Source organism: Vipera berus, assembly GCF_964194415.1.
Source record: "Vipera berus genome assembly, chromosome: 10".
Lineage (NCBI taxonomy): Eukaryota > Metazoa > Chordata > Lepidosauria > Squamata > Viperidae > Vipera > Vipera berus.
The window spans coordinates 23,288,472-23,411,169 of record NC_138213.1 but is presented as its reverse complement, the minus strand read 5'-3'; the positions used below and the strand labels follow the sequence as shown (position 1 = coordinate 23,411,169).

The window sequence follows — 122,698 nt, the reverse complement described above, 5'->3', positions numbered from 1 at the left end:
GGGTTACGGCTAGGGTTAGGGTTACGGTTAGGGTTACGGTTAGGGTTAGGGTTAGGGTTAGGGACAATGGTAAAAGCCAGTGCACGTGTAGGTCACTCAGAGATGGAAGACGAACTCAGTGGTAACAGCCAACACATGTGATTCACTTAGTGATGTGTTTCACTTAGTGTCAGTCAGGCCAAGTCAATGGTAATAGCCAGTGCACGTCTAGGTCACTTAGAGTCGGCAAGACCAACTGAATAGTAATAGGGAACACATGCTTCACTTAGTGACGTGTTTCACTTAGTGATGGTTAGCCCAAGTCAACGGTAACAGCCAGTGCACGTGTAGCTCACTCAGAGATGGCAAGACCAACTCAATGGTAACAACCAACAGATGTGTTTCACTTAGTGACATGTTTCACTTAGTGACCGTCAGACCAAGTCAACGGTAACAGCCAGTGCATGTGTAGGTGACTTAGAGGCGGCAAGACCAACTCAATGGTAACAGCCAACACATGTGTTTCACTTAGTGATGTGTTTCACTTAGTGACGGTTAGACCAAGTCAACGGTAACAGCCAGTGCATGTGTAGGTGACTCAGAGATGGAAGACCAACTCAATGGTAACAGCCAACACATGTGTTTCACTTAGTGATGTGTTTCACTTAGTGACAGTCAGACCAAGTCAATGGTAATAGCCTGTGCACGTGTAGGTGACTTAGAAGCAGCAAGACCAACTGAATAGTAATAGGCAACACATGTTTCACTTAGTGACGTATTACACTTAGTGCCCGTCAGGCCAAGTCAACCGTAACAGCCAGTGCACTTGTAGGTCACTCAGAGATGGAAGACCAACTCAATGGTAACAGCCAACACATGTGTTTCACTTAGTGACGTGTTTCACTTAGTGGCGGACAGGCCAAGTCAATGGTAACAGCCAGTGAACGTGTAGGTCAGTTATAGGCGGCAAAACCAAGTGAATGGTAATAGGCAAAACATGCTTCACTTAGTGACGTGTTTCACTTAGTGACGGTTAGACCAAGTCAACGGTAACAGCCAGTGCACGTGTAGCTCACTCAGAGATGGCAAGACCAACTCAATGGTAACAACCAACAGATGTGTTTCACTTAGTGACATGTTTCACTTAGTGACAGTCAGACCAAGTCAACGGTAACAGCCAGTGCATGTGTAGGTGACTCAGAGATGGAAGACCAACTCAATGGTAACAGCCAACACATGTGTTTCACTTAGTGACGTCTTTCACTTAGTGGCGGACAGGCCAAGTCAATGGTAACAGCCAGTGAACGTGTAGGTCAGTTAGAAGCGGCAAAACCAAGTGAATGGTAATAGGCAAAATATGTTTCACTTAGTGACGTGTTTCACTTAGTGACTGTCAGTCCAAGTCAACGGTAACAGCCAGTGCACGTGTAGCTCACTCAGAGATGGCAAGACCAACTCAATGGTAACAACCAACAGATGTGTTTCACTTAGTGACATGTTTCACTTAGTGACAGTCAGACCAAGTCAACGGCTATAGTTAAAACTTAAAATCTTCTGAATTAATGTATGTATTTGAATCCAATTTTTTCAGCTTTTTTACCTATCCACCAAGAGTAATTAAAAAGTCCCCTTATTCACATTTCCAGCATAAATGTGAAATACCTTTATACTTTAGACAATTTTTCCAGTGTCAAATGCCAACATCATTTTATAAAAATTAAGGCTGTAATATAATATGAATTTCAGTCTTTTCATCTGTATGCTGATTTTCTTTTGAATTGATGCATTTTTATTTTTTCTTCTTATGTTATGAGCCACCTGGAGTATTTGGACACCACTACTGAATAAAGTAGAAAGCAGATGACAAGGTTACCGTATGTCAAAAGCAGAATTTAAAAATAATTAAATTTTTAAATTTAATCTGAATTGTAAAGAAAAATCTTCTGGAACAAAGTATAGGGGGTTGGGTTCCCCCATCCTTAACTCAGGGGTGTCAAATGTGTCTTTTTATAATGAACGGCTTTTCTATACGCAACATTAACCTCTTCTATTAAAATTACACAGTACATAAAACAGTAAAAATAGTATTTCAAAACTGATCTTAAGTCTTTGTTATCTGGGTTTATTTGAACACAAAAGTCCTCTTTAAGGTTTCTAAGTTAGGCAATGATAGCCTGGAAGAGAAGAAATGCAACATCTTAAAATACAGTTTGAAGCAATTAGAGGAATTTATTATAGTTGGCCTGCTTGTATTTCCTTATTGGGGCAATCTAGAAGCAATTTTAAGGAAAGGGGCAGGTGATAGATAATTCAGCTCTTACTTAGAAACTTTGCAGGGAGATAGCTGTTTTTAGCAATAAAGCCTGTAGCTGGGACTCTACTAGTAGTAGTATTTAATTTTCTCCAGCAAGGGGTTTTATAAAAGGTCTTTTAAAATGAGTTGCTTTGTTGGGCTTTAAAGAAAAATTTGGATTGCTTTTCTAGTTGAAAGATTGATTATATATTTCATAAAAGGTTGCTTTCAAGTTAAATGGCTGCCTTGCCTTTTTTTTGAGCCCTTAATCTAATATTTTACTGCTCCAGCAAAAACTATCCAAGTCCAGAAGCATGTTCAGTATACGCTATGTCAGCCTTCAAAAAACATTCAAAAGACTCCCAAAATAATTGATATTTAATTTCCTAATTGTTTTCTGCCCAGCAACAGCCAATATGGGGAATCAGATGCCCCTCTAATATTTCTAAGCACAATTACCTACATTTGTTGAGATATTTATACATAGGAATAAACCATTAATCCCCTGATTCAGTTCATCTACTTTTAGGTTTTTCCCTGACAAAATGTTTTAAATCCATACAGATTTCTGATAATGTTTTTTTTTGTTAACGTTCTTACATTTATACCTTCTTGGGTAGAGAAAAGGCGGCTTTTTTCCAAATCATTTTGTGGCTTTGGCAGACTATTAATGTGAAGGTATCTCTGAATTCTAATGGGAATATAGGCAGTTATTTAATAGCAAAAGCAATAGCACTTAGACTTATATACTGCTTCATAGTGTTTTACAGCCTTCTCTAAATGGTTTATAGCAGACATATCAAACACAAGGCCCGGGGGCCGGATCCGGCCCGCAAAGTGGTTTCATGCGGCCTGCGAAGCCATCCTGGAAACAGTGAGGGAACGGCCCCCACTTCCTTGGCCCTGGCCCTGGCCCAGAGACCCTCCTGCCAGAGACCCTCAGATCCATCCCACTCCTGCGCAGGCCCCCATAGGCACCCTTGATGTGAACGATGTAGAGCTAGCCACGCCTACCCAGTAGGCCACGCCCACCCTGGCCATACCCACCCGGCCCCCTGAGGGCAACCGCAATGCTGATGCGGCCCTCAATGAAATTGAGTTTGACACCCTTGGGTTAGGGTTAGGGTTGGGGTTTGGGGATAGGCTTAGGGTTAGGGTTTGGGTTAGGGGTTAGGATTAGGGGTTAGGGCTAGGGTTGGGGTTGGGGGTTTGGGGTTAGGGTTTGGAGTTAGGATTTGGGGTTAGGGTTGGGGTTAGGGGTTAGGGGTTGGGGTTAGGGTTGGGGGTTTGGGGTTGGTTTGGGGGTTAGGGATTGGGCATAGGGTTAGGGTTGGGGGTTACGGATAGGGTTAGGGTTAGGGTTTGGGTTAGGGGTTAGGGTTAGGGGTTAGCGTTAGGGTTGGGGGTTAGGGTTTGGGGTTGGGTTAGGGGTTGGGGGTTAGGGTTTGGGTTAGGGTTAGGGTTGGGGGTTAGGGGTTAGGGTTTGGGTTAGGGGTAAGTGTTAGGGTTAGTGGTTAGGGCTAGGGTTGGGGTTGGGGTTTGGCGTTTGGGGTTAGGGTATGGAGTTAGGATTTGGGGTTAGGGTTGGTTTGGGGTTAGGGTTTGGGGATAGGGTTAGGGTTTGGAGTTAGGGATAGGGTTAGGGCTAGGGTAGGGGTTGGGGGTTAGGGTTGGGGTTTAGGGTTAGGATTGGGGGTTGGGTGTTAGGGGTTAGTGTTTGGGTTAGGGGTTAGGGTTGGGGGTTGGGGTTAGGGTTTGGGTTAGGGGTTAGCGTTAGGGTTAGGGGTTAGCATTAGGGATAAGGTTAGGTTGGGGGTTAGGGTTGGGGGTTAGGGTTAGGGTTAGGATTAGGGGATAGGGTTAGGGTTGGGGGTTATAGTTGGGGGTTTGGGATTGGTTTGGGGGTTAGGGTTTGGGGATAGGGTTAGGATTGGGATTTGGGTTTGGGGTTAGGGTTGGGGGTTAGGGTTGGGGGTTTGGGATTGGTTTGGGGGTTAGGGTTTGGGGATAGGTTTACGGTTAGGGTTTGGGTTAGGGGATAGGATTAGGGTTAAGGTTAGGATTAGGGGTTAGGGCTAGGGTTGGGGTTGGGGTTTGGGGTTAGGGTTGGGGGTTAGGGGTTGGGGGTTAGGGTTTGGGTTAGGGGTTAGGGATAGGGTTAGGGTTGGGTTAGGGGTTGGGGGTTTGGGGTTGGGGTTAGGGTTTGGGTTAGGGTTGGGGGTTAGGGGTTGGGGTTGGGGGTTAGGGGTTGGGTTTGGGGTAAGTGTTAGGGTTAGTTGTTAGGGCTAGGGTTGAGGTTGGGGTTTGGCGTTTGGGGTTAGGGTATGGAGTTAGGATTTGGGGTTAGGGTTGGTTTGGGGTTAGGGTTTGGGGATAGGGTTAGGGTTTGGGGTTAGGGATAGGGTTAGGGCTAGGGTTGGGCTTTGGGGTTGGTGTTTGGGGTTAGGGTTGGGGGTTAGGGTTGGGGGTTTGGGATTGGTTTGGGGGTTAGGGTTTGGGGATAGGTTTAGGATTAGGGGTTAGGGTTAGGGCTGGGGTTGGGCGTTGGGTTTTGGGGTTAGGGTTGGGGGTTAGGGGTTGGGGGTTAGGGTTAGGGTTAGGGTTTGGGTTAGGGGTTAGGGTTAGGGTTGGGTTAGGGGTTGGGGTTGGGGGTTAGGGTTTGGGTTAGGGGTAAGTGTTAGGGTTAGTGGTTAGGGTTGGGGTTGGGGTTTGGCGTTTGGGGTAAGGGTATGGAGTTAGGATTTGGGGTTAGGGTTGGTTTGGGGTTAGGGTTTGAGGATAGGGTTTGGGGTTGGGATAGGGTTAGGGCTAGGGTAAGGCTTGGGGTTGGGGGTTAGGCTTGGGGTTTAGGGTTAGGATTGGGGGTTTGGGGTTGGTTGTTAGGGGTTAGGGTTTGGGTTAGGGGTTAGGATTAGGGTTAGGGAGGGTTGGGGTTGGGGGTTGGGGTTAGGGTTGGGGTTAGGGGTTAGCGTTAGGGTTAGGGGTTAGCATTAGGGATAAGGTTAGGTTGGGGGTTAGGGTTGGGGGTTAGGGTTAGGATTAGGGGTCAGGGATAGGGTTAGGGTTGGGGTTGGGGGTTAGAGTTAGGGGTTTGGGGTTAGGGTTAGGGTTGGGCGTTGGGGTTGGGGTTTGGTGTTAGTGTTGGGTTAGGGTTGGGGGTTAGGGTTGGGGGTTTGGGATTGGTTTGGGGGTTAGGGTTTGGGGATAGGGTTAAGGGTTTTGGTTAGGGGTTAGGGTTAGGGTTAGGATTAGGGGTTAGGGATAGGGTTGGGGTTGGGGGTTAGAGTTAGGGGTTTGGGGTTAGGGTTAGGGTTGGGCTTTGGGGTTAGGTTTGGGGTTAGGGTTAGTGTTTGGAGTTAGGGTTTGGGGTTAGGGTTAGGGTTGGGTGTTTGGGGTTGGTTGGGTTTAGGGTTTGGGGTTAGGGATAGGGTTGGGGTTTAGGGTTAGGGGTTAGGGGTTAGGGTTAGGGTTTGGAGTTAGGGTTTGGGGTTAGGTTTGGGGTTAGGGTTGGGGTTTGGGTTTAGGGATAGGGTTAGGGTTAGGATTAGGATTAGGGGTTAGGGATAGGGTTAGGGGTAGGGTTGGGGTTGGGGTTGGGGGTTAGAGTTAGGGGTTTGGGGTTAGGGTTGGGGGTTGGTGGTTAGGGTGGGGTTAGGGTTAGGGGTTAGGGTTTGGGTTAGGGGTTAGGATTAGGGTTAGGGTTAGGGGATAGGGTTAGGGGTTAGGGCTAGGGCTAGGGGTTAGGGTTGGGGTTAGGGGTTAGGGGTTGGGGTTGGGGTTTGGGGTTGGGGTTGGGGTTCGGGTTTGGGGTTGGGGTTTGCGGTTGGGGTTGGGGTTGGGGGGTAGGGTTGGGGGTTAGGGTTGGGGTTGGGGTTTGGGGTTGGGGTTGGGGGTTAGGGTTGGGGGTTTGGTGTTGGTTTGGGGGTTAGGGTTTGGGGATAAGGTTAGGGTTTGGTGTTAGGGTTAGGGGTTAGGGTTTGGGTTGGATGTTAGGGTTAGGGTTAGGATTAGGGGTTAGGGTTAGGGCTATGGTTTGGGGTTAGGGTTGGGGTTGGGGGTTAGGGTTGGGGGTTGGGGTTGGGGCTTGGGGCTTGGGGTTAGGGTTGGGGTTTGTGATTAGGGTTGGGGGTTTGGGGTTGGTTTGGGGGTTAGGGTTTGGGGTTAGGGATAGGGTTAGGGTTAGGGGTTTGGGTTAGGGGTTAAGGTTAGGGTTAGGGTTAGGATTAGGGGTTAGGGATAGGGTTAGGGATAGGGTTGGGGTTGGGGGTTAGAGTTAGGGGTTTGGGGTTAGGGTTAGGGTTTGGGGTTTGAGGTTAGGGTTAGTGTTTGGAGTTAGGGTTTGGGGTTTGGGTTAGGGTTGGTGTTTGGGGTTAGGGTTGGGGGTTTGGGCTTGGTTTTTGTTTAGGGTTTGGTGATAGGGTTAGAGATTTGGGTTAGGAATAGGGTTGGGGTTTGGGGTTTGGGGTTTAAAGTTAGGGTTAGGGGTTAGGGTTGGGGTTTGGGGTTAGGGCTATGGTTAGGGTTAGGGTTAGGGTTAGGGTTAGGGTTAGGGTTAAGGTTAAGGTTAGGGTTTTGGTTAGGGTTAGGTTTAGGGCTAGGGTTAGGGCTAGGTTTAGGGTTAGTGTTAGGGATAGGGTTAGGGTTTGGGCGTTGGGGTTTGGGGTTAGGGTTGGGGGTTAGGGGTTGGGGGTTAGGGTTATGGTTTGGGTTAGGGGTTAGGGATAGGGTTAGGGTTGGGTTAGAAAAAGGTACAGGAGCATTTGGGCTCAGACATGCAGATTGTGTAACAGTTTCTTCCTACAAGCCATTAGAATTCTCAACACGAAGAAACCGGAAGTATAAATACTTGTATGTGTAGTTTTTAAGTTTTTAGTTTAGAGTTATGTGTAGTTTGTTGTTCTGCTCTTCTTTTGATTCGTGTCGTCTGATGTAGCACCTTGGTTCTGGGGAAACGTTTCGTTTCACTGTGTACTGTACTGTATATTGTTGAAATGACAATAAAGTCATCTACTACTACTACTACTACTACCTTGGGGCTGAGGCTGATGGCTACGTACTGTGTTGGATTTTTTTGGTGTGAGGGATTGATGATTCTAGGGATCTTTTTCTAATCCCATCAGCTCTAAATTTCCTGGTGCCAGACCTTCTGAAAGGATTATGATATCTGCATTTCTGCTTGGGGGAGAGAGACCTGGCTCTATTAAGAAAAACTGGGCATGCTTTTCTGCCTTTTTAAGATCCTTTGAGGAAATATAATATTCTGCCTTTTTAATATTTCAGGGGGGGGCCTGACTTCCCACATTTGTTTTTGATGAATGCATGCTGGTGTGGGAAGTCTGGGCAAATGGGCAGGGATGGAGGGCAGGGGCGGAGGGCCAGGGGCCAAGCCTTAGTAAGGCCAGACTTGGAATACTGCACCAAGTTCCAATCACCACAATATAAAAGTGATGCTGAAACTGGACTTAGAAATCTGGTCTAGATTTCAGCCCCTTCATTCTTTTTGAGGTGGGGGAGGATCAAAGGGATCCTGCCCATGATGCGAGGGCCCCCCACCCCTGCTTTACTCTCCCACCCATCGCTTTCACTTGCAGGGCTGGGCTGTACATCCAGGTGCAGATGGAGCAACCGGCTTTAAAACAAAAGTTCTTTATTCTTCCAGATTCGGCCATCTAGTTTCTGCTTTGGGTTTTCCTACACGCCTTCCTCCAAAAGCAGAGCGGTTGTGTTTGTCTCAGGTGCGAAAGGCCCCCGGTTCGAAATTGGTCAGAGACGTTTATTTTTCTGAGCTTCTTTCGAGATCGGCTTCCCAGGTCGGTTAAAATTCTGAGAATTTAGCCCCTGGGGGGGGGGGAGGAATCAGATTAAATGGTTGTGGCTTCCAGCGGCCGGCAGGAGGCGCTCCGCTTCTCGAGACTTCCGGTGGCGGCGCGGCGCCAAAGATAGCCGTTTCGGGCTGTCCGCTTCACAGCTGAGTTTTTCCACCTAAAACAGCGCCAATCAGCTGTTTAGGTGGATTTGAAGTCCCCTCCTCGGGAGAAGAGGAGGGGGTGAGGCCCCAGGTAGGGGTTGAGTTCTCCGGGGCCGCCTGAGCTGAAAGCTGGGGCGGCTGAAGGATTGAACTCCCCCGTAGCCTGGGTTGCTCCCAGCTGTTTAGCGTCTCTGCTCCGGGATTTTTGGAGCGGAGCCAGGCGTTTGCGACCACCCCTGCCAGAAGGAAAGACTATGGAGTAAAAGGAGCAGGCAGAGCGGTACAGGAGGCTCAGGTGAAGAGGACTTTTATTCTTACTCTTTAGCTTGATGGACTTTATAAACTTAAAGTGAAAGTGCGCAACAAGTGAAAGTGAAGAAAGATGGCGGCTAAATCTTCCTCTAAAGTTCTTCGGAGTGCGGGAACTTCCCCGGTGCAACAGACATCGTTGCAAGCTCTGCTTCCTCCTGCACCTCCTGTGGCATTGACGCTTAAGGATTTACAAGACGCCTTTGCAAGGCAATCCCAGGTAATTTCAGAAATGCTGGATGATAAGGTGGCAAAGTTGGAGGAGAGAATGGAGAAATTGGAGGAGAGGATGGAAGAGAAGCTTAACGAGAAGTTTAGTGCAATGAGGTTAGACATCTTGTCTAAAGTGGAAAGCGTGGCTGAATGTGTGCAATGTTTGGAAGAAAAAATGGAGGATCTTAGTCAAAAGAACACTATATTAATTTTAATTTAATTTAATTTAATAATATTTGTATACCGCCCTTCTCCCTGAGGACTCAGGGCGGTTCACAGGGCAAAATAAAATACTAAATACAAACATTAAAAAGAGATTAAATGATTGCCCGAGTTAAAACAATTGGAATAAAATTCTAAAACACCAAGTTAAAATTAAGACACCAAAAATAAAAAACCCCACCAATCCCCATCAGGCTAGGCCGGCTTGAACAAACAGAAACGTCTTGAGATCGCGACGAAAGGAGCGAAGATCGGGCGCCATCCGGAGCTCTACCGGTAGCTGATTCCACAGCTCCGGGGCGCCCACAGAGAAGGATCTCCCCCTGGGGGCCACCAATCGACATTCTCTGATCGGTGGCACCCTGAGGAGGCCCTCTCTGTGGGAACGCACAGGGCGCAGGGAGCTTGATGCCGGCAGCAGATGTTCCCTAAGGTACTCCGGCCCCATGCCATGGAGGGCTTTAAACACCGTTACCAGTACCTTGAATCTCACCCGGAAGACAACCGGCAACCAATGCAGCTCACGGAGCAGAGGTGTAACGTGGGAGTATCGGGAGACTCCCAACACAACTCTCGCGGCTGCATTCTGTACCAGTTGGAGCTTCCGGGTGGTCCTCAAGGGCAGCCCCATGTAGAGAGCGTTGCAGTAGTCCAGACGAGAGGACACGAGCGCATGAGTGACCGTGCACAAATCATCCCGGCTGAGATAGGGCCGCAACTGGCGCACCAGGCGAACCTGGGCGAAGGCCCCCCTATTAGAAGTAAAGGTACTGGAGAATGAAAATTTAAGGGACAAAATGGACGGAGAATTGAGTCTTGTTCAGTATCATCAGATGCAGTATGCTATAAGAATCAGGGGCTTAAAAGAGAATCCTAAAGAAGACCTAAAGCAGCTGATTTCTGAGGCTTTGGAAGCAGTATTGGGCCAGCCAGCATCTGAAATAGAGGGATGTATGGATAAAGCTTTTCGTGTAAACTCATGGATTGCAAGGCAGAGGAACCTACCTAGAGATGTGGTGGTCTATTTTACAAAGAGAGCAACTAGAGATGAAGTTATTCAAGCTGCTTATGATACTAAAGTTGTGGTTCCTGAGCAAGAAGTCTTGGTTCTAAAAGAAATTCCTCCAAAGATTTTAAGGAGAAGGAAGGATTTTGCATTCCTCGTACAGGAACTTAAGCAACGTGATATCAAGTTTAGATGGGAGATTCCAGTTGGACTGGTGGTGATGTACGAAGGTAAAAGATACCGTCTGGTTACTGTGACTCAGGCGCGTGATTTTTATAACAATGTTTTAAAAGCAACCCCACTATCACTCCTGGAAGCAGCAAAGGGATCTGGAGAGGGAAAACCTCAAGAGGCTGACGATGGACAGACAGAGGAGAATGGTGCTGGAGGGGATCAAACTACAGCTTCATTGGTGGCTGCTGGAGAGCAGAGGTTGACGCGCGCCGCTGTAAAACGAGCAAGACAAGTACAAGAGCAAGACCAGCAGAAGTTTATGGAATTCTCAAAGCGTACTTATAGTGAAGCTGTGGGAGGAGCGCGGCCCAAAGAAAATATAGGGGCTATTAAAGATGTGCTTCAAAAGCTTCGGGACGCCACGCATGGCGACTAAATTCCTAACCTGGAATGTCAATGGATTAAATTCACCACAGAAGAGAAAGAAAGTTTTTCAATATTTAAAACAATTTAAGATTGATGTTATATGTTTGCAAGAAACGCATATTAGGGTTATGGACCAAAAGTATTTATCGAACTCAAGGTTGGGCACGCAATTTGTTGCTTCTGCGATGAATAAGAAAAATGGAGTGGTTGTCTACATTAAAAGTACTCTAACAGCGGAATTAATTGAAGCAGATACGCAAGGAAGATATGTTATGATAGACTTGTTGTTAGAAGGTAAAAAAACGCTTTTAGTTGGACTGTATGCTCCTAATCAACAACAAGCGGATTTTTTTAGTTCACTTCATACAAAGCTCACTCAATTGGATTATAAATCGTTTATTTTTATGGGGGACTGGAATGGTGTATTGGATGTACAGATGGACAAGACGGGTTCTTTTAAGCGTGCTCCGAGTCATGCCAGATTGCCTAAATCTTTTTTTTAAATGAAGGACGACTTGGAATTGAGAGATATCTGGCGTGACATACACCTACGTGAAAAGGATTATACTTTTTTCTGACAGACATCAATCTTTTTCTAGGATTGATTTTATTTTGTTGACTAATGATTTTTTTTCTAGGATTAAGAAGGTAAAGATTTGTGCAAGGACTATTTCGGATCACAGTCCAGTTTGGTTAGAGATCAATAAGGACAATAGGGATAGGCGCTCGTGGCGCGTAAATGAGAATTTGTTTAGAAATCAGAGAAATGTGGAAGAATGTAAGCAGCGGATGAAGGATTTTTTTGAACTTAATATGAATAAGGATACTTCTATGGACATGGTTTGGGATGCCAGCAAGGCCTATATGAGAGGGGTGTTGATATATATGAATAATAAATACAGACGTACTTTGGAAGCCAGAAGGAAAGAACTGGAGAATGAAATTAGGGAAAAAGAAAAGGTCTTAATTTTGAATCCATCGGATGTAAAGACTAAGGAGGTTATTAAGCTATTAAGAGGACAATTCGATAAATTGATGGCTGATCAAGTGGCAACCAACTTGCGGTTTGCTAGGCATAATACTTTTTACAATGCTAATAAGCCAGGTAGATGGCTAGCTTATAGACTAAGGAAAAAGCAAAGGGCTTCTAATATAGATAAAATTGAACATAAGGGAAAGGTTGTGTTTCAACAGGATCTTATTAAGGAAGCCTTTGTGGATTTTTATTCTAAATTATATGCTAAGGAAAAGATTAATGAAAAAGACATTGATGTATATTTGGAGAATGCTAGCATCCCGGTTCTTACGCAAGTACAAAAAGAGGAGATTAACCAGATGATAACAGAAGAAGAAATTCTTATAGCAATTAAGGAATTGAAGTTGGATAAAGCGCCAGGTACGGATGGTTTGACTGCGGTTTACTATAAAAATTTACAAATGGAGTTGATAAAGCCATTAAAGGAACTGTTTCAGATAATTCAGAGAGGGGGAAAGGTGCCTCCGTCTTGGAGAACTGCTTTTATCTCTTTGATTCCGAAGGAAGATCAAGATGCTACTCAAGTTAAAAATTATAGACCGATATCACTTCTAAATACAGATTATAAAATATTTGCTAAGGTGTTGGCTAACAGACTGATGAGGGTTCTGCAACAGGTGATTCATGGGGATCAAACTGGGTTTATTAGTGGTAGGCAAATGAAAAATAATGTGAGGCATATAGTTGATGTGTTAGAGTTTTTGGAAAGGAACAACCAGATCCCTGCGGCGCTAATTTTCTTAGATGCTGAAAAAGCTTTTGATCAATTGAATTGGCAATTTTTGATGAAAGTTTTAGATAAAATGAATTTTGGGGATAAATTTTTGCAACCAATTAGGGCATTATATCAAAAACAAACGGCCCGAATAATAGTTAACAATAGTTTGACTGAAGCATGTAATATTGAGAAGGGCACAAGACAAGGGTGTCCGTTATCACCTTTATTATTTGTTTTAACATTGGAGATATTATTGATAAAAATTCGGAACTCCGGAAAAATTAAGGGTATTCAAATTAGAGATCAGGATTATAGATTGAGGGCGTTCGCAGACGATCTGGTTGTTACAGTGACCCAGCCAGAAAATTCTGTTGTGGACCTGATGGAGATAATAAGGCAATATGGGAGGGTTTCTGGATTTAAAGTTAATGCACAAAAAACTAAAATTCTGGCCAAAAATATGACAGTATCGCAAAAGGCTCTTTTAGAAGGATTAACTGGATTTGAGATTGCTAAAAGGGTCAAATATTTGGGGGTGTTTTTGTCACCCTCTAATACAAAGTTATATAAAAATAACTATGAAAAACTATGGGGTAAAATACAAAAAGAAATGGAGAGTTGGGAAAAATTGCAATTGTCTTTGTTGGGAAGAATCGCAGCAGTGAAAATGAATGTCCTGCCTAAATTTTTATTCTTATTTCAAATGATACCGGTTCTTAAGAAAGATTCTAATTTGGAAGAATGGCAACGGGGTATCAATAAATTTGTTTGGGCAGGGAAAAGGCCACGAGTTAAACTTAAGATTATGTAGGATACTCGTGAAAGAGGTGGTCTTAAAATGCCCAATCTTAAATTATATTATGAAGCTGCTGCGTTAGCAGGGATAAGTGATTGGATTAATTTGACACAAGAGAGATTATTAAATCTTGAGGGCCACGACTTGTTATTTGGCTGGCATGCGTATTTGTTGTATGATAAGAAGGTAGATAATGTGTTTAAAGTGCATATTTTAAGACAGGCATTGTTGAGAGTTTGGAAAAAGTATAGATACAAGCTAGACTGCAAGATACCATTGTGGGCTATTCCAAAACACGCAATAGAAAACATAAATGTTGGTTTTAAACATGACGTGACTACGTATAAGGAGATTTTAAGCTTGGAAAGAAGTGTATGGTGTTTAAAATCGTATAACTTCTTGCGAGATGAGAAGATTGTTCAAACCTGGTTTCAATATACTCAATTACGGGCCAGGTGGAAAGAAGATCAGAAAACTGGTTTTGCAATGACTGATGAAAATTTGATAAAGCAAATTAGAAATCAGGGTCCAGCACATATCAAATGGATATATCTTGCATTGATAGAAATTGATTCAGAAACAGAATTGGTTAAAGACTGTATGATAAAATGGGCCCAGAACATCCAAGAAGTTATTACAATGGATACGTGGGAAAAGACCTGGGTGAGGAACGTAAAATTTACACAAGCTCAAAACTTAAGAGAGAACTTTTATAAAATGTTTTATAGATGGCATTTAGATCCTAAAAAGCTTGCAAGTATGTATCTGAATTATCAGCCAAAATGCTGGAGGTGTGGTGGTGAAGATGCAACATATTTTCACATATGGTGGACTTGTAAAAAGGTCAAGGCTTTTTGGATAAAAATTTGGTGGAATATGCAGAAGATCTTCAAGCAAAAGATAAAGTTTTGTCCGCAATTTTTTTTGTTGGGTATAATTACAGGTGCTACTGTTGTGGACACTAAGTTGATGTTAAATTTAGTTACAGCAGCAAGACTTTTAATAGGTCAGTATTGGAAGAAGAAGGAGCTGCCGACTATAGAAGAATGGACTTTAAAGGTTTCTGACCTGGCAGAAATGGCAAAGATTTCGGCTTATTTGAAAGATCATTCGCAAGAACGTTATATTAGGGAGTGGGAAAAATGGATTGAATATATTCAGAAGAAATATGGGACTAAAAAGTTTCACTTAGCATTTGAATAAGTCTTCCTTTCTTTTTTTTCTTTTTTCTTTCTTTTTATATGTAATATTAATATTGCTTGTAGTTATTTTATATGAGCTAGAGAGTGATAGATTTAAGAATTTATTGTTGGTAGCATATGGATGTTTATGATTGTTCTTTGTTTTTATACCCTGTACTTAGCTCTGGGAAGTGGGGGGGGAGGGGGGAAAGGGGGGGAGGGGTAGGGAGGGACAGGTTGGGGAGGGGGAATGGGGGATTGCTAAAGATAAAATGTATTTTAAAACTTTTCAAAAAAAAAGGAGGCGCTCCGCTTCTCCCATCCCAGCAGGGGCATTTTGCCCGCGCTGCTCCTTCGTCGCCCCTCCCTCAGTCAGAAGGGGCCGCGGGAAGACACGTGTAGTAGAGCTGTTGCTGCCAGCCGGGTCTGCCCGGGGTCTCCGGATGGCGGGGGCGCGAGGTTTGCAGTGGCGCAAGCAGGACTGCAGCCCCCTCCGGGCTGTAAATGCGCTTTTCACAAGCGGAGGCCGGGAGACGCGCGATGCTAACGCAGGGGTAGGCAACCTCGGCTCTTTTATGACTCGTGGACTTCAACTCCCAGAATTCCTGAGCCAGCTATGCTGGCTCAGGAATTCTGGGAGTTGAAGTCCACGAGTCATAAAAGAGCCGAGGTTGCCGACCCCAACTGTTCCGCCTTCCTCACGACGCGTTGCTCTCGGACTGCCGAAGGTGCCTTTCCAGGAGGCAGCCGGGCGTTCTTCGTTTCGCTTCTCGTCCAAGGAGCTTCTTCAGCCTGGTGGAAAAGCCCCTCTGGGGGATGACCGGGGCCGCTGAGACTCTCCGCAGGCGGCCTCTTCCGAAAGGAGCCCGCAGCCCCCCCCTGCCCCCGCCCCGCCAACGCCGCAGGAGGGGCTCGCCCGCGGACCCCCCGCTGCCCCCTGGCTGCGCTCCGAGGGAGCCCGGAAGGGAGCGGCAGGAGCCCGCCGCGCTGCCCCCCCCAGGCGGCCCGGCTGGACCCCGGCCCGGCCCCGCGAGCAGAGGGCGGCGGCGGCGTCTCCGTCCAGCCCGGCGACGGGTCCCTGTTGCGGCGGGCGGGGCCGAGCCGAGCAGCCCCGGGAGAAGCGGCCGCGAACCGGCGCTGCGCTTTCGGTCTGCGCGCGGGCCGAGCCCGGATGGACCCGCGGGGCGGCGGCCGAGAAGGCGTCTCGGAAGGGCGTTTGGGGAAATTCCGGCCCATCGGAGCAGCCGGAGATTGAATGGAAAACTCCGCGTCTGGAGATGCTAACGAGCTCAGCAACTGATCTGATACAGTCCATTGAGGGCCTCTCAAATTAATATTTCTATAGGTGCAGTTCTGGTTTCGTTTTATCTTTACTGAATTACCTTAATCCCTTCAATGACTCTGGTATTGTAAGCAAATAAGGCAGTTCAGTTATTTTTAAATCTCTGGAAAACAGGTCAATATTTTGAACCTTTTTCTTCTACTCTGTGGCAGCTAGCAGTGCAAACGACTAGATAGCATAAAATCAATCTTACTTCTACTTGGCTTGTATCTTCTACTGTGTGTAGATAACTCACGCTTTTTTTTGCACTCTTGTGCTGTGCACTACATTAAAAGACCACACAACAGAAAAAACTACAGCCGTTTTAAGCAAATCAAATTTACTGTATATATAGAATCTTTAAAAAAACAGTATTGCTTAAGAGTTTTCACTCGCTCTAATTTCTTTTGGATTTTTGCTGAAATTCTTCTAAAGATACAGTTAAACAGTTTGGTGTGTAAAAATGTGCTTTTTCTTCCATTCAGTCATGTCCAATTCTCACAGACAACCTGGACAAGTCCCTGCAGTTTTCTTGGCAAGGTTTTTCAGGAGTGGTTTGCCGTTACCTTCTTCCAAGGGCTGAGATAGAGTGACTGGCCCAAGGTCACCCACCTGTTTTTGTGCCTAAGGTAAGACTAGAACCCACAGTCTCCTGGTTTCTAGCTTGACGCCTCAACTATGACACCAGACTGGTTCTCTAAATAAAGTGTAAAAAATTGTAGGGGGTCTCTAATGGCCAGCCCTCCGTCTCAGCCCCCTTTCTTCTTAATAGCAGAAGGCGAGAGATTGCTTGGAGTGGCTGGATGATCCAAGCAAATGCGACCAGCAAGGAGCCCTTCTGGACTTGCAGCGTGCACAGACACGGAGGCTCGTCTGCTTCGTCTAGTTGCGCTTCTCTTTTTCTAGGATTTCCACCGACAGAATCTCTTCATCCCCAGCAGGGCTTGGACTCATGGAAACCCGAATAGGATGGTCAGGACACCTGGAGGGCATCGTCTCAGTTCCGCAGTCCTCGGGCTTGGAAGCAGCTGGCGAAGCATGGCTGGCTGGTGACTTAGGGACAACTGGTGTGGAAGCGGCAGCCTGAAAGAGAAGTCGGTCAGGTTGGGAGTTGTGTAAGGGGTCTTGGTAGGAAAAAGCTGCTTGCCTTAAAATGGGGGGAAGCAACACCTTGGTTCTAGAGTCCATCCTTCTAGACAGGGCCCAGAGCAATGTCCCTGGGCGTGAATAAGCCCCGAGATGTTTCATCCACTTGGCTCCCTGCTCAGCTGACTCTTGGGTTAGTAGGGTTAATTATTTATTTATTTATTTATTTATTTATTTATTGATTGATGGGATTTATATCCCGCCCTATCTCCCGAAGGACTCAGGGTGGCTAACAACAAAACATATAATAAGTACAGAAATCAAGATAAAAATAAAATTGAGAACATCAGTGCAATAAATTAAAATTAGAGAATTTAAAAAATAAATTAAAAATACTAAATATAAATTAATTAAAATGCCTGTCAGTCTAGGTCAGCCTGGTGGAAAAGGAGTGTTTTGAGGCCGCGGCAAAAGGATTGGAGGTTTTGGGCCATCCGAAGCTCAGGGGGGAGCTGATTCCATAGGACTGGCGCTCCCACAGAGAAGGCCCTCCCCCTGGGGGTCGCCAGCCGACATTGCCTAGCTGACGGTACCCTGAGGAGGCCTTCTCTGTGTGAGCGTACTGGACGATGGGAATTTGTTCCCGGCAGCAGATGGTCCTGCAAGTATCCCGGACCTAAGCCATGTAGGGCTTTAAAGGTAAGTACCAGCACCTTAAATCTCACCCGGAGGGCAATTGGTAGCCAATGCAGCTCACGCAGGAGGGGTGTAATATGGGAGTATCGGGGAGCTCCCATCACAACCCGTGCAGCTGCATTCTGCACCAACTGAAGCCTCCGGGTGGTCTTCAAGGGCAGCCCCATGTAGAGAGCATTACAGTAATCAATACGGGAGGTAACGAGTGCGTGGGTGACTGTACGTAGGGCATCTTGGTCCAAAAAGGGGCGCAATTGGTATATAAGACGAATCTGTGCAAATGCCCCCCTAGCCACGGCTCCAATATGATCTTCAAAACTGAGTCGTGAATCTAGGAGGACGCCCAGATTGCGTGCTCTATCAATGGGAGGTAACATCTCTCCTATAGTCAGAGATGGAACCTCTTGGACTAAACGAGATGACGGTATGTACAGCCACTCAGTCTTGGCCGGGTTGAGTCGGAGCCTGTTTTCTCCCATCCAAATCTGTACCGCTTCCAGGCAACGGGACATCGCATCGAGGGCATCACTGGGTTGGTTCGGGGTGGAGATGAATAGCTGGGTATCATCAGCATATTGATGATATTTCACCCCGAAGCTACAGATGATCTCTCCCAGCGGCTTCATATAGATGTTGAACAGGAGGGGCGAGAGCACCGAACCCTGAGGCACTCCACAACTAAGAGGCCTAGGGCTTGACCTCTGCCCTCCTGCCAACACCGTCTGCGAACGGTCCGAGAGGTAGGAGGAGAACCACCGCAGAACGGTGCCTCCCACTCCCAGCCCCTCAAGACGACGCAGTAAGATACCATGGTCGATGGTATCAAAAGCCGCTGATAGATCTAATAGGACCAGGACAGAGGAATAACCTCTATCTCGGGCCCGCCAGAGATCATTCACCAGCGCGACCAATGCCGTCTCCGTGCTGTGCCCGGGTCTGAAACCCGATTGGTACGGGTCTAGATATTCAGCTTCCTCCAGGACCAAAGAGAGCTGTCGTGCCACCACGCTCTCAATGACCTTCGCAAGGAAGCGAAGGTTGGAGACAGGACGGAAGTTGTTTAAAACAGCTGGGTCCAGTGCCGGTTTCTTGAGGAGGGGCCTTACCACCGCCTCTTTCAAGGCGGCAGGGAAGTACCCCTCATTCAGTGAGGCATTGATAACTGCTAGGAGCCAGCCTCGTGTAACCTCCCGGGATGCATAGACTAGCCAGGAGGGACACGGGTCCAACAAACATGTGGCGGCACTTAGTTTCCCCATGATCTTGTCCACTTCATCCGGAGTCACAGGATCGAACTCTTCCCAAATGTACTCGGCCAACTTCATCGTTTTCCTCTCGTTAAATACTGCCCAGTCAGAGTCCAGACCAGCCCGAATCTGAGCAATTTTGTCCACCAGATATTTACTAAATTCCTCAGCCCGTCCATGTAGGGGGTCCTCTCCCGTCTCTTGACTTAAAAGGGAGCGGACCACTCTAAATAGGGCGGCCGGGCGATTATCTGCGGACGCAATGAGGGTGGTGAAGTAGGCGCGCTTTGCCACCCTCATTGCCACAAGATAAGATCTAGAAAAGGATCTTAACTGTGTTCGGTCAGACTCAGACCGACTGGTTCTCCAAATGCTCTCTAGGCCCTTTCTCTGGCGCTTCATCTCCCGCAGGTCCTTGGAGAACCAAGGAGCGAGTTAAATTAAATTAAATTAAAATGAGATTGAGACGGGAGCTGGGATGCTGCAGAGCAAAACGCCCATGGAGCAGCAGAAGCATTCCTGGAAGATAAAATTGACCTCAGCCCCAGACAAGATTTGCTCATAAAGAGGAGCAAATTTGGTAGAATCCACCTTAATGAGGGGGGGAAAGTGAAGAATCATCAGCATCATCCCAGTCAACAGTTATTTTGGGACCGGGCGTGCTCAGCTGCTTCGTGAGAGCACCTGACACGCACTCCCAAAATATGTGCCCACCCCCTCCAAATGGGGGGGGAATCTCATTGAAGGCTCAGCTATGATTTCCTCCATTCTGGTGTCTCTCAGGGGTTTACTGTGCAAGCTGCAATTTTCTGGGTTCATGTAACGCTTGAGCCGTGGTTCATTAATTTTTGGCTTGCTGAATCACAACCATGATTTAAAAGCTGTAGCAATTATATCCATTAGTGGACCAAGCCCAAGGTGAAGAAGGTCAGAGGGCTCCAGCCCGGCCAGGCCGCCTGCGGCGTTTCCAGCGCACCTGCATCGCCTTCAGCTCCTTCAGTTTCCAGCGGAGGTGAGCCAGCCGGCCCTTGCCCCCCATTCTCCCTGCAGCCGCCAGGGCGGCTTGGAAGAGCTTGGGGGTGCCAGCTCTCGGAGGGATGATGAGGACATCTTTGGGCAGCCCCTTTTGTTCTTTGGGCTTGGTGCCCTTCAGCATTCGCCTAGAACAGAAGAGAGGCGCAGAATTGGATCAGCCAGATCTGTAGGAATAAACTGCGCGTAACGGACTGAGCGAACTCTTCTCATGCTCCTCCTCTGATCTTCCTGCAGAGGCTCCTTGTTTCTTTGGAGTTTTCTTCTAAAGTAACTTCCAGATGTTACTGCCCCGTGTGAGTCACCAGAATCACTTGGATAGTGAGACGTGTGCCACACATCTGTTTGCAGTGAGAAAACATAGGAAGAGTGCAAATAGAAGAAAAATCTTTTTCCCTCTTGGGGCAAAGAGCTGTATAGTTAAACCTCATATGGAAACTCTGGTAGTCCACAGAATTGTGCTAATCAAGATCAGCCTACCTGTTGTTTCCATGAAATTGGGGAAATCATCCAAGGTATCAAAAACATGGATAATTGAAGAAAATAATTTAAGCAGCATCTGAAGTGAATCATAAAGGCCGCCTCTAATAGCAACTCTTAAATATAACTCGTTCCCTGCCATTCATATATTGAATCCCTTCCCTGTCTTGATCTGTTAGCCCCCCTCCCCAAATTTGTCTTGTTTCATGGCAGGTATGAGGAACCAAATAAAGCCCGAAGGGCTGAAGGTCTGTTATCTGAACTGTCAGTTAGGCAGAGCGATGGGCAAGGAAGTTACCCCTGGCAGACAAGGGTGTTCTCCTGACAGATTTCCAGGGACAAAATCAACCTAACACAGAGGAGAGGAGGAGGGAGGGGGAGGGGAGGGCTGGAGGGAAGGGGAAGGTTGAGGAAGGGCGAGGAGACCAGATCACACAAAGCAGATCAAACCAGATCCGGTCAGGCAGGAGAGGAAGGCACCAACTGATCCCGACAACAGACCTGGCCTCTTGGAAAATAAGCTCCTCACATCGGCTAGCGTGAGCCTCTTGGAATTGGATTGATTGGAATGGCATAGAAAGGAGAGCAAATTGATTAATGAATCAAGTAAAATAAACCCTTGAGCATCCTACACCTCACCTGGCTTTCTTCCGCAACAGCTTTTGGGACTCTGGATAGTGCACCAGAATTTCATTCAAATCCTTCTTATCCAGAATGAAAAGGTTACTAAATCCATGTGCCACAACATTAGCGGTACGTCGATTTCCGCCTCCCACAGCCAGTAAACTAATAGAAACAGCAAAAATACAATCTCAGCAGCCAATTTCTCATCTCCTACAGAAAGGGGCAGCAACTTCATTCTGCCTGTCTCCACCGTATCTTTTCAGTAACAACAAATGCAAGATCCAGTAATCCAAACATTTCCTCAGTTCGAAAGTAGAAAACCTCTGCAGCCAGAGCAGTGGCTCCGTCTGTCGCGAGGCGAAGGCAGGGCTGCGCTGGCAGGGACTGGCCTGCTCCTGACTCCTGCTGGCTGGGCAGGCGGGTGAGGGAGGCCGGCGATGGGGGGGCCGGGATCCTCTTCTCTGCTGTTTGCCTGACAAAGGGCTTTTTGGAGGGAGTCTGGGCTTGTGTGGCCAGGCCTTGAGACCTGCACTTGGTGGGCATTCTAGCTCTCCCGGGGGCATCTTCCTGGCTGCCACCTGCACGGCTCTGCCAGAAACAGCAAGTACTGGGCAGGGGGGACCAAGCCGGGCCAAGAGTGCAGCTCTTGAAGCTTTCTAAGACGAAACTGCGCCCTCGTAGCTGTATGGGAAACCTGGTGTAGGGTCTCCTGCTTGGGCAGGGGGTTGCACTAGATGACCTACGAGGTCCCTTCCAACTGTTACTCTGATTCCTCATGCCTTGCGATACAAGTAATCCTCAATTTATGTCTAACTCTGCAAAGTTATGGCAGTGCTGAACAAAGGGGCTTATGACCAGTCCCCAAAGTCACAGTTGTTGCAGCGCCCACATCACAGGACCAAAATCGGGGTGCTTAGTTGCCCACTTGCACTGAGGCCTGCGGAGGGGTGCTTCTATTCCCCCCGCCCACCCATCTCCCCATCTATGTCCTTTTTGCACCCCACCACCCAGTTGACTCTCGCTACCTTCTTCCTCCTTCCTCTGACTAAGCTTGCCTGGCCGGGCCTTTTGCAAGGCAGTTGCCGGCTGCCCAAGATTTTCTTTACAAGATGGCAGCTGCTCCTGAGGCCTCCTGTGGCCAGCAGTTTCCGAAGCCAGGCCAGACACGTTTTGTCAGCAACAGGAGCAAGAAGCTGCTGAAGGCCTGCTGGGCAGGTGGGGTGGCTGGAGTCAGAGCGGCTGCGGTTTCACGCCATGCTTCTGCAGCGTTCCGGGAGGGCTTTGTGCTGCTCTGCACTGTAGCTCAGCGACCTCTTGCAGCCCCAGAGCTGCAGTGTGGCAGGCAGCCCCAGAGCGAAGGCAAGGTGCAGGGTACCCAAAAGGACAGAGATGGGGGGAGATAGGCAAGTGGGGGCAGTTGGAGAAGGAGCTGTCCCTTGCTGACGCTCAGGGCAGGAAGGGAGCAAGCCCCAGATGGCTTGAATTGGGGTGGCTTGGCTAGCAACTGATGAGATTCGGATAACAATGCCGCTGGGGATTGCTCTCGCTAAGAGACGTGCTCAGATGACGTCAAGCTTTACAACCACATCCCTTAGCAATGAACATCCTAGTCCCAATTGTGCTAATAGGTTGAGGAGTACTTGCATCTGATGTCTTTCGGAACAGAAGTCTGAGGCCCGCCCACTGTAGCGTGGGAGACGATGGGGTTTGGTGAGCAAAGGATTTGAAGTTGCTCCTCCAGTTGCTGCTCTGTGTTTAGCCAATTTTTTCAATCTGAAGCTGCACAGCTTTAATCCATTCTATAGGTTAAGAAAGTCAGTCTTTACTGCTTACTGATCTTGTGCAGCAAGATCGGTAAGTTCTGGGACCCTCTTCTTGGCACCCCAAACATTTCCCAAGAAGTCCCATAGCTGTTGTCTAAACAGAGAACTGGATCTAGTCAGTGTCTTGGTGCCAGCGGAAAGTGCCCCTCCCCCCTTTTCTGCTTGTCTAAGCCATCTGCACTTTCCCCAGGCAGACAAGGAGGGGCTGAGTAGCCGGACAACTGGGGGCTGAGTAGCTACATCCCATTGAGTTACCCTGAGAAGCTGAAATTGTCTACCACACCCAGCCATTGTTGAAGGGGGGGGGGCGGGGATTCAAACTTTGCCAGGAGTCATATGTTCATTGAGTAAGGCACTACTACTGACCTCTATGGTGCCAGGCCATAATAGCCATGCAGCCTCAAGATAACCTGAGGGGGAGATGGGAAAGGACCATCCTAGATTTGTGGGGAGAAACTGGATACAGAAGCTTAATTAACCAAGATCTTTGCTGCTGGAGATCATCTCGGCGAGGGTTAAACCTTTGGCCTCTTGCAAGTCATCCAGCTAGCAGGCTAATAAAGGCTATTTTACCTAATCTCTAAGACTGGCCATGGCTGGATTCCATTTACCTCAGTTTCTCCCTATTTATTCCAGCTACCAAGCCCGGTTTCCTCCAGGCAAGATGGTTTGAGAGTCAGTGCAGCTTTATTCAAGCATTTCTTTTATTAGGTTTATGACCTGCCTTTCTACTTGTATCAATGTTCAATGCAGCTTATAAGTTTAAAAATGTTCAAAGCAAACATTAAAATTAACTATTAAAGACTAAGTGAAAGGATGTTTTTTTGTATTTTTCTAATCCTGGAGATAGGAGATGGTGCAGTTTTCTTGGGAGATGAGCCTCCAGAGGCAGCAAGGCTGTCTTCAGAAGAGCTGCTCTGATGATGGAGACCCACTTGCTCCCACCAAGCTGCTAGAGCAGGGGTCCCCAACTCCCACTCCGGACTGCAGCATGCCAGCAACCGGTCCACACAAACAAGCAACGCCCCCTCTGTGAGATGCAGGCAACAGAAAAAGCCAGAGACCCTCTAGTGCACGGAAAAACCTCTCTCCATGGAACCGGTTCCTGGTGCCCAAAAGGTTGGGGACCTCTGTGCTAGAGCCTCTCATTTTGCCTGGAAAGTCACCAGGAACAGCATCGTGGGTTCCTGGTTATTGTACCTGTCAAGGGTTGCTTACATAAAACTATGTCTCGAGATGAGATGCCTAAAGAACAGTCTTGTGGCCTAGATGCTGGATTTGGAAGGGGAGATTCAGATGATGGCTGCCCTCCTTGCCCACACTGGACCAGTCCCGTCACGGGCTTGTTGCTGTGAAATGCAGTTGGAGAAGCTCCCCTGAGCCTCGGAGAAAAGGCAGAAGAGAAATGCAGCAGAGGAGAGAAAAGGAAGATCAAACGGTTGGCCTGACCTTATTTCTCCAAAGACGGAGCCGGCTTTCAGTGTCACGAGCACGGTTTTCCCATCCGGTCCCCCAAGCACTTGGACTTGTCCCACCTGAATGATGTACATCTCGCGGCCAATCTCTCCCTAAAGGAAAAACAAGGAAAAAATGGATCTGAGCAGTTCTGCCCCCCTGGGTCCTTCGGCTCTGCAGAGTTGAGGGTTAGTTGCCTGAACTTCATTAAGGTTCCCCTCAAAGGGAAGAATAATTGGCACAACTTTTTCTTTTGAAAATCTTACGCAAATTATTATTGTAGTTCATCACACAGTCAGCCAGCTGTTCAGACTGGATTTGGGATTTTTATCCCCCTATCGAGTCCTTCCCAAAGACCTGGGATAGACAGAGGTGGATGTTTGATGGTGTTACAGATCTCGTCGCAGGACACTAGCTGTTCTGAGCAAAGACGCCTTTTGCAATTGACTGAGGGTGAATTTGTCGATCGTAATGGTGTTCAGTTGTTTTGGGATTGTACACTCAAGGCGCCTATGACTATTGGTGCTACCTTTGCTTTATTTTGCCACCCATCTCGTGATTCAAGGTGACTTTGATCGGAGTTGCCTTGAAATTATAACTTGTGCATCCTAGAAAGTTGCATCTGCAGTTGCAAAATGGAAATGCAGTATTTCTGTGGGCTGGATAGAGATTTTAACAAGGGAAGTGTTACCAGAGCAACTTAAGGCTTAAAGAGGCTTATAGAGACGGTGATGTCTTCAGGGGAAGGGCTGAGCTCCCATCCTTCCCAGTGTAGGCCCTGGAGAGGTTGTCCGAACTGGTCTGTGAGGAAAATTTGCAGCACCAAACTTTAGACAGGAAAAAGAACTAATTTGCCATCTCTTCATTCTTGTGAACTTAGGGTCAGCAACTGTAACTGGCAAATAATGACCAGGAAAATGAATAAAATGAATAATTTGAAAATGAATAATTTGTATATTGTATATTTGTATATTTGCAGATAATCCTACTTTGGATGTTTTTTGTCCTGTTTTCATTTGTAACTTCTGATTTTCAGAGGAGAAAGAAGAAATGAATTCCCTTTTAAAGAAACCAAGCTCTTCCTCCAAAACTCTGTATTATTTTGGCTCTGCTGCTTCTGCTTTGCCATTATTTTAGCTACTGGCTCGAATGCTGCTTTCCCTGACACCTAATCATTAGGGATCGTGTAATGGCTGTGACGATGGCCAACTAGATTTGGCTACTGCAACCAAGCAGATCTAATTCCACTGACATTCCCCCACTTAAAAACAAACGCCCCAGCGAAATCTTTGGATAATGCCTGCTTCAGTGGCATTGTCCAAAAAAAGCACAATGCGGGGAGTGTGAGATGCAGAACACCACCTATGCCTGGGAGCCTCCCTTACCATGCTGACTGAATTCTGCTGCAGAATTACTCGCTGGTTACCTTTTTGCACACGTAGTCGTTAGGTAGGTACACCACGGATCGCAGCCTCTTCAGCATGTCAAAAATCATTTGCCGATCACAGCCCTGCCCCAAAAGAAGGAAAGAAGGCTTGGAGTCTGCTCTTTCGGCCAGGTAAGTAAGAGGAGCCCGGAGTCAGCTGGCAGTACCTGGAAAAGCGGCACTTTGCTCACAATGCTGTAGTTTACATCGATCGCAATGTCCAGCTTCATCTTTTCGGGAAGCTGCATGAGCAGCTCTGACTCATCTGCAGCGGGGGAGAGAAGAAAACCTGTCTTCTGGCCTCGTGTTGCAACAGAAGAGAACTGGGCCAGGGTATCTGTGATGGACCCCATCCCGGAATTCCCCATCCTGAGCAGCCTTGCATTTGCTCAGGTGGGAATACCAGCCTCCCGTGATGACAAACGTCTCAAGGCTTGGTGGCTCTTTTTGCCTCCAGAAACCTGGAGAGGGCCGGCAATGAGCTGCGCTGTGAGTTCAGCCGATTCTCAAGTGATGGACAGAGAACCAAGATTACAGTGCCAGCTGGATAAGAGGGAGGTAAAGGCTCTCACCCCCACACTCAAAATGCTCCCCCAGCATTTTAAATTATTATTTTAAATAACATTTTCACCCCAGGAAGAATTGGATGTAATACAATACATTGGATGTGCACTACAATAAAGATTTCCCTGCCCAGTCATGTCCAACTCTATGGGTGGTGCTCATCTCCTTTTCTTAGCCAAAGAACCAGCATTGTCCGAAGACACTTCCACGGTCATGTGGCCAGCATGGCTATACGCCAAAGGCACATGGAACACTGTTACTGTCCCACCATGCCTGCTTTTGAATTGCTAGGTGGGCAGGAGTTGAGGCAAGTAATGGGAATTCACCCCTCTGCCTGGCTCTCGGGACCCAGGCTATCAGCTTTCCAGCTGACAAGCTCAGCATCTTTAACCCCCGGGCCATTGCATCCCCTCCACAAAACAGGAAAGAAAGGGAATGCCAGGAGGCGCAAGAAGTATTTTTCCCCAGCTTGTGCAAATAAAATGTTTTCAGCTGTATCCCCAAAGTGTCTCCGTCAGCCTTCTCAGCAGGCAGCAAGAGCGGGCTTTGCTTAGCCAGAAGAGCGACTCTTTCACAGGTAAATGGAATGAATTCTCGGAGGACCCTTTGGACCCTGAGCCTACAGCTTTCAAGTGTGAATAATAAAGCCCAGGGCCGAGCCATTTGTCTCAGTGGTACAATTTAGAAAATTGACTAGATTTTGGCATTGCTGGAGCTTCTGCGCCATTATCAAGGGCTGCATCCCGTTACAGGAATCCTGCCAGAGATTGCAAGAATCACCGCAGCGAACCGGCCCACCCCATGGCTGGAAAAGAGGACCCACCACTTTTCTAAGCCCCGCAGCTTCTGCAAGATCTTGTGACATCAGAGGACAAGAAGGCGGCTTCAAACGGTGGGTCTAACCATACAGAGGAAGAACCGTCTCCAGAACAAGCAAGGGGAGGGTGTTTTTTTAAAAATTGGGATAGGGAAGTGCAGGTTCTCAGGAGAAGGACCACCCCTGCAGGTCTGCTGATGGACAGGAGACCATCTCCCCCCACCCCTTGCAGGCTTCCTTTCTCAGCTGACGATCGGCTGGGAAGCCTGTTGGGCAGGACTGCAGAGGCAGGAGAGGACTGCTCTCCCCTCTAGTTCCTGCTCTCAGGGTTTGCTTAAATGCACAGATTTGGGTTAAAATGCATTTAAATGCATTAAAGTGCTACACCTAGTCTGCCGCAAGGAGTGTTTGCCAGGGAGGATCAAAAAGGCAAGATGGCAGCAACATTATGATGCACATAAAAATGGGCAGGACATTTGCCATCACCATCTTCTCTATACCTCTACTTGTAGCCACCAATAATTGTAATTACACAACAGAGAAAGACCAAAGAAATCCTTTGCCTCTGAAAATAAGGTGCTTACCCAGCATGCCTTGGGAATGCCAAGTATATTCATACCAAGTTTTGATTCGGTTCTGAACTGAACGGGGAATTCTGTAAAAAGCCATATATTTTACGGTATTATCCATGCAACTCCGATAGTACGATTGTCCTGCTGTGGCAGCACCAACAACATCCCTCATCTGTATAAGATTTAAAGAAAAGGACAAATGGGAGAACAGTATTCTACGGTGCCAACAGTCACGACTCGGTTGATGGAATTCACTGGGCTGCGGCAGGTGATTCAGATGTCAAAGAGGCCTTCAGTGCTGAGATGGATTAGCCATTAGATACATCTGAAGAGCTAAACCTAACAGGCTGAGAATCTGGCTTGTTTTTGTTAGGCTGGGACACAATATCTGAAGGGCAACCCTTCATTTAAGGACAGTTCAAAGTTATAATGGCTTCAAAAAAAGTTATTTATGACCTGTACTTACACTTAAGACTCTTGCATCACTCCCACATCACATGATTGCAATTGAGGCGCTTGGCAATTGCCCTGCATTTATCACTGGTTGCAGAGTCCTGCGATCATGCAATTGCAATTTACAACCATTTTTGCCAATTTTTGGCAAAAAACACCCATTGGAAAACCTGGATTTGCTTAACAACCATGCTGATTTGCTTAACATCTGCCATAAAAATTGTCAAAAAATCAGGTCCAACTCAACAACTGCTACGGCTTACGATGGAAATTGGCATTTCCATAAAAACCGTGGTATGCAGCAAATGAGAAAAGAAGGCAGCAGTTTTCCTAACCCAGAGAAGGTGTGAAGTGAGAGCCCACCTGACCGATCATCACTGAGAAGGCAAAGACGCCTGTGAAGTAATTGAGCAGCTGAAAAACAATCTCGAAGAGGTTGTGGGGCTCCGGCAGCCCTCCGATGGTGATTAGCGTCTTGACAGCCCAGTAATAACAGCGGATGTAACTGCCAAAGACAAAGCACAGGAAACACACAAAGGTTGTGCACATCTTCCTCCCTGCCCCTTCTCCAGAGACGGGCGGCCAGTTGCCCGTGATGTCTACCTGTTTCCTCTGCCGTCGTAGACCCAGGCGGAGGAGCCGAGTCCCTGGAAGGAGGAGGCCCAGTAGTACAAGCAGGTGTTCAGGTGCAGGCTGAAGAGCAGGTAGGCCGTGATCCTTACCACTCTGCCAAGAGGGCAAAACAACAACCCTGCTAAGGATGGGCTGCTGAAGTCCCTGCAAGACCTGAGGCTGCCTGTGTCCTGCTCCTCTGCTGCTTCTCGCACCCCCACCCCACCCCACCCCCGGAGGGCATTGCTTGCCCTGTGTTGCTCCCAGAAGGAATGCAAGAAGCAGGAACCTCAGAGGGTGCACGGAGAATCAGGTATGGCTGGAGAGGAGCATCCACATGGCCAGGTGCAGCCCAGCTCTTCTAAGCCAGCCAAGATAGCGAGATTGTCTGCAAAGGGCAGGCAAAGGGCCAAGATGCCCCCCCACAACAATGCACTCACAGCTCTGCCTGGCTGCTATGTAAATTGTGCAACACACACACACACACACACACACACAATACAGGCACTGCTTCGATTGCATATCACAGCTGCCATCTTGGCTTTCCTGACTCTGTCCTGCAGACAAATGGGGGGTGGGGCGCTCCGGTTTGAGTCTGGAAGTTGCTCCTGGGCGTTCAGTGCCTTTTCCCTCTTGCAGGGCCCAGGGTGTTCCTCCTCCTCCTCTCCTCCTGGTCAGAGTGGCAGTCATGAGCCTTTCTTTCCTTAGTTTCTGTGCATACAGTCGTTCTCTTGATGTTATGAGGGATGGGGATGGGGTGGAGGAGGGGCGCAAGAAAACCAGTGGCCTCCTTCTCTTGTTTCTCCTTGTACAATCCTTTCAGTCGGGGCATCCCGTCCCACAGCAAGGAGAAGGCCTCCGAGGCAGAGGCTAAAGGCCAGGTAGCCTCAGGCTTTAAAATTGGTCTGGGGTTTATGCTCAAAAAGGTCACAGATAGTACAATCCTTTATGGATCAACATATCCAGCTCCCAGCGGCTCCTCCAGCCTCCATGTCAGCCGAGCTTCCCAAGCTGTTTCTAGAGGTGGCCCTGCACAAACTGCGTTATTTAGTCTGTCTGAGGATTTCTGCTTTAAATTCAGTTTACCTCAGCATAAAGGTAAAGGTAAAGGTTCCCCCGCACATGCGTGCTAGTCGTTTCCGACTCTAGGGGCCGGTGCTCATCTCCGTTTCAAAGCCGAAGAGCCAGCGCTTGTCCGAGGACGTCTCCGTGGTCATGTGGCCGGCATGACTAGACGCCAAAGGCGCTGTTACCTTCCCACCGTAGTGTTCCCTATTTTTCTACTTGCATTTTTACGTGCTTTCGAACTGCTAGGTTGGCAGAAGCTGGGACGAGTAACAGGTGCTCAGCATACCATAATATTAACAAGAGTGCTGGCCTTTAAAGTAGAAATCTCCGCTCTTTGGCTGCAATAAGTGGCTTGTAACATTGGAAATAAAGTGGACACACATTTTGATTCTACAAAACCATCGTGTAGATTTTCCTGTTGCTATTTCTTTTAGAGAGTCGCATGTCAGATTTTCCTGTTGTTGCTATTTACTTTAGAGAGGTTGCATGTCAGTCAGACACGTGAGAGAACTGCTCCCTGCCCAGAAGGAGAGAACCCACCTGTAAACATAGGCCTTGCTCAAAATAGCTTCCAGTCGATTGTTAAACTCGAAGAAGGCCAGGTACTGTGAAAAAGAAATAAAAGTCCCAGTGAGCTCCAGAGAAGATTCTGCCCACAGTTCACGAAGGAAAGGAAAGGAAGCCACGGGTGAAGTGTTCAGGAGGAGCACGGAAAGGGACCAGTCCCTTGGGAGCTCCTCTGGGTTGACCTTCAGGGTTACGCCAGCACCTCCTTCCCGGAAGGTGCAAAATCAAGATGGCACAGGACTGACCTTTAGGCAGCGAGGCAAGCGCAGGAGAGGATGAACGCCAACCTTGAAGTACAGGAAGTCCAGGGGAAGAAGGCAGAGGGCATCCATCTGCAGAGAGAAAGAGCTTTTCTGGCATCCCATTGACAGACACATTCGACCTGCGTAATTCATTTGTAAAGGTTAAACAAAATTGCAAACAAAAATGTATATATCTCAGAAATATGCATTATAACATATGTTTTTGAGCAAACATTTTAAAAGTGATCAGGTGTAATGAATCAGATTTTACCATTTTACAAAGAGAGCAATTAACAGAAACTAATTTTGAAAAAGATACTCACCCATCTCCCCTTCACTCAAAAGATATCAGTGATCCGATATTCCCAAATTATATATGAATATTATACTGTATACAATTTTTACTGCACATAACAAGAAAGACATTAAACATAAACCTTACATTTGTAAACTTCTTATGTCATTGTTACAACAACCCAAGCAGATAATATCTCTACTATGACAAAGAATTCAGCATCCAGAATACTGCTGATCATATGATGGAGAACAATGTTTCACTCAGATGATTTTGGGGGTCATTTTAATTAGGGGTAAATTAAACAAAACACTACACACCTTAAAGCGACGGGACTTCAGGTAATTCTTCCTCATGGCTCTCTTATCAGTCTAGAAGAAGAAAGAAAATGCAAAAGGGCAGCACCTGAAACTCCAAGGGAAACGGAATTTATGTGTCCTGGTCTGGCATCAAAATCTGCTGCACAAGAATTGCTGCTCTTCTGAAGCTTCTTAAGTCTTGCAGATTGTTTATGCTCAGTGGGGTTACTTGCCTGTTGCAGATGGAACCTCGTATTATAAACCTAAAATAAATGTCTTGGGAAAGGCTTGGGAAAGTCTCAGTGGTCACTGAGGTTTTTGCAGCCCGGATTTGGTAGCTTATTTATGGATGAAGGGCTTAACTGCTTCAGGTATGCTCTCAAAGCAGGAGTCAGAACCCAGACACAGCTTGGCTTGCTGAGTGCCACTTACAATAATATCTCCTTGATGGACAAACTGCAGGCGGACCTGAAAGACGGCGATGTCCAGAAGGTAGATGAGATCACAGAAGTAGTCAGTAGCCATCCAGTAATAGACATTCTCAGATGATTGATATGGGAAAGCCCAGCGGACCGGAATCAGCCAACAGTTCCAGTTCCATGCCAGGACCACAAGTAAGAGCCACAACACATACATCAGATCTAGAAGAGGAGGGAAGCCCAGGAGATACTCAGGACTCTTGTGGAGCTTCCCTCAAATTCCCATCTCCAGGTGCAAGAACAACTTGCAGATCAGAGAGAAGATCAGAGACCAGGCCAGAGTTGTCACACAGTGGGCCAAATGGCCTGTGTAGCAAGTGGTGGGCTAAGAGGTGGAACTACTCCTCCCAAAGTCAGTTCAGCATGAATGTACTGGCAGACCACGTCCCAGGCATCTTTCTCAGCTTCAGAAAAAGTGATAAAGATGGAGATATCGCCTTAGCCTCCCCATAAAATATGGAACCAACACAGAACAGAATCAGAGGGCTGGAAGGGAGGTCTTCAACTTCAAGCTTCTGCTCAAGGCAAACAACCTTATACCATAGACAGTTGTCCAGTCTATTCTTGAAAACCTCCAGTGATGGAGCACCCACAACTCCAGGAGGCAAGCTGCCCCATTGATTAATTGTTCTTATTGTCAGAAAATTTCTCCTTACTTCTAGGTTGGATCTCTCTTTAATAAGTTTCCATTTGTTACTTCCTGTCTTGCCCTCTGATGCTTTAGAGAATAAGTCAACCCCCCTCCTCTCTGTGACTGCCCCTCAAGTACTGGAAGACAGTTATTGTTAGATGTTTTTGTGCCAGCCATGGCAGTTCCCCAAAAAGGTCATCAGATGGGAGCAAAGAAGCCACTGATGGGTCAGGGGTCCCCGGCCCCTGCAACCCCATTGGAGAGAGTTAATTGGTAAGGGAGGGGCTGAGGACCCCCTATAAAAACCTCTGCTCAGGGGCTGCTCCTCTCTGCTCTCTTTGTTCTCTCTTCTGCTTGCTTGCTTGCTGATCCATGAGCTCAATCCAGGCATGGATGCCTCCATGCCAGGGAACTCTTTCTATTTACTTTATCGTTAAATAAAGCTTTGACTGATTGCATCCCTGCCTTTTACTTGGAAGCACCTTAACGAACCATCGATCTCGTGAGGCCATCTCACAGTTATCATGTCATCCCTAATCCTTCTCTTTTATAGGCTAGATGTACTTAGCTCCCTCAACCGTTCATTATACGATTTAACCTCCAGATTCCTTATCATCTTTGCTGGTCTTCTCTGCACATTTTCCACGGTCTCAGTAGCGTTTTTCTATCACAGGGACCAGATACAATTTGCATGCAGTACACAGTACCCCTAGTTATACTGTGCTCACTAGTGCAGTACAAAGCGGTACAATCACTTCTCGTTGTCTTGACGCTATCCCTCTCTTGATGCAGCCCAGGACTATATTGGGATTTTTTGGCAGCTGTAGCACATTGCTTGGCTCATACTTAAATGTTGGTCCACCAGGACTCCTAGATCCCTCTCACAGTTACTGCTGTTGGGCTGGGTACTGCCTATTCTATACCCATGCACAGTGCTTTTTTTGTAAAAGAAAAAGGTGCCGGAACTCACACACGTCATACAACCCGCCTTGCCTACCCTACAAGGTTCCATCCAAAAAAGGTGCCGGAACTCCGTTCTGAGCGTTCTATGAGAAAAAAAGCCCTGCCCATGCACTTGGTATATCCTGTAGGACTGACTTTTCTCACCAATGAACTGCATTTTTTTTTGGATAGGGCCCAGTGTTCAAATCTGTCAAGATCCTTCTGAATCTTGAGTCTATCATCTAAAGTGTTAGCTATGTCCAGCTGACACTTGATGTCATCTGTAAATTTGATGAATTTCCCTTCTCTCCCCTCATGTAGATCATTTACAAAGCCGTTGAAGAACACCGGGCCCAAGACAGAACCTTGGCATACTCCCTGCATGCTTCCTTCCATGTAGACGTAGTTCTATCAAAGCCTATCCATTCAGTGCAATTTGCTTATTTATTTGTTCAAGTTATATGGCCGCCCATCTCAGTCAATAATTTTGGGTGGCTTACAATTCAATTAGTCAGCCAATTGTGAATCAATCTGGTGGTCATTCTCTCTATCCCACCTTTGGCTAACTTATGAAGAAGTAAGCTGTGTCTATTTTGTCAAATGCCTTACTGAGATGTGGAGCTCTCAGGAAGAGTCCTCAACGGTCCCTACCAATTGCTTCCAATTTCCTTCTGGGAAGTCTGTTTGGAGATTAAGAGAGGCTTATGGATGGTTGTCCGCAATCAGTTTTCAGCTTAATTTATTTAACCTACATTGCAAAAATACTATTGTGGGTTATGAGTGTCTTTTCTCCACTTTTTGGACTATATTTGCAATAATTGAAAATGTCATTGGGAAAGACCTGAAGTACCTTGCTGTATTTAAGGGTTCATACAAATGATCTTGCGTTTCAAGGGATAAGGATTAGCTTGGTCTGCATTCCTGACAGGCACAGAAGACCATGAAGTTCCAGTTAAACCTTTTTTAAAAAAATTCCATTTATATTTATTTATTTATCCCGCCCTTCTCCGAAGACTCAGGGCGGCTTACAAGCTTAGCAGTAGCCTTCATTCTATGTATATGCCTGCTTATTAGGGCTTTCACACACACCCCAAGCGGCATTATTACAAAGTCAGCTTAATTGCCCCCAACAATCTGGGTCCTCATTTTACCTACCTCGGAAGGATGGAAGGCTGAGTCAACCTTGAGCCTGGTGGGATGCGAACCTGCACTAATTGCAGGCAGCTGGTGTTACGTAAGGAGGCATTAGCCCACTGCTCCACCAAGGCTCTGATTTATTGCTCATGCAATAAATGGATTAGCACATGATATGGATTAGCACTAGATATGGGTTAATGGAATTCAAGGAGAGTTGGACTTAGTCCATTTGTGACTATGTAGAGCAGACATGTCAAACACAAGGCCCGAGGGCCAGATCCAGCCCGCGAAGTGGTTTCATGCGGCCCGCGAAGCCATCCTGGAAACAGTGAGGGAACGGCCTCCACTGCCTTGGCCCTGGCCCAGAGACCCTCCTCCTGCCAGAGACCCTCAGATCTGTCCCACTTCTGCCCGAGCCCCCATAGGCACCCTTGATGCGAACCATGTAGAGCTGGCCACGCCCACCCAGTAGGCCATACGCACTCTAGCCACACCCACCCAGTAGGCCACACCCACCCTGGCCACACCCACCCAGCCCCCTGAGGGCAACCGCAATGCTGATGCGGCCCTCAATGAAATTGAGTTTGACACCCCTGATGTAGAGACTCTAGGCTGATTTCTCTTTTGACTCTGCCCCAGGTTCTGCTACTCTTTCTCCTAGAATTCCCTTTGCAAAGTCTCTCCTGCTCATCCTTCCCTTCTTTCTCAGGGTTCAGCTCCTCTTCAACCCAAAGCCCTTCCTGTTACTTACTGGAGGAGGGGTCAATACTGCTGGGGAACTGGACTTTCTTCACGTGGCAGAGGAAGGGGTGGCATTTAAATCTGCAGCAAATGGTTTCATAGAAATGCTCCTCTCCATCTTTCTCGGCTTCTTTGCCTTTCTCCTCTGGAATTTTCTCTTTGGAAGGAGCTAAGGGAACAAACCAAATCAGTGAAATTGAAACAAAATGTTTTGCCCATCATTAGGGGCCAAATGAAGAGAAAGTTCAGACACACTCTCTCTAGCAAGAGTGGACAACCCATACTGCAGCTTGCACCTGGCCCGAAATCCCAATTGGCAGCTCCCCAGATCAACCAGGATTGCTCTTTTTTGGTTAGGGCTGGAATATCTCATGCCTGAGACTGCAGGGGTGGTGGAACCAGTGGCGGGATTCAGTCGGTTCGCACCACTTTGGCAGAACCGGTAACTAATTTTTTGTTGCCCAGGCCCAGAATGGACTCCTGGAAGTGGCATCCACACAGAGAACCTGTTGTTCACATATTTGAATCCCACCACTGGGTGGAACCTCAAGGATGCTGAAGCTATTGTGAAATACACTTGCTTCATTGCTAAAATAGTATTATCTCCCCACAAAAACAACAACAGGCAGAATCTGAAATGATTGTGTTACTCTTGGAAGGCAGATTCAGGCCAGAATGTCTGGGAGGGTAGGAGACACCCCACAGCACAGCATAAAATGATGGCCTCTAGGATGTCAACCTGCCAAGGCGGAGGCTGCTTTCCCCCTGTGAGCTGAACATTCCCCCCCGCCAACCCCAGCTGGCCAGTCAAGGCTCTCTCTCAGCCCCCTCGGGACACAGGAGCCCCAGCCCTTAACACCAGACTCACTCACAGGCTGCTGGGGTCTCGTCCTCGGAGGAGGCGTCGGGGTCCGTCAGCTTCTCCTTGACCTTCTCAGTTCGGTCCTTGAAGAGCCGCACCAGCTCCTGCAGGCGGTCATTTATGACGGCGCTACTCTGGCTGGCGGCTGAGCTGCTGCGCCTGGGTGAGCTGCGGAGCAACCAAGAGGGAGAATCGGCTCCTGCCTTCCCAGGGACTCTGGAAGGGCAGGGCCGGACATTTGTGGCTGAGGGGGCAGAGATAAGAGTGGGAATAGAAGAGTTTTGCCCTGCCTTCTCGCTCTGTTTGAAAACCCCTCCAAATGTGCTTCATCTGATTTGCTGCTGAACTCTTAGTGGGGTGCTCTCGGCATGTCTAACAGATGGCCCCGGGGCCGTTGGGGCCACATGCAGCCCATGCCTTCCTTGTCTTTTTCTTAAGGGCTGCTTGGAAATTCCAGATCATTCCTCCAAGAGCCATTTTGTTCCTGCCCGGGGAGTCACACAACATTTAAAAAATACATGTAATTCCTACAGTTGTGTCGGATGTTTCTCCTTGAGCCAAAGCCATTTCCCTCGCTGTGTAAAAACAAGACTTGGGGGGGACAGGGAAGAGGGCAAGAGGCCTGTATCCAGAAGTCCTTGATCAGAGACCAATCCAGGTGGGAAAAGAGGAGAGGAAGCACCTGGTCACTTGTCTGGGTTCTGAGCTAAGACTTCATGAAGGGAGAATAATCCGATGCAATAAAAGGAGCACCTGGTCATCCAAAGTCATCCCTCCACCAGTCTGCAAGACCAGCTGCAGAAGCCTCATAGACGCCACTCCCGTGCCCTTTCACGGGCACAATCGAAGGCAGAGCGCAGGCAGGGCCTTTCAGCACAGCTGCCCCACAGAGCTTGGTCAAGTGACCCGTCCTCCCACCTTTGCCCGCTCTCTGGGCAGAACCTGACGTTGCATTCAGAAGTGGTGCCATCGGCACTTCTTCTCCCAATGGGGGTCTTGTCCAAAGAAGACCCTGAAATGGCTCCTGGACGCTGCTGGGATAACTTGGTCGGGACGGGAACTGCCAGTCCTGCTGGCATCCGTCAGTCCTTCTAGGCAGACAACAGCTGGGAAATGCTCTTTTTTCCTATGCGATGGGTCGGATATAATACTGGAAAGCTTTTCCGTGTTTCTGTTTACTCCATCTCATAGCAAATAAAATCAAAGTGGGGTTCTTTTGAGATTCTTATTCCTGATTTCTGCATTTCCAGGACAGAGTAATCGTTCCCCAAGCTCTTCCCCCCCCTCCTCTCCCTCCTTCCAGAGCATCTCTCGTTGGGGCAGAGACAAGAAGCAGAAAGAGCTGATTCTAGCACGAGGCCTATATTTAAAAACAGCGCAAGCAGCACTCCGCGCTTGTCCTGATTGGAAAGAATTGGGGGGAGGGGTTGACCCCTTGCCTTTCTACCTTTCCCGGCTTTTCAGGGGGGAGCCACCTCCCTCTGCTTCTTTCTATTCCCCTGTTTCTCTTGTCCCCCATCAGTTCTGCAGCCGTGAGAGCAGGGAGGGGAATGCTAGGAAGGGTCCCTAGCCAGCCCCCCCCGCCTGCGTTTCCTCCCCATTGGTCTTTAGTGTGTGGAGACATGCCAGATGGGAGACCCCTCGATGCATGTCGGAAACACGGAGAGGGAGAGAGACAGGGGGAAAGGAAGGGGGGCCTTAAGCTCCCCATTCTCTGCTATCAAGATTTATTCTGTGGCTCAGAGAGCAGCTGGACCCCTTTTAACCTGCAGCAGTTTGGACAGGTTAAAAGGGCTGGTTAGAAAATAACCAAAATAAGGTTTTTGGTTGCCTGCATTGTGAGACCTTTCCCTGGTTGCCTGGTAGCTGCCCCCTCTGGCCTTGGGGGGGGAGAAGCAATTTTACAGGTAACCTTACGCTTGGATAGCCTGCTGCACCTGCTCTGCTGGACTGGGAGGTTCTACCCAGTTAAAGCAATGTTTGATCTCTCTCTCTCTCTCTCTCTCTCTCTCTCTCTCTCTCTGTGTGTGTGTGTGTGTGTGTGTGTGTGTTTTACCTGGTGCACTGCCTCCTTTTGAGACACAACCACTCACCCCTCAGCTCCCCCCTTCAACTGCCCCTTTGACTGAGGAGCAGTGAGAGAAGGTGCCGCCTGTCAAGGCAAGAGGTGAGAAAAATAAAAATGTGTCAGACTCCATCCAGTCTCCCCACCCTCCGGTCATCCCTGAATGGGCCCCAGAATATTCTGATGCCTTCTGTCCATCTTAGTCAGGTTAGGCTTTCTGTGAGGGAGGAAAGATTGGACCAGGCTGAGGAGCCGTTATGCCTTGGGCAGCTTCGCCTCCACCTGAAGGACAGGACCGGTGAGGGGCCCCAGACCCCACCAAAGCGCAGATTTACCCCGCTTAGTCCACGCTGTTCTCTGCAAACTAGGCTCTCTTTCCTGTCAGGCATTTTGCACCCAGGAGGGACTCCATGCTGGAGTCCACCAAGAGGCTGACTCCCTCTGTCTAAAGCAGCCTTTAGTTCTCTGGGTCCATCCCTGTCTGAGATGGAGGGTTTGGGCCTTCAAGGAGGGATTTCTCTGAGATTTCTGCATACTTTCCCATCGGCACACAGAGTAAAAAATTACGGTTTGTGCAGTACCAGAGTGGATGATATTCTAGACTTTGTAGACTTTCTTTTTTTCCAAAACATGACTTTCCTCCATAATTAAATAGGCTTCAGCTTTTCAGGACACCATTTGGCAACTGGAGCAGGTCTGCCTGTGCCACCCCCAGGAGGGCGGAGTGGGATGCCATCCTGGCAAATGGTTGAAGTGTGACCCAACCACCAGCCCAGTCCTGTACGGGAAAGCGACAGGCCATTCATGTGGTCTCAAGCAAATCTGCTGAGGTAGGATGTTTTGGGATTATACCTGCTGAGTTCTTCTTCCCGTTGATTGGACTGGTCTGGCCAGGCATTGACTGGGGACAGTCTCAGCTCTTCCACATTTACTTCTTGGGAAGAGGATTTCCTCCTAAGGTAGGCAAAGAATTTGGAAAAACAAAGCATCACCACAGTACAGGAAGCAAAACAAAACGTGTTACGAAAACATGTCTCTGCAGGCCATGGTCATCCAGGGATCAGCCAAGAGTCTAAAACTCTAAACATGTCTCTAGATTGCAATGCAATGGGCAATCGGGTGGAGTATAAGGCTGCATTCTGGTCTGTATTCATGTCTGAAACTTTTCTACTAGTCTCATCTACAGCAGAATTAAGGGTTAATTATCTGGAGACTCCTCTTTGCTGAGCCTCACTTGGAAGCCTGACATTATCTAGCTTTACCATGGCAAAGATCCAGGTAGTTCTGCCAAATTTAGCTGGGAGGTTTGCTAGTTCTAAGGAAATGGTCCCAGAATTTGCTGAATTATTTCCAGAAACTCCTGACAGGAGTTCAGGACATATATAATCCAGGGAGGATCTGGTGGGAGGGTGGAGATAGGTATCGCAGAAGAGTAATTCAGGCCGAGGTCCAGGTTCTCACAGAATACCAAACTCTGCATTGACACAGGCTTCGTACCTCTTGGGAGCCTTTGGTGTAGGTGGCACAGTGAGGGTGTGCAAGCCCTTGGGGGCTGATGGCCAAGCTTGGGAGGCAGGAACGGGCAGCCTGGAAGGGCCAGTCTTAGAATCCACCTTTGGAGTATTCACCGTAGGATGTTTGCCTGATGGTTGTCCTTGGGCAGGAAAGACCAAGAAAAGTTGGGTTATTGACAATATGGATTCTTGACCTCAAGCAAATTCCAAAATGCTCAAAAACATGGCTGTTGGTTACAATCAAAAATCTCTGCCATAAAAAATGGTAGCTTCCTCTATTATGCTCTGTTTAGTTGTGCCCTTGTTTCTAGATTATTTTCTGAAGAAAATTCAAGTCATCTTTTCAAGGCATCAAAATTTTTATTAAATGTCTTATAATTCAACATCTAAAATGGAAAAAGTTGGGTTAAGAAAGGTAAAATCAGACTTTGCTATTATTTTCATAAGCAAGATATCCATTATGCCATTAGAAGATGCTTCTCTAGAATCTTTTGCCATGGAATGGAATATATGGAATGGAACAGAACAGAACAGAACAGAATATATGGAATGGAATGGAATGGAATGGAATGGAATGGAATGGAATGGAATGGAATAGAATAGAATAGAATAGAATAGAATAGAATAGAATAGAATAGAATAGAATAGAATAGAATAGAATAGAATAGAATAGAATAGAATAGAATAATAGAATAGAATAGAATGGAGGAGTATTAGGTATGTTCACTGGATTGTGTTATTTATAAAAATAATAAAGGGAGGGTAATTAATGGACGAGTGGAGTGGAGTGGAGTGGAGTGGAGTGGAATGGAATGGAATAGAATAGAATAGAATAGAATAGAATAGAATAGAATAGAATAGAATAGAATAGAATAGAATTAGAGCGGAATGGAATGGAATACAAATAGAATGGAATGGAATGGAATGGAATGGAATGGAATGGAATAGAATAGAATAGAATAGAATAGAATAGAATAGAATAGAATAGAATAGAATAGAATAGAATAGAATAGAATAGAATAGAATAGAATAGAATAGAATAGAATAGAATAGAATAGAATAGAATAGAATAGAATTAGAGCGGAATGGAATGGAATACAAATAGAATGGAATGGAATGGAATGGAATAGAATAGAATAGAATAGAATAGAATAGAATAATAGAATAGAATAGAATAGAACAGAACAGAACAGAACAGAACAGAACAGAATAGAATAGAATAGAATAGAATAGAATAGAGGAGTATTAGGTATGTTCACTGCATTGTGTTATTTATAAAAATAATAAAGGGAGGGTAATTAATGGACTGGAGTGGAGTGGAGTGGAGTGGAGTGGAGTGGAGTGGAGTGGAGTGGAGTGGAGTGGAATGGAATGGAATAGAATAGAATAGAATAGAATTAGAGCGGAATGGAATGGAATACAAATAGAATGGAATGGAATGGAATGGAATGGAATGGAATGGAATAGAATAGAATAGAACAGAACAGAACAGAACAGAACAGAACAGAACAGAACAGAACAGAACAGAATAGAATAGAGGAGTATTATGTATGTTCACTGCATTGTGTTATTTATAAAAATAATAAAGGGAGGGTAATTAATGGACTGGAGTGGAGTGGAGTGGAGTGGAGTGGAGTGGAATGGAATAGAATAGAATAGAATAGAATAGAATAGAATAGAATAGAATTAGAATAGAATAGAATAGAATAGAATAGAATAGAATAGAATAGAATAGAATAGAATAGAATAGAATAGAATAGAATTAGAATAGAATTAGAATAGAATAGAATAGAATAGAATAGAATAGAATAGAATTAGAATAGAATAGAATAGAATAGAAATAGAATAGAAATAGAATAGAATAGAATAGAATAGAATAGAATAGAATAGAATAGAATAGAATTAGAATAGAATAGAATAGAATAGAATAGAATAGAATAGAATAGAATAGAATAGAATTAGAATAGAATAGAATAGAATAGAATAGAATAGAATAGAATAGAATAGAATAGAATAGAATAGAATAGAATAGAATAGAATAGAATAGAATAGAATAGAAATAGAATGGAATGGATTGGAATAGAACAGGATAGAATAGGATACGATAGATAGGATAGGAGAGAGCTGGAAGAGACCTTGGAGATGAATCCCTTGTCATTCCGATATCACTTTTAACAAATGCCTGCTCCCCAAATTGTGCACATTTCTCCTACATTTTGGAGGTGATGTATGTTGATCCCTCTGGAAATAACACTCTACTTGGAACTAAGCCCAAGTGCCGGAAGGTCAGCCAGGAAAGCTGCAAGCACTAAAGTCTTGGCAGGTGCTACATTACCCCTGATGCCTGAGCGGGAAGCTTCTTCCTTCCGAAAACCGGGGTTGCTCAGGCCAGCCTTTGGCTTCCTAGGCAGGAGGATGGGGATGTGGGAGGGAGGAGCAGAGCTGCGGTAGCTGGGGACATTGGGCAGCTCTTCCACGCCAGCTGAGCAGGAAGGGGAGGCATGCGGACGATGGCGCGGCTTCTTGGGCACCAGGCGAACCAGCTCCACGGCGCGGGTTGGCCTGGACATGGCGGCACTAGGGAGTCAGATGCTTCAGGGCGAGGCTGGGAGGCTGGGAACTGCAAGAAGAAGCACACAACCGCCCAGTGAGGAGGGGCGTCATTCCGCCCTGAGGGAGGCCCTTCCCTGGGAGCCCAAGAGGTCCGAGCCGATGGGAACCACCTGGTCCCATGAAGGGAGAGGCTGACTCTCCCCAGAGGGTGGGGCCTTGATGCCCACACGTCATTCTGGTCGGGGCACTTCCCAGACCGAGGCACCCAAATTCAGCACCAAAACAGCCTTTTCAGAACAGAATCTGCTGTTAAACCTAGCATATGACTCTTTACGCTCACCCTTAACTCCCCTCCAATCCGCCCCTGAGTGCAAAAAAAAAAAAAACAAAAACAAGAAAAAAGGCAGAGGCTGAAAACTTTGGCCAGTGCAATTTCTGAGGGTGTCACTGGTTTATGACATCGCCCTGTAGTCCCCAGAGACCAAATAATTGTGTGTGTGGGATACAATTAGGTTGAAAACATTGCCATGGAACCGTCTGCATTTGTAAGCAAATCTGAAGTATCTGGAGATAATTTGAGATGACTTCACTTTTAACCCTGTTTTCCAGGCTTGTCCATAGGTTGTGATCAAATAAGTCAAAATGGCAGCTGCACTGGCCTGATCAGTCTCCCCCCCCCTGCTTGTTATGTGCACCAATTGCACTGGCAGAGGGCATGACCTTTTTGACTAACCCCCTGCAGGCACCCTGCTAGCTTCTCGGCACCAAATGCTGGCCCTGCACTCCCTGGAAGAGACCCCAGTGGCCCACCAGAAGTGGGGAGGGGATGGTGGTCCTGCAGGGGGGAGACTGCCCTGGGTGATGCACGTGGTACCTGCAGGGGCAACCAAGGTGGGGGCTGCTGCTGTTGTTGCTGCTGCTGCCTTTATCTGAAAACAAACAAGTAAACAAACATTATTCTAGAGAACATTAGCAAGGAAAAGCATCCCATCACCCCAAAATAGCAAAAATGTGGATTTTTTTTAACATATACTATAAAGATTTTGGAATCAAATTTTATTCCATTGAATTATTTATCAGTGTATAAAACATTTAATGAATCATTATGCTCTCAGCTGGTCATCAATCAACCACATATGTGCATCCAGCTCACAGCTTTATTAAACAAAGGTAGACTTTTTAACCACAACATATTTAATTGGCTAAATTATCACATTACACTAAACAAGAATGTGGTTTGTCTAGCTTAGCCTTAGCATGTCTTGCAAACTTATCTTTCTTGTCTGTAAACCATGGTTTGTGACTTACTTCTGTACCAATTCAACAAATCAGGCTTAATGTGATGTATGAACCCCAGTGCTTTTTTTGTAAAAGAAAAAGGTGCCGGAACTCACACATGTCATACAACCCGCCTTGCCTACCCTACAAGGTTCCATCCAAAAAAGGTGCCGGAACTCCGTTCTGAGCGTTCTATGAGAAAAAAAGCCCTGATGAACCCTATATTCAATTGCTGTAAGACTTGAACTAGATATGGTTTTCTGGAGAGCAAAACAAAGTTAGCAGAAGATTCCCCTCAGGTCTCAGCGGTAGGCAGGCATCAACCTTTCCCAAGCACGAACAGTCTGAAGCCAAAGGCTCTGAAGGCCATGTACAAAATGTTCTTCATCAATGATTTGGAATATTAATAGAAGTAGTAGTATTAACATAATTTCTGTTGAGTGTTAAGAAATATTTCCTAACAATAAAAGCAGTTTAATTACTGCGAAACTAATTACTTAGAGGATAAATAAATGAATAAACATAGAAATACATGAACAGGCACCAACCTGAATTAAGGGGTTTGCAATGTCATCCCCTGCTTCAACTTTTGCTGAAGTCAGTCGTCCCAACGTGCCACCATTTGAAGCTTCCCTGGGACAAAAACTGAGTCGTCAGGATCAGATGGAATGGAAAATCACAATGGAATCTTACAGTCTGGGGTCCTCTGGATCTGACTGCAGCATTCACACAGCTCACGTTAGCAAAGATCTTCAAATGGAGAGCACCGCAACCCAGAATTACCTGAATATCATTGCCAGGGCTTACTCCTGGCACTGCCATGTAGGTTACTTGCCTGGCTATTAAGCTTGCCGAAGTTGCAAACCTAGCGGCCATCCAGGTGAGATGTCCACTCTGCACAGCATAAAGATGTGATATAAATCCGATAGATAGATGAATAAACCAGGGTGAGGAGAAACATTTTGTAGTTGCACGTGGGAGGTTTGAGTGTGCACCAAATGCTCCCCAGCCTCTTGCGTTACAGCACGGCATGATAAAGAAGCAGAAGCAAGATGGGGCGAGAGGAGGGTCCTGAAGTCTCCCCTCCCCTCTGGGTGCTTTGCCTATCAGAGTGAAATCTCACGGATGTGGAAGGAGACTCCTGGAGATCTCTGGGCAAAGACGTTCAACAAAGCGTCAGGCAACTTGAGCTCTGAATATCGGGCCTTCTCATAAGACATGGAAATTGGGCTTCCCTAACACAAAGTAGGAAGAATTCTTTAATTGGAAGGCCCAATGGAAAGAGCAAAAGTTGTCTTGTTCTTAAGAGCAAAATAAAAAATGGCCACCTCTTCCTCACTGAAGGGCCTGGGCATCCTTTGCGACTTTTCCAGTATCTGGAAAGTACCTTTGACTCATGAACCTGACATCAAATGAACCCAGTTGAATTTATAATGGGAAGCATCACAGGAAAAAAAATAAAGCCCAGAACAAGGAAGCAGCAGCTGAAGACTCACCTGCTCGCCTCTTTGGATCACGTTCCTCCAAGGGCAAAGCACCATCTCACCCTTCCATCCGCCCTCGGGATTCGCTCCATCCTTCCAAAAGGCTTCCCTGTCTGATGATGCTACAATAATCCGCAACCGCTTCAGAGCCGGAATTTTGCCACTGTTTTAGATGCTGCTGGTTTAACTGCCTGCCCCTTTTCCTCCTTAACCAGTGTGTGTGTGTGTGTGTGTGTGTGTGTGTGTGTGTGTGTGGCTGTGTGGGACCTGCCCCTGTCCACCCGCCCTGCAGCCGAGCAGTGCTTGGGGACCAAAGACCTGCGGTCTCCAGGAGCAGAGGCAGTTGCTAAGAGGGAAAGCAGGTCACCAGGAGGCTCTGACGGTTACTAAGCACCCTGCAGCCCGGGAAGCACTAACGGAGGCTCTTTCAGGCAGCGCTGCGCTGGATGCGCTCCTTTGGTGACTTCAAAAACAAATGCAGGGACAATCCAAGGGGAGGCGTCGGGCACTTCTATTTTTCAGCTACAGTGCAACCTTCTGCCCTTTTTTGAGAAGTCAAAAGGTTTGGAAAGCATTTAATTTCTATTACTGCAACACGTGCCTGAAGCTGTTCTTTTAGAAACACGATTAATCTGAGCTCCTGTGAGGCGCTAATACTGCTTGAAGCCAAGGGCTTCTTTTTCACCTCTGTCTGAGGATGGATGTGACCACCGGAAGATGGGCTGATCTTCTGACTGCTGACTCTGAATGCCAAGGAGACTTTGGCTCAGAGCCAAAGTCTGACCGGGTCTCCATGCAGATGGGACTAAAAGCAAACTCAAAGGACGGAGGCTTTTTCAAAGGAAACGCAGGCTCTGCTGCTCTGGGAAAGGGCCTTTCCCTCGCGGATTCTCTATTTATGTCATGCCTGTCCTCTTTGTCTGCAGGAGCTGAAGGGCACACCCAGCACACACCCCTGCCGCTACTGGGGCCCATGGCAGCTCTCGGGGGGGGGGGAGGGGAGGGGCTGAGAGGGGAGTTGGCAGCTTTCCTGCCAAAGGAAGGGCCAGATCCTCGCCGGACTGGAACCACCCAGTTCCACCAAGGGCAGAGAGGGAGGCCTACCCCACCTTTCCCAGGGAGCTTCTGCGCCTGAGGGCTGCCTGAAACCTGGCTCTCCCCGCTTCTAGTCCAGCACCTTCACCCCCTGTCTCTGGGGTCCAGAAGGACTCCCTCAGGGTCCCCAGGAAATGTCCAAGGATGGGGGGGGGATAGAACTCGAGTCTCCCTGGTCTGACGTCAAGGCCTTAATCCTCACCCTGCTCTGGCTCTTGGTCAGCCTTCCCAGGGGACCCGAGTAGGAAGCCCAAGTCAGGCAGGCTAATGAAACTTTTATTACAGAGCTGGCCAGGCTCAACATGCCCCCCCCCATCTTTGTGGGAGAAGTAGGGAGACTCCTGCCTCAATTACATTTGTGCCGCAGATCCCTCTGATCTGACCGTTGTCTTGGCAGTGGTTCTTCCTCCTGCCCAAAGCCTCCAGGAAGCTTCTGGCACTGAGGAGGACTAGAACCTGGCTCTCCCTGCTCCTAGCCCAGCACCTTCATCACTAACCACGTGGGTTTTCCCAAGGAACCGCCCAGAGCGACCCATGGTTGCTGGGACCATCCTTGAAGGGTCTGCTTGTGGCAGTGGAAGAAGCAAGAAGAGTCCACACCTCAGGAAGAATGTTCTGGAGGATCTGGGATCCCATCCAGCCTTTGCTAGGCAGGCACTGGTCCAGCCCCCAGCCCCGCTCTCACCCCCACCAGGCAAGGCCCTGGCCACAGCTCTCCATCATCTCCCATCTGCCCCAAAGGACCATTTCTAAGCCTTGACCTCTTTCTTTCCGGCTGGCCTCCGTAGGGCTTCCTGCCTGGGCTGGGGGGAGAGCCCAGAGGACACTCGGCTGGGTAGGTCCAACATCTCACTTCCACGACCATCTCGTCATCCTCTTCTGCATCCCTCTGCATGGAAAAGGTTCTGGCTGGAAAAGAGAAAGCGAGGCTAAGAGGTGAAGGTGGACTTTACAGAGGCAGCGGGAGAAATGGTTTCTAAAATAGGTTTAGGAAAGAAAGAGGAATGTTTTTGTTTTTGTTTATCCCATTTATATCCCGCCCTTCTCCGAAGACTCAGGGCGGCTTACAATCTAAGAAGCACAAATCAATGTGCTTAGCAGTAGCCTTCATTCTATGTATATGCCTGCTTATTAGGGCTTTCACACAAGCGGCATTATTACAAAGTCAGCTTAATTGCCCCCAACAATCTGGGTCCTCATTTTACCTACCTCGGAAGGATGGAAGGCTGAGTCAACCTTGAGCCTGGTGGGACTCAAACCTGCACTAATTGCAGGCAGCTGTTACTTAAGGAGGCATTAGCCCACTGCTCCACCAATGTGGAATACTTGTGGCTCCAGACTGAATAGCCCTGCCTGATTCAGACTCTTCTCTTGCTCATCAAACCACCTAAAGGGCACCTGGGCTCACAAGACTCAGAAATCACCTGAATGGCTGCGTGTCTTTCTCTTAGCTGCCACACTGACAATTGACAGGGGACTCTGGCATGGAGGACCTTCACTTCAGGTCCCTGTAAGGGGTCCTGGCCTCTTTCAACTGGCTGTCTTTCCTTGGAGCGACTCTCTGGCCTGCCTATAAGACAGTTTCTTCCAGAGACAACAGCTTCAAATTTCATTCCCTCATGAATCTTCCTGGACAACTGGGGCACCATCTTGACCTATTTTGTGCCTGGACTGTGTTGTTGTGAGAGTAGAATAAGGGGAAGCAAACCACTATAAGTGGGTCTCTACTGGTGGGACTTTTGCCTCAGGTGGGACTCAATACTGTAAAGTGCTCTGACAGATATATCATCAGTATGTTTGTAAATGAAAACATTATTCTGGGAGAAAGTGGCCTTTTTCTTTCTATCATGAGGTCCTTTGATAGAGTGAGGGGCAGGACATAAGATGTAAGATTGAGAACATTGGTGTGCTGGTGCACCCCAGACAAAGAGTAGGCTAAATGTACAATAATGTCAAACCTGCCCCAGTTTGCTCTCTCAGGAAAGTAGGACTTGTTGACTCCATTTAGTTGAAGCAAAGGAACTTTTGTGAAAGAAACTGGTTGTAGCAAAGTCAGGCAGAATCCGGGGTTCCCGTGCAAAATACAAAGCTATTCTTTTCAACTCCAAATCCCTCCCCCACATGGCCAGTCCCCCACCCCCACCCCGGCCAGGCAATGTGATGCCGGTATGATGTTTTGAGAAACTCTGAGGTGTGAAACTGCTAACCTTCCATTCTCAGGGCAAATGGCCTTGAAGATGCTGGCGCAGTTTGGTGATCTGGTCTTCTACTGTTGTCACTCCCCCCTCCCCATTTCCCACCATTAGATACACAGGTGTGGATTGCCCCAAGATGCCTCCCCCTTTCGCTTCCCCTTTGATGGCAGGAATCAAAGAAGGGAGAAGGGCGGTATGCAAATAAAATTATTATTATTATTATTATTATTATTATTATTATTATTATTATTATTATTAATATTAATCCAGCAAGGCGCCAGGCCGAGGATGGAGATCCGGAGGGAGGTCCTAAATAAAAAATTAGGACCGATCTGGACAACTGAGAATCTGAGATTCAGGCAATACATGACCTGTGGATGCCTCCTTCGAAGTCTACTAAGCTCCAAATCGTTGTTTCATGTAATTATTTGTACTGTAGATTCTTTTCATTAAAAAGAGAAAATAAGTGGGAAGATAATATTCTGGAGAGCATAGCACCATCCTTTTCATCCCTGGGATCCACAGGTTTCTTGTGGAGATCTTCTAACTATTTGTAGAACCTACAAATGTTGAGCAAGTGTGAGAGTTTGCTTGAAAATGTGTTCACAGTCTAGAAAAAAGAAAGAATTAAAAGTAAACTAAGGTAATTGAGGCTGTCTGTTACCCAGAAAATTGCTGAGCGGCTTGATTTCCAGAACATACATTCTGTAGCCTGGACATGCCCACTGCAGAGGGAACTTGCTCTTTCATGGGTAGTGCTTCTCCACCCAGAGGAGCATCAACAAAGAGCCCTGGTTGTTTGATTTAGCTAGCCTGGACTGAGGGGTTTTAAATTTTTAAATTTTAAATTAAATTTTAAATTTGGGCTAACGTTATTTAATTTATTTTAATTTTAACTGTATTCTAACTTTTGTACTGTTTTAACTGTTTTTAACTTTGCCCTGTAAACCGCCCTGAGTCCTTCGGGAATAGGGCGGTATAGAAATCTAATAAATAAATAAATAAATAAAATAAGTGTTCAAACAGCAACTCCATCTTAGTATTTTCATCACTGTAAATAAGCCTGCTGAGCCATAAGGAAGATATTGTTGCAAGCTCATCAGTGGGAGATGTTCCTAACTCTCAAAGGCCGACTAGAACAGCAGATGCTCCTTGCTGGAGGCTCCTGCAATCCCCAGCAAGAATCCTGGGAAGCAATGAAGTTGGAGTTGATTTCACAGGAGCACAAACAGCCAAGCAAGGCAAGCCTGCATCAACTTGGGGCTAAATGGGAAATCTTCACAAAGATCACAAACCACTGCCTGGTTGCTCCAAGACTGCCCTTTTCTGGGGCCACAATTGGTTGTGGTTGTTTTGGTACTCAGGCCCTTTGCTCAGCTGGGTCACCTTAGGATCTAGCATGTTGTGCGGACAAGACAGCACAAAGGGCACCGGGCCAAGAGCACGGATTAACCCCAATCCGCAGTTAGGAGCCCTTGATGAATCAGACTGCCTTGTTCACTGAGAAACCAGATCCGATCAATTGGCAGGTAGCCACAAAGAGTCAGTCAGCTTTTCAAGAAAAATGGATGGAGCCATACAAAGCCAACAAATAACAGAGTTGGAAGGGACTTCGGAGGTCTTCAACCCCCTGCACAAGCAGGAGACCGTATACCATTTCAGACAAGTGGTTGTCCAATCTCTTCTTAGAAACCTAAGGCAAGCCATTCCACTGGTTAATTGTTCTCACTGTTAGGAAGTTTCTCCTTAAGACTCAGTTGCTTCTTTCCTTGATTAGTTCCCATCCATTGCTTCTTGTCTTGTCTTCTGGGGCTTTGGAAAATAGGCTGACCCCTTCATCTCTGTAGGAGCCCCTCAAATATTGGAACACTGCTATAACATCACCCCTAGTCCTTCTTTTGACTAGACTAGACTAGACTAGACTAGAGCTGGAAGGGACCTTGGAGGTCTTCTAGTCCAGCCCCCTGCTCAAGCTGGGGAACTCATACTAGATATACCTATACTAGACAACCAGACATACCCAATTCCAGCAACTGTTCTTCACGTTTTAGCCTCCTGCCCCCTAATAGTTTTTGTTGCTCTTCTCTGGACTTCTTCCAGAATCTCAACATCTTTTTTGTATTGTAGGGACCCAAAGCAGTATTCCAAGTGTGGTCTTACCAAGGTCTTATAAACCAGTACTCCACATGATCTTCTTCCGTCACTCACTGCTAAAGCCTGCCAGGTGAAGGGGTCTTGACAAATGACCAAAGTGGTCTGATGCAACAAGAGGGAAACTTGATTGGCTTTGGACTAACCGCGTTTGGAGTGACATGTGATCCCAGCTATTGAGAAACCTGGGGCAACTCAAAGGCTAACCATTTTATTATGACATAGATATTTTGGGGGGAGGAGATTCTCCTCAGATTTGGAGATGGTTTTAGGTCCAGAAACGTGTTGGGGTTGTTTTTGAAATCCACAGAACTTCCCAGTGAGGCAGACGACTCACACGTGACCCAGTCCTGCCGCAGATGAGGGTGGGCTCCAGAAACTGCACCGATCGGGTCCTGGAGCAGAAGAGGTGAAGCAGAGCAGGGGCTGCGAAAAGAGATGGGCAGCTGAGCGAGGAAGATCTCAGATGGCAACAGACGTGGTGGAAGGAATGGCCAGGACTCTGAATGCCGACTGAAAGTCCATCCCAGCTGCTGTGGCCAGATCCTGCTTTTCGGATCACATACGGAGTCGGAGCAGGCAGTGCACACACGTCTTGCCTTCACAACAAGCAGTGATGGGAGACTTTGGTAGACACTGCAGGGAGAAGCACTGCTACTCTCCAGGAATTTGAAACACTTGACATTTGCCTCCGTTGAAGAGACTGTGTGCCGCACTTGGAAACCTCTGCCTTTTTGTTCCATTTGTTTGTCCTTAACGGTGCCGCCAGGCCCTTGCTGATTTGGGCCAATCTTTGTAATGTGTTCCTACACTCCCCATCCTCCCCAGCAGAATATCACCTCTGTAGAAAGGGTGGGAGTGTGATGCTTCTCTCTGGCTAAGGATGGAAGCCCATGAACTCCTGAGGGAGGCTCCTCACTGGCTTTCTTTTTGCCTCACTCTCAGTGGGGCAGCCTGGAAAAACAACAGAGGAGGGAAGGGTCCCCAAACATTTGCGTAGGCCCGCTTTCACAAAAAGCAGAGCCCCTCACTTGCCCAGCAGATCTTCCATTCTCTGCCCCCAGGGCCGGCCAAAGGATGGTGCTTGGGCTGGGAGTGAGAAGTTGAGGATGCAGGCCCAAAACCTGGGGGTGTGCCAGAGCAAACATCAAAGTGGTTGCATCTAATTTGCATCTTAATTGCATGTAATTAAATGAAATACAGTTAATATACTGCATAGGGTTTTTTGCCTGTCAAACTGAATTAGCCTTTGAATGGCAGCTTCTGGGGGCGTCTTACCCAAGATGTTCAGGTTGTCACAAGGCCCAGGGGCCTAAGGGAGCGGGAGATCCCACCACTGGGGCTGGGCCAGGCAGACTCTTGTGCCTTGCTTCAGATGCTCTCGCTTGGCCTGGAAATGATTTCGACCCACCCTGGCAAGACCAAGGAAACGTCCGGATGCCCCTGGACTTTGAAGGTTGCGGCCGAAGACTAGGATTAGAAGGAGGGCCAGCTAGATCTATATATTCTGGCCACCAGCTTGCAGGTAGGTGGCCGAGACTACAAACGGGAGGAAGTGCTTCAATAGACAGTAAACCACAATGCACATCCCGGCTTCTTAAAGAAGGCTTTGTAGCCATAGAATCTTTTCTCTGTCCTAATGAAGGAGAATTGATTTGGAATTATCTGAGTCCGGTTTCCTGCTAACCTCCTGCTTGGTTGGGACTTCTCTGCTTTGCTTAATCATGCTAACTGATTTCCTGTCAGATGCCTATCTTCGCTTTCTCTGAATCTGGCTAGCAACTGCCATAACCAGGGGGGAGGGGGCATTTGGGAGGGGAAGAGCACTGGAGGTGTGAAAGAAGGCTGTGAGGATTTGGGGAGTATGGACACTAACAGGAACCGGAGGTGCCAAAGCGAACCATCTGCCTGTCCTCAAGGACACCGGCCCTGGGAAAGGAACTTACAACGGCGCCTCAGGCACCAGATTCCCAAAACATCGGACCAGGACTGGACTGGACTCCTCTGGCCAGGGGGAGGGCTTTGGACGTTGGGGATTCCTTTCAAGGTACGATTTTTGCGCAGTTTTTCTTCAGAGCTTGCCTCACTCATGCTGCACTCAGCACCTCTAGTAAAAGTACCTTTCCTCTTAAGACCCAGGGAGTCAAGGGTCGCTCTTTCCCAGGGCCTAAACTGGGGCCAGTCTGACATTTCAACTGCAAAGAGAAAAATATGGACAGATCCATGTCAGGTAGGGAAGTGAGTGGTGTAAGATAGGAGTTCCATGGAATCTGCACTTTGGCTGACTTTGGGGTACAGAAAAATTGATGTTAAGTTTGGGTTACTACCAGTGATTTCAGTTAATTTTCGGTTAATTTCAGTACATTCAGTTAGTTTAGATTCTGCTGGATTGAGTGAATGCTCCCCGGAAAGCATGGATTTCATAACTGAGCCTGAACACAGCCAATATTGGCGTGACACTAGGTGGGGTGCGAGCCTCTATAGTTCCAGCAGAAGTATAGCTGGTGGGACCCTGGAAAGACACAGGCACGGCTCTTGGTATGCTGGAGCTCTGTGTTAAGACGCAGAAAGCAGGGTTTCAGGAGAGCCATAGCAAGCACAATCCTCTGAGCAGAGAAGGGCCAAGTCTGGACACATTCAGTAGTACCATTTGGGGGCAAAAAACAAGATTCAAGCACTTGATTAAAACTAATTTTATCCAAGTTACACCCCCGCCCCCCCCCCCCCAAAATTAGCAGTTCTTGCTATAATCTTTTGAGGCACAAACAACATTCAGCTTTCAAGGAGAGGCGCTGACCCTAAGTGACCATCAGCTGGAGCCACAAAGTCACTAAGCAGTGCCTCTGTTCAGTGAGGCTTTAGCTAGGGCATATGACCTGCGGCTAAAAGGATCTCCAGAGGAGGAATGATCTTGAAGGCCACTGTCCCCAATTCTCCATAGGTTGCTTTTTTCATATACTTGTAACCCAGAAAATTATCTCACATTCAAAATTTACTATAAGGTTTACTTTATTTAGTTTTGGAAAACAAACCCTCTGAACTCTGGGTTTTCATGATTCTATACCCCCCAAAAAGTCAGGCTGGCTTCACTGGGTTCATGAAAAAAGATCTCCCAAACCATCCATGTCCATTTGTTTCAGGGGTACTAAGCCCCTTTGCTTGCTGAAACAAAAGGAGAAGGGAGGGAAGTTAGATGACCGTGAACTCCTTGGGCAGGAAGAAGGTGAGAAGGCTGGCCCTTTCCTCACAGGTAAGTGAGCTGGCACTGCTCCTCAGGTGGGCTTGGCTCCACTTTCAGTTGCCAAAGGGATCCAGGGCTGAAAAGCACCAGCCTCTTCTGGGCAACCAAAGAGGTGAATGGAATGCCTGAATGGCTGTTGAATGTGTTAAAGAAAGCATAGCTGGTTGCTCCCGAGAGTGACTGGCTTTTCAGAGGACCCACTCCCAATTCTAAGTGGGAAATCATTGCCCTTCTGCATGGATCCCGAGAAAGACTCACACATACACACCACCACCCAAACTTGCCTTTCCGAATGGTGATGGAAATGATTAGGATTTGCAGCTTGACCTGTATATCTCTCGGAAGAAATGTTCATCCTTGCGTGAAATTGAAAACCAGAAGGCGGGCCAGGTTCACACGTCATGCCATGATTTGCCCCACTGGATGGGTTCATATAGTACCACCCTTATGGTTTAATGTATTGTCTGAACCTTGGCTCCATTGGCCTTACAAATGCTCCAGGGTAAGGGATTCCTTAATCAGATGCATCTGACTGAAACCCTTCTGGTATATTGAATTACACTTCCCACAGTGGTTGCCAAGACATCTGCAGGGTGCGAAATCAGAGCCGGGCTGTGAGACGTGACCTCCGCAGCCCTTTCCTATCTGATGTCAGCTGACAGGGCCTCTCTTGCAACAGGTTGCAGGCCCCCATGGGGTGGTCTTGAAGGGACGAGAGCTGGGGGCCACTCAGGGCTGCCTAACAAAACAGCATAAAAGGGAACCAACACTGGACTTACTTTCTTCTTCTCCACCCTGGACTGTGCTCTTCGTTTGCTTGGGGAAAAGAAAAACAAGCAGGAAGGCAGTTAGTGGCTGCCCTCTCACCTCTTTCACTGGCTGCCTCCAAGGAGCTTTGTCAGCCTGCCTGTTCCAACTGAGAGACCAGGACCATCAAGCCAAGGGAATATTCAGCTTTCTTCCCTAGGGCAGGAAAATCCCCATGCCCGAGTCCATGGAAGGCTGTGGAATCACCCCTCCCTCCTAGTAGCCAGAAGGAGACTGAAGCAGGTGAACAACAAGTTGGACTAAGAGCTGGTATGTTGCCGGGTGAGCAGCAAGCCTGGTCTTGGCTGAAATCTTTCTGATAACGAGATTCACCCAGCAAGCCCTTGAAGAGGCTTCTGGATTTATGAAAAGATCCTTTCCTTTCCTTTCCTTTCCATCTTTCTTTTCCACCTTTACTTTCCATCTTTCCTCTCCTCTCCTCTCCTCTCCTCTCCTCCCTCCCTCCCTCCCTCCCTCCCTTCCTTCCCCCATCCCACCATCTCCATTTGCTCTCTCACCCATGGTCCCTGTATGAAGCCTGACAGGGCATTGCTGGGCCCAACACGCTGCAAAGCAGGACTAGCAGAGAGAGCAACCATTTCTCCAGGGCCTTTGGGAAACCTGTTGGCAAGGCTCAGCTGACCAAAAGGAACAACCAATTTCCTTGACCATCCATGGAACCTGGGTGGGTCTCCGTGGGTCTTTTTCTCGGGCAGAGATGCTCAAGGACCTGGGAGCCCAGTGGATCTTTTTCCCTCCATGCTTCCTTAGAGAGGTAGACTCTCTCTCATTAAGTTGCTGCTAAAAGCCCAGAACTGTATCTTTTAGCTTCTCTCTTGGCCTGCTGATTTTTAGGTCCGCCAACTACACAAGTTAAGCCAACTGATAGCTCTGGTTGCAACTGCCCCGTAACCAGGGAAGGTCCCGCTCCTTACCTGCCCATCTTGTTTTGCTTTGGTGACAGGCTGGGGCACCACTTTCTCCAGTCCGTGAAGGAAGCACCTGAACAGGCTGTTGGGGAGGGAGAAGGGTCTCATTAGAAGCACATCCAACTTCTCCCTTGTTCCCAGGAGGCCTTCCTGACAGGCTGTGTGACAGCTCTTCTCTCCACTAAATCACGCGGGGGGGGGGATCCTCCCAGGGAGAGTGGCTGCTCCTAATTGCTCCGTTGTCTTCCCCTTCCTCGTCAGACCCTCTCTGGACTCAGGGGAAAATCAATGGCTTTTTACAAGTCATTTTCTCTTCCCCCAGACATAGTGATCCTTTATGTAAATCTCAAGTGAAAAAATAAAGCATTTTCTTATTTAAAACTGGGTTCTTTCCTCTTTCTTGCTTCTCCTTTGTCTTTACACTAGAGCTTAACAAATTTCTTTCATTTATTCTCTCTTTTCTCCATCGCCAGCTTTGTGCCTGGGAAATGCCAGGGGGACGGGGGATGGGCCGGGTTCTCTTGGGGCAGTCACCAAGAGGGGCTTCCCACCCGCCAGGTGCCCAATCCCAGTTCAACCGAGGCCACGATCCCCCCAGCAGCCCTCTGCCCTCTTGGGCCCCGTCTGCCTCGGGGTTCTGGAAGGCTCACCTACCTCTGCGCCCCATTGCCTGGGGGTCTCTGGGGAAAGAGCGGGAGGCTGAGGTAGGACTGCTTGTCAGACGAGGCGCAAACTGTTGCTCCAGTGGAACTGGGAGGACTGGCCAGGAGGGGCTCACTCTGCGATGTCACTCGGCCGCTCCCTTTTACATCGGCTGAGGATGATTTACACACAGGAGGGGTGAGGGTGGCGGGGATGTTGTACCACCAGGCCCGCAAAATGTTTTGGTGGTAAAATTCCATTGCAAACAGCATGGCTTTCATTGATTAAAAAGGCAATACACAAAATACAGTTGTGAAATCAACCTAATTAAGATCTACTTTAAAAATAAAATAGGAAAAGCCTTGCCTGACCTTCCTTCTCAAGGAAGACTAAAGGCAGAACTGATTCCAAGCCTTCCAAGGAGGCTTCAGGGACGGAGAACCTCCGTGAGATTCCAGGGCCAGCTCAGTGCATATTTTTCTCCCTTTTCCCAGACTACCAGGAGCGAGGTTTGGGTTTTCAGTTGTAATACCTCCCTGACTCCGAAACCTCAAACCTTTCCTGATACCAGTGCCTCGATGCCTGTTGGTGCCATCTTTTCATGACTCTGATTATTCAGATGCCGAATTCTCTGCTAAGCCGTTGTGAGAAGTGTGAGTTGTCAGCTTAAATGGCCAACAGTGAGAAAGGCTTGTTCCTGACATCACTCAGGGAAGTCCATGGAAAATAAATAAAGCCAGGACTTGCCCCCTTTCCAGCTGGGAGGAATAAATCAGTGCTGTGTCCCATCAGGATTTAAGGATTGCAACAAGGCCGCCTCTCACCCAGCCCCTCAATATCAGGGGGTTAGTCACTCACCACTTCCTCCAGCCGCTCTTCCTGGGGTCATTTCCTGGTGCAGAAAGAATAAAATGAGCACCCAAATCACAGCACAAAAAGCCATCATGGCCCCCACACACTGGGATCCAAGGGCTTCGGGGAGTATGTAGCAAAGGCGCAACAACTAAAACATCAGTTGCTCTGAGATCCATTGATCACTTCTATGCATTGAAACGATGCTAGTCATCTTCAGTACCGGTTCTTAAGTTTCCTAAGCACAAAAGTCGCACGAGCTCTACTTTTGGGGTGATCATAAGGAGAAAGAGGGAGTGCTGGCCATGGAAATACAAACATGGCAGGTGTAGGGGTCCAGCTCAGCCCCCACCCCAAATAACTACAATATACAATTTGGTGACAGTTAATTCCCCCACTCTTGCTGATCTAGATTGGCCGTGTGCGTGTGGCCAAAGGACAAGACACATTGTGTGGAAATGCTGCAGGGAGCAGGCAGAAGCAAGCATGATGTTCCCTAGTGACACCTTTCTCCTGAGGCTTGAAAGTTTGACTGAACTGGGCTGGGTTGGAATTCAGCAACTTCTGCAAAGCCTTCAAACACCCAGGTGGAGAAATTGCTCTGGCTGCAGCTCAAAAGTTCCCATTGCACATTATCATAATCAAGGTTTAGAAACATAGATTTACACAGAATGGTTTTCTATCCCTATGGATTTGGCTTGAATGTACCAAAAGTTCTTGATTTCCTGGCTGGATAAATTAGATGACGCATTTGCCTCCCTTGCACTCACCTCGGCTTCTCTCTTCTTCTCTGGCTGAGGCATTATTTTTCCAAGTCCTTCCATCAGCCAAGTAAATACTTTACCCCCATTGCTAGAAAGAAGAAAGAGCCCTGGTTAAGGACTGAGGCAGCTCCCACAAGGGTTGTGACTCAGGGCCTTGGGCTGAGTGATCCAACCCCAGCCCCCCCTACCCCCCCGCCTCTGCCCTCTCCTGCAGGTGACACATTATGTTAGATGTTTAGTGCCAGCCATTGGCAGTTCCCCAAAAGGATCATCAGATGGAGGCAAAGAGGCTTCTTTGCTTCCACTGATGAGCCAAGGGTCTCGGACCCACAGCCCCATTGGCGAGAGAGTTTTATGGTCAGGGAGGGACCAAGACCCCCCATAAATACCTCTGCACGAGGGGCTGTTCTTTGTTCTGCTTCTAGCCTTCTTGCTTCTTGTTCTGCTTCTACTTCTAGTTAGTTTAGTCATGTAATGCTAGCTTGTTTTCTTTTATTTTACTTCTCCCTCACATGCAGGCATGAATGCTTTCATACCAAGTATTTCTTTCTCTTTGATCTATCATGAATAAAGCTAATATGATTGCATCTCTGCGTGCTGCTTTTTGCTTGGAAGCTCCTTTAACGATTCACTCGTGAGAACACCTCACAAGTTGGTAGCCAGAGGATGGTTTAAAGGAAAGCTTCCAAGCCTGCAGAAGATTTGAAACTGAAATGGATGGCCGGAGATCCCAGATCGTGACCAGGAGTCTTCAATCAAGATCAACAGCCCCAGCCCCTGAGGCAGTCTCGGCTACAGATGAAAGCGCAAATGGCTTTCATCCCGTCAGAGGATTCGGCAGAGCGTCTAGGACCCCTTCACATGCCTCTTTACAACTGAACGCCACAGAGGAGAGCATACAAGGTTTGCAGACTGTCCAAGACTGCTCAGATGCTGCAGAAACGGACCTGGCTGAGACCAAACGCCGCGTGAGTAAGCTGACTGCACAGGAACGTGAAGAGCTGCTTAAAGAGATCTTTGCAATGCAGGAGAAGGAAGGGGCAGCCCAGGAGACCGCACAGGAAGCCTCCAAACACGCGGTGAGTCTTTCCCTAGCCGCCATGAGGCCTCCAAATATGGCGCCCGCCACCCTTAGTGACCCCGGGACCCCAGGACTTTTGGCGCGAACCCGCCCCCCCAGCTGTGAGCTACAGCTTCCTGGGGCAAGCGGAAACAAGATGGCTCTGCCCACATGGTCTGGAACACTAAACAAGATGGCGGCCCCCTATAACCCCACACGGTCTAACAGAGACAAAGACTTTTGAAGCCTGGAAAGCCAGCAGTCCCTGGCATCCAACCAGAATAGCCAGCAGTCCCTGGCATACAGCAAAAATGACATGTAATTCCTAACATCCGACCAAGGCAGCATGCATATTCCTGATTTCTCCCCCCCCACAAAGCCTAAAGTGCTATGATGACAATGAGGTCTGTCCAGCCAAAACTGTTACAACGGCTCTCCAGACAGCCATGCAAGCCCTGGCCACTGCCTTAGAGGCTAGCAAGACAGCGGTGCCAGCATCAGGGGTGCCCAGCCACCCCCCCAAGGCCTCCCATCCTCTCCCTAGGGCCCAACTGCCCAGGGGGGTCCAGCCTGAAGCCTCCCAATGATCAACCCCCGCAGCTTCCTACCTTCTCTTCAGGTCTTCATGACCAGTGAAGGCAAAGAAAATCAGGCAACGATGAAAATCCATGTGCTTGCAGCAACAAGAACCAGATGCCGGCCGGCAAATCTGGGCTCCGCCCCCCCAATACCTCATGGGAAGAAGGGAGAAATCCTGAACAACGCCCTCCCCCGGATCACATGGTTTCCGGGCACGCCCATCTGGAGTTAATAAATAGTCAAGAAAGGATTCCCTCCTCGACCACTAGAGGAACCCCTTTCACTGTGGAAACCACTTTCCCTCTCCCATTCATGTCAATGGACACTTTAAAAATTTTTGAAAGTGGGTCTGATAAGGACTATATTCCGGCAGCCAATCTGCCAAATGATTTTAAAAAACTACAACTAGGAGGGGAAAATTATAGCAGTTGGAGTAAAGATATACAGCTATATCTCTTAAAGAATGGGACTCTACAAATGGTCCAGAAACCACCCCCTCCTCCATGGGGACGTCAAGAAGAGTGGCGACATTTGCAGGCTTATTCGACTCTGCTCAGTTCTCTGGATAATAACCTGTTCTCCAGCATACCAGCGGGGCTCAGAGCTGATGAAGTGTGGCGGCTATTATACAATTTATTCAACAGCGATACCATTGGTTCCATCACCAGACTTACAACTGAGCTTTATTCAACCAGACTGAGGTTTGGTGCCAGCATGCCTGAACATCTTGCAAAATTAAAAGCAGTCAGGTCAGATTTAATATCCAGAGGCTTTCCTGTAAATGATGTGAGCATGGTTGCGGTCATTTTCGCTTCCCTAGACAGGAGTTGGAGCAATTTCATTGTTTCACTCGAAGCGGTCAAGAGGGAAAACATAAATCTGTCCTACCTCACAGGAAGACTGATCGAAGAGGATAGAAGGAGAAGAGATGCCGGAGAATACGCCAGAGTCACCACTCAGCAAGCCAGAAAGGGGCGCCACAACTCAGAGCAAATTAATGCTCTGCTTAAGTGTTTCATCTGTGGCTCTGAGGAGCACCTCAAGAAAGACTGCCCCCATCAACATCAAGCCCCTAAACGTGGTCCCAATCAAGTAAGAGGCAAGGGGCAAGGAAGGGGGCGTGGCAGGGGCAAGGGAAATTCTCTGCATACTTGTTCCCTCACCCCCACAACAAAGGCTGATAGCTCCACTGACTTATGGTTACTGGACTCTGGAGCTTCTTCTCACATTACTGAGTCAAGGTTTTAAAAGGTTAAAGAAAATTACCTCATCTGTCAAGGTTGCAAATGGAGATACTGCTTCAGTTGTTGGGGAGGGGTTTGTTTCTGTACCTGGTCTTGGGAAAGTTGAAGGTGCCTTACACGCCCCTTCCATAGCCAACAACCTATTAAGCATTACCAAATTGTGTGACGATGACAAAGTGGAAGTTTTATTTCGCAAGGGGGGAGGTCATGTCACCAGGGACCAGAGGGTCATTGGAAATATTACAATCATAAACGGTTTACCATATTTTTCTCCCAAGCCACCACAGCCTGCCCCAAGGCTTTCCAAGGGCAGTGTGGGCAAGGAGCCTGAATCTCAGCAGGCACCTACAGCACCACTCAAAGCAACTAGAGCCAAGAGGGTGTCAGTAGGGAAGCGGCTTCATGATAAGTGCGCCCACTTATTGCACAGAAGGCTGGGTCATGCAGGCTTCCCTGTAGTTAAAAAGATGGGAGAATTTGCTGAGGGAGTCCAGCTCAAGGACTGTGACATGTTTCTGGACTGTGCCATTTGCAAGAAAACAAAGAGGAAGGCTGCACCTATACCAAAGGTGTCATCCCGTAAGACTCAATATCCGTACCAACTAGTACATGTTGATTTGGTTGGGCCTTTCACACCATCCCTAGGAAAGAAAAAGTATTTTCTCACTGCCGTTGATGATTTTTCAAGATACGGCCACGTGTATACTCTCACAGAAAAATCTGAAGCCTTTGAAGCCATAAAGTCACTGTACAACTTTGTAGAGACCCAGTACAAGACCAAGATCGCACAATTGCAGAGCGATCGCGGGGCTGAGTTCATGTCTCAGAAGTTCCAGGACTGGGTAAGGCGTAAGGGCATCCGCCATTTCCTAACTGCACCATTCACGCCTTCGCAAAATGGTGTAGCTGAGAAAAGGAATGGAATCCTGCAAACCATGATGCGTAGTCTGATCGCAGACGCAAATGTCGCAGAGTCATACTGGGGAGAGGCGGTCCATTATGCCAATTACACCTTAAACCGCACCTGGAGCAGTGTTGTGAACCAGACCCCATATTTCCTGGTTCACGGTAGGAAACCAAATCTGGCACATTTGCGTGTGTTTGGTTCCTATGCATGGGTGCACATCCCCAAGCAGCTGCGGAAGAAGGGGAGATCTGTTTCCCAGAGACTAAGGTTCTTGGGCTATGCTCCTGGCTCCAAGGCCTATCGTTTCCTGGGAGAAGGGGGCAGACCTGTGACTTCCCAATCTGCCTCTTTCGAAGAGGATTCCAATTGGACCCAGATCCACTCAAATGATCTGAGCCCATATGCCAACCGACCACGACGTCACCTGAGACGACCACATACCCTGCCACCGACGAAAGTGAGGAACAAGACGAAGATGCGTCCAGTCCCATGGAGGAAGACACGCCGTCTTCACCACCAGCGACACCTCAGAGACCCGCGGAAGAAAAGAGCGGTGAGTGGCAGAAGGTAAGGAGGTCAAAGCGGTCCAACAAAGGGGTCCCGCCAAAGAGAATTGACATTGGCCACATCGCGTCTGTCAACAGCGTTGTGGTCACCCCAAAATCCTTCTCTGACATCCAGGAGCTGCCCATCGAGGAGCAGGAGAGATGGCAGCTCGCGATGGAGAAGGAAATGCAGAGCTTAAAACAACTCAAGGTCTTCACTCCCCAGCAACCTCCAAAGGAGAGGAAAGTCATTGGCACAAGGTGGGTTTACAAGGCCAAACCACTTGCCAATGGCCTCTACTTATACAAGGCCCGTTTGGTAGCCCAGGGCTTCGCTCAACGTTATATGGAGGACTACTCGGAGACTTACTCTCCAACCGTCCGGGCAGAGAGCGTCAAGGCCGCCCTCGTGACTGCAGCCGCTCTGGGAGAAGAAGTCTTCCAATTCGACATCCAGACGGCTTACCTCCACGCCAACTTGGACCGGCAGATCTACGTGAGAGCTCCTCCTGGCTACCAGCAAGAAGGGGGAAATACATGGTTGCTTCACAAAGGGTTATATGGTCTTAAGCAGTCAGGGAAATTATGGTATGATTGTCTTAGAAAGAGTTTAGAACGAGTTGGTTTCTCAGAATCTCATGCAGATCAATGCGTTTTCACACGCAATTCCAAGGGAACCACAGAACGGGTGTTAGTTTATGTGGACGACCTATTATATGTAGGGCCTAACAAGGAAAGGTGTGATGAATTTGCCAAGGCCCTGGAAGAAAAGTTTACTCTGAAGTCTTTGGGGCGGGTTGACAAGTACTTGGGTGTGCATATTTTGGCCACTAAGGGGGGGGTTCACTCTATCTCAAAAAGAAAAGATAGAGGAATTACTGGCCAAATGCAAAATGACAGAATCTAATCCTACGCATAGCCCAATGTGTGAGGTGTTCTCACAATGAATCGTTAAAGGTGCTTCCAAGCAAAGTCATCACGCAGAGATGCAATCATGTTAGCTTTATTCATGATAGATCAAAGAGAAAGAAATACTTGGCATGAAAGCATTCATGCCTGCATGTGAGAGAGAAATAAAATAAAACAAAACAAGCTAGGATTACATGACTAAAATAGAGGTTAGGAGTAGAGATAGAACTAGAAGCAAGAACTAGAATCAGAACAAAGAACAGCCCCTCGTGCAGAGGTATTTATGGGGGGTCTTGGCCCCTCCTTGACCAGAAAACTCTCTCGCCAATGGGGCTGTGGGCCTGGGACCCTTGGCTCATCAGTGGAAGCAAAGAAGCCTCTTTGCCTCCATCTGATGACCCTTTTGGGGAACTGCCAATGGCTGGCACTAAACATCTAACAATTCCCCTTCTTGCCAGCCAATGACAGGGACCAGTGAATGTATGTAAGGGGTGAGCAGGTGTCATAGACATGCATGAAAACCATTCAGAAGGCCAAACACAAACGCTTACACAGAAGGTTGTGCCGGTCAATGGGAACAGGCTTGGTAAACAGATCAGCTATCTGGTCAGCTGTGTTACAGTGCTCAACATGTATAAAACCCTTTTTGGTAAGCTGCCTGACATTTTTATAGCGTATGTCTATATGGCGAGATCTGGAGCCTACTGCATAAGCCTCCGAGATTGCAATTGCGGCAGTGTTGTCCTCTAGAATTTGGATGGGCAGAGGGGGAGATGCCCAGATGCTTGTTATCAGTTCATTGAACCAAGTCAAATCATTGGCCGTGTCTGACAGGCTGGCATATTCAGCCTCGGCCGTGGAGCAAGAAATAAATTTTTGCTGCCTAACATGCCAATGTATTGGGCAGCCATTTAGCAATATGAGGAAACCAGAAGTGCTCGGTCTAGTTTTGGTGTCTCCAGCCCAGTCTGCGTCTGAGTAAGCGGAGAGCTGGGCCGTCTTCCCCTTTTCTGGTTCTAGCATAAGGAGGGCATCAGCTGTGCCCTTTAGGTATCTAAGCACCCTTTTAACAGCAGTCCAGTGGAATTCCTTTGGGTGTTCCACATGCCTGGACAATAGATTCACAGCTAAAGCTATGTCAGGTCTGCTCCAATTGCTGATGTATAGCAAGGAGCCAATCACAGATCTGTAGAGCGTGTTATCTGTGAACTCAGGACCGTCCTTATGGGTGTGGTTGTAAAAGTCGGTTTGCATTGGGCTATGCGTAGGATTAGATTCTGTCATTTTGCATTTGGCCAGTAATTCCTCTATCTTTTCTTTTTGAGATAGAGCGATCCCCCCCTTAGTGGCCAAAATATGCACACCCAAGTACTTGTCAACCCGCCCCAAAGACTTCAGAGTAAACTTTTCTTCCAGGGCCTTGGCAAATTCATCACACCTTTCCTTGTTAGGCCCTACATATAATAGGTCGTCCACATAAACTAACACCCGTTCTGTGGTTCCCTTGGAATTGCGTGTGAAAACACATTGATCTGCATGAGATTCTGAGAAACCAACTCGTTCTAAACTCTTTCTAAGACAGTCATACCATAATTTCCCTGACTGCTTAAGACCATATAACCCTTTGTGAAGCAACCATGTATTTGCCCCTTCTTGCTGGTAGCCAGGAGGAGCCTTCACGTAGATCTGCCGGTCCACGTTGGCGTGGAGGTAAGCCGTCTGGATGTCAAATTGGAAGACTTCTTCTCCCAGAGCGGCTGCAGTCACGAGGGCGGCCTTGACGCTCTCTGCCCGGACGGTTGGAGAGTAAGTCTCCGAGTAGTCTTCCATATAACACTGAGTGAAGCCCTGGGCTACCAAATGGGCCTTGTACAGGTAGAGACCATTGGCAAGTGGTTTGGCCTTGTAAACCCACCTTGTGCCAATGACTTTCCTTTCCTTTGGTGGTTGCTGGGGGGTGAAGACCTTAAGTTGTTTTAAGCTCTGCATTTCCTTCTCCATCGCGAGCTGCCATCTCTCCTGCTCCTCGATGGGCAGCTCCTGGATGTCAGAGAAGGATTTTGGGGTGACCACAACGCTGTTGACAGACGCGATGTGGCCAATGTCAATTCTCTTTGGCGGGACCCCTTTGTTGGACCGCTTTGACCTCCTTACCTTCTGCCACTCACCGCTCTTTTCTTCCGCGGGTTTCTGAGTTGTCGCTGGGGGTGAAGACGGTGTGTCTTCCTCCATGGGACTGGACGCATCTTCGTCTTGTTCCTCACTTTCGTCGGTGGCAGGGTACGAGGTCGCCTCTGGTGATGTCGCGGTCGGGGTGTCCTTGCTGGGTCGGTTGGCATATGGGCTCAGATCATTTGAGTGGATCTGAGTCCAATTGGAGTCCTCTTCGAAAGAGGCAGATTGGGAAGTCACAGGCCTGCCCCCTTCTCCCAGGAAACGATAGGCCTTGGAGCCAGGAGCATAGCCCAAGAACCTTAGTCTCTGGGAAACAGATCTCCCCTTCTTCCGCAGCTGCTTGGGGATGTGTACCCATGCATAGGAGCCAAACACGCGCAAATGTGCCAGATTTGGTTTCCTACCGTGAACCAGGAAATATGGGGTCTGGTTCACAACACTGCTCCAGGTGCGGTTTAAAGTGTAATTGGCATAATGAATTGCCTCCCCCCAGTATGATTCTGCGACACCTGCGTCTGCGATCAGACTACGCATCATGGTTTGCAGGATTCCATTCCTTTTCTCAGCTACACCATTTTGCGACGGGGTGAACGGTGCAGTTAGAAAATGGCGGATGCCCTTACGCCTTACCCAGTCCTGGAACTTCTGAGACATGAACTCAGCCCCGCGATCGCTCTGCAATTGTGCGATCTTGGTCTTGTACTGGGTCTCTACGAAGTTGTACAGTGACTTTATGGCATCAAAGGCTTCAGATTTTTCTGTGAGGGTATATACGTGACCGTAACGTGAAAAATCATCAACGGCAGTGAGAAAATATCTTTTCTTTCCTAGGGAAGGTGTAAAAGGCCCAACTAGGTCAACATGTACTAGTTGGTATGGATATTGAGTCTTGCGTAATGACACCTTTGATATAGGAGCAGCCTTCCTCTTTGTTTTCTTGCAAATGGCACAGTCCAGAAACACGTCACAGTCCTTGAGCTGGACTCCCTCAGCAAATTCTCCCATCTTTTTAACTACAGGGAAGCTTGCATGTCCTAGCCTTCTGTGCATGAGGTGGACGCACTTATTGTGAATTGGCTTCCCCATTGACACTCTCTTGGCTCTGTTTGCTTTGAGTGGTACTGTAGGTGCCTGCTGAGATTCAGGCTCCTTGCCCACACTGCCCTTGGAAAGCCTTGGGGCAGGTTGTGGTGCCTTGGGAGAAAAATATGGCAAGCCATTTATTATTGTAATATTTCCAATGACCTTCTGGTCACGGGTGACATGACCTCCCCCCTTGCGAAATAAAACTTCCACTTTGTCATCGTCACACAATTTGGTAATGCTCAATAGGTTGTTGGCTATGGAGGGCGCGTGCAAGACACCTTCTACTTTTCCAAGTCCAGGTACAGAAACAAAACCCTCCCCAACAACTGAAGCAGTATCTCCATTTGCAACCTTGACAGATGAGGTAATTTTCTTTAACCTTTTAAAACCTTGACTCATATTAGTAATGTGAGAAGAAGCTCCAGAGTCCAGCAACCATAAGTCAGTGGAGCTATCAGCCTTTGTTGTGGGGGTGAGGGAACAAGTATGCAGTGAATTTCCCTTGCCCCTGCCACGCCCCCTTCCTCGCCCTTTGCCTCTTACTTGATTGAGACCACGTTTAGGGGCTTGATGTTGATGGGGGCAGTCTTTCTTGAGGTGCTCCTCAGAGCCACAGATGAAACATTTAAGCAGAGCATTAATTTGCTCTGAGTTGTGGCGCCCCCTTCTGGCTTGCTGAGTGGTGACTCTAGCGTATTCTCCAGCATTTCTCCTTCTCCGATCTTCTTCGATCAGTCTCCCTGTGAGGTAGGACAGATTTATGTCTTCCCTCTTGACCGCTTCGAGTGAAACAATGAAATTGCTCCAACTCCTGTCTAAAGAAGTAAAAATTATGGAGAGCATGCTCACATCAGACACAGGAAAATCTCTGGAAATCAATTCTGCCCTGAGTGCCTTTAATTTTGCAAGATGTTCAGGCATGCTGGCACCAAATTTCAGTTTGGTTGTATAGAGCTCAGTTGTATATCTGGTGATGGAACCAATGGTATCGCTGGTGAATAGTTTGAATAACAGTTTCCAGACCTCAGCAGCTCTGAGACCAGCTGGAATGCTAGGGAACAAGTTATTGTCCAGAGAACTGAGTAGAGCAGAATAAGCCTGCAAGTGTCGCAGCTCTTCTTGATGTCCCCATGGGGGAGGGGGTGGTTTTCGAACCATTTGTAGAATCCCATTCTTTAAGAGATATAGCTGTATATCTTTACTCCAACTGCTATAGTTCTCCCCCCCCAGCTGTAGTTTTTTAAAATCTCTAGGAAGGTCTGTGGCTAGAAACTCGGACCCATATTCAAAAAATTCTGAAACGTCCATTGATGTAAAAGGAAGCGGAAAAATGCTTACTCCTGAAGTGAATCCTTCAGTGAAAGGGGTCCCTCTAGTGGTCGAGGAGGGAATCCTTTCTTGGTTATTTATTGACTCCAGATGGGCGTGCCCGGAGACCATGTGATCCGGGGGAGGGCGTTGTTCAGGGTTTCTCCCTTCTTCCCATGAGGCATTGGGGGGGCGGAGCCCAGATTTGCCGGCTCGGGGTTGCTGCAATGGATCCTCCCGAGAATTGCAACAGCATGGATTTTCATCATTGCCCTGAGGAGCCCATTGCTGGTCCTGAAGACCTGGAGAGAAGGTGGGAGGCCGCGGGGGTTGATTGTTGGGAGGCTGCAGGCTGGATTTCCCCCGGCAGTTGGGCCCTGGGGAGAGGATGGGAGGCCTCGGGGGGTGTGTGGGCACCCCCGACGTCTGCTTGGCCCCCAGGGCCGTAGTCAGGACTTGGATGGCCGTTTTAATTGCATTTGTATTTGTATTAGTATCGGCTGGGCAGATCTCATCGCCATCATAGCACTTTAGGCTTTGTGGGGGGGAGAAATCAGGAATATGCATGCTGCCTTGCTCGGATGCCAGGAATTGCATGTCATTCAGGCTGGATGCCAGGGACTGCTGGCCTTCCAGACTTAAAGAAATCAAGTCTTTGTTAGATTTAGTGGGGGCCGCCATCTTGTTTCCTGTGCCAGACCACGTGGGCGGAGCCATCTTGTTTCCACTTGCCCCCGGAAGCTGTAGCTCACGGCTGGGAGGGGGGGTTCGCGCCAAAAGCCCTGGGGACCCGGGGTCACTAAGGGAGGCGGGCGCCATATTTGGGGGCCTCGTGGTCTCTAGGGAGAGGCTCACCAGGGGTTCTAAGGCTTTCTGAGCTGTTCCCTGGGCTGCCCCCCCTTTCCCTTGCATTGCAAGGATCTCTTTAAGCAGCTCTTCACGTTCCTGTGCAGTCAGTTTACTCACGCGGCGTTTGGTTTCAGCCAGGTCCGTCTCTGCAGCATCTGAGCAATCTTGGACAGTCTGCAAACCTTGTATGCTCTCCTCTGTGGCGTTCAGTTGTAGAGAGGCATGTGAAGGTGTCCTGGACGCTCTGCTGGATCCTCTGACGGAATGAAGGTCATTTGCACTCTCATCTGCAGCTGAGGTTGCTTCAGGGACTGAAGTCTTGGATGTAGGCATCTTTGATTGATGACTCCTGGTAACGATCTGGGATCTCCGGCCATCCATTTCAGTTTCAAATCTTCTGCAAGCTTGGAAGCTTTCCTTTAAACCATCCTCTGCTTCCAACTTGTGAGGTGTTCTCACAATGAATCGTTAAAGGTGCTTCCAAGCAAAGGCATCACGCAGAGATGCAATCATGTTAGCTTTATTCATGATAGATCAAAGAGAAAGAAATACTTGGCATGAAAGCATTCATGCCTGCATGTGAGAGAGAAATAAAATAAAACAAAACAAGCTAGGATTACATGACTAAAATAGAGGTTAGGAGTAGAGATAGAACTAGAAGCAAGAACTAGAATCAGAACAAAGAACAGCCCCTCGTGCAGAGGTATTTATGGGGGGTCTTGGCCCCTCCTTGACCAGAAAACTCTCTCGCCAATGGGGCTGTGGGCCTGGGACCCTTGGCTCATCAGTGGAAGCAAAGAAGCCTCTTTGCCTCCATCTGATGACCCTTTTGGGGAACTGCCAATGGCTGGCACTAAACATCTAACACAATGCAAAGCGACTTTTACAACCACAGCCATAAGGACGGTCCTGAGTTCACAGATAACACGCTTTACAGATCTGTGATTGGCTCCTTGCTATACATCAGCAATTGGAGCAGACCTGACATAGCTTTAGCTGTAAATCTATTGTCCAGGCACGTGGAACACCCAAAGGAATTCCACTGGACTGCTGTTAAAAGGGTGCTTAGATACCTAAAGGGCACAGCTGATGCTCTCCTTATGCTAGAACCAGAGAAGGGGAAGACGGCCCAGCTCTCTGCTTACTCACACGCAGACTGGGCCGGAGACACCAAAACTAGACGGAGCACTTCTGGTTTCCTCATATTGCTAAATGGCTGCCCAATACATTGGCATGTTAGGCAGCAAAAATTTATTTCTTGCTCCACGGCCGAGGCTGAATTTGCCAGCCTGTCAGACACAGCCAATGATTTGACTTGGTTCAATGAACTGATAACAAGCATCTGGGCATCTCCCCCTCTGCCCATCCAAATTCTAGAGGACAACACTGCCGCAATTGCAATCTCGGAGGCTTATGCAGTAGGCTCCAGATCTCGCCACATAGACATACGCTATAAAAATGTCAGGCAGCTTACCAAAAAGGGTTTTATACATGTTGAGCACTGTAATACAGCTGACCAGATAGCTGATCTGTTTACCAAGCCTGTTCCCATTGACCGGCACAACCTTCTGTGTAAGCGTTTGTGTTTGGCCTTCTGAATGTTTTTATGCATGTCTATGACACCTGCTCACCCCTCACATACTTTCACTGGTCCCTGTCATTGGCTGGCAAGAAGGGGAATTGTTAGATGTTTAGTGCCAGCCATTGGCAGTTCCCCAAAAGGGTCATCAGATGGAGGCAAAGAGGCTTCTTTGCTTCCACTGATGAGCCAAGGGTCCCAGGCCCACAGCCCCATTGGCGAGAGAGTTTTATGGTCAGGGAGGGACCAAGACCCCCCATAAATACCTCTGCACGAGGGGCTGTTCTTTGTTCTGCTTCTAGCCTTCTTGCTTCTTGTTCTGCTTCTACTTCTAGTTAGTTTAGTCATGTAATGCTAGCTTGTTTTCTTTTATTTTACTTCTCCCTCACATGCAGGCATGAATGCTTTCATGCCAAGTATTTCTTTCTCTTTGATCTATCATGAATAAAACTAATATGATTGCATCTCTGCGTTCTGCCTTTGCTTGGGAGCTCCTTTAACGATTCACTCGTGAGAACACCTCACACATTAGGCGTGGGTGGGTGGGCTGCAACCAACCACGGACTTCCCAGGGGCCTGTGGAGTAGCATTTGCCTCAGAAATAAGAGCACCACGTAGGTCTGACTTGGAAGCTTTCCGGCCTGCGTGTTCTTTTTTAATCTAAGCCCAGAGGAAGATCAGAGATCCGGGGGGGGGGGGACTTACCTGTTATCAGGGGTGTTGCCGTCACTGCTGGACTCTTTGTCAGATTCCTCTTCTGACTCAAGCACCGCAATGGCTGCAAAGAAGAAAGGTGCCTGATGACCCCATGCGTGGAAATGCAGCCCAAAGCTCTAGAAGTCTGTGCAGGCTACCTGCTTCTTCTAGGAAAGGTACGTGGCCAACGTTTACCTAGTTCCTCCTCTTCTTCATGGAAGCTTTGGATTTCTGTCTGAACACAGACCAAAAAAGTCCTTGTTACCACCAGCACCAGGATTCCCGCCAGGAATTAAACCTCCAAAGGCAGCAGCATCCTGCCTCACCTCTTCTGGAACGTCAACGCTGGCCTCCAGGCTCTTGGCAGCCGGCAGCTGTGGAATCGCCTTCTGCAGCCTCTGGGAGAGCCAGAAGACCAGGCCCTGGCCAGCCCTGGGGGGAAGCGGAGGAAGCCGGTGAGGGAGCACCAGGGCCAGGAAGACGGAAGCAGCAGTAGAGGTCATTTGGCCAGAACTGCTCTAAAATAACGGGCAGCCATCCCAGAATTCCTGCTTGGGACCTTCCTGCCTCGGCCCTTCCTGCCAATGCTCTCAGAAGGCAAAGCTGGCGCAGGCATGGCCTCTTCCCCTTTTCCTCCTATAAAATGGATTCCAGCCTTTCTCCTCCCAGAGCCAGAGACTGACCCGCGCAGGACAGTGATCCACACTGTCCCTGCAAATGGTCCGAGAGGCCGCTGGGGAAAAGAGTGACCTCCTTCACCGCTGGAAACCCCTGTAAAGGAAGCACCTGGTACCTTCCCCTCAGCAGCCACAGGTCCACGGTGCCAAGGTCTTCTCCTTGGAGGGATGCTAAAGGGAAAAAAAGCTGGTGAGTCTGTGAGGGTGACAGCAGCTCTTCGCTGAGAGGGCAGCCGTGAGTCTGGAGGCCGCTTCTGAGCCTTTCTCCACACCAAGTGCTGCCTCAGGCGAGAAGCCACCTAAGATAATATCTGCCCCCACCTCCACCTAAATTCTACTACTGCTTTCAGCAACAGCCTTTTTTTCTCAGGGGCGGTTGCTGGCTTTCACCAGATCCTCAGCATCCTTTTCCTTCAGCCACACCGGCTGAGGCTCAGCAACCCTGCGAGGACCAGGCCCCCAGGCCTGCTTCTGGAAGGGAGCAACGCAGTCTTGGGGCTGCTGTGGCTTCAGAGTATTTACTCAGGAAGGGGAAACGTTTTACCCAGGGTAAAATTGAAGCAGCAGCTTTGAGGATGGGGGGTACAGTACTGTGAGGCTCAGCCCGAAACAAGATAAAACAAGTTCAGTTCTTTATTTACTCACACCAGTAGACGGACTCTTGCCAGACTAAACTCATAATTACTCTCACCCAATGGGTATGCCCTGAGAGACTCTAGGAGTGGCTATCCTAAATCTCTTCCTCTTCCCATAATCCAGCTCCGGACTGTGCTGTCTCCTCTCCTAGGGATGGGCTCCCTCCTTCTGGCCACTGTACTCTAGCCCAGGGGTAGGCAACCTCAGCTCTTTTATGACTCGTGGACTTCAACTCCCAGAATTCCTGAGTCAGCTGACTCAGGAATTCTGGGAGTTGAAGTCCACGAGTCATAAAAGAGCCGAGGTTGTCTACCCCTGCTCTAGCCCATCCCACCACCCTCTCCATAGGCACCGTCTCCAACGGTCAGCAAGTGTAACAGAATCTCAAAAAGTGGCATCTTTTCTACAGGCAGTTTCAACTTCTGTCTACAATTTCAGTCGCTAAGTCATGTGGTTGTTAAGTGAGTCACCACATGACCAGACCCAATTTTACAATCATTTTTATCATGGTGCTCAGTAAGTGAATCATGCAGTTCTTAAGTGAATCTGGATTTCCCAATTTACTTTGCTTATCGGAAGCTGGCTGGGAAGGCTGCCAATAACAATCATGGGCCACAGAGTCGTAAATGGAGCTGGCTGCCAAGGGCCCAAATTGTGAACAGGTGACTGTGGCAGTTACACAATGACCGTAACTTCAAAGACAGGTTGTAAGCCACTTTTTCCAAGGCTGCCATAATTTCAAACAGTCATTAAACAGATGGTTATAAGCCGAGGACTACCTTAATGGCTTGGGACCCTTGGTAGCTTTCCATGTATCCCTGAAAAGAGACCAGGAAGCAACATCTGAAAATGGGGGTGGGGGGAGGGCTCACAAGGCCTGACGCTTCCTTCCACCATCACACACACACACACACACACACACACACACACACACACCACACACAGGAGGAGGGCCAGACTCTGGCTTCACCCAAGGTTGATTCTGGGGTTTGGAGTGCGAACAACTATTTCAATCCACAGCTCCTCCAGGATTACCACCATGACAGTTAATTCTGCCATAATTTTTGCCTGGCTGCACCTGAAAATGATGGTAGGAAGAGTAGATTCTGAGCGATAGATGTCTCTGAGCTCTCCTAATCCTAATTACAACCCCGAATTTTAAAAAATATACATTTTAAGCATGTTGATTAAGCTAATGCTGAAAAGGATCCCCTGGTGATGGGATAGGAAGGAAGTCTCACATTCCCTTTTTATTGGATAGGCTGGTCTTTGTGGGGCCTCTGAAGGCCTGAAAGCTGAAAGCAGCACCTTGCGTTGCACTCCGAATTCACGTGGCAACCGGTGTGGCTCCCACAGCAGGGGTGTTACATAAAGATGCTGCCCTAACTTGAATGGCTGTTTGGCCAACTTAAGTTCCAAATGGCCTTCAGGGATATCCCTGCCTAGAGTGTGTTTGTTTGCAAGGTGACTGAGATTTGACCATCAGGAGTTGCCAGTCCCTTCCATCTTTCTCCCTGTCTGAAGGAGAAAGAAAGATTAAGAGACTATTGCAGAATATTTTTATAGCTCTGAAGATGTTGCTAGGTGGAATACACAACTCTGTGGTAGGAGGATATTGCAATTGCTTTCTGCAAAATTGTAAAAGATGCTGAAATAATATCAGAACCATGGGTGAAAGGGGCCCATCGGACATCTTGTGAATAAGTGAATACTGCTCCCAAACTGGGGAGGGTGAGACCCAAAGGAGGGAAAGGAGTATCCCAGGAATCAAGTGTGACTCTCCCCCCCCCACAAGACCTGACAGAGCACACCCCACGGGACTGGCAGAAGGCAAGGACTGCCCTGGGCAGAGCCTGGGCACCTGCCCACCAAAGCTTTGACGGGGAGCTGAATTACCTTCTGCTGGATTGCAGCAATCTCCTTCTGGCAGCTTTAAGAAAAGAAAGGATTATATGAAAGCACCAAGCAGTGGAACATGGAACAGCCAGCAGGAGGCTCTGACTCCATCCTTGCCAGTCTCCTAGTTCTGAGCAAATTCTGCAGTGCTTCCTGAGAATATCAGCCCTGAGGAAGGGAAGCCAGTCTGGTCAGTCCTTCAAGGCAGACCGGATCAGGAAACCAAAGTCATACATGCTAAGACTATTTTTAATTCTCAGGTCACAGTAACAAAATCTTGCACGTCTCCCCTGCCTTTATCTTCATAGGGACTGTGGAGGGTCTCATATGAGCAGAGCTTTTTTTGTCATCCAACGCCAAGAACGGAGTTCCGGCACCTTTTTTTGGATGGAACCTTGTAGGGTAGGCAAGGCGGGTTGGTATGACGTGTGTGAGTTCTGGTACCTTTTTTTTTTTTTACAAAAATCACTTCATATGAGACATTTTTTCCAGTTCTCTCCACATCAAGGGGGTTCTGTCTCAGAATAAAATGAATAAAGCAAAACAGAGTCTAGCACTTCTATGCATCGTGGGATCTCTGCAACTGTTTTGCCATAAGGCATGCTGCAGTCTATTCCACTGAGCCCGTACGGTGCATTCACTTTAGCAGAGCAAGTTGGGTGGATGCAGCCACACTACCACAGCCTGTTTAGCCACCAGCAGTCAAGTGGCCAGTGCAACTTCAGACCATGACACAGAATGACCCAAGTGTTATTCCCCCACTGTGAGTTGTCCCTGAAAGGTCCACTTCCCCTAGTGAAAAGTTGGAGAACTGATTGGATTTTGCACACACTCACTTGGCACTGGCATTCTGTGGAGGTAAAAAGAACTAACAGCCTCTTCGAGGCAGCCACTCACCAGCTTGGCAAGTCCTGGCCCATCCACAGCTGTACTCTCTTCCACTGGTGCGTCTTTCTCTCCCACCACCGAAACGTGGATCTTCACAGGAGGCTGGGGTACCACCTTCTCAATCCAGTCAAACATCCTGGCACTGGCACAAGGCTGAATCAAGGACAGGGTGCCAATGTTGAGCCAGGGGAGACCTGGAAATTGGATGAAGCTCTGAGATTAAGAAGCATCTGGAAAAGAAACCCCAGGGGGAGGTATGTTGGAGGAGAGATCGGTGGTTGGCTTGGCTCAGAGAGAGCCACCAATGGCTGGCCGCCCTTCCTTCTTCTTACAGTCTCCTAGAAGGACAAGGAATGGTCCAAAAAGTCCAGTGGACAGTGATGGTTCAGTGCTCTGCCATTTCTAATAAATCCACCTGCACTTTTGGGACCAGGACCTGCAGAGGCCCTTAGGTGTTGCCACACTGTGGTGAGTGGCTATCGTACTTCTAGGGCAACTGCTGTAAAATCATGACATGGTGCTCCAGTTGACGGCAGGGATGGTCCAAAAAGTCAAGAGGGCAGCCACAATCAGTGGCGTAGCGTGGGGGTTGCAGGGGGGGCGGCTGCACCAGGTGCAACATCTGGGGGGGCGCGCTCGCACTCGCAGCTCTCTGCCCCTGCCTGGCTCACTCACTCTCTCTCACTGCAGTGCTGGCTGTGCGAATCCGATCCGAGCTGCCGGGTCGCCGCCCACTGTGGAGGGGGGGTGCCAGGCGTGCGGTGCGGTGCGGAGAGAGAGCGAGGGACTATCTGGGGGAGGGACAGTGCAGCGGCCGGGTGCTTGCCCCGGGTGCTGACAACCCACACTACGCCACTGGCCACAATGCAGCAATTGAAACTCCACCTGCTTTTTTTATGTGTGACACATTTGACAGGAGACCTTGACTAGTGAAACTGCGCTGGCATAGATCATTCTGAATTGTTCCAAAAATAGAAAAATGATCTAGAAGGATCCTGATGGCCAGGGAATTGCTGGTCACTGGTCCAGTGAAGCTTAAGCCCAAAGCAGAATCAGCAGATGCAAACACTGCTTCCCAGCTACTTCCTAAGTGGATGGTTGCAGTCGGTAGTGCAAAGCAATTCCCAGTGAGGTCCTCAGGAAAGCTCTCTCGGCTTGTGGCTAAGGATTTTAAGTTCAGTGTACAGACCTGAGAGCCAAGGGCCTATATGGGAGATGGTCGAGGTTTTGGCAGCAGAAATATTCTGGCCTCTTTCGTTGGGAAAAAACCGGCCCATCAGGAGGCAACACCCTCCTGTTCCAGTTTCACCAGCTCCAGTCTAAAATGGTCTGGACTCCTCCCCACAACCAAAGATCCAGCTGCAGCTGTCATTTTCATACCCTCCATGCTGCCGCTGGCTCTTTCTCCAACCAGGGAAAACGGAGGAGTTGGGTGGCAACAGCAGAACTAAAAGATCCCAAGAGAAGAGATGAGAGAGAACCTTCCTTGAAGTCTCTCAAAAAAAAGGTTCGGAGCTCCTCTGACATCCACGGTACCGAAGAATGGACTCACCACGGAATCACCGAGAGGCAGATTCCAACTGAAATCTACTCAGCTAAGCCCTTTGATAGCGAAACCAGGTGGCTTCCATGACTGGATGCATTCAGATGGCCACTGGAGAGCATTTGCTGGGGAGGCCGGGGTGCCTGCAGCGGGGGGGGGGGAATTGCAGGCCCAGACAGACACACGAACACACCCCGCATGCATGCTGATAGATGCAAAGAGGGAGTAATGGAGGTCAACCAATCTTACCAAACAGAGACAAGCTCAGCTCTTCTGATGGCTAAAGACCAGCGTGTCCTCAAGCAGAGAAGCAGCTTCCCGGTTGCTTCCCTTGCAGATGCAAGCCCAGATCTCTCTGCTGGGATCAGAGCCACACAATGATCTGTGGCCCTCTTCAGGTGACTGAAGTAGCCTACCCAGCTCCTCACCTGCACATCCCAGCCCTGCCCTCTCACTGTAAAAGCAACATTTCCCCCTCTTCTTCCCAAGGGGAGGGGGCATTTTCCCCACGTCCAGTTATCAGATCAGCCCCCCTAAAGCCTGAAGCCACTCTTTCCTCTGGAGGAAGCAGCTCTGAGGGCTGCTGATACTTCAGCACCTGATGGGGCTGAACCTGGGGGTGGGGGGGACTACCTGGATGCCCAAGCCCCCCCTTCCTGGGAGTGCCAGGGACCTGGGAAGGGAGGCATTCCAGTACTCCCAGGCACCAGGCAGGCTCTGGCCTCTGGCTGCTCTGGGACTGTTTCCTGCGGGGCCACACTTACCGGAGGCTCTGCCCCCTTTCCTCCCCCCAAGAAAGAAAGACCGTCTGCTTCCTCCTGCTACCCCTGGAAAGAAGCCTGGTTCTGCTGCACAAGGGACCTGGGAAGCTGGGCAGGGGATTAATTAGCTCAGAACAGAGTGCAAATTGGATTAAGGCAGCAGGCTTGTACTCAAATCCCAGAGAGCAGGCTTGTACTCAAATCCCAGAGAGCAGCTACCCCGACCCCCTCAGGCCCCCACCCAAGCGTGTAGATGAGGGCTTTGCTGAGGAGGAGACCGTTTGCAGCCAAGGGAAGCATGTCGTGCATTGCGGGGGACGTTGCAAGAGGAAATCTGAGGGCCCCGGGCCCCTTAGAGGGAGCAACACGAGTCTCGATGCCCTTCCCTCTGCTCTCAGGTCACCTGGATTGGCATCAGTCCTTCCCCCTGCATCTGCGAGGCAGGGGCTCCTCCTGGCCAGGAAGGTCGGCCAAGCCACTCCTGGATAATCCAAGGATTTTAGTTGTTGCCTCGGTTGCTAGGAGACAGGGTCTTCTGCACCCTCAGCAAATTGCAGATGGCTTAGCACTGTTTCCAACGGCTTCATTCAGGTCTCTGATGCTGCCCAGCTCAGAGTAAGGCACAACACAAAAACAAGGATGTGCAATCAATTAGAACCAAGGAAACGGCAAAATAATTACAGGACAGCAAATACAAATAGAGAGCATCACAGCCAGGGGAGTCCTCTTTGCCTTCTCCAAGACCTAGGAGAACACCCAGGTTTTTGTGGTCTTTCAGAATGCCAGCAGGGGGAGATGGATGCATACACACATGCTAAATGCATGGATACATTTGTAGAATGTAAAGTCACTTTGATTTACTTCTTAGCAGTTTATCTAATTGGAAGGGTTGGCCCAGCTCTTTGTACTCTGGATTGTCCCAGGCAGGTAACCTACAAAATGTGATTATTAAATTATGAAGAAATAAATAAGGTATGAAATTGCCCCTCTGAAGCTCCATGTTTGTAATGGATCTCTGGAGCTAGTATTTGACATTGCTGAGCCAGCTGACTTATCTTTCCGGAAAGTGCACAGCACCTGTATCGATGGCCTACGTAGCTTTGGAATATCCAGCTTGCACTGTTGCCTAGGAGCTCAGTCCCCTCCATGGCAGGGAACTGAAGGAGCCGACAGCATTCCCAGAATTTCAGAGAAATGCCACATTTACCTTTGCAAAGAAACGTTTTTGCTCACCTGAAAATACAACCCACCAAGAAATTCAGGCAAAGTAAGGAATATTTATGGGGGAGGGAGTAGATTATACAGGGTATAATATATAATGTATACAATTTTTATATAGGATACAAAAACAAATCATACATACATTTGATATATGTGATGCATTAGAAAGCAACAAATCAAACAATAAAATACATTAATTGAACCTGAGAATTTAACAATAGAAAATATTGACTCTAGATCAGAGCCTTTCTGGGTTGACGGCCGAGAGGGAAAGGGAGGAGCAGGGCAATGTGTGTGTGTGTGTGTGCGCACACGCGTGCACGCACAAACAAATGCATGCATGGTAGTGGCATTAGCACCTGTTCTTGTTGTTGTTAGCTGCGAAGTCGTGTCCAACCCATCGCGACCCTATGGACAACGTTCCTCCAGGCCTTCCTGTCCTCTACCATCTTCTGGAGTCCATCTAAGCTCACACCTACTGCTTCAGTGACTCCATCCAGCCACCTCATTCTCTGTCGTCCCCTTCTTCTCTTGCCCTCAACCTTTCCCAGCATTAGGCTCTTCTCCAGTGAGTCCTTCCTTCTCATTAGGTGGCCAAAGTATTTGAGTTTTAGCTTCAGGATCTGGCCTTCTAAAGAGCAGTCAGGGTTGATCTCCTCTAGGACTGACTGGTTTGATCGCCTTGCAGTCCAAGGGACTCGCAGGAGTCTTCTCCAGCACCATAGCTCAAAGGCCTCAATTCTTTGGCGCTCGGCCTTTCTTATGGTCCAACTTTCACTGCCATATATTGCAACTGGGAAGACCATAGCCTTGACTATACGCACTTTTGTTGACAGGGTGATGTCTCTGCTTTTTAGTGTGCTGTCTAGATTTCCCATGGCTTTCCTCCCGAGGAGCAAGCATCTTTTAATTTCTTGGCTACAGTCCCCATCTGCAGTGATCTTGGAGCCCAGGAAAATAAAATCGGTCACCTGTGCAATGTGCAAATGTGCTGGTAGCATGAGTGGGCGGGAGGTGCACGCACACATATTTTATATTTTGCCAGTGTATTCTAGACCAGGGCTTTTCAACCAGTGGTACGGGTACCACCTGTGGTACATTGGCACCTAGAAAGGTGGTAGCGGGGGAGGGGGAATGAGCTGAACTGGTGGCGGCACCGCACAAGCCTGAGCGAAAGACGGCTGGAGCTGCAGGGCTGTCAGGGCTCAGTGGAAGCGTCTCGACCAGCGCCAGGATCCAGCTGGAGCTCGGTGCTGATCCCGGCGCTTCTGCTGAGCCCAGAAGAAGTGCCAATCAGCTGGAATGTTGCAGCATCTCCAGGGTCTTGTGATTTACATTCAGATGCTTGGCAAATGATTCATATTTATGATGGTCATGTGAAGTGACCAAAACCTGCTGCAACCACCCAGCAGATGGGGGGAATAAAAACCAAACACCCCCCACCCCACCCCGCTGCCAATTCTCAACAGAAATGCTCACAACAGTGAAAACCTCGGACAGGAGGAAGAGCGCCGCCGGGCAGGCAGGCAGGTGTCTTGATCGGCTGTGGCTTGGGGGGGCACTTTTTTCAGTGCCATTGTAACTTCAAACAGTCACTAAGCGAACTATAGTAAGTCGAAGACTACCTGTTCTTCATCACTCCCCCCCCCCTTTTTTTGGTCATCAGGTTTTTGACACCTGGGTGGGCGACTGGTGGTACTCGGATGTTGCCGTATCTTAAAAGTGGTACAATGGGTGAAAAGGTTGAAAAGCCCTGTTCTAGACCTTCCAAAACATGCTGCCTATTGTATAATTGCTGAAAAGGGTAGATTTTGTATATTAAAAAAAAAAGAAATGCCTTTGACTAAAATGGAATTAGGTTTACTGAACTTCAAAAGGAAGCATGGTGGTCATACTAAAATGCTAATATCACCTTTATTAAAAAGCTAATAACTCTTTATTAATCAGTACATTTGCCATTTCAGAGCATACTTAATAACTGATTCTTTTTAATGTTAGTTTTATTGTTGTTTTAAAATTATTATGGTTTGTCACATAGCCAGCCAGAAATTTAGACTGGATCTGACATTTTTATCCACCTATCAAGTCCTTCCCAAGGACCTGAGAAAGGAAGATGTTGATGTTTTATGACGTTAGAGGTATCCTCACAGGATCTGTTTTGAGTAAAGCTGCCCCACTGATGGTGAATTTTTCAATGCCGATGGTGTTCCAGTTGTGCTCCAGTAGTTTTGGGATTGCCCCCAAGGCACCTATATAGTCATATAGTGCTAACTTTGCTTTCTTTTGCCAATGTTGTGTAATTTCTGTTTGCAGATCTATTTTGTCATCTTCTCCAGGTATCCTTCTCTTGTATTCTGCTCTCCCCAGGAACTGCCAGATCCACTATTCAGACTTTTTTTGTCTTTCTTATCAACAATTGTTAAGCCTGGCGTGTTATGCGGCAGGTGCCCATCTGTTTGAATTCTAAAGTCATGGAGCACTTTAGCTTCTTTATTTTCTATGACTTTCTCCATTTTATTGTCCCACCAGTTCTTGCTTGCAAGCAAATGATATTTCTTGCGGATCATCCAATGTTGCTACTTTATCATGCCACTCTTTGTAGTCAGTCCGTGTGATCTTCTTGCAGCAGCTAACCTGCTGGTCATCTGTTTCATCAGCTTCTTTGCAGAGGTGGCACTTGCTGTCTGTTGCTGTCTTCTCAATTCTGGCTTTGTATACATTTGTTCTTAAGGGTTGGTCTTGTGTTATTTCTTCTTATTTATTTAATTTATATCCTGCCTTTATTATTTTCACAAATAACTCAAGGTGGCGAACATATCCAACACACTTTCTTCCTCCTATTTTCCCCATAACAACAACCCTGTGAGGTAGGTTGGCTGAGAGAGAGGGATTGGTCCAAAGTCATCCAGACAGCTTTCATGCTAAGGTGGGACTAGAACTCACGGTTTCCCAGTTTTCAGCCTGTTGCCTTAACCACTGCTAGGCCAAACTGGAATAATCTAGACCCGTGGTGGTGAATCTATGGCATGTGGTTTTTTTACCCATAGTCCCACAAACACATGGCAAAGGCTGAGAAGCGAATGGAGAAACAATGCAGCTGAAAGGCAGGTTAGTAAAAAAAAATGTTTGGGGGAGGCGAGGGCATCTGGGTGGGGGTGGACATGGCAACCTTACCCTGCATGGTGGCGGGAGGGTGGGGGAAGTGGCATTGGGCACAATACACGAGGCGGCAAACAGCCGCACCACGGTGAAACTGGCCGTTTGCCGCCTCCTGCCCAATGCAGCTGCCATGAGGTATACCAGTTCCTTGCCTCCGCCCAGCTTGTTCCGCAGCCTCATGGCAGCTGCATTGGGTGCAACACACGAGGTGGCAAACAGCCATGTCATGCCAAAACTGAGGGGCGGGCAGGCTGTGGCTGCTGATGGATACAGTTGGCTCCCATGCACTTGCTGTGTGTGGGGGCTCATGGTGTCAGGCAGCAGCCACCCCAGCCCCTACCTCGCCTTGCCCTGCGGCAATGGCACCCCTCCCCTACCTCCTGCCTCACCTCACTTCACCCCGCAGGACGAGCCTCCTGCCCACTGTCCCACCCACCAGAGACCCCCTGGATCTCCCCCAACCCTGCCTGGTTCCCATAGGCATCCCTCCCTACGAGCAATATCGAGGTGGCCACACCCACCCCGGTTACAGCCACCCAGTCTGCCATGACCACCACAGCCACGCCCACCCAGTGGGATATGCCCACCCAATGGGCCATACCCACCCAATGGGCCATGCCCATCTGGCACCTGACGATACGTAAGTGGGTTTGGAGTTACAGTTTGGGCACTCGGTCTCTAAAAGGTTCGCCATCACTGATTCTAGACCAATCGTTGCTAGCCACCCAAAGTTGCATGCTACAGGATAGGTAATCATATAAATCTTTTAAAAGAATAAACTGGTCAGAGTTATGAGAAGGTGGATGAGTTTGAAACCCACCATCTCTCTCAGGAGTTGCTGCTTTTTGGAAAGACTTCTTTCATCGTCTGGAATTTATCAAAATATGAAGAGCACCTTGTGTAGAGGGCTACTCAAAAGTTACAGAAGAGATTTTCAAACAAGCAGCTCTATTTTACCAATAAAAGGAGAATATTTGTAGCTCAGGATTGAAATGAGGGGTCCTTGGTGCTCTCTGAGCTTTGTTTTCTTGCAGATGCATCATTACTCAAACTAGGTAACATAATCAGCGCACTGATGTTACCTAATTTGGGTAATGAAATGTCTGCAAAACAACTAAGCTCAGAGAACACCAAGGATCCCTCAGCTCTTATTTATTTACCTTCTTCTTTCTACTATGGGGGGTGGGGCAGTCAAATTTTGGCCACAGCCTTAAAGCAGGGCTTTGATAGTGTGGTTGTGGCCACTATCCAGACTGTTTTGCCCCCTTCCCATCGACACCCTGTCTCCATGTCCCTTATTCCCAGAACTTCAATTCTTTTTTTTTCCTTTTAGTTGCTTATAGTTGTTATAAACAACAGTTTGGAAGCCTTGGAAAACATCTGAACTTGACATTTGGATGCTGTTGGGGGAGGGGGGCTTAGCTCAGTGCCTCCTGTGAGCACTAGAGAGGGACTCCAGCCTCAGGTGACCTGGCTGGGATCACCTAGCAACCTGGCCCTCTTAACCAACAATTCCTGGCTCCCTGAGGTTGTCATGGAGACTAAGAGGGCAGGGCCCATAAGGTAGACCAGGCGCTCAGCGTGTGAGGGTTTGAGGGATGCCACAGGACTCCCCTTCTTCCTCACAAGTTGGGCCCACATCTGGAGAGGAGATTGCTTGGCATCGCCACCCCAAAGCATCAGGCCCCCCAGAGCACCCCTCTCTGCATCTTCCTGTCTGGCTTGCCTGGTCCTTCCTGCCCTCCTTTGCGCTGTGCAGTGCCCGTCAAAAGATTAGGGTAAGCAGCTTCCCTGCCAATTGAAAAAGGAAGACTGTGGAAGAGAAGGGATCATTCTAAATGTCTAATAATAGTAACAATATATTTAAAGCAATTATCTTAACATTATAGCATTATTGTTGTTGTTGCTCAGAAACTCAGCCAGATGTGGATGTTACAGATATTGTCGCAGGATGTAAGCCATTCTGAGTAAAGCTGCCTTTTGCAATTGACTGGTGAATTTTTCAATGACGACTCCAGTTGTTTTGGGATTGCCCACAAGGCACCTATCGCTAATTGGTACTGTCTTTACTTTCTTTTGCCATAGTCATTTTAATTCTATTTGCAGGCCTTTGTATTTTGTGATTTTCTCCAGTTCTTTCTATTCTGCTGTCCCCAGGCACATCCGTGTCTACAATCCAGATTTTTTTATCTTTCTTATCAACAGTTATTAAAATGGGATGTTATGTGGTAGGTGCTTGTCTGTCTCAATTCTAAAGTTATCTGCTCGCAACAATGTGAAGTCACAACAGCCAGTCCTTTAGCTAGAGTTGGCCTTCATATGCATCAGTTTCTCACCAAGAACCCTAGGATGTCATAATATATCGACATAAGTATATGTATGGATCCAAGCAGTGTGGCCTTTCACCTGTCAATTGCATATTTTGTCAAGGTGCACACTGTCTCTCCATGATTTTCTGGTATGGCACCTTGTGTGCTGATAACACTGTGACCATCAGAGCTGGTTTATGCCAGAATCTTTATAAATTTTCTGATCTTGGTATGTTGATATTCTCCAATTCTTTGTCTTTTCTATGGTGTCCCCTCGTATTGCCACATCCATTACCCACACTCTTTTTTTCATCCACCATTATATCTGGAATGCTATGTGCAAGACTTTAACAGTCTGTATTCAGAAATCCCACAATATTCTAACCTGTTCATTTTTATCACTTTTTCAACTCCCATTTTTCAACTCCCATAATTTATAATCGATGTTCCAGTGAATCATTTTGGTAATATGGGTTGTGCTGTTGTTTATAATCAGTTTGTGCAATTTCTTGCATGATAAGTATGTGATCTACTGTTTCTTCTGCCTCTTTGAACAATCTGCATTTTGAATCAACAAATTTTCAATTCTGGCCTTGATTGCATTAGTTCAGCTAACTTACTCTTGAGCAGCCAAACTCAAATTTTCAGATTTTTTTTTAATGTTCCAGTTCTAAACCATTGCCAGGTTGCATCCACCTTCTCTTCTGTTGATTGTAGAAACTGACCATGTAGTATAATGCTTTTTCTTGCCAACATTCTATTCATATTTTTATTACATCATTTCAATATTCAAGTTTTGTTTCCTACACATTCCATAAGTTCCAATTGCAAATTTGCATCAATGTTGGCCTTGCTATCTTTTATGTAATCAGCCAATACCTGCTTTTCATCTTTGACAGTTTGTTTGACATGCAGTAAACCTCTGCCTCCATTTCTGCATCCATCAATATCACCACAGGGAGATAATGCATAGTAAATAGTTATCAGTTTTCTTGTTTGGTTCAAATTGTCCGGTTAATAATTACTGCAGTGTATTATATCGCAGGATTGGCCCAGGTACTGATGGCTTTGATGGTTATTGTGGTTGGTCACAAAGTCAAATGTTTAGACCAGATTTGTCATTTTAATCCACTTATCAAATCCTTCCCAAGGATTTGGGAAGGCAGATGTTTTTGTTTGATGGAGTTAAATGCATCTTTGCAGGATCTTTCCTGCAGAAAAAAAGATGTTTGCATATCTTTCAAAAATCCTGGAGCATTGGGAAACTACCAGAGGACTGGAAAAGAGCTGGTGTGATTCCCATCTTTAAAAAAAAAGTGTGTGTGTGGGGGGGGGAAACAGACCAAGGAAACTGCAGTCCAATCGGGCTAACATCAATACCTGGGAAGATACTGGAAAAGATAATCAAAAAACAGATCTGCGAACATCTAGAAACAAAGTGATAACTAAAAGCCAGTACGGGTTTGTTAAAAATAGATCATGCCAAACCAACCTTATTTCATTTGGAATGCTAAAGTAGGAAGCCAAAAGATAACTGGAATAACAGGCAAGTTTGGCCTTGGAGTACAAAATGAAGCAGGGCACAGGCTGATAGAATTTTGTCAAGAGAATACGATGGTCATAGCAAACACTCTTTTCCAACAACCCAAGAGACGGCTCTACACATGGACATCACCAGACGGTCAACACAGAAATCAGATTGACTGTATGCTCTGCAGCCAAAGATGGAGAAGCTCTATACAGTCAGTAAAAACAAGACCAAGAGCTGACTGTGGCTCAGACCATGAGCTTCTCATTGCAAAGTTTAGGCTTAAACTGAAGAAAGTAGGGAAAAGCACTAGGCCACTCAGGTATGAATTAAATCATATCCCTGTTGAATATACAGTAGAGGTGACAAATAGATTTAAGGAATTAGATCTGATAGACAGAGTGCCTGAAGAACTATGGACAGAGGTTCGCAACATTGTACAAGAGGTAGCAACTAAAACCATCCCAAAGAAAAAGAAATGCAAGAAAGCAAAATGGCTGTCTGAGGAAGCTTTGCAAATAGTTGAGGAAAGGAGGGAAGCAAAAGGCAAGGGAGAAAAAGAAAGATACACCCAATTGAATGCAGAATTCCAGAGAATAGCTAGAAGAGATAAGAATGCCTTCTTAAATGAACAGTGCAAAGAAATAGAAGAAAACAATAGAATAGGGAGGACCAGAGATCTTTTCAAGAAAATTGGAGAGAGTTTCATGCAAAACTGGGCATGATAAAGGACCAAAATGGCAGGGACCTAACAGAGGCAAAAGAGATTAAGAAGAGATGGCAAAATTACACAGAAGAACTATACAAGAATGAGCTTAACATCCCTGATAATCACAATGAGGTGGTCACTGACCTCGAGCCAGACATCCTAGAATGTGAAGTGAAGTTGGCCTTAGAAAAACTGAGCAACAACAAAGCTAGTGGAGGTGACAGTATTCCAGCTGAGCTATTCAAAATCTTAAAAGATGATGCAGTAAAAGTGCTACACTCAATTTGCCAGCAAATTTGGAAAACTCAACAGTGGCCACAGGATTGGAAAAGGTCAGTTTACATTCCAATTCCAAAGAAAGGCAGTGCCAAAGAATGTTCAAACTATCGCACCATTGCACTCATTTCACATGCTAGTAAAGTTATGCTTAAAATCCTACAAGCTAGACTTCAGCAGTATGTGGATCGAGAACTACCAGAAGTGCAGGCAGGATTTTGAAGAGGCAGAGGAACTAGAGATCAAATTGCCAACATACGCTGGATCATGGAGAAAGCTAGAGAGTTCCAGAAAAACATCTACTTTTGCTTCATTGACTATGCTAAAGCCTTTGATTGTGTGGATCATAACAAACTGTGGCAAGTTCTTAAAGAGATGGGAGTACCAGACCATCTTATTTGTCTCTTGAGAAACCTATATGTGGGCCAAGAAGAGAGAACTGGACACGGAACCACTGATTGGTTCAAAATTGGGAAAGGAGTCCGGCAAGGCTGTATACTCTCGCCCTGCCTATTTAACTTATATGCAGAGCACATCATGAGAAAGGCAGGGCTAGATGAATCAAAAGTTGGAATTAAGATTGCCGGAAGAAATATCAACAACCTAAGATATGCAGATGATACCACTCTAATGGCAGAAAGTGAAGAAGAACTAAAGAGCCTCGTGTTACGTGTGAAGAAGGAGAGTGCAAAACTTGGGTTGAAACTTAACATTAAGAAAACCAAGATCATGGCATCCGGCCCTCTCAATTCCTGGCAAATAGATGGGGAAGAAATGGAGGTAGTGACAGATTTTATTTTCCTGGGCTCCAAGATCACTGCAGATGGGGACTGTAGCCAAGAAATTAAAAGACGCTTGCTCCTGGGGAGGAAAGCCATGGCAAATCTAGACAGCACACTAAAAAGCAGAGACATCACCCTGTCAACAAAAGTGCGTATAGTCAAGTCTGTGGTCTTCCCAGTTGCAATGTATGGCAGTGAAAGCTGGACCATAAGAAAGGCTGAGCGCCAAAGAATTGAGGCCTTTGAACTATGGTGCTGGAGAAGACTCCTGCGAGTCCCTTGGACTGCAAGGCGATCAAACCGGTCAGTCCTAGAGGAGATCAACCCTGACTGCTCTTTAGAAGGTCAGATCCTGAAGCTAAAACTCAAATACTTTGGCCACCTAATGAGAAGGAAGGACTCACTGTAGAAGAGCCTAATGCTGGGAAAGATTGAGGGCAATAGAAGAAGGGGACGACAGAGAATGAGGTGGCTGGATGGAGTCACTGAAGCAGTAGGCATGAGCTTAAATGGACTCCAGCAGATGGTAGAGGACAGGAAGGCCTGGAGGAACGTTGTCCATAGGGTCACGATGGGTCGGACACGACTTCGCAGCTAACAACAACAACAAACCAATTAAATGCTGTGGACATAGTATACTTACGACTTCTGGAAGGCATTTGACAAAGTAGACCACAATGTACTTCTTGGTAAGCTAGAAAAAGGTGGGACAGACATCTCTACTAGATGGATTTGTAACTGGCTAACAAACCGTACTCAATGAGTAGTCCTTAATGGTACTAGGTCTACCTCAGACATGTCAAACTTGCGACATTCCATGACGTCGCGCAACGTATGGGGAGAGTTTTGCCATTGCCAGCAATGGAGTGAACATGGCTTCTGGATGATGCGTCCGGCCCATGGGCCGGCAGTTTGACACCCCTGGTCTACATGGAGGGAAGTAAGCAGTAAGATACCACAAGGTTCTGTCTTAAGCCCAGTACTCTTCAATATCTTCGTAAACAACTTAGATGAGGGAATAGAAGTGGAACTCATCAAATTTGCAGATGACACTAAGCTGGCAAGACAAACTCAGGATCCAAAAGAATCTTGACAGACTTAAACAATGGGCCCTATCCAACAAAATATTAATATTTTACACATAGGCATGAAAAACCAAAGGTACAAGTATAGATTAGGCAAAACCTGGCTTAAAAACAGTAACTGTGAGAGGGACCTTGGGAGTCCTAGTGGATGATCACTTAAATATGAGCCAGCAGTGTGCAGCAGCAGTCAAAAAAACTAATACAATTCTTGGTTGTATAAACAGAGGCATAGAATCAAAATCACACAAAGTATTATTACCACTTTATAAAGCCTTAGTAAGGCCACACCTGGAATACTGCATCCAGTTTTGGTCACTACATTACAAAAAAGATGTTGAGACTTTGGAAAAAGTGCAAAGAGCAACTAAGATGATTAAAGGACTGGAGACTAAAACATATGAAGAACAGTTGCAGGATTTGGGTTTGGCTAGTCTAGAGAGATAGGGACGCGGTGGCTCAGTGGGTTAGGATGCTGAGCTTGTCGATCAGATGGTCAGCAGTTTGGCGGGTCGAATCCCGAGTGCCACGTAGCAGAGTGAGCACCTGTTACTCGTCCCAGCTTCTGCAAACTTAGCAGTTCGAAAGCACGTAAAAATGCAAGTAGAAAAATAGGGACCACTACGATGGGAAGGTAACAGCGTTCCGTGTGCCTCTGGCGTCTAGTCATGCCGGCCACATGACCACGGAGACGTCCTCGGGCAAGCGCTGGCTCTTCGGCTTTGAAAGGGAGGTGAGCACCGGCCCCTAGAGTTGGAAACGACTAGCACGCATGTGCGGGGGAACCTTTACCTTTTAGTCTAGAGAAAAGAAGGACTAGGGGGGACATGATATCAGTATTCTAGTATTTGAGAGGCTGCCACAAAGAGAAGGGAGTCAACTTATTCTCCAAAGCAGCAGAGGCACAACAAGAAACAATAGGTGGAAACTAATCAAGGCGAGAAGCTAAGGAAAACCTTCCTAATAGTGTTCCACATCCTGTGGAACAGCTTGTCTTCAGAAATTGCAGGTGCTTCATCACTGGAGGTTTTTAAGAAAAGATTGGACAACCACCTATGTGAAATGGTATAGTCTCCTGCTTGAGCAGGGGGTTGGACTAGAACACCTCCATGTTCCCTTCCAGCTGTATTCTGATGTAAGCTGTTCCAACTAAAACTGCTGTTTGCAATTGACTGATGGTTCAAAAGGGACAAAATGTTTGAGAGAGTTGAAGTTATAGGAATTTAGGGGGAGTGACCATGATATGCTTGAATTCACTGTGATGCAACCACAGGTAACTAAACCAGCTAGACTAGTGTATTAGATTTTAAGAGAACTGACTTCAATAAGCTAACAGAAAGATTAGGAAAGATTCCACGATGTCCTAAAAGGAAAAACACTTGGGAAGTCTAAAAAAGAGATAATGAAGACCCAAGCAAAACAATACCACAGAGAAAGAAAACAAAGAGATTCCAGATGAGACCAGCATGGTTGTACAAATAGCTCTCTGACAAATTAAGGGACCAAAAGATCAAATATAAAAATGGAAAGGATACATAACTAAAACAAAATACCAGCAAATAGCCCAAATCTGTAAACCAACAGCCATGGGAGTTCCAGCGTCTTGGTGGCTGGAGCCTGGCTGCAGTGAGCACCTTGTCCTGCGAGTCACGTAATGGTTCTAATCCTGTGCTTGGTGCTGCAAGAGCAGAGGGCACTGTGTCCTCAGCTATCCGCCTATCTTCACAGGCAGAAGGTCCTTTAGAACACTCCTGTGACATTGGGAGAACGTGGATCTTCCCACACAACTTCAGTATCAATTTGGTGATTGAAATTAGAATTGACACCAGGTTAAACTAATTAAGACTGGATGCAATAACCAAGAGCAGAATATGTCTACTGCATATTCTCAGCCTGCACCTATTCCCAGGTCGTGGGCCAGCCAAATGATTCAGGTAAGTTTACCACTTGATATACCTGCACTAAACCTCCCCAGGGTACAAAAAAAAGTCCTCCTTGTAAACTTTTTTTTTAAAAAAATGTATTAATTTTTTAACATAACCACCTTAATATTCGGTAAACAGTGTGTTGTCTGGGTTTACATTTAAGAAACATTCACTAACAGTTGATTTCTATAATCTATAATCCACATAATAACTTTACTTGATTTCCTCTTTTTCCCATAATGTTCTCTTTTACCAACCTTAAGTTAATACAATTCTTGTTTTAATGAATGATGATTGAGATAAAAGTTTTCTAATATTTCTACAGATAATAATCACATCAATATAATATTCCTTTTCTATCTAGTCATTCTGGTTGTCTCATCATAGATCCTATTTACAGTTCTTGTTTACCTGTGTTTTTCCCACAATGTTCAAAATATTATTCCTGGTTAAGATTTTCTCAAAGTTAATTACATTTAAATATTTAAGTCTATTTTTCATCATGTAAGCCAACCCAATAATTTTACCTTTCTTAAGGAATAAATAAGACTAAAAAAAGAAAAAATAAGAATTAAAAAAGGTATGCTACTTAAAATCCCTATTTCCTATAAGCTAATACATATTTATTTCCAAAAAAGTTTCGTTCTTTTTTACCATAATTAAACATCTATTTAATCTTTAAATATTCCATTTACTAAATCTAGTCCTTTTAACTCTTATTCAAAACATTTTAATCCATTGTAATTTTCTTAAAGTCAATCACCTTTAGATATCTAAAACATTTCCTTTATATAAGACATTCCAACTATTTTATATTACTCATATCAAGAAATAAAAGAAAAAAGAAAAAGACAGTACTATGTTACTTGAGGGGCTCTTCCCTCTTAAAAGTCAAATTCACATCCAAAATTTTCTATTTCTTTAACCATATTCAAACAGGTGTTTCTTTTTAAAAAATTCTCTCTGATAGGCCCCATCATCTATTTTCTTAATTTTCACTTTAGCCTTTTTCTTTTGCTCAGTATCTTTCTTAATCAATACTGTATGTTCTGCTGAGTCAAAGAATCTTTCCATATTCTTGTAGATGTTACTGTAGATATAAAAGGTAAGTCAAGTACAAGTCGTGTCCTACCCATCGTGACCCTATGGACAACGTTCCTCCAGGCCTTCCTGACCTCTACCATCTTCTGGAGTCCATAAACTCACGCCTACTGCTTCAGGGACTCCATCCATCCACCTCATTCTCTGTCGTCCCCTTCTTCTATTGCCCTCAATCTTTCACAATATCTTGGTGAGAGGCATTTGCCCATTCACTTTTGTTGAAAATCTTTTTGTCTGCTTCTCTTATCATTTTTGTCTCTTCAGTTCTAGTGTTTTTCCTGGCATCTCTGCAGTCCATTTTGTCCAATCTTTTTTCTTATCCTCAAATTTGTTTTGTGGTGTTAAAAGTGTAAGCTGTCTTTTCCAAATCCAGTATTTCTTGTAATTTTTTTCCCATTTGGGTTAAATCATACTTCTTTGTTTTGTTAGGTTCTATCTTTAAGTCTCTATCCTCAAATTAGTATTCAGTTGTCTGTTTTATGCGTTCCTTCTCTGTTGTTGTTTCCTGGGATTTTTTTGTTGTTGTAAAGTTAAATTGGATATATTTTCAAAGTTATTTTGGATTTCTTTGTGGTTTTAAATCGCTGTTATTTGAATTAGTTGTAACATATCATATGTCTCCTCTTAAAAAGTATTTATTTTTTCTTGATAGGTTCTTTCTATAAATCCCTGATTTTCCATGATGACCAAGAATCCAAATTTTCTTTTCTCTGCAAATAGCTTTGGGGTCTGAGTTAAATAAATACTTGTAGTCCAGAAAGTTCAAAAAAGTTTTTTTTGTTCCCTGAAGTTTGTAAATCTCACTTTGTCTGCAGCTCAGATTTTCTTGTCACAGCTGTTCTCTATTGTTAAGAGCTTTGAAGATCACAAGTAGAGATTAGTTTTTTCCAGATTTTGCCAAGTCCTGCATGAAAGCCATAGCTGTCATAGTCTTCATCCACCACTAGATGTCAGCAGTGGTTTATTTTTCAAATTTTCAAAATGAACAAATTGCCTTTGAAATGAGAATCTTAACCATTCAGTAACTTCAAACTTATCCAAATTTTGGTTTTATAGTCATTTCATTTCATTTCAATACATTTTGGTCCTCCATAAAAGGTTTAATTCACCACTTCCGTTAGTAAAAGGGTGGGGCAAAAATCCCCCTCCTTCATTTTTGGAGGTTTTTTGCTTTTTGGGATTTTTTTTTTCCTTCAAGAAAGTTGGTAAGTAGGATAGAGAAAATCGACGTTCTTACACAGATTCAAATGCGCTGTATACAATCAGCTTAAAATAGTGCTTTTGACTTTGGTTGCTTGCAGCTTGGGCTAGACTCTGAAGTTAGGCTAGCCTTTCTCCTGTTGGTTTCTGGAAGGCTTCTCCTGGACCAATCGGGTTGACCGCCATCTCTCCAAGGTCCCCGGGACTTCTTTCCTTCTCTGCCAACTCTTCAGGGTGGCTTCTGGCCCATTTAGGGCACCCTAACAGGAAGAAACTCAGCGGAAGGGCACGGAGTCCCGAACCCCTCGACTGCTGCTCTGCTGGCAGGACCGAAAGTCTCCCTCCTTGTAACCTTTTCCCCAGTGCAGCAGTAGCTGACATCACCACCACCCCTCCCACTCCCAGCATTATTGCACTGAGGTAAGGAGGGACAAGGGAGCAGGGCAGGGCAGCCAGCTGAGAAGTGCCAGCTAGAGCTCAGCATATTCACAGCTTGTCAATCACCAAAGTTGCAGGGAATGCCAGCATGGTAGTGAGGACTGGTGCCCTTGCCAGGCAGACGATAGCTCCTGCGGGACAGCATCTTGCCCCTCCCTGAAGGAACAGCATTCCCAGCTCTGTCAGGGAATGGGCCACAAGGCCTGGCTGCTTCAACAAGGACAATGTTCCTTGGACATTTACATTGGGTCCACCTAAGTGATGTGGCAGTCAAATGGAGAAGAAATGGCCTGACGGACATCGGAAATGTAATTCTCCTCTTCTCTTTTGGGCTTGCAGAATTTGCAGCAATGGCCCAAGCTCTGGACTTGGTGCCCTGGCCGCCAGATGCCGGCCCCGTCTATGCAGCACCCGCAGTTCTCATTCCCCTGGAGCCCAAGAAGACCATGTTAGCTGGAGTGAAGGACCGCCTCTACCACCCCTGCCTGCCAACGCTGAGGCGCATGGACATGGACACCATGGCCCACAGGCTCACCGACACGCACTCCAGGACCACCACCACCTGCTCCAAAGGTATCAGCCCAGCCAAGCTGTCTGGGAGCAGAGCCAGGGCAGGCCCGTCTGCTCCTCTTTGTGCCACGCAGTCCGAGTGCCAGCCGTGACGGCCCTGCAGTCAGAGGCCCCAGACTGGAGGCAGAACTTGGGTCTTGCTCCAGCAGGTCAACTAGACGGGACACGTGAAGCTCTGCCTGTCCTGGGCCTCCCAAATGTTTTGATACGATCTTCTTTTAACGGGGGAGGGGGCAAATCTTAAAAGTTTAGTTGGTGCCCCCTCCTCTGGTTTTTTTTTGGGGGGGAGTTTCTTTCTCTACATCTGCCAGACCTAAAGGGCCCCCCCTGGGATGCAGCCGGTTTCCGGTAGCGCTTCCAAGAGCCCGAAGCGGCCTCCCCGCGTCTTTGCTTGGTGTCTTCTGCAGAGGATTTCCAAAGGGCGACCTTCACCTTGGCCGGAGTGCCCAGCAGGTCCCTCCCCTCCCGGGTGAGTCACGCCCGGCGGACCGGGGCCCGGGGCCAGGCGGGAGGGGGGAGAAGCAGGGCCCGGCCGGTCATCCGACGCCACCTGCGAGGCGCCCTCGGGCAACGCCGCTGCCCCTCCTGGATTCTGGCTTAATCGCTCCATCTGGGCGCGGCTCGGGGTGGCTTCGGGCCTCCCGTCGGCTGGGCGAGCAGCTTGCAGCCCGCGCGGCTTTCCCAGATCAGCCGACGGGCCCGAGGCCGCCGCCTGCCGGGGGGAGAAGCCCCGGCCGGCGCTCGGGAGGCCCTGCGCGTAGGGCGGGCGCGGGACTTTCCCTTCCCAGCGCCCCGAAGCGCCCCCCGCCAGCGCTGCTGCAGCCGCCCCCATCTCTCGCCAGGCCGTGCTGGAGCTGCGCCAGTCGCCGGCCGGCCGGTACCGCGCGGGGAAGCTGGCCCCGCTGCCGCCCGGCACCAACCAGGAGGAGTGGCCCAGCTACACGCGCGCCATGCAGGACTGGTCCCGCTTCGTCTCCGCCGCCGGCGAGTTCGCGCTGCCCAGCCTCGAGCGCAAAGGTAGGGCGGGCGGCGGCGCTCCGGGGAGGCGCCGCTGCGCTTCTGCCGGGGGCGCGGAGTTGCACGCTGGGCGGTACCGCGGCGAGTCCGCGCCAGGCTCGAGGGCCGCCAGACTTTGCTCCCGGCGGGAGCTGCGGAGACTTAGCGGGAAGCTCGCCTGCGCGCCCCCCCGGCCCTCCGCCCCGGCTGCTCGGGGGGCTGAAGAGGGGAGGGGAGCGGAGACGCCTCGGGGGGGCAGAAGGAAGAGGCAGTGGCCCTCCCCCCCTCCTGCCACCCACGAGAGGTTGGCCCGGCTCTGCTCCCTCTCCGGCCCCGCTGGTGGGACTCCCGCGGCTCTTCTTCGTGTGTGGCGGGGCAGGGGGCTCCAGCATCCCCGCTGGCAGCCGCCACCGCCGGTCCGAGCCAGGCCCGGCTCTGGAGTGAGGGGGCCCGGCAGAGAGAGGCAACTGCGCTCCTGAGCTGCCCGGCTTGGCTGAGCCCAGGCGGGATCCCTCAGCCGAGGGGGGCCTTTCTGGCTACTTGCCTGAATCCGAAGTGCCAACGCTGTGACCTGAGGACGTGAGCTAATTGGGTAATGAAACATCTTGCAAGAAAACAACCAAGCTCAGAGAGCCCCAAGGACCCCTCGTGTCGACCCTGAGCTACAAATGTTCTCCTATATCGGTCTCTCTTCTCCCTCCTCTTTCTCAGTTCTTGGGTTCAGCTGTTACGCTGTGAGATACTTGAAACCAGACATCACTCAAACCTGGAGGGTAAGCAAGAAGTTCTCCATTGGGAGGGTGAGCCATCTTCTTCCAGGGTTGGGGTGCTCAAAAGACATTTTCAAAAGGGCAAAGGGGATCTCAATGCAACTGTCGGATCCTCGTGCAATTATTTCCTCTAGTCTAGTTTTGTTTTGTTGGCCAGGAAAAGGCTCTTTTAGCCGAAGGATTGCCAAACCAGAATGTGAACATGACTCCAGCAATTTGATCCCAATGTTTCGATGGAACATTTTAATTTTTTAATTAAATTTATATTTTCAAGCTACACTCTATTAGAAAAGACCATATAATATTTATTATTAATTTGTGGCAGCACAATACGTCCCACATTTAAAAAATTCTTTAAATGAGATGTTCCTGCTCAAATACCAACTCACTAAACGTAACCTAATGCAACCATTAAAAATACACCTACTAAAAATTTGGGGGCAGAAAAACTCTTCTGGTAATTTTATTGTTTTGTCCCTGGAAATTTTGGAGCAAACAAAAGTTATTTTTTAAACAAAAAAAGTACACGCTCATCTGCCCAAGAACAGCTGGGCCCTGGGTTCTCAGCAGAACCGAAGCCCCGTTAAATTCCCCCTCAGGCTGTTGCAAAGTTCAAAGGCTCCGCTGTGCAGAGAAAGCTTGCCAGGGATCCTGTGGCTGAAAAGGCTCCATGCTATTTGACAAGGGAGCCTCCCGCATCTAACCCGCTGCTCAGCCGCCCTCCCAGACACCCCCCCCAGCAGAGCCCAGAGCAGGGCTCGTTCTGGGGGGGGAGAGAGCAAGCGCAGGGAGAGCCTGGGCTCCTGCCTGACTGCAGGAAGCGGCGGGGGGGGGGAGGAAAGGGAGAGGATGGAGGAGAAGCACGGATGTCCTCCGTTTTAACATAAGGCATCTTCTTCCGCTTTTTTATGCTAGTATTGCCTCAATCAGAATCCTAGCTTGGATCGATATGGACCGAAGCCTCTTCCTTACAACACTGTGTAAATATCGCCCCTGCACTGCCTCTTGCCTGGCGCTCATTTGCCCCCCCGCCCGCCGCCGCCCGGGCTTCCCAGCAACTCACCTCAATGTTCTGTTCTTTGGCTACAGGAACACCTACAGGAGCTTTGGAACTGCCCACAGGTACCTGACTCTTCAGGGGACCAATAGCGGGGGGGGGGGAGAAGGCTCTGTTCTCTCCACAGGCCCAGGTGGGAGGGAGGTGGTGGGCTAGTTGCAAGGATTTTGTTAGCTGAGGGCAATTTGCAATGCCAAACCTGATAGGATCACAGTACGTGGGCGGAGGTACCAATTTTCCAAAAAACTCTTCCGAAGGTGCTCGAGTGGAAGGGCCAACCAGCCTTGGCTGACCTGAACCGAGCAGGACTGACTAGGAGAGTCCAAGAAAGGTCAGGGTTGCAGGCCAGGCTGCTGTGAAGAAATCTCATCCTCCAGGCTGTTCAAACGACCGCGCAATCCCCAGGAGGCTGCACGGAGAAGCTCCTGCTCCCCAGTCATTCCTCTCTGGGGCTCAGGCAAAACTCTTCTGCAGTGATCCCGGACCAGCCTGGGGAGGGATCCACAGGGAGGGTCCTCAAGGCTTGAGCAGAGGAGCCCTGGCAGACGTGGAGCAAACCTCTGTCCTTTTGCCTTTCAGCCGCTCTCACTACCTTGAGCCCTGGCGCTAAGGAGCTGCTTTCTGAAGAGGCCCCGGATGAGGCTGGCCTGCTTGCCCAGGCTTTGGGCATCCACAGACAATAAAAGCATCTCCCAGGCAGGCAAATCGTGTTTTCGGCCTTCTGCTTTAAGTTTGCAGGATGCAGACAAAGAGGGAAGGAATCCTGGTCGGTTGTTTCCCCAGCATCAGCGTCATGAGAAGCAGCAGCCCCAGCATCAAAGCACCTTCTGAAGCAAACTAGGATCTGACCAAGCTAAAAAGGGCAGCATCTTTCTTTCACCACATGAAAATTTGGGGGACCAAGAAGTCCTTGTTCTCATCTGGAGCTGACGGAGGCATTTCTGCCACAAAGCCAAACCAGCTCTGTACGTTAAGGGGGGCGGGGGGGGGGCGTCCATCCAAGGCCCAAAGATGGCTCTCCAGACTGACCCAGGAATGTGAACCTGCTCAGCAGATGCAGACCGGGTGGAAACGGGGAGGCCTGCCTGGGTGGGCCTGGAAGTGCCATTGGCCTTAGCAATTGACAGATGGTCCTCACCTGACAACTGCTTAGTGACTGTTCAGAGATACAATGGCACTGAAAATAGTTGCTTATGACTGGTCCTCGCACTTATAACTGCCACAGCATCCCCACGGCCACATGGTCAAAATTCAGTCACTTGGCAACTAGCCTGTATTTAAGAAGATTGTAGCATCCTGGGGTTATTTGATCGCTATCTGTGACCTTCCCAGCTGGCTTTTGACAAGCAAAGTCAATGGAGGAAGCTGGATTTGCTTAGTAACCACAGATCCACTTAACAACTGCAATGATTCACTTAGCAACGCTAGCAGAAAAGGTTAAATTGGGTGCAGCTCGCTTAACAGTCACCTTGCTTAGCAACAGAAATTCTGCTGTTCTGGGAACTTTCTCACTAGATTCACCAGTGCCGCTTTCCAGCCCAGGAGCTGAGGGAAATTGATGGCCTCTGAAAGAGACCCTGGCCGACTGCACTGTCAGCCCACCCCCAGAAGCACATCAGGGCTTCTGCCCATCCAGAAGTGTTGACTCTTGGAGGTGGGCAAGATCAAGAAACATGGCGGGAGTCCCAGGCACATCTGCCTGGAAAGCCTGCCCAAGTTCCTCCTTGCCCATTTTCTAACAGGCAAAGCCAAGATTGGGTTATTTTGAGTTCCTTTCCCAGAAATGAGCAGTTTTTCCCCTCTCCATCCCAAGGTCGTGCATGCGTCCCCCTTGTTACCTTTGCCTGTGGGAAGAAGGGGGAAGTCTTCAGCTGTCAGTTCCCCACCCCATGGTGCTAAAAGATTAGAGAAGGGATAGCATTGGGGGGGGGGAGGCAGACTCCCGCAACCCAAAGGGAAATGGCCCTAAATATCAGGGCTCAGGGCAGTGCCAGCGAAGCTTTGGCTGATCAAAAGGATAGCCCTCCTGGTTGGCTGAGTGCTTGGCATGGCTGGTGCCAACTGAAGGGGAGAGGGAGCAAGGAAAGACAGGCAGAGGATGCCATGCATCCGTGTCCTTCCAGATGGTCAGGAATCCTCACACCAGGGCAAGCAGCAGGTGCAAATGAATGTTGGTTTCCAAATAACCCAAGTTTAGCCTGTTCTGCAAAGAGCCACCTTTGGAAAATAACTCCCAGCATGACTAGTTTTGTAGTTGGCATCTGTGGCTGCTGGGCATGTTGGTAGGAGCTGCTGACAGTGCCACATCTGGAGGGCAGACATTACCATTCTTACATTTGAGAACCAGGCCAGGACAGAGCAACTGCACCCCTTAACCAAAACTTTCAGCAAGGCTCCAAAGATGGTGTCCAGCCCTTTGTCTCATCCTGGCATTTCCTCTCTCCTTCAGGTGCACTAAACAAGGCTATTTGCTCTCCAGCCCTCCCCAAAGCGGCAGCCTCTTTGCTGCTCCCGGCTGCGCCAATGCCAACTGCTCTCACCAACCGCTCTCGAAGCCCCACTTGAGGTTTTAACCAACAACTTCCCTCTGCCCTGGAGGCTTTGTTATCTGTGCCCCTGCACAGACTGCCCGATTCCTCCAATGTTAGAATTCTGGCAGAAATTGGTCCAGCCTTGAAAGCATCCATTGTTGCAGGAAAGCTGCTGTTGTGATCTCAACTGTCCACCCTCGGCAGTGTTACCATTCAAGAGTCTTTGGGTTGACTGAGTTTCCAACAACCCATTAGGATTCAGCAGCTGACATTCAATAATGGGGCAATTGTTTGTGCCCAAGTGGCTCATTCCCACACTCAGATGACACAACCCTGGGGCAAGGCAGGTTGTGGGCAGAGCCAATGGTGGCCTTTCTGCAGAATAGTAGCATTTCAGGCACTTTGAATTTCAAATTGTTTTAAGTGTGTATAATCTAAGATAACCCCAGATCTACCTGGATTTTGATGTTCAGTTCTTGGTTTGCCTCCTGAATGCACAAACATCCACCTGAGGCTGCTATGCATTATTCAATCTTGGGATTGTATTGATAGAGACATACTGCTTGTGTTGACCTAGAACAGACACCACTTGAGATATTGCAGGAGCACCATGCGCTTGGGTCTGCATTCATGGCACCTGTTGCCTTCTGCAAGCAACCAAATGTTGGTCTTGGCATCAGTTTGGGACAAGCCCCCTTCCGTTTAAGACACATTCTTATCCACCAACTGTGAAGGGAAAATGGGAAAGGGGAGAGAGAGACAGATGTGCTGCCTGAACTCTTTAGGGATCAGTAGAATTAAAATCCAGAAAGACATCTTTTTTGATGACAGAAGCCTCCTTGTCCTGCAACAACTGTGTGCTGTTAAATGTACGCTGTTCTTGAAATGTTGACTGCTTTAAAAACTACTGGTGTTTTACCCATCCAATTGCCAGTGCTGGTGCTTACCATCTGCCCTGAACCTGTTCGCAGGAGCTTGGCTTGAAACCCAGCCCATGCATAAACTCTTGGGCAAATTCATTTTCTCACACCTGGCCTAACCTAAAGGATGTTGCAACAGATGGATAGGGCTCGCAACTTGGGAGTCCTCCTAGATTCACGGCTTACCCTGGAAGATCATATAGTGGCCGTGACTAGGGGGGCTTTTGCCCAGGTTCGCCTGGTGCGCCAGTTGCGGCCCTATCTGGACCGGGATGCCCTGTGTACGGTCACTCATGCGCTCGTGACCTCTCGCCTTGACTACTGTAATGCTCTCTACATGGGGCTTCCCTTGAAGACCACTCGGAGGCTCCAACTGGTACAGAATGCGGCCGCGAGAGTTGTCTTGGGAGTTTCCCGGTACTCCCATGTTACACCTTTGCTCCGCGAGCTGCATTGGCTACCAGTTGTCTTCCGGGTGAGGTTCAAGGTCTTGGTTATGATCTTTAAGTCCTTACATGGCATGGGTCCGGGTTACCTCGGGGACCACCTGCTGCCGGCGTCAACTCCCCTCCGCCCTGTGCGTTCCCACAGAGAGGGCCTCCTCAGGGTGCCTCCAGTCAGGGAATGCCGACTGGCGGCCCCCAGGGGGAGAGCCTTCTCTGTGGGTGCCCCGGCTTTGTGGAACCAACTGCCGGTGGAGCTCCGGATGGCATCAGACCTCCGAACTTTCCGTCGTGGCCTGAAGACCCATTTATTCGAATTAGCTGGTCTGGCCTGACGGGGGATTTGGGTTTTAAATTGTTTTAGAATTGTATTACTGTTTTAACTGGGCATTGATTTAATCTTTTTTTTAACTTTTGTATTGTATTGTATTGTTATTTATATATGCCCTGTGAACCGCCCTGAGTCCCTAGGGAGAAGGGCGGTATACAAATCAAATAAAACTAAACTAAACTAAACTAAGATAAACAGAATGAGGTAGTTCTGAGCTCTTGGCAAAAGAGCATATTTCTTTTTTAAAAAAATAAATATATTGGGAAATCTGCCCTGGGTGCAATACAAGTATTTCCCTTCCAAATTTTGCCTAGAACCCAGCAAGGACTATTGTAGCAACAGAAAAACAAAGCGCCAAGAGCTTCGTTTTGTATCTGGGCATAGGACCCGAGTTATATGAAGGACCCACGTTCTGGCTGTTTTGTTTTTATTATTATTTTATTCCCATTTATATCCCGCCCTTCTCCGAAGACTCAGGGCGGCTTACAATCTAAGAAGCACAAATCAATGTGCTTAGCAATAGCCTTCATTCTATGTATATGCCTGCTTATTAGGGCTTTCGCCACCCCCCCCCCAGCGGCATTATTACAAAGTCAGCTTAATTGCCCCCAACAATCTGGGTCCTCATTTTACCTACCTCGGAAGGATGGAAGGCTGAGTCAACCTTGAGCCTGGTGGGACTCGAACCTGTACTAATTGCAGGCAGCTGGTGTTACTTAAGGAGGCATTAGCCCACTGCTCCACCAAGGCTCACCTTCCTTAGCTGCTACATATTTTATTTTTTATATTCTTGGAAATATTTTTGATTTTAATTTTGTTTGCCACCTGCTCACTTGAGATGGGCAGCCATCGAAAATAAAGCAAGACAAATTCACTTTTTACTCCTATCATTTGTTACCTACATTTTTATAGTACGGAGATGAACTGAGAAATCTCTTTTTCTTAGTGATTCCTGCGGAAGCCCGTGGATTGTTTCCCATCAAAACTTAGTTCTGTAATATGTAATTTTGAGGTAATTTTCATTGGATTTCCTGTAGTTCTGCAAATGTTCAGCTTATATAGATTGTGTATGTAATACAATATATATATGGCATATATAATATAGCTTATATTATTCACTGCACACTGAGAGATCCCAAGCAAGGATTTAAGCAGAGGAGCCACCAGGGGCTGAAGTGTTGCTTGAAGTGCCAAAGAACATCCTGCAGGAGGGAACGCAGTGGACGAGGCTTGGATTGGGCTCCGTGCTTGCTTCTGCCTGCCCAGAACAGCCCAGGAAGGCAAGTGTGCTCAAGCACTCTGGTTCCAAAGGCAGGGAGCTCCATGGGGCTTTTTGCTTGGGATTTCAAGCTGCGTTTCTCTTGAAAGACCAGCCCTGCTTTATACCAGACAGGAGCTCTCCGATTCAGGGGTCAAGGGCAGCAAACAATGAGTGGCCGGTCACTCTCCTTGGCCAAATCAGCCTGGCTTCCTACAAACGCTGGAAGGCCTGTGCCCGATCTCACGCAGGGATCTGGGTGTCCCAAAGAATATTCAGAATTTAGCTCAAGCGAGAAAGGAAGTGGAGCAGAGACAAAAAGGGGCTCGGGTGGCAGGACTGGCGGCAACTAGGCGGAAGAGTGCGGGGGAGGAGGAGGGGACAAACAATGGAGCCGGCGGAAAGGAAGCTCACAAAAGATGGTGGTGGAAAGAACAGCCGCCCAAGGGAGGCCCTTCTCAGGAAAGGGAGGGGCCTGGGGGCCTGCTTCCATCTCCCAATGTCCTACCTAGTGGGCTCTGGGCAAAGCCCCCCCCCCAGAAGTGAGACTGGAGCCTCTTGCAGGGACAAAGAAAGACACGCTTTTCTAAGACCGATGAATTCAAACTGGGGAGACTCCACTGCGCACAGCTTTTGCAAGACTGTAAAACTGACATCTAGCTGGGTAGTTAATCACAACTTTAAAAAAAGGAAAATTCCCTAAAGGCTACCTCGTTGCTGAAAAGGCCCAGAACCCACAAGAAGTCAGCAGCTCTCCTTGCTTGCCCCCCTCCCCACCCCAGACTAATTATACTCTGCTCCTCCTTCACATGTGATACAGCCAAAGGGATCTGGGATAGAAAGCCACCTCCCCGGCCCCGGCCAAAAAAAGATAGCATCACTTGCTTTTTTACACTGACCCCACTGCTGGTTTACAGCCATCTTCTAATTTAATGCAGAAAGTCATTTCTACGCACCTCATAGACATGTATATGCACAAACACGCACCTGCTCCACACACACGAGTCCCCGATGAAGGCATGTGCAGAAGTTCAACTATCTCAAATCTGGTTTATCTGACTGGCAAGTGCGCCCTTTTCGCACTTGGGGTTCCAAAAGGTACAATTCCAGGATAGATCAGTGCAGTTTTAATTAATGTTTTCTGTCCAAGCTCTTCAGTTGCATGTCTTGAATGTTTACATTTCTCAGAGGTTACAGAGAAGCCTATCTATTTATACCACAGGGGAGGGGAGGAGGGGGGAGAAAAAGGAGGAGGGGGGTCTGCTCTAGCTTTATAATACGTTAAAATAGATAAATCGAGTTTTCCTCCAAGCCCTTCCTGCTACATTTCCAATGGCTGGAGTGGAGGAAATTCAATCCTAATGCTTGTAGATTATTGAAGCCAAAACAACCACCTAAGGGCTGCCGGCTGGAGCATCTACACGGAGAAATCATGGCAATGAGCACGAGGAGGCCTTTCAGCCTGGCATGCGTGCCTCCCGAGTGCTTCTTCACGGCTGCTTCTCAGCCGCTCTGAGTCCTGCTCCATCGTTCACAAAGAGCAAAGGCTTCACTCCGGAGACAGCCCTTTGCTTTGCAAACACGATGGAATCACGGCAAGGCCTGGCAGGCTTAAACAGCCAGTCTTTCCAAAGCCAGATACGGCCAAACTCGGGCACTGCACAGTCCCGTCGCTCCTGTGGCTTAGTTTACTCTCACATTGAAGGGCTCTCTTCTGGCAGACTGGGACCAGCTCCAGAAGGACAGGAGGGCTGTGCTTGGCAGAGACGCTGCTCAGGGCAGGCAAGGAGCCACTGTGTAAGTGCCTTCCGCGGAGGTGTGCTGTGCGCTGTGCTCCTGCAGCAGGCCCAGGTCCAGGAAGCGCTCGCCACACCACATGCACTTGTAGTGCTGCTCTCGGGTGTGGACCCCGTGGTGCTTGTTCAGGTGCTCCCGCTGCTTGAAGGCCTTCTCGCAGGAGGGGCACTTGTACGGCTTTTCTCCCGTGTGGACACGACGGTGGCGCTGCAGGTCAGAGGCATACTTGAAGCGTTTCTGGCAGTCTGGGCACTTCAGGGGCCGTTCGCGTGCAGGATCACAGCGGTGCTGCACAAACTCTGAGGAGGAGAAGAAGCGCCGTTCGCACAGGGTGCAGCGGAGAGGCTTCTCAGTACAGTGCGAAGCCAGCTGGTGCTTCTGCAAGGCGGAGGCCCGCTTGTAGGCCTTGCTGCAGGCCGTGCATTTGAAAGGCCGCTCAGCGCTCTGCACGCAGCGGTGGCGCAGCAGCTCAGAGGACTGGCTGAAGCCCTTCTGGCAGGCGTTGCACTTGAAGAGGTTCTCAATGCCATGGACATGCTGGTGGTAGAGCAGGTGGGCTGGCTGCACAAAGCCTTTCTCACACAAAGAGCACTTGAAGGGCGGCGGGCCGGCCTCCTGCTCCGAAGAAGTGGCAGGGGCCACAGCCTTGTGAGTGCGGCGGTGTCGCATGAGCGCATACTGTTGCTTGAAGCTCATCTGGCAAAGGTCACACTGAAAGGGGCGCTCCGTGCTGTGGGTGCGCTCATGCTGTCGGAGGTCTGAGGGCCGCCGGAAGGCCTTGTGGCAAGCCGCACAGCGGAAGGGCCGCTCGCCACTGGGCGTGCAGGGATGCTGCAGCAGCTCCGAGGACTCTTTGAAGTGCAACTCACAGACGTTGCAGCGGAAGAGGTGGGCCTCGCCCGAGTGGGCGTACATGTGGCGCACCAAGTGGGAGCGGTGCTTAAATGCCTTCTCACACACGGTGCACTTATAGGGCCGTTCTGCACTATGTGTGCGCTTGTGGTGTACCAGGTGCGAGGACTGGCTGAAGCTCTTGTCGCACAGGCTGCACTTGTAGGGCTTCTCCCCAGTGTGCACCCGCTCGTGTCGCGACAGCTCCGAGAGGTGCTTGAAGGGCTTCTGGCAGATGGAGCAGCTGTAAGGCTTCTCCACTGGGGTCCGGTTGAGGGCTGCCGGCTGCTGTGGCGGGGCAGGTTCCTCGGGAGCTGCCGCCGCTGCCGCCACCGCCTTGTAGGTCTTTTCGCAGATGGAGCACTTGACGGCCGTGTTGCCATTGTGGACACTGTGGTGCTGGGCCAGCGAGGTGAGCAGAGAGAAGCCCATCTTGCAGACGCCACAGACGAAGGGTTTCTGTTCCACCTGCAGGCACTGGTGCTCCAGGAGGTCTGTGGCTTGATGAAAAACCTTCAAGCACTGAGTGCACTGGAAGGAGCGGTCGTGGCCACCTTGTAGGCACTGGTGCTCCTGGGGGTTGGAGAGGTGAGACAGGTCGTGCCCACAAACCCCACACTTGGGAGAGGCCTCCCCTCCAGCGCTGGCAGAGAGGGGCGGGTGCTGCAGCCCGCTGGGCTCCGGCTGCAGGAGGATGCCATACACGGCACAGCCCAAAGGATTCTCGGTCACCGCACTGGGCGGGATGGGGTGCTCTGGAAGGGCAGCCGCGGCCCCATGATGTGAGGGCTGCTGGGGGGGTGGCGGCTGCTGTGACCAGGTTTCTGACATGCTGGAGAGAAAAAAAGGGGGTTCCACAATAAGCAGTTCTGCTGCTCAACTGAGGCAGAGCAATCAAGGAAACCGATTCCTAGAGACTGATCACTAGGGTGGTTGTACGAATCCTCACAGGAGGGGCCAGCTACCTTTGAGACACATCAGACCAAAGCAGACCAGACATCCTGGTGGCCTCCCAGCCCCATGTCCTTCTTCCAGAAAGCTTCTGAGGAAACCTGCAAGGAAAGAGAGCAAGCCAGTAAGAATCACCGACAACTGCCTTCCCAGCAGAAGTGGATTTCAGGTTGGGATCAGGGTGCGAGAGCCGCCAAGCGTCACCTTCTGCTCTCCGTAACGAGATTCTTTCACATAAAGCACAGCATTGAAAACTGGCTATGAGAATCAGCAAGAGAGTTTTGCTCACCAGGCCATAATTCAAGATCTGCCTCCCCCGCCACATGTTTCCATCATCCTTGAATTGAAATATCTTGCTTCCTTCACTGCTATATGGACTTCGCTCAGTTCTTAAACCGAGAAGTCCTACGAGCAACAGACATCACGGTGCCTGGGAGATCTTTTTTTGGAAGTTAGGAAGATTGTAAGGTGGCCTCTGTGATCCCCAGCCTGGAAAGAACTGTCTGCTCAGTTGCTGGTGGGCTACATTACAGTCAGAAAAATACTCACTGCAAGGACCACTGATGGAAACGAGCCTTAGGGTCAATTCCGCTTCTTTCAAACAAAGTGAGATTACCTAAGAATGGTCACGTGACCTACATCTCATCATGTTTTCCCTCATCTTTCTCATCTCCACAGCCCTCCAGCTGCTCTCTGGGGATCCCCTACTCTCAGTTCCAGGGCGCCCTTTCTGCCTGGGGGGAGCAGAACTGGAGACGGGGTCCCAGGGCATCTGCCCAGCGCACCCCAGAGCGGGAGAGCTGCTCTTCCTTGCTCCCAGCAGAGTCCGATGGCAACTTCTGCCCAGGATGGGACAGACCCCCGGGTCCCTCCAACGGCTGCCACGCATCAGACGGGCTGCCAGCCCAGCCTGGCGCCTGTTCCAACCAGGGGTCCTCTGGCGGGGGCGCGGCGGGGGTCTCAGGCCTGCCACACCAACTCGACCCGGATCCTCGGCCCGAAAGCTCCACAGAGCGGCGCCTCCTTCCGCTCCTCCAGAGGCGGGGAAGGGCAGCACGAAAGCCGCAGCCGGGCTTTGGGGCAACCTTTCCTCCGCGGCTCTGCAGCGGCATCCTTAGCTCTGCGCGAAGGAGGCCCGGACGGGCAAGCCGCCCACCGCCGGGCAGGGCTGGTGGCTGCGAGCCCACCCCACCCCGCCGCCCGGCTTCCATTTCTCGCCGCGACCCGCAAGGCCGCCCCTGCCTGCTCCTGGGCCGCGCTTCCCCGGCGCTGCTCTGCCGAAGCCCACCGAGCGACCGAGAGGAGCGGTGGGGCGGCGGCCGGAAGCCCCGGAGGCCGAGGGTGCCGATCGCCGGGCGGGGCAGGCCTGCGCGCTTCTCGGGCGGGCCCGGAGACGGAGCGCGGCGAACCTCTCGCTCGGCCCCGCAGCGCCCTGGCGCGCCCTCCTGCCTACCTGGGGCCTGGCGCGCCGCTCCGATCCCCGGGCTCGCGTGGCGGGCGGGCGGGCGAGGCCGGCTGGCTGGCTGGCCGAGAAGGCGGGGGGCGCCGGCGGAGGGGCGAGCGGGCGGGCGAGGAGGCGCTGGAGGAAGGGGCGGCGTCGGGGAAGAGCCGCGGGATCGGCGCTGCCCTCTGCCGGACCGCAGGGGCAGCCGCGTCGGACGCGAGGGGGAACTGCAGGCGAGCGCCCCTGCCGGTGGGTCCGCCCGCTCTGCCAACCGGGCCGGGAGGCCTCCGTCGCCCCGGGGTCGGCCGCCGCGCGCAGCGTCCCGGGGAAGGGGCGGCATCAGGCGGAGCCGGCCGGCCTGTTGTGCCACCCAGCCGGGGCTCAGCGCCCCAGTGGATTCCTTAAAAGGCGCCCGTGGGGCGAATCCCCGAGTGGGCGGCCGGGGAGGCTCCTTGGAGAGCCTGAAGCCCTCCCCGCCGCCGCCCGGGACGGCTGTCCTCAGACCGCCGCAGCCAAAGGGCGGCTGCTCTTGAGAACCGCGGCGATGGAGCGGCTGCTCTTCTGTCAGCGCTGCTCAAGATCTGGTGGCGCCCAGGTGGCCCTTGACCAACCTTCCGATCCCCCAGACCCAACCTTGCACGCAGGGCTCCCTTTTTATCTCGCCTAAGTGCAAATTTGCGTTTCTGAACTGCACCTTATTAAAAGAGGACCAATATTTAAGCATATCGATATGCTTATAGCCTAATTTGTGGGGTTAGCATCTGGAAATTCTATTAAGGTAAAGGTTCCCTTCCACATGTGTGCTAGTCATTTCCGACTCTAGGGGCCGGTGCTCATCTCCGTTTCAAAGCCGAAGAACCAGCGCTTGTCCAAGGACATTTCCGTGGTCATGTGGCCGGCATGACTAGATGACGCTGTTACCTTCCCACCGTAGCGGTCCCTATTTTTCTACTTGCATTTTTACGTGCTTTCAAACTGCTAAGTTGGCAGAAGCTGGGACGAGTAGCAGGCGCTCACTCTGTTATGCGGCACTTGGGATTCGACCCGCCAAACTGCCGACCTTCTGATCGACAAGCTCAGCGTCCTAACCCACTTGAAGAGCACAGTCCCGTGGGCAAGACTTCCAACCAAACTCATTTATTTTCCTTGGTCCATATTTTTTTCAGGATACACGTGCAAACTGATACACAAGCCATGCAGATGCATTAAGCAGATTACCATTAGCCACTACAGAACCGGAACCAGCGCCTGCTGAACAGATTATGGCAATCCAGGATCTCCCAGAATGCCCGCTCCACGCTACCACAGCAGATAAGGTCCTCAGCAGAGTACAGGAATGGGTGGTTTCAGGGTGGCAAGAAAGGAGTCCAGGCCCAGAATTCCAGGCATTTTTCACAAGGAGACATGAGCTGTCTTCTCACAAGGGATGCCTATTATGGGGTAGCAGAGTCATCATTCCGGAGAAACTTAGGGACAAGGTCTTACAGTCACTACATGAGGGACACCTTGGCATAGTCAGGATGAAAGCCTTAGCCAGGAGTTATTTGTGGTGGCCGGGCCTGGATAAGGCTATTGAGGAACAGGTAGCGGGTTGTTACACATGCCAAAGATCGAGGCCAGAACAGCCAACACCGTGGTCCAGAGTCCACATAGATTATGCTGGCCCGTTTCAAGGTCAAACTTTCCTAGTAGTAGTAGATAGTTACTCCAAATAGTTAGAGCTAGTACCAGTGACGAGTATGACCACACTCAAAACGGTCCAGGCGCTCAGGGGACTCTTTGCTACACATGGTCTTCCTGATGTGATAGTTTTGGATAATGGCCCACAATTCACATCTGCTGATTTCCAGGATTTCATGAGGGCCAACTTGATTAGACACGTCACTTCCACGCCCTTTCACCCATCGTCTAATGGGCAAGCAGAACGTATGGTGAGGATGACCAAGGATGCATTGAGACGCATCATCAGCAGAAACTGGCATCAGAGGTTGGCCCAATTTCTTCTGGCACAACACACCACTCCGTGCACAACCACAGGCAAGAGCCCAGCAGAACTGCGGTGGGGCAGACGTCTCATCACAAAGTTGGACCGACTCCACCCTGACAGAGTGGCCACAGACATAGAACAACCTTTACCCCCCAGGGAACTACACACGGGGAACCTGGTTTGGGTCAGGAACTATGGGCCGGGACATGTGTGGATTCAGGGGGAGGTGATTGAAAGAACAGGGCCGTTGTCTTACATTGTAGAGGTGGAGGGGGGTCGTCAGGTCAGAAGACAATTGACCAAATCAGGAAGCGGGTTCCTGAAAGGTCACCGGGCAACCAATCCACCCAACCACAAACAATGGGCCCTGGGGAGGAGGAGGATCTCACGGACAGTGTACTGATGCCAGAGACTTTTGGCAGGTCGGAACAGCAGCTGGAACAACAGGCTCTGAATCACCAGGACAATGTGGCTGCCAGAGCCCAGAGCCAGGTCTCAACTTATGACTTGGCTGTCCAGGGAGGGGAGCAACCGCTGAGAAGGTCAAGCAGGGCTCATAGGCCACCTGCCTATTTGGAGGACTATGTTAGGTCGTAAGGAAGGACGCAACGTGCCTAATCATCACACAGAAGCATGTGTTAAAAAATAAAATTATTGGTTTTTTTATGGGGGAAGGGGTGTTATGTATGTTATGTATGGGGATAAATAAAATACAAGTAGCGGCTCATTGTAACCATCAGGGGGTGCTGTGCTGAGACAGGATTGGCTGGGACGCGGCCAGCAGGAAAACCCAAGTAAAGGATTGGCTGCCAGTGCACCTGGCCAGGTATATAAGGGTAACCCCTATTGTTCAATTGAGCACTACAACCAATAAAGAGCTGCCTTGCTGAGTCCATCGTCTTTGTCTTGCCATGCGGTCAAGACCCACTACACAATATAAAGTATTCACAGAGATTTGGAATTTATGCATCAAACTACGTTATTATCTGAATAATGCTCAGTTAACGAGGGTACTAAGCCTTGAGCTCTGATTTATAAAGCCCAATTCCTGGGCTCGTGAAACCTGTTAAGTCAAACCTAAAACAGCCCATTGTGGCCCATGTGACTAGATGCTGGTGGGACCTTTGCCACAGAGGTGAGACTTTGACAGTGACTCTGGCAGTTGTGCAGGACTTTGGAGTTCCTGAGACTAAAAGTTTCACAGAAAGCAACGGCCTGTAATCTTGCCCAACCCCTTGCCCACTCCTGGCAGGTGCCATCTGTCCCCTTCAGCCAATAAAACCACCACTTGCAGAGGCAGCCTCACCCACTGCTGAATGGTTCTCATTGCCAGGAAATATTTCCTCACCTACAACAGAGCTTCTTGTAATGCAAGCCTACCACATCTTGTCCTGCCTTCTATATGACAGCTTTTCAGATAGTCCTCACTTAATGACCACACATGAGCCTAGAATTTCCATTGTCCTTCAAAAGAAGAGAGGGAGGGGCAGGGAGAGAGAGAATTAGGAAAAGCAGGATTAGTTCATTTTAGTTTATCAGGATATTGATTATAGAAGTGTTTAAGGAATTTGGCAGCTTTAACGTGTTTAAGGTCCACCCACTCAGATTCGGAACGGGGAAAGTCTTTCCAAGCTACCAGATACTGAATCTTCCGTTGGTGTTTGCAGGGATCCAAAATGTCTTTCACTTCGAATAGCTGCTGGTCCCTGGATCAGGACCAAGCTGTGCTATGCGCACAAACAAAACCATGCTCCCTCTGGTCCGTGGAAAAAACTCTCCAAATAACCAGTTCCTGGTGCCCAAAAGGTTGGGGACCTCTGACCGTTGAACACCGTTTTCCACTCAACTCCCTCTTTGATCCTAACTAGGTAATATCCTTCTTGCAGGTCTAGCTTTGTAAAGATTTTCCCCTTTACCAGAGGAGTCTTTCATGTCTTTCATTAGGGGCATGGAGTAAACATTTTCTACGCAGACAGCATTTAACCCTCTATAGTCCACACATAGATGAAGCGATCCATCTTTTCTTGGAGCAGAACTGGGGTTGAGACCCAGGGTTGGGTCAGTTGGATGAATCCTTGTTCTAAATTTTTGTCAATGAAGGTTCATAGCTCGCCCACTTCCCCAGGGCTCACTGAGTATAGCTTGGGTTTGGGTAATTTAGCCCCAGGTAAGAGTTCTATGGAACAGTTTGTGGGCTGAGGTGGTGGGAGTGTGTCCGATCCCTTTTCACTAAATACATCATGTCTTGGTATTCTTTGGGGATTTGAGGGCTTGCCTCCTACTGTTCCTGGGATGCCGCTCTTATCTCCTGCCTGGGATCCTGGGCCACCTGGTCCCTTCTCTGATTTTTCCCCGGGTTTGTCTGTTGTGTTTTTAACAGCCCCCTCCTCCAGTTCACATAGGGGTGACATTTCAGCAGCCACATAGCCCCAGCACCAGTGGTCTCTCTATGCCAGGGGCTACTATAAAACTCAGAGTCTCAGTATATGCCCCCATCCACAACTCCACTGGTTCGGTGAAAATCACTTGGATTTCTCCCAAAACCCCCCCCACACACACACACACTATGGAGAAGGCCAGTAACACCTTAAGCTGCTTGAGTCTGATCCCTGGCTTCTCAACTAGAACAGGGTTGACCAGGCATCTGAGTCCAGGAGGACCAGCAAGCTTGATTTGAGTTCTGAGGATTGGACCACTAGTTCTAGGGATAGTCACCAGGGTGACGGGGCCACTTACCAGGTGGCCGTAATCAGAGACGGTATTGATTTCCTCAGAGTCCTCCGCTTGGTTGGAGTTCCATCGCCGCCCCTGGGGGTGGGGAGAACTCTACGACTTACACTCCCTCCAGAGATGTTTCCCAGGCCCACGGTGGTGGGTTGATGGGTTTCTTTGTGGGCCCGGGTTTTTTCGCCGGGCAGCTGGCTCTGCACTCGGCTGCATGGTGCCCTTCCCTTCTGCACTTGAAGCAAGCAGTTGAGCACTGCTGTGGGTCTTGGGTGCTCGTCAGTGGTTTGGGGCCATTCTGATTCTCGGGGGTTGGGGGTGTCTTTTGCCACCCATGTCCCATCCTGTGCTTGTTCCAGGCCAGGTTGATCTCTACTTCCTGTCTTGCGGGCTCTCCTTCCCCCTGAGACTAATTCCGCTGGTGCTCCTTGCTGGGTTCCCCCCAGTGCTAGGGTTATTCTGGATCAAGCTGATGTATTGTGATTAATCCCTTGTTAAGACCTCTGCGCTTGGTCTTTATAAACAGATGCTATCACTGTTAACAGCCCTTTTCCAGATAGCAGAACTCGTGGAAACACCTTTTGTCATCTAGAAATACCTTTATTTGCATGTAGAGTAGATTACAGCAGATGAGGTGCATTAAGATGATATTTGGACAGTATTCCCAAGGTCAGAAGACAGTAATTACTCACAGCGTCTGCACGTGAAATGAAGGAACATGTGAATCTGCCGGTTATGGAGCAGATCAGGCACGGAGCCAAGAAGAAGAAGGAAGTTAGCTGAGAAAGAGGGAAATACATCACAAAGGGGGAGGGATTGACTGGCCCATTATCATAATGTATAATTTCCCAAAACAGCCACGTGGTGGCAGCACAAGGGTGGTGGCAGCCGCCACTGTTGGGCTGACTGAGGTGCCGGCTGTCACAGCAGGGATAGTTGTTCTGTCACCAGCTGTGGATGGATGCACATCAGGTTGCCCCATCCGAGCCAGCGTTTCATGCGCTTTGAGGTTCTCAAAGGCCCCCTGCATGAATTTTATGGCTTTTCCATCATCCAATTTGCCCGGTTGCTCCCTCTGCACTCATTGCTTTCTCCCTCCAGCCTTTCCAGCTCAGCTTGCTTTCCGCATCAGTAGCTGCCTCTGCCCCCACATATGAATGTCACCCCTTGGGGTTTCTCTTCCCACTCCTCTTTTTTAATAGTAATAATATAATAATAATAATAAAGTTGGAGGGGACCTTGGAGGTCTTCTAGTCCAACCCCCTGCTCAGGCAGGAAACCCTATACCATTTCAGACAAATGGCTGTCCAGTCTCTTCTTAAAAACATCCAGTGTCGGAGCATTCACAGCTTCTGGAGGCAGGTAGTTCTACTGATTAATTGTTCTAACTGTCAGGAAATTTCTCCTTAGTTCTAGGTCACTTTTCTCCTTGATTAATTCCCATCCTTTGCTTCTTAACTTGGAGAATATCTTGACTCCCTCTTCTTTCTTACTTGTCAGGAATCTGTTTAATCTTCCACTTGGTGCAGAGTTTGTCACCCAATTGATGTCAGGGTGATTAAAGTCCCCCATTACTATTGTGATGTGCTTCCTACATACCGTAGTTAACTGACTAGCAAAACATTCATCTATTTCCTCTTTGGTTGGGTGGCCTGTATTATGCACCTATGGCAATGTCATTTTTCCCTCTTTTTATATTAATCCAAATGCATTCAACACAGTTTTCATCATCGTTGTGCTATTTATGTAGAGATGTAATTATTTCTTATATATAAAGCAACTTCATCTCTTTTATTTGGTCTGTTCCCTCTAGCAGTGTGCTCCATTTGTGGGTTTCATCCCACCAAGTTTCCGTAATAGCAACAATATCATATCTGCCCTCATTTACCTAAATTTCTAATTCACCCTGTTTATTGCTCATACTCTGTGCATTAGTGTATAGACATTTGAATCCTTTATGACTGACCCCGTGTTTACTTTCTACATAACCTGTGTGTTGCCTGAGTTCCCCTATTTCCTTACCATCTTTTTGATTAGTGCACTTTATGTGGCACTCACTATTAAAAGCTTGATTTTGCTTGACAGCAAAGGTTAATATTCTTATCTGCACACACATCTATGTTATGTGCACTGATAACCCTATTCATTTTATATTGCCAGAGACAGGAATGTTTTATATCAATTAACTCACTGCTCCCGTTATTCAGTTTAAATATTTCTCCAGAAAATCTGTGAATTTAATGCCAAGTAACTCAGTCCCTTTTTTTGATGGATGCAAACCATCTCTTTTGTACACTTTTTCATTGGACCAGCTGCAGACATCGTAACTAATATAACCAAAGACCTTAACACCACTCTTTTGGCCACATATTGAATTCTGCTATACGCCGGCCTTTTCCACTTTGTTCATTATACACTGGTAAAACCTCTGAAAAAGCCTACAGCCTATCCTGCTAAGTTTTTGCCCCAAGCTCTGGAAATCATTCTGCACAGAGAGTACATCTCTTTGGGACAGATTAGTGCCAAGATGTACAATGGCATCCACGTCACGGTCCTTTTTCCCAACCCCTAGGGACCATCGGAGTCTTCCTCCAGCCATTCAGACAGATGCAGTCCTCCCAGTGGGGGTCTTGTAGATGGTGCTCCCCAGGTTTCAATTTCTTCCACCGTAGAGGTAGAATCCTCTCTGGGTTGACTAAAATTGCAGATTCTGCCTAATGTCAGATTTGCCCCAGTTTGGTCTCTCAGGAAAGTAGGACTTGTGGCTTTAGTTGAAGCAAAGCAATTTTTACTGAAAGAAACTGGTTGCAACCAAGTCAGGTGGAATCTAGAGTTCCAGTGCAAAATACAAAGCTATTTCCAACTCCCAATTCCACCCCCCCATGACCAATCCCCCCCTCCCCTTTCATTCTCAGGGAAAATGGCCTTGAAGACAAGCTGGCATGGCGATCTGGTTGTCACTTCCATTGGCACTTCTCCCTCCCCATTTCCCACCATTACATACACAGATGTGGGTTGCCCCCAATGCCTCCCTCCCTTCCCCTTTGATGGCAGGAACCCGGCAATATGCCAGGCTGACGATGGAGGTCCTGACAGAAACTTGGGAGGTGGTGGTGTCTGTAACAGTTTGAACAGTTGTTAAATGATCAGTCATTATGAGAGGACTACAGAATATAGAGTAACAGAAGCGGTCTTGGAGGTCTTCTATCTAATCCAACGCTCTGCTCAAGCAGGAGATTTTGTACCATTTCAGACAAGTCACTGTCTAATCTCATTTTAAAACAACTTCTGGAGGCAAGTTGTTCCACTGATTAATTGTCCACACTGTCAGGAAATTTCTCCTTAGTTCTAGGTTGGTTCTTTCCTTGGTCAGTTTCCATCCATTGTTTCTTGTCTTGCCTTCAGGTACTCTGGAGAATAGGTTGAACCTCTAGTCCTTGTGGCAGTCCCTCAAATATTGGAACACTGCTATCATGACACCCCTAGTCCTTCTTTTTGCTGGACTCGACATAAACAATTCCTGCAACCATTCTACCTGTTTTGCCTACAGTCTCCTAATCATCTTTGCTGCTCTTCTTTGCACTCTTCCTAGAGTCTCAATTTTTTTTGGTATTGTAGTGAATAAAAGTAGATGCAATATTCCAAGTGTGGTGGTACCAAGACATTATAAAGTGGTACTTACACTTCATGTGATCTTGATTCTATTCTATCCCTCTATTAATGCAGCCTAGGACTGTCTTGGCTTTTTTTGGCAGCTGCAGCACACCGTTGGGCCATTTAAGTGGTTCTCCAGTAGGACTCCTTGATCCCTCCCATAGTTACTGCTATTTAGCCAGATACCACCTATTCTATACCTTTGCATTTGGTTTTTCTTGCTTAAATGGAAACCTTACTTTTCTCTCCATTGAATTTTATTTTGTTGGATAAAGCCCAGTGTTCGTCAAGATCCTTCTGGATCTTGAACCTAGTTCTCTATCTGAGCTTGAAGCACTTAGAGGAAAGAAACACTCATGTGCGTTTGTTGTTTGTCGACTTCAGTTCGGCGTTTAACACAATCATTCCCCAGCATCTAGTAGACAAACTGGGCCTTTTACGCTTAAGCACCCCTTTGTGCAACTGGATTCTTTTATTATTATAAGTTTTATTAATTTTATACTATTTACATTCAAATATTTGTGAAGCAATACAGTGGTTGGATAATCAAAAGGAAACAATATCAAATAACAGGTTATTTGTACATAGCTCAGGTTACATCAACAAAAATTCCCTCTCCGCTTCCCTTAGTTACAATCCCCAAAATGACAGAATGATCTCAGTTCGAATCCAAGGCAAACCATTCAATATCACAGTAGTCCAAGTCTATGCCCCAACCACCAGTGCTGAAGAGGATGAAATTGACCGGTTCTATGAAGCCCTACAGCACCTTATAGAACTAACACCAAAAAATGATGTCCTTATCATCATGGGGGATTGGAATGCTAAAGTAGGAAGCCAAAAGATAACTGGAATAACAGGCAAGTTTGGCCTTGGAGTACAAAATGAAGCAGGGCACAGGCTGATAGAATTTTGTCAAGAGAATACGATGGTCATAGCAAACACTCTTTTCCAACAACCCAAGAGACGGCTCTACACATGGGCATCACCCGACGGTCAACACAGAAATCAGATTGACTATATGCTCTGCAGCCAAAGATGGAGAAGCTCTATACAGTCAGTAAAAACAAGACCAGGAGCTGACTGTGGCTCAGACCATGAGCTTCTCCTTGCAAAGTTTAGGCTTAAACTGAAGAAAGTAGGGAAAAGCACTAGGCCACTCAGGTATGAATTAAATCATATCCCTGTTGAATATACAGTAGAGGTGACAAATAGATTTAAGGAATTAGATCTGATAGACAGAGTGCCAGAAGAACTATGGACAGAGGTTCGCGACATTGTACAACAGGTAGCAACCAAAACCATCCCAAAGAAAAAGAAATGCAAGAAAGCAAAATGGCTGTCTGAGGAAGCTTTGCAAATAGCTGAGGAAAGGAGGGAAGCGAAAGGCAAGGGAGAAAAACATAGATATGCCCAATTGAATGCAGAATTCCAGAGAATAGCTAGAAGAGATAAGAATGCCTTCTTAAAAGAACAGTGCAAAGAAATAGAAGAAAACAATAGAATAGGGAGGACCAGAGATCTTTTCAAGAAAATTGGAGAGATGAAGGGAACGTTTAATGCAAAAATGGGCATGATAAAGGACCAAAATGGCAGGGACCTAACAGAGGCAAAAGAGATTAAGAAGAGGTGGCAAAATTACACAGAAGAACTATACAAAAATGAGCTTAACGTCCCAGATAATCACAATGAGGTGGTCACTGACCTCGAGCCAGACATCCTAGAATGTGAAGTGAAGTGGGCCTTAGAAAAGCTGAGCAACAACAAAGCTAGTGGAGGTGACAGTATTCCAGCTGAGCTATTCAAAATCTTAAAAGATGATGCAGTAAAAGTGCTACACTCAATTTGCCAGCAAATTTGGAAAACTCAACAGTGGCCACAGGATTGGAAAAGATCAGTTTACATTCCAATTCCAAAGAAAGGCAGTGCCAAAGAATGTTCAAACTATCGCACCATTGCACTCATTTCTCATGCTAGTAAAGTTATGCTTAAAATCCTACAAGCTAGACTTCAGCAGTATGTGGATCGAGAACTACTAGAAGTACAGGCAGGATTTCGAACAGGCAGAGGAACTAGAGATCAAATTGCCAACATACGCTGGATCATGGAGAAAGCTAGGGAGTTCCAGAAAACCATCTACTTCTGCTTCATTGACTATGCTAAAGCCTTTGATTGTGTGGATCATAACAAACTGTGGCAAGTTCTTAAAGAGATGGGAGTACCAGACCATCTTATTTGTCTCTTGAGAAACCTATATGCGGGTCAAGAAGCAACAGAGAGAACTGGACACGGAACCACTGATTGGTTCAAAATTGGGAAAGGAGTCCGGCAAGGCTGTATACTGTCACCCTGCCTATTTAACTTATATGCAGAGCACATCATGAGAAAGGCAGGGCTAGATGAATCAAAAGTTGGAATTAAGATTGCCGGAAGAAATATCAACAACCTAAGATACGCAGATGATACCACTCTAATGGCAGAAAGTGAAGAAGAACTAAAGAGCCTCTTGTTGCGGGTGAAGAAGGAGAGTGCAAAACTTGAGTTGAAACTTAACATTAAGAAAACCAAGATCATGGCATCCGGCCCTCTCAATTCCTGGCAAATAGATGGGGAAGAAATGGAGGTAGTGACAGATTTTATTCTCCTGGGCTCCAAGATCACTGCAGATGGGGACTGTAGCCAAGAAATTAAAAGATGCTTGCTCCTGGGGAGGAAAGCCATGGCAAATCTAGACAGCACACTAAAAAGCAGAGACATCACCCTGTCAACAAAAGTGCGTATAGTCAAGGCTATGGTCTTCCCAGTTGCAATGTATGGCAGTGAAAGTTGGACCATAAGAAAGGCTGAGCGCCAAAGAATTGAGGCCTTTGAACTATGGTGCTGGAGAAGACTCCTGCGAGTCCCTTGGACTGCAAGGCGATCAAACCGGTCAGTCCTAGAGGAGATCAATCCTGACTGCTCTTTAGAAGGCCAGATCCTGAAGCTAAAACTCAAATACTTTGGCCACCTAATGAGAAGGAAGGACTCACTGGAGAAGAGCCTAATGCTGGGAAAGATCGAGGGCAATAGAAGAAGGGGACGACAGAGAATGAGGTGGCTGGATGGAGTCACTGAAGCAGTAGGCGTGAGCTTAAATGGACTCCAGATGATGGTAGAGGACAGGAAGGCCTGGAGGAATGTTGTCCATAGGGTCGCGATGGGTCGGACACAACTTCGCAGCTAACAACAAGTCAACTTAATCAAATTAATACGTTTCTAATTGTGACCTAGTCAATTAAAAGAGTTTTCAATATATTTTCATTAATACATATCAATATCCTGTTTTTAGGTTTTATCTAATTGCAATGAAATAATCTAAAGTAGCCTATACTAAATGAAAGAAAGGTTACTTTTGTGTGACCGACATTTCCCTCTTTCAATAAAAAGTAATTAACCTGTCTACAAAACTTACATTATTCATTTCAAAACAGTCTTATTTTTACCAATATCTTCTATTTATTATCTTAACAATTCACCACTTATATCAAAATATATTATATCTTTCCAAATTGTATGATATATATCGATTCTAATAATTTTCTTTTAAAAATTAAATACAAGATAAGTTTCTATCTATATCATTACAACAAATATATTCTATAAGTCGTCTTAACCGTACTTCAATTGTTAAAATACTATCTTTTGATATATCATTCCAAATTCTATAATATAGTTCAGAATTATATTCTAAAAGCTTCATTTTGTTTTCCCTTACGGATCTAAGACCTAAGTGTAAAGTGTATCTTTAGGAATCCCAAAAAAAAAGACAAGTTCAATTTTTTAAATCTAACTCTTGCCTTCCTTTTGTGCCAATCAGGCTTCACTTTTGGCATCTTTAAATTCTCAAATGTATCTCTCTTTCTTCCTATACCCCTTATTTGAATCCAGGGAGAGTATCCAAATGTCAGTTTTGCAGAGAAAGTGTCCCCTTTGTCTTCACTCTTAATGTTGCTTTCTTCCGGTGCTATTGCTTTTTGAGTTGTAAGTTTTGTAGTTGCCATTGAAATTTGGACTTTGAGGTTCTCTGTAGGTTGCATTTGTTGTTCTTTGAAATCTACTATTTTAGTGTTGGTTTCCACTTCTATTTGGTTTTGGATTATCATTTCCTCATCTAAGGTCAGAATTTGATTTGGTGGCTTTAAGTTGTCAGATTTTTCTTGCAGTTTGGCTTTAATTTGCTCTGTCATTGCCAAAATTGTGTCTAGTATCAGTTTATAGTGAAGAGGTGGGATATATTCAACCATTTCATTGTTGTTTGCAGCTAAATCTTCCATAGAGGCTATTTTAATAAGAGTCAAAGATTATCCACCTCCAGAAGAGTTGTTTTCAGTGCCAGGTGTTCCCACACTTATCTTTAAAAGTAATGTCAAGGACAGCTCTGTTATTAAGTCAGCTCTCACAACAGGAAAAAAATTTACTTGCTGTACCAAGTTTTGCCACAAGATGTCATCAATAGCATATAAAATGGAATGTAAAATTTTTTTTCCCCAGATTAATATAAAACTTTTGTAGCATTAGTCCAATTTTTTTTCTTAATTCACAGTTTAGAGAGAAAATAGGGTAGTAGATCCCCACTAAAAATAGGAGCTTTTTAGTAAATACAGATAAAATTGCTTAATTTCTTTGCTGAATTACTTGAATTTCTTTTAAGGCTTTAAGGCTTTAGGATTTGTTCCCGGAGTAAATATTTGCCGTTTTTTTCAAAAAATGGGGAAGGAAATTTTCAGGAAAGTCCCACAGGAAAATGGTTAAGGGAATAAGAAAGGTAAACTCTCGCCCAGGTCCTCCAGATTGCTTCTTAGTGCTAAGTAGTGCTTTTGGCTTTCGGCAGCGAGCGGCTTAATGATTGGCCATCTTTATGGCCGGTCTCCTCTTCTTCAGGCCAAAGGAGTTGTCCCAGACAGGGAAGGTCTCCTCATGGTAGTCACCCCTCCAGGGCGATTTTCAACCCTTTTCAGGGTCCTCCAAAAAAGAAAGGACGGCAGTGAGTGGATCCTTCCTGAGTGTCTGGAAGCGCCACGCATGCAAACCGGAAGCCTGTGCAACTGGATTCTTGATTTTCTTACCAATAGGCCCCAATACGTGCGAGCTGGAACAAATACCTCTTGTAATGTATTGGGATTTTTACTTGAACCGATTCACGTGTCTGTTTGAATGCTGCTTAAGGTTGCTCAATGGTGTGTCTGTGTAACGGTCACTGACTAAGCCACTTGTTGTTTCCAAGAAGATCATTGGATGATTTGGAGCAGGAATGGGTACCTTTAAACCTATTGGCCGCTGCCTAGTGGCCAACTGTATAAGTAGCTGCGCAGCAGCCTCTGTTTCAGTTCTGTTCCTGTTTGCCTGAATAAAGCATGTTCCTGTTTGCAACTTTCTGTCTCGCTTATTGCCTGCAAAGAACCGGCTACACAACACCTCTAATACCATTTTCTTGAGCACAGGTTCTCCTCAGGGCTGCGTCCTAAGTCCGCTGCTGTTCACCATGTTGACTCATGACTGTTTATTTATTTATTTATTATTGGGACTTATATGCCGCCCTATCTCCCGAAGGACTCAGGGTGGCTAACAACAATAAAATACAATAATACAAAAGTTAAAAAGAAATTAAATTAATAGCCCCAGTAGTGGGCCTTATTCATGATGACAATGTGGAAGCTTACTGCAAGGAGGTTGAGGGATTGGTGAACTGGTGTAAGGAAAACAGCCTAGTTCTAAATACCAGAAAAACCAAAGAGATCATTGTTGATTTCAGAAAAGGCAGGCACAGCCAAACTTCTCTGTGCATTAATGATTCACCTGTGGAGAGTTACCAGCATCAAATTCCTGGGTGTGCAGCTAACGAGTAGGCTGGCCTGGTCGCTCAACAGTGAGAAACTGGTGAAAGGCACAGCATTGCCTGCACTTTCTGCGTCGCATGAAAAAAGCACATCTTCCTTCCTTTGTTCTGACCAATTTCTACAGGGGGACGATGGAGAGCATCCTGTCATACAGCATCACAGTCTGGTTTGGAAGCATCCCTGCTTCAGACAGGAAGGCGGTGCAGAGAGTGGTGAGGATGGCCCAAAAGATCATTGGCAGTTCCCTCCCTCCCATCCAGGACATAGCACAGAAGCGTTGTTGGGACACTACTCATCCTCTTCACAACCTGTTTTCCTTGCTACCTTCTGGGAAGCGGCTTCATGGTATCCATAGCAGAACATCCAGATTCAACTATAGTTTCATTTCATACAGCATTAACCTTGTGAACTCTCCGACTTCCTCCTTCCATTATATATTCAAGTTGGACAGTATTTAATATTTTATTGTTTGCATATGTATGGGTGGGTGTGGGTCTATACATATGATGTATATAGTATACTTTAGGTGTGTATCATGTATATGTTTCACTTTGAGAGCGGGCAACTAAATTTCATTTTTGATGTGTGCCGTTGTCCCCACAGTAAAAAATGACAATAAAGATTATCTTATCTTCTGGAATGTTGGCTATTCCTGCCAGTTTAGTGTAGTCTGCAAATTTGATGAGTTTCCCTTCTATTCCCTCATCTAAATCATTTAACAAGATATTGAAGAGTATTGGGCCTACAACAGAACCTTAGAATAGAATAGAGCTGGAAGGGACTTTGGAGGTCTTCTAGTCCACCCGGTTCAAGCAGGAGAACCTATACCATTTCAGACAAGTGACTGTCTAGTTCCTTCTTAGAAATCTCCAGTGATGGAGCGCCCACAATTTCTGAAGGCAAGCTGTTCCACTGGTTGATTGTCCTCACTGTTAGGAAGTTACTCCTTAATTCCAGGTTACTTCTCTCTTTGATCGGTTTTCAACTATTGTTTCTTTTTATAAATATTTTATTAATTATTGTTTCTTGACCTGCCTTCTGGTGCTTTGGAGAATAATTTGGCCCCCTCTTCTTTGTGGCAGCCCCTCAAATAGTGGAATACTGCTGTCATGTCACCCCTATTTCTTCTTTTCTTAGACTAGCCAAACCTAATTCCTGCAGCTATTCTTCATATGTTTTAGTCTCCAGGCCTTTTATCATCTTGGTTGCTCTTCTCTGAATTTATTCCAAACTCTCAACATCTCTTTTGTGATATGGTGACCAAAATTGGCTGCAGCATTCCAGGTGTGGTCTTACTACTGTTGGAAACGGAATTAAAACACCAACAAAATTGGGGTTTTTTTAGGAAAGAAGAACTCTTGGACGCAGGATTGTCCAAGCAGGAACTTTTACTAAAACATGATTGTCAGTGGGAAATCTAGACAGGATCTGGAAACTGTGTTGCAGATTGATACTTTTAAAGTATTCCCAAGTAAAGCCTCCTCCCTTCAGTCTATTTGGTCAGTCCCGGATCAATTAAGGTTCAGGTGTCAAAACCTTCCATGGGAAGAGGGATCTTCCATGCCTTTACGACAGTAGTTTGGACTACTGCAACGCTCTCTACATGGGGCTGCCCTTGAAGACTACTCGGAGGCTCCAACTGGTGCAGAATGTGGCCGCGCGAGTTGTGGTGGGGGTGTCCCGATACTCCCATGTAACACCTCTACTCCGCGAGCTGCATTGGCTTCCGGTTGTCCTCCGGGTAAGATTCAAGGTGCTGGTTATGACCTTAGCCCTAAATGGCATGGGTCCGGGTTACTTATGGGAGCACCTGTGGCCGGCATCAACTTCCCTTCGTCCAGTGCGCTCCCACAGAGAGGGCCTCCTTAGGGTGCCGTCGGTCAAAGAGTGTCGACTGGCAGCCCCCAGGGGGAGGGCGTTCTCTGTGGGCGTGCCAGACCTGTGGAACCGTTTACCGGTGGAGCTCCGGATGGCTCCCGACCTTCGCTCCTTCCGACATGACCTAAAAACATATTTATTTGAACAAGCCGGCCTGGTCTGATGGGTTTAGGGGTATTTTAATGTTATT

At 47.8% G+C, this 122,698-nt stretch overlaps 3 protein-coding genes across 6 annotated transcripts; 1 reads left to right on the top strand and 2 right to left on the bottom strand.

Moving 5' to 3' along the window:
* Positions 1 to 16,043: 16,043 nt before the first annotated feature.
* Positions 16,044 to 81,389, bottom strand: CNGB1 (cyclic nucleotide gated channel subunit beta 1; the record flags this gene model as incomplete). The annotated part of the gene is made up of 35 exons (XM_081335688.1): positions 16,044 to 16,725; positions 19,648 to 19,831; positions 20,823 to 20,969; positions 24,080 to 24,198; positions 25,512 to 25,595; positions 25,679 to 25,776; positions 27,477 to 27,636; positions 28,281 to 28,422; positions 28,521 to 28,643; positions 30,138 to 30,202; positions 30,410 to 30,496; positions 31,022 to 31,072; positions 31,433 to 31,641; positions 34,941 to 35,099; positions 35,803 to 35,960; positions 38,710 to 38,811; positions 39,355 to 39,511; positions 41,707 to 41,948; positions 42,735 to 42,853; positions 43,751 to 43,835; positions 46,543 to 46,690; positions 50,465 to 50,522; positions 51,159 to 51,251; positions 54,113 to 54,184; positions 55,111 to 55,186; positions 55,759 to 55,918; positions 56,605 to 56,638; positions 57,369 to 57,450; positions 70,309 to 70,381; positions 70,495 to 70,534; positions 70,626 to 70,817; positions 72,392 to 72,455; positions 73,424 to 73,542; positions 74,406 to 74,609; positions 81,096 to 81,389. The coding sequence occupies 35 exons, from the start codon at positions 81,387 to 81,389 to the stop codon at positions 16,525 to 16,527; spliced, it is 4,401 nt and encodes a 1,466-aa protein (XP_081191814.1). The 3' UTR covers positions 16,044 to 16,524.
* An 11,391-nt stretch (positions 81,390 to 92,780) lies between these two features.
* On the top strand, positions 92,781 to 96,440 carry SPMIP8 (sperm microtubule inner protein 8; the record flags this gene model as incomplete). Its single annotated transcript, XM_081335575.1, has 7 exons — positions 92,781 to 93,003; positions 93,408 to 93,469; positions 93,843 to 94,017; positions 94,708 to 94,769; positions 95,682 to 95,746; positions 95,856 to 95,888; positions 96,403 to 96,440. 7 exons carry the CDS (start codon positions 92,781 to 92,783, stop codon positions 96,431 to 96,433), a joined length of 651 nt encoding a protein of 216 aa, XP_081191701.1. The 3' UTR covers positions 96,434 to 96,440.
* A 5,777-nt stretch (positions 96,441 to 102,217) lies between these two features.
* ZNF319 (zinc finger protein 319) lies at positions 102,218 to 106,512 on the bottom strand. 4 transcript variants are annotated; one of them, XM_081336275.1, is made up of 3 exons: positions 106,399 to 106,512; positions 104,960 to 105,434; positions 102,218 to 104,826 (listed from the first exon to the last, which is right to left on the bottom strand). In XM_081336275.1, exons 2-3 carry the CDS (start codon positions 105,268 to 105,270, stop codon positions 103,080 to 103,082), a joined length of 2,058 nt encoding a protein of 685 aa, XP_081192401.1. In that variant the 5' UTR covers positions 105,271 to 105,434; positions 106,399 to 106,512; the 3' UTR covers positions 102,218 to 103,079. The 4 variants fall into 4 exon arrangements, with proteins under 4 accessions (XP_081192401.1, XP_081192403.1, XP_081192402.1 ...); XM_081336277.1 differs by lacking the exon at positions 106,399 to 106,512 and adding an exon at positions 105,495 to 106,178 and having other exon boundaries at positions 104,960 to 105,046; XM_081336276.1 differs by lacking the exon at positions 106,399 to 106,512 and having other exon boundaries at positions 104,960 to 105,046; positions 105,235 to 105,262.
* Between the last annotated feature and the right edge of the window lie 16,186 nt (positions 106,513 to 122,698).

Excerpts from the sequence above, each read along its gene's own strand:
- ZNF319 (XM_081336275.1), bottom strand. The coding sequence starts at position 105,270 with ATGTGGCGGGGGAGGCAGATCTTGAATTATGGCCTGGTGAGCAAAACT. Across the intron at positions 104,827-104,959 it reads TGGTCTGATGTGTCTCAAAG|CATGTCAGAAACCTGGTCAC; the intron begins GTAGCTGGCCCC and ends TTTTCTCTCCAG.